The sequence below is a fragment of the Sarcophilus harrisii genome, chromosome 1, assembly GCF_902635505.1.
Source record: "Sarcophilus harrisii chromosome 1, mSarHar1.11, whole genome shotgun sequence".
Taxonomy (NCBI): domain Eukaryota; kingdom Metazoa; phylum Chordata; class Mammalia; order Dasyuromorphia; family Dasyuridae; genus Sarcophilus; species Sarcophilus harrisii.
Window position 1 is genome coordinate 517,260,305 of NC_045426.1, and position 144,179 is coordinate 517,404,483.

Below are 144,179 nucleotides of genomic sequence, written 5' to 3' on the forward strand. Positions count from 1 at the left end.
ATTTTGTCTTATCTGAGTTGGTGTTTTGTTCTTCCCTGTCACCAGAATAGCTTTCTATGGTTAAGATTCTTTTCCGTTTCTTGCCCATTTTCTTTCCTTTTCTTTTTGTATTTCTTCTTTTGTAGCTTTTAAGGTTGAGCTCTGCTCCATAGGCAAAAGGGGTGCTGTCCTAAGCTTCCTGTATAGCTCTGAGCTTTGGCTTTGAGCACAGAGGCCCCTTGTGTTTGGTGTTTTGCACACCACAGAGGGTAATTTTATCTGCTCTTTCTTTTTAGAAAAATTTATTATAAATTTTTATTGACAGTACATATGCATGGGTAATTTTTTTACATTATCCCTTGTACTCACTTCTGTTCTTATTTTTCCCTTCCCTCCCTCTAAATGGCAAGCAGTCTTATACATGTTAAATAAGTTATAATATATCCTAGATACAATATATGTGTGCAGAACCAAACAGTTCTCTTATTGCACAGGAAGAATTGGATTCAGAAGGTAAAAATAACCTGGGAAGAAAAACAAAAATGCAAACAGTTTACACTCATTTCTCAGTGTTCCTTCTCTGGGTGTAGCTGATTCTGTCCATCTCTGATCAACTGGAATTGAAATAGATCTTTTTTTTTGTCGAAGAAATCCACTTCCATTAGAATACATCCTCATATAGTATTGTTGTTGAAGTATATAATGATCTCCTGGTTTTACTCATTTCACTCAGCAGTTCATGTAAGTCTTTTGACACCTCTCTGTACTCATCCTGCTGGTCATTTCTTACAGAACAATAATATTCTATAACATTCATATATCACAATTTACCCATCCATTCTTTAATTGATGGGCATCCATTCACTTTCCAGTTTCTAGCCACTACAAAAAGGACTGCCACAAACAGTCTTGCACATACAGGTCCCTTTTCCTTCTTTAGTATCGCTTTGGGATATAAGCCCAGTAGTGACACTGCTGGATCAAAGGATATGCACAGTTTGATAACTATTTGGGCATAATTCCAAATTGCTCTCCAGAATGGTTGGATCAGTTCACAACTCCACCAACAATGCATCAATGTCCCAATTTTCCTACATCCCCTCCAACATTCATCATTATTTTTTCCTGTCATCTTAGCCAATCTGACAGGAGTATAGTGGTATCTCAGAGTTGTCTTAATTTGCATTTCTCTGATCAATAGTGATTTGGAATCATATCTTTCATATGCATAGATAGTTTCAATTTCATCATCTGAAAATTGTTCATATACTTTATCAATTGGAGAATGGCTTGATTTATTATAGAGTCAATTCTCTATGTATTTTGGAAATGAGGCCTTTATCAAAACTTTTAACTGTAAAAATGTTTTCCCAGTTTGTTGCTTCCCTTCTAATCTTGTTTGCATTAGTTTTGTTTGTACAAAGGCTTTTTAATTTGATGTAATCAAAATTTTGTGATCAATAATGATCTCTAGTTCTTCTTTGGTCACAAATTCCTCCTCCACAAGTCTGAGAGGTAAACTATCCTATGTTCCTCTAATTTATTTATTATCTCATTCTTTATGCCTAAATAATGGACCCATTTTAATCTTATCTTGGTATATGGTGTTGTGTGGGTCCATGCCTAATTTCTGCCATACCAATTTGCAGTTTTCCCAGCAGTTTTTGTCAAATAATGAATTCTTATCCCAAAAGTTGGGATCTTTGGGTTTGTCAAACACTAGATTACATTAGCTATTGACTATTTTGTCCTGTGAACCTAACCTGTCACTGATCAACTAATCTATTTCTTAGCCAATACCAAATGGTTTTGGTGACTGCTGGTTTATAATAGTTTTATTATCAGCTCTTTCAGGAAACAGCCTGTTTTCCCAGAATATGTCTTCTGAGAAGATATTGGACAGTGCCCCACTGGTCTGCTTTGCTACTGAGCCAGGACTGAGTCTTTGTTGCTGATACTATGTTTTAGACCCTCTCACTGGCTTTTCCAGACTCCATCAGAGCTTCTCTTTCAGCGCTGTGAGATTAACTTCGTGAAGTGCTTCCAATGTCTCTTGAGCTGGGAGTGGTTTCAATTTGTCACATTCTGTTTAGAGGCTTGGCTTCATGTACTTTTAAGAGAGAAACTAGGAGAGCTCCAGCAGCTTCATGCCTTCATTTAGCCAGATTGGCTCTGTCCTCATAAGTCTGATACAAGATAAGAAACACTATTGTACCTACTTGTATAGTATTTGACCTCTGGATACTCAGAAGGAATGAACACAAAATATAATTTTACTTAAGAGTACTAACAGTTTTTTCTCTAGACACAATCAGTCAAATGAAATCAAAAATAATGAAAAAAAAACACAGAAGAAAATGTAAAATATTTCATTGGTAAAACAACTGACCTGGAACCAGGAAAGATATTTTAAGAGTTATTGCATTACCAGAAAGCTATGCTCAAAAAAAAAAAAAAAAAATCATCAAGGAGAGCTGCCCTGGTATCTTAGAAAATAGTCACTGAAAGAATCCACCAATCACCTTCTGAAAGAGATCCTAAAATGAAAACTCCAAGAAATATTGTAACCAAATCCCATAATTATCAGCTCAAGGAGAAAATAATGCAAAAAGTCAGAAAGAAAAAATTAAAATATCCAGAGGCCAAAGTCAGGATAACACAAGACTTGGCATATTTTAAATTAAAGGACTTAGAATATGATATTCTGAAAGGCAAAGAATCATGGACTACAATGAAGAATCATCTACCCAGAAAAACTGACAAATCTTTCAGGGGATAGGATGGTTTATTCACAGTGAAATTGGGCACTTTCAAACTTTTCTAATAAAAATACCAAAGCTGAACAGAAAATGTAATCTTCAAATAAAGACTCGAGTAGCATAAAAGTCAGCAGTAAAGAAAAAAAAATAATAAAATTGAATTGTTTACATTCCCAGAGGAAAAGATACTTGTAACTCTTTTAAGAATTGTGTCTCTACTAGAGCAGTTAAAAGGAGAATAAGATGACCCAGGGTGTGAGTATAAGGTGATTAAGGGGTGGGGAAAAAAGACTGTTGGGAGAAGAGGAAGGAGAGAAGAAGAATAGGATAAATTACATCACACTAAAAGGCACATCTAAGACCTATTACAGTAAAGGGGGTGGGGAGGAAGGGGCTGACCATTATATGAACCTTACCCTCATGGGATTTTGGTCAAAGAGGCAACCACATACACAATCAATTGGTTATAGAAATTTACCTAACCATATAAGAAAGTAGTAGTAGTAGTAGTAAATTAAGAGAATTTGGGCGTATTGATAGAAGAGAAGGTTTGATTGAGCAATCTGGTTGTCAGAAACAAATTGTTGAGGTGGGACATAGCGAAAGAAGAAAGAAAAGTATAAAGGGGGAAAAACAGAATAGAGGGAAATACACAAATCATAACTGTGAATGTGAATGGGATAATCTTTCCTATAAAATGGAAGCAGACAGCTGAAGGAATTAAAAACCAGAATCCTACAATTTGTTGTTAATAGAAATACATGTGAAGCAGGGATACACAAAAGGTTGGTGAAGAACATGTTATGTTTCAGCTGAAATAAAAAAATGCAGGAATAGCAATGCTGATCTCAGACAAAGCAAAAGCAAAATAGAGCTAATTAAAAAAATAAGGAAGGAAACTACATCTTGATAAAAAGTAGCATAGACAATGAAGTGATATCAATACTAACATACATGTACCTAGTGGTATAGAATCTAAATTCTTACAGGAGAATTTAAGTGAGTTATAGGAAAACAAGCAAACAAACAGCAAAAATATACCAGTGGAGGACCGTAACTTTTCCCTCTCAGAAGTAGATAAATTTAATTACAGAATAAACAAGAAATAAGTTAACGTGAATTGGATATAATAAAGTTCTGGAGAAATTTTAATAAGGAAAGAAAGGAATACATAATTTTCTCAGCAATACTTGACATCTGCAAAAAAAAAACCAAAAACAACAACAACAACAAAAAAAAAACCTGTCCATGTAGTATGGCACAAAACCTTACAATCTCATGCAGAAATATTAAATGCATCCTTTTTAAATCATATTGAAATAAAAAAAAAAATACATGCAATAAAGGGCCACAACCTTATCCTAAAGAATGAAAGGATAAAACAACAAATCATAGAAACAAAAATTTCATCCTAGAGAAAGAGAATGAAACATTATATCAAAACTTATGTGATGTAACCAAAACACTTCTTGGGGAAACTTTATAACTCTAAATTCTTACATACATAAAGAGAAAGAGATCAATGAATTTGGCATACAACCAAAAAGCTAAAAAAAGAAAAAAATAAAAGTATCCAAATTAGAAATTCTAAAAATCAAAGATTAATAAAAAATTCCTGTATTACCAAGAATATAGAACTCATTCAATATTAGGAAAACTATGAGCATAATGGATTGTTATCAATAAAAAACAAAAGAAAATACATCTCACTAGATAATAGAAAAAAAACTCAGCAATCATCAAAATCATTTAGTACTGACTGGCTAATAAGTAAGTATAATGGATCATTGGAATAGGTTAGGTTCACAAGACACAGTAATCAATGGCTACAGTAATTTAGTGTTTGATAAACCCTCAAGACTCCAGGTTTCTCGTATTTAACAAAAATTTCTGAGAAAACGAACACAGCAGAAACTAGGCATTAACTAACATTTAACACTTTATACCATGATAAGATGAAAATATAAAGGGCAATACTATAAGCAAATTAGAACAAGAAGGGATAGTCTCTCTCTCTCTCAGATCTATGTAGAAGGAAGAAATTTATAGCCAAAAAAGAACTTGAGAATACTATAAAAAGCAAAATGGTTAATTTCAATTACACAAATAAAACCAATGCAGGTAAGATTAGAAGGGAAGCTGTAATCTAGGGGGGAAAAATGTTATAGCCAGTGTTTCTGATAAATAAACACTTTAGAAATACTAAATTTCTAAAATACAAAGAACTGACTCAAATACATAGTTTTTCTTTAGTTTATTTCTTGTGACTTTTTCCCCTTCTGATCTGATTTTATATTGAACGAATAATTACAGTGGAATAAAAACACAACATAGATAATTTTCTATTTTAAAACTAAATCAATATGCAATACCCAGGGATATGAATTAGTAATCTCCATTTTTATTTAACATCATTTGAATAGTAAGTAAACCCCACATTAGAACCAGATTAAAGTCCTTATTATGTGTCAAGCACTGTATTAAGTATTAGAAATACAAAAATAAGCAAAAAAGAAAGCCTCAACTTCAAGGAGTTTTATGTTATTAAGAAGAAGATAACACCTAAAAGAGGAGAGGAGGAGAGGATATCCACAAAGAGAAAAGCCTATAAGAGGAAGGTAGGACAGTCCAGAATAAGGACTAGAACGGACAGAAGCAAAAATTTAGCCTAGACATTTTATGAAATGGTTGTCTGAAGCAGGAAAAGGCCAAAAGATGAGAGGCATTATTAGGATGAGATCTCTACTAACAAATGCTGGTTGTGCAACTCCTTTTAGAAAGAGTCTCCATGAGTAATTTGGAACTATGCTGAAAAAGTTATCAAACTGTACATACCCTTTGATCCAGCAGTGTTACTACTGGGCTTATATCCCAAAGAAATCTTAAAGAAGGGAAAGGGACCTGTATGTGCAAGAATGTTTGTGGCAGCCTTGTTTGTAGTGGCCAGAAACTGGAAACTGGATGGATGCCCATCATTTGAAGAATGGCTGAATAAATTGTAGTATATGTTATGGAATATTATTGTTCTGTAGGAAATGACCAGCAGGATGAATACAGAGGTCTGGAGAGACTTACATGAACAAATGCCAAGTGAAATGAGCAGAACCAGGAGATCATTATATACTTCAACATCAATACTATATGATGATCAACCCTGATGGATGTGGCTATCTTCAACAGTGAGATGACCCAAACCAGTTCCAATTGTTCAGTAAAGAAGAGAATCAGCTACACCCAGACAAAGAACCATGGGAAAGGAGTGTGGACTACAACATAGCATTTCCACTTTTTCTGTTATTGTCTGCTTGCATTTTTATTTTCCTTTTCAGGTTATTTTCACCTGCTCTCTAAATCCAATTTTTCTTGTGCAGCAAGATAACTGTAAAAACATGCATACATATATTGTATTTAACATATACTTTAACATATTTAATATGTATTGGACTACCCACCATCTAGGGGAAAGGGTGGGGGGAAGGAGGAGGAAAATTGGAACAGAAGGTTCTGCAAGGGTCAATGTTGAAAAATTACCCATGCATATGTTTTTTAAGTAAAAAAATTACAATAAAAAAAAAAGAAAAGAAACAGTCTTCACTTCTCAGAATTCTTTTAGGCAGCTATTTGAGCTGCATATGTAGAGGGAGTTTGCTTATCTAAGACTTTCCCATCCCTGTCCATATTGTCTATTTTCAACCCAAAGATTTACTCTAAAAGAATAATTTTATAGTGAATAAAAAGAATCAGGTTTAGAACTAGAAGAAATAAACAGGATGGACAGGGAATTTCATGAAATAGTAGTCTCAGATAGAAATTGACAATTTAGAAGGGAAGGCCATGAGTAGATGAGAGCTGTCACTAGAATGACTGCTGGGAAAGTAGGAATGGAAAAGTCCAGAGTGTCACGAATCTGTGGGAAATCCAACATCAGTTCTGATGAGAAGGGGGAAAATCTCCGTTTCTCTCTGTAATTCTACCATTGATACACAGGTCAACGCTTGATTAAAAATAGGATAAAATATAGACAACTGGCAGCACAATGAAAAGATACTAGGCCAAGAATATCCAAGTTTAAATCAGATCTTAGACATTTACTGTGTAACCATTTTACCTATTTGCCTTCTATAAAATAAGAGATAATAGCATCTAACTCATTGGTATAAGGAACAAATGAGATAATATTTGTAAGAGTGCTTAGGACAACTTGGCACATAGCAGGAACTATATAAATGCTTATTCCCTTCCCTATTCCAGAGAATATCAATAATCACAGCCAGGAAGGGCGATGAAAATAATAAAATACTTATGCTTTCTATTAAAATATTTTTTTCAATGTAAGCCTTTTTAAAAAATTACCAAATGACTAGTACTACCAAGTACAATATAAATTACTTGTGATTTCTGAAGCACCCATGTTGTCCAAAACCCCAGCTTTTCTATAACATAAGCCAATAATTTTATCAGACATATAAATGATTTTATATATTTCTTTGCAATTTTACCATCTGAAGCAAAACTATTAGGATTTTTCACAAGCATAAACTTTCATATCTGTAATTAAGAAATTTATGAGTTTAAACTAAATAAGTCTTTTTTAACTTCTGGCCAACAGAATAAATTGAGATTCAAGATCTATTTATTAACAGTGAATTATATTTCTAATGATTTACCACCTCTTCATGCTCAAAATCTATTACATCACTTCTAAAATAAGAGGGAAATTAAGTCAATGCAAATATTTTATCAAATTATATTAGTAAAAATATTATGTACAGTGGATTCTGGAACATCCAAAGATCTTAAAAAATGTGGGGGGCAGTTTGTGCTTCTTGGAGGAAGCACAAACTTATTATTCAAACTAAAGATAACTCATAAGAATTTATACTTGCAAAGACCCATTTTTCAATCTCGAGAAATAAAAAAATAACTGACTCAAAAGTTCAAGTGCAGAAACATTTTAAAAAATAGGAGTCTCATACATATCTGTTCATTTAAAAGGCCCATCATTAATGTCAACTCTTAACAAAAACAAATAAAAATACCTGTTTAAAAAGAAAAGGAACCTGGATTTGGTTATGTAGGTTGCACTAAGGTATCAATTTCAGGGGATAAAAGTTGGGGGGGAGGGGCAATGGTATATTGACCTATATCCCATATTCCATTTTTATTTTATAATTAACTACCCAATCCTAAATAGAATATTAGAATTTTTTAGACAATAAAAATACAGTAAAACTAAATTTTTTTATTGATTTATTGTAGAAAAACAAAGTTTACACGCAGTACCGTAAGGCAGCATATCGTAAATTCAGTATGTTAGATTTTCAGAAACCCTTACAGAATTAGTCCAAGGTAAAGTAATAGAAAAGTATTTTTTGCCTTCTCTTGGACTCAGACATCTAATTTCTTTCAGGAAAAAAAAATATATATATATAAAAATAAACCAAAACGAATCTCACAAATTAAGTCACAAATCTGTCATTTTGCAAACTAATTTATTATAACAATATCAAGATATTAAGAATAGGTATGTGATTTTTTTGCTCTTCATCCCAGGAAAAATGTATTTTTGGGATGAACTACTGGTAAGAATGTGACTGCATTTAAATTGTTATTTAAAAAAAAAAAACAAAACAGCATAGCTGGTTATTTGAACAACTCATCTGTACCTGAGTTAGACATGTGCCTTTCTGCAAACTTAGGCTGGACAGCCTACCAGATATTTGGTATATTATTTCCACAGCAGGGGCCAGCAAGCACTGTCTGTTAGAGAGAATATAGAACCTCTGAGACAAAAACTCTTCAGAAAACTCCCTTAGAAAGTTTTAGGCTATATTAGTTACAGTAAGAAATAATGTGAAAGAGAATTTGGAGAGAGACATATAGACAGGCTGAGAAAACCATTAACCCAATTTCTCTTTGAAAATGTTGAAAAACCTCTCATTTTAAATATTATCTAGGCACCAATACTAGCAAGCAGGAATCTGCAATCTTTCTGAATTCCATATGGAATTACTCAAAATTATGCTTGAGTAAAAAAACAAAACAAAATAAATCCATCAAAACCCTAAATTAAAATAAAAGCAGAAATCAAAATTGCCACATTTTTCATATTGTAGTTATTTCATTTTAAACATGATATAAACCCAGGAACCATTGGTAACTAGTTCTTCTAAAAAATAAACAAGCAATGAGTTTGATTTTTAAATATTTTTTCAGACCACATAATAATTTTGCTAAAAATTTTCCAGGGCAAAGAGACTATGGAGAAAAAGAATAGTAATAAATAAACCAGAATTATATTAAATGAGTTGGCAGATAAAATACATTTTAAAAAATTTGCTACTCTGATGTCTCAACAAGACAATTTTTAAAAAAGATAATGGAGTCATCTTCTATTCCTAAAATTACTAAGGTGAAAGTTTCTCTGATGCACAAATTTTAAAATGAAAATGGAAAGCAGGACAAACAATTGGGGGAAAGAAATGAAATAAAATCAAATCACTAAATCATAAAGATGAATCTTCAGAGTATCTATTAAGAACACTTACAATATTCTCTATATACAAAATAAGTATAATTTTTCCTGAGGTCACTCATTTTAGGCTGAGATTATAGATGGATTATTTAATTTTCAAGGTCCAAAATAATGCTGACTAAATCTGAGAAAGATACATGATCAAACATGATTATAATTTCCTAATATCCATGATTTTTAGCATTCATACCTTAGATTGACTCTCAACAGAGGCATTGGTAATTTTTAAAAACTGCTTTGTGATCACATAAATTCAACTATTATATAATATGAAAGTTAACATTAACATCCAAAAGAGAGAATGAATAAATACTACTGGGGATGAAATCTGTTAATAAATTATAGATAGTATACTATGTAAAAAAAAAAAATTAGTTAAGTTTCATTTAGAAACATTATTTAGTGCCACGGCATATTTGTTTTATTATAAAGAGTAATGAGGCTGGCATATATTTAAAGAATGAGAGCTGCAATAAGAGTCATTAAAAATCATAAGCCTAAGGGATCACAATGAAATCCATATTAATATTGTCACAGTACTTGTAAAATCAAGTTTGTTTAGTTTCTATGGTGATCCTCATGACATTAGTGCTAATCAAAGGTTTGCTTCTTGGGAACAGAAAATAAGATAACTCACACTTTCAGTATCCTGGGCTTGAATCAGAAATCACTTTTATAACTATTTAAGAAAAATACATTATATGAGCTAACTTGATTTTGTGACAATTAAGTTCACAAACCATAAATAGCTTACTGCTCAAATGGTAGCTAAAATGATCAAATGTAAACTCAAACTAAAATAAATACAATGGCATGAAAAAATAAAATTTGTAGATATTACCTCTGTATTGATTTAGCACAATATTTAAATAAGGGTACAAAATGAAAGGATAGGGTCAATGGAGAGATGTGTAGAAGATGACCTTAATATAGATCCTTTTATAAGAGTTTTTGTTTTATAACATGTTACATAACTTGTCTTAATAAATTTATGCCAACAACTTTTAAAAGCAACGTTACCTAAATAAAGCCTATGCAATAAAAGTGTGTATTTCTGTGGATTAACTGCAAATCTAACAATTTTGACTGGTTTAAAAATATTTCTTTAAATAATTTCACTTAAGACATAGAAACAAGCATACCATTGCTGATTTGGGATTTGGGGTGATCTATACATAAGTTTCATGAGAATGTAAACGAAAAATTTATTCTCCTTTCAATCACTGAAATAAAACTGCTATGCTACATAAGGTCAAATTCTTTTTATCTACCAAAATCTGAATAATATGAATTGTTATATGTCGGAGAAATCATTACAAGTCTTAACACATTCAAAGTGCCTGTCTTTGAAATGGCCAGGATAAACACCTACTTTTAATTTTTTCAAAAATGTAATTGGGAGTGTTATTATTGTTCTAAATGAAAACAGATCTTCTATCTTATTGACAGATGGAAATATTCTGCCCCAGAACCTCAACTTTGTTAGATAATATACAGATAAAGGAATATACAAATTGATTTAATTTCTTATTATGCTGTTTATCAATAGTAAACTTTGAAAACTTCTTAAAAAAAAAAAAAAGAACATTTTAAAATCCACATGACCCACCTTTTCCCAAAAATATGGGAAGATTTTTTAGTCCATGGAATCTATACAAGCAAAATACATCAGATGTTTTCCTCAGCAAAGATCATGATTAAATGGCTAAATTCAATAAATAACGTTGTTGTTTTGTTTTTGTTTTTAATTAGAAATCCTATCAAATAACCTAAATCATAGAAGATTCAGTCATTTTTCTTTTCCAATATATCTTTGGGTTCTTGCTCTGCATCTGAAAGTACTAGAGAATTCTCACTGTTTTCTTCCTTTTTTTCCTCCTCATTGCTTTCTTCTCTTGTATCTATACTTTCAGTTTCCCTTTTAGAAACTTCAATTCGCTCTTCTGTATAAGCTCCATCTGTGTCAGCAGTGTAGATTCCATAACACATGATGCTGATGACACCCAGTGGCAGGCCAAAGAGAAAACAACCCAAAAATGGTGAGCTTCTAAATACAGACTGGGAGGAAGAAAAAAAAAAAAGAGAACTCAGTTCTATTTAGATATCATTTTGTCACTTAAAAAAAGTTTTCAACTAGCGTTGATATAAAAATAAACACACACATCTTTATTGTTACTTCATATTCTCAACACATAACAACTTAAGTTGTAAAATTTTACATATGCATGATTACAAAACAGTAGTAAAACTGAAAGTATAGAGACATAAATCCTATGGGTTTTACTTTCTAAGAAACAGTAAATAGCAAATCTATGAAGTTTAACTTGTATTTCATTTGATCCATTTCAAAACAGCTATCTACTGGGCACATTAACAAAATACAACAGCAAACATCCTGGTTTACTATTTCCTTCCTATGTAGGACAGGGGACAGAAAGATATGTTAGCATCAGGAACAATGGAGTCGCTCAGAATTCATTTGATCTGCTTTAGTGTGAGCATTAAAGCTTGGACAAGATGGAAGTCTGGTTCTTCTAGGAAGAGAGAAAAAGACTAGGCCTCACTATTTGCCCTTCAAGTCTTGATGATTTAAATTCTATCTTGTTTCTCACCATGAAAATTTCCAATCACTGTCAGCTTGGTCCCCTAGTAATCCCTAAAAATGCATGGGTCACTGTACCCTGGATCCTTTCATTTGTTCTGCATCTGAATTTTCTTTTATATGATGTTTCTTCCAATTATTATATGAACCTGAGAACAGAGACTTTTTCAACTTGTGCCTTTCACAAAAATAAAGAATAATAGCCAATTCTCCCTTTCTTCCTCTGTCTTCCCCGTACACAAGCTCTGTCTCTCTCTCCCATATCTATCTCCTCTCCCTTCTCCCTCCTTCCCTCCCTCCCTCTCATTTCCTCTCCTCCCTCTCCCCCTCTCTCTCCCCTAAACACAAACACATCCATTTCCTCCCTTTGTTCCTTTCATCTCTGTACACTCTTTTTCTCTACATTTTATGACTGTTCTCTTTTGGTACACCTCTTTATAAATCCAACTGCTACTTCATATTTTTCTTTGGATAAGCAATTATATTGAACCACTTAATTGTGGATGTATTCCATGACTCTGTTCTGGATCCTTTTCTCTCTGTACATTATCTCACTTGGTGACTTTATCAGCTCCCATGGTCTATACAGAAATCAATGCAAATTAATCCTAGATTGTTGGAATCTTTACGAACTGTTAAGCCATTGGAAATAGAAAATCAAATCAGATTAGTGGGTTTCTAGAGGGGCTCACTTGAAATAAGGTGTACATAAATCCACCAATATGGGAGGCATTACACATAGTTACATAAGCACACAGCAATATAACACAGGCTAGTAGTAATGTAACAAACAACATGAACTAACATGAGAATTTACACATTTACACACTGTCCATTAGTTCATGTGCCAGGAATCCAATGATTCCTGTAAGCTTTGAGGTAAATAATTTTTCATATACAACATTATACATGTCCATAAGTCCTAAAAATAGTCTCAAAGCAATCCATTGTCCATTAGTTAATGTGCCAAGAATCCAATAATAGATTTTAAAGTTATTTTAACAGTCTCATTGTCAGCCATGCTCTTTCAGTATCAGATGTTTCTTAAATCTTCTCCTTTGTTTTTGAAGAGATGGTACTATCTGTTCTGAGACAATAAGAATAATTTTCTACCTTGCACTTCAAATTAACTATCTCTTTGCATTAACCACAGAAATTAAAGAAAAGACTTTTATCAATGGCTAGATAATATGGAGGATTTTAAATTCTATACTACTATCAATTAGCTAACATTGAATTACAATTAACTCATTTATCTTACACAAGTCTTTAAAAACAAGTACTATTTTCCAGATGACAAAATTATTTGTCAATAAAAAATACCAAGTGGTTTGTTGTTGTTCAATCATCTTAGTTGGGTCCACTTCTCTGTGATCCTCTTGGTGTTTTCTTGGCAAAAATACTGGAGAAAATTGCCCTTATTATCTCCAGCTTATTTTACAAATAAAGAACTGAGACAAACAGTATTGAGGGACCTGCCCAGGATCACAGTAAGTGTCTGGGACTAGATTTGAACTCAATGAGTCTTCCTGAATTCAGGCCTGGGATACTATCTACTGTGCCAATTAGTTTCCCATGGAATGGTGTAAATCTGATTAATTAAAAAAAACAACTTCCACTCATTTGTGTTTCGAGATTTTACTGTAATGATAATGTAATCTGGATGAATCATAAAAATCTATTTATCTTTCATTATCATTTAATTTTTTCCAACAAATACATACCACAACAGTAGTCCTGACATCATAACATATTCTTTTCAATCTTTGCAAAATTCCATCACCACCTCGAGCCTTAAATTTCATACAAAATATAAGTTAGAGTCACAAAGTGTTCATATTAAAATTTCTATTTACATCATATTAAAATTGTTAACAGAAAATACTTTCAAATAATAAAAAAACATAGAGAATGTTTAGGAGAGGGAAATCAGGATAGTCAAATGTCTTGAAGATCATGCATTATTTTAACCAATAATGATTGGTTAAAAAAAACTGGGATCTTAGTCTAGAGAAGAAAAGATTTGGCAAGGAATTTAGTATCTTGAAAAATATAAAGAACAGTTCTGTGGTAGATGGATTTGATTTGTTAAATTTGTCCAGAAGGTAGAAGTTGGCATATTGTAAAGACAAATTTCCTAGGTGCTGATGCTTAGGAAGGTAAAGGATTACCCAGTCCTAGAGCTTCTCATGAACTTAAATATCTACTTATATTAGAAATGTTACAGTTTCCCTCTCAGGTTTAGATTAGAATAGACAACATCTGAGATTCCTTCTAAGTGAGTTCCTATGTATGAGAAGGAAAACAAAGAGATGTATCAAATAGAAAATAAGGTGAAGTGTAAGAATAAATCACAGAAGCCAAAAAAAAAAAAAAAAAAAAAAAAAGATACAAAATTGAGAAGCAGGGGAAGATTTCCATTTCAAAGATTATGATTAGCATTTGGTACTTTGTACATACCCCTTAGAATAAAAAACTGAACCAAAAATATATATTCCCCCCAAATAGTTTTAGTTTTATTTAAATTGAATTAAGCCACTTACTTCTATTGTGCCATCCAAAATATCACTGATGAATTGCATCACATCCTCAGTACTCTCAATATGTCTAGTTGGCAGAAAATATTGATGGTTTGAAGTATTTATTGCAACTACAGTGGGAATACTCAATTCACTGAAAATGTTAAAAAAAAAAAAAAAAAAGAGGTCAAAACACAGAAATTCACAGTACACTTATATGAAGGAAAACTTAAGAAGCATCAAATACAGGGACCAGAACTGATAGTTCATTGGCTCCACAGACAACTCCCAGATGAAGAAACTCCCTATTTCAAGGCAAGTAAGTATTTTGCCTGCAAATCAGTCTTGAGAAAATTGCATGAAACACTGAAAGGTTTACAGATTTGCAAAGGGTCACTCAGATGGTATGTGTCAGAGGAGAGACTTGAACTCAAGGATTCTAGGGTCTAAGAACAGTTCCCTATTCACTAGATCCCAATACTTCTCCTAAAACTTAGTGTTAAGATCATATATGCTCTTTTTAGGTGACTGTAATCAATATAGAGAAAATGCTGTCACGTTTAAGTACATCCTGCCTTTCAAAACAATGTTTTCAGTTTTCAAAGTTCAGCATTAACTACTTTTTAATATGACTTCTGATAAATATTTAGTATTTATTTAAAATTGCCTTCAAAAATGAGTAGCTTAAAGTTTCACAAATTTTTCTATGAATATAGACACCTGGATAAGCTGTCTGTTCATTTTAAGAAATGTACCAAGAATTCCTGGTCTTTCTTGCTAGTTTAGTAAGACTGACTTATAATGCAAATTTGAAAAATACATTTCAAAGAATATGAAAATTGTTCACAAAAAGACTTACTCAGAAAGATTTCTCCCTTAAATATAAAGCCAAAATGGGAATGCAATTGAAATGCAAAGTGGAAAATTATCCTCCTGTCTTGAAACTATTTTAATTAACTAAAAATAGGATGAAGGTTATTACCTGAAACTTTTAAATTTAATAAACTCAAATCTGATCATCTGAAGACATTAAAAAGCATAATTGAGGCTCACTCAAATGCTTAAAGACCAGGAATAACAAAGAGAAATTCTTTGAGAATTATAGTTTAATGGCAGTTATAAGTCCTTAATAAATTTTGGAATACTTGAAATAACATACTTTTTCTCTTTATTCAATATACTAATTACAAACTTGAATATATTTCTTAAAGCTAGTACAATCAGTCACAATTTAGCTATACCATGTACTTATAAAGAGAAACTACTTTTTGCAAAATATTACATAATTAGACTTTTAAACTAATTCAAGTTAGATTTTTCCCAATTAAGTCAAATTAATAATTCTCTAACACTGAAACAACTTTTATATTGAAATATTTTAGTTATGGCTAGTAGGTGGCAGTGGACAAAGTGCAATGCATGGAGTCAAAAAATTCACTTTTCTGAGTTCAAATCTAGCCTCAGACACTTACTAATTATATGACGGTAAGTCACTTAATCTTGTTTTCCTTAGTTTCTTTATCTGAAAAATGAGCTGGAGAAGGAAATGGAATACCATTCCAGGTTTTAAAAAAAAACAAACACACCCACATGGGGATACAAAAAATTTAGATACAACTGTAAAAAGACTGAACAAGAATTTTACTTTTACATAAGACAATTCTCTACTCTCCCCTCCTTTGCCCTAAATGAAATGATTTATATGGAGAAAAGTAATTTCCATTACTTTTAATTCAATTTAATAAGAGTTACTGAGAATTCAAAATGGTAGTATTAATGATGAACTACTATTACAAAGAAAATACTTCATAGCTTTAATAATGCAGAAGAGGAAAAACTACTTTGATTTTGTAGTTAACTGAATTTTAGGGAAATAAAATGATTTACCCAAGAAAATAAAGGTATTAAATATTAAAGACAACTTGAATTTAAGTCCTTTGGGTCTAGTCTGGTCAATAGATTTTCAACTGTACTGATTTCTAAATGTATGACAAAGTCAATACTCTTTCAACTGCAGCCACTAAATGACTCCAAGAAATTAAAGGATAACTTTCCAAGTTCAAAGAACAGCAAGAGGGACAATTTAGCTAGAATTTAGAATACACAAAGGGAAATAATAGGAGAGAATGGGAGGAATGGGAAGGAACTATCTGGAGACAGGTGAAAACTATGTTATGAAAATCTTTAAATGGCAACCATAAGAATTTATAATATTTTTTTAAGAAGCAACATGGAATCTCCTGAGCTTGTTTAAACACATGGCCACATGAATGTAGTGCAAGTATAATTTCTGTGACTTGGGAAGTATTTGGGAGAGTAAAGGAAGAATGAAGAACTGTTAGTGATGATGATGATGGTTCATTTGAATCAGGACAAATAGAAGGATAATAGCGCCCTTGATAAAAAGTGAAAAATTACATAAAAGTTAAGTTTGTTGTCATTTAGTTTTTTTCAGTCATTTCAGTTTCTCAGAAGTCCTCATGACTTTTTTTGGGATTTTCTGGGGAAAAACACTAGAATGATTTGCCAATTCCTTTCCCCCCAGTTCATTTTACAGATAAGGAAACTAAGGCAAACAGGCTTAAGTGACTTATTCAGGTTCACATACCTAGTAAGTTTCTAAGGCCAGATTTGAACTCAGGAACATCAGATTTCCTGTCCCCAACTCCAGTGTTATATGCATTGTGCCATCTAGCTGCCCACAGGTCTGGAGCAAGTATAATGGGTTTCATTTTTGACATGCTAAATTCAATTTGTTTCAAAAAGCATATAAAAAGCAACTAACTATGTATCAGATTAAAAAAACAGAATAAATATAAAGGGTAGAATTGTGGCCTGAGAGTCAGAAGATTTTGGGTTCAAATATATTTCTGACACATTCTGTGTCATTCTGTGTCAATTATTTAATCTATTAGTGTCCCAATTATTTCTAAAGATTTTAAAATTATAAAACACAGACAGATTTGCATTGCATAATCTCTTCATAGGGAGTTCTTTATGTCAAGAGAACAGGTGAGGGCTAAGAATTAAGGTTAGAAAGACAAAAAATTTAAGTCTCTAATGTCAAGAAGCTTCCAGACTGAGTTTGAGATGCTTAAGGGACAAGAAGATGCAAATACCTAGTAGAAAATTGGAATTATGAGAATGATGATAAAGAAAAAAAAAGATTAAGCCTAAATGTAAAGATTTGGAAGTTTGCATAAACATAATAACTCAATCCACAGAGTTGATGAAATCACTGGGAGAAAGCCCAGGGATTTGAGGTGACAACTATAGTGAAGGCTGGTTCTAGTACACCATTAAGGATCACTTGAATTCACATCATTTTACCTCTCTAAGTCCCAATTTCCTTATATATAATTGTAATTATCATACCAGCAACTTACATAAACCTAATCATGATTTCAAACTACTTGAGTTTGAAGTTTTGCTTGAAGCACCAACCTTGAAGTCAGGACAACCTGAGTTCAAATCTGGTCTCAGATACAACATTGCCTAGCTGTGTGACCCTGAGCAAGTTACTTAACCAAAATTGTCTCAGCCAAAAAAAAAAAAAAAAAAAAAAAAAAAAAAAAAAAAAAAGAAAGAAAAAGTCTTGCTTGAGCTTTAAAATTCTATTTCAGTTACTGAAAGGATTTTTCAAGATTGTTTAATTGGTCAGATAATTTGGTAGTACTGCAAGCATGTATAATAACAACAAAAATAACTAGCATATATAATATGTAGTGTATACATCTACACATATACATATGTGTGTACATATGTATGTATGTGTTCTTATATATATGCCAATCACTATATTATGTGATTTACAAATATCTTACTTGATTCTCACTACTACCTTAGTAAGTAAATACACACATCCACCCACACACACACAGAGATGTACTTATAAAACTTATCTCATAAGTTACATATAAAATTTCCCTTTAAGTGTTTGATATTAACACAGATGTGTTTTTTATCAAATTATTACATTATCATCTATATAATAATCAATCATTAACACTCCATTCTTGATCAAAACTAAAAAAAAAATAAGTTTTCTAATCTTCTTCATGACCTGAAAACTAGCCTCTATAAACCCCATAAATGCAAGGTGTAAGGTAAAGCACATTAGACTTAGAGTTAAGAGAAAACTGACTCAAATTTTGCCCCTGAAACTCAACAAGTTCTATGTAAGATTCAATTTCCTCATATATAAAATAGCAATAGCATTTGCAATTCCTATTTCAAAAGGCTGGTAATGAAGATTAAATAAGTATGTATATATACACAAACACATATACATATGCATGAGATCCGTGGCAAATTTTAAAATGTGATATAAATATCAACCTTTGTTATTATTAGTATGAAGTACTTAGTATTTTTTATTACTACTTTTTGGAATTAGTGTGCATTTTGTTTGAATCTATAAATCCTTCTAATGGAATGGACTGGGACCCAAGACCATTCCCCCCCAAAAAAAAAATTCAGGGGGAAAAAACAAAATTAAACAATTTATTCTGAAAGAAATATATATTTTTTTTTACAAATTTGATTTAAATTAACGTTATAACTTCTTCCATATTCTTAATTACATACATAAGATCCCAAACAAAATTAAATACTCATAACCAGAATTAGTAATTTCTTTACAAGACAATTATTTTCATTTTGTAAAGGCATAATTATATTATTTTAAATGGATTTCACTATTCCATTTTTTCAATGAGTGATAAAAATTATGCCAGTGCTCTGCATAAATTTATTTTTATACTAAAATCAATTTAAGTCCATAAAATTATAAACATAAGTATTCTCTTGTATATAATTTTTCTGAGTTATTAACGACTGATTTACAACTGTTTTCATTTTTAAGAAGAAAATTAACTACTATCCTAAGAAATTAGGATTTCAATAATTATTTCTGAAGGTTTCATATCTTTCCTTGTTCCACATTATTTTTTAGGTTATTATTCAGACTTCTTTTATTATCCATGTTCCTTGAAGGAAGGAATTATATCACAGAATAGTTTGAAGTGATCACATCACTTAACTTTAGATTTATTAAGTTTCCTCTGATGCCACATAAGTCAAATCTTAACAATAATCCTCTATACAACATAATGGACAAATAAGATAGTTAAGTTTTTGCTTTCCTTAAGTCAGTGTACCATCTCTTCTTAGGTAACCCATTTTATTTTTTGAGCTAGTTCCAATTTTTTTAAAAAGCATTTCTTTTACATGAAGCCTAAAATATCCTCTCTGAAACTTTTACCTGTTACTTCTAGTTCTGCCTTCTATGGCTATTCTGACTTTTGGCTTCTACAGCCAATCAACACAAGACTAATATCATTCACAAGATATCCCATTAAATATTTAAACTCTATGTTTTCTGGGCCTAAAATATCTCCAGTTCTTCCATGGCATGAACTAAAGGCTTTTTGTCATTCTGACCTCTGAACACTCTATATTTTATCATTTTCCTTTCTGAAACAAAACACACAATGAATACAACACACTAGATTTAGTCTCAAAAACAAAATGTGACAGGATTCCAGACATTATTACTTTGTTAATACTACTGAATCATTTGAACTTTACAGTCAGTTAAAACATCCATATGTAGGGGAGATAAACTGCTGTATGATCACACTTTCTCACTTACATATGTGAAATTATTTTTTTAAAAGTAGTTAAAACAATATAAATTTAACTTAATTAAATTTTCATCTTATTAATTTGGCCAAGTGTTCTAGCCTAGAAAATAACTTATTTTTTTAAAAAAAATTCTGATACTTATGATACTTGAACAGAGTAGGTAGTTAAATATTTACTGAAGGAACACATTTCTTTTGTCATTTATTTCATCTTTCATCTGCCAATTTTTGTGAACCAGCTAGAAATCAGAACTCTGATCCCTGAAGTGGCAGACTTCCAGGAAACCTCCTTGGAATACTCTGGTTAATCTTTTTTGTTTTTTCTCAGAAAACTGTTTCCAGAGGAGGAATTCTTACTCTTGATTCCTTTTTTCTCCCCCAGCTCAGGGAAGGAGTATGGTTTGCCTTTTTAGGTTACAAGTCTTGGTTGCCCCAGGGACTGGCAAAATTAAAGATAAGATTACATTTGGGGCCACCCTCAAGGATTAGGGAAGCTTAAGTTTAGATTGAGCTTCTCCCACAGAATGGGACTTAGGTTTGGATTAAGTTTTAGTTTGTAGATTATTGTTTACTTTAGGAATGATAAAGTTGAATTTTAATAGTAGCAAGAAAAAAAAAGACTTAAAAATGTGACATCTGGCATAAAATGTAATAAATTCAGCTGATGGTTTATTTTTAGCAAATTCAATTTGTGAAATTATTGAAAATTAAAGAAATTAAGTTTAATCACTGAAAAATTTTATTTTCATTAGATGAACTTTTGCTTTTGACGGGCAGCTTTAAGTGATGGTTTTTCCCCATCTTTCCCTAAAAGGATATTTTGTCTGTTGGTGTAGTAAACAAAAATGTATAATAATGTTAAGGATGTCTTATTCACCAACAAACTATCAGGACAATAATTATATTAGTGTTTTAAAAATGGGGTTGATAGTTTGCTAATGTGAATGGATAAGCAACATGCTAATTCCTCATAAGATCTAATCTTTTCATATGTTAACATACAACTATCTGTAGCAGGTTTAGCCATAACATGAATATGAGAGAGGTTTTCCACATTAAAAGAAGTTGTAGAAGAAGGCACCAATTTGTGCTTTGTCTCCAAAAGAAAAGAAAATGAAAGAATGCATTTCTTAAAATAATATTTAGATAAGAAAATTCTACTATCTTTCATTTCCAATCTTCAGTCTCTTGACGATTTATTCTGGTAAATATCATGAGAGAAAAAGTCTTTAACAAAATACTATTCTTAGTAAAAAATCACATAAAAGCTCTTATAGTCCCCCTCTTACCCTCCTCCCCTCCCCCCTTAGCTCCTTATTTAACAAAATTGCTGAGTGGTAACAAACAAATCCCTAAGAACAAATTCCTACATAGGTTTTTGTTGTTGTTGTTGTTTTAGTTTAATCTGTTAAAGTTCATTAGAGCTTCCCAAAGTAAAACATGATTTCTACAGCTTAGACATATTGCAATCTCTTGTTAGGAGGAAAGTGAGAAATGCTCATTTTGACTTTAAGGACTTACATGGTTGTCATTAGCAATTACAAAATATAAGTTAGATGTTTATAGATGTTATTCTCTAGTTATTGCAGCATAAGATTCTGCCATATGTAATCCTTGATAAGAAATTAAAAGATGTCAGCTAAATTCACTTTATTCACATCACTACATAAAGATTCGTTCTCTCTCTCTCTCTCTCTCTCTCTCTCTCTCTCTCTCTCATTCTCTCTCTCTTTCTCTCACACACACACCCACACACACACACACCCTTATTAGCAGAAAATGGAAAATATTTGTGGGGAGAGATTAAAAGTAAGAATATCACAGTATTTTATTTAGTCTACTTTGCTTTTCAAAGTAGAATGAAAAAAAAAAAAATGAGAATTTAGCACCATTATCTGATACTTCTAGCAATGGCTAGATGGCGCAGTAAACATCTAGACTTGGAAGAACTGAATTCTCGGAAGAACTGAATTCAAAATTCACTGAGAACTGAATTCAAAATCATCTTTAAATGATGTTAGCTGACTAAACCTGTCTGCCTTAGTTTCTTCAACACTAAAATGAGGCTGATAAGACTACTCTCCCAGCCCAGTGTTGTTACAGCAAACAAGATAATCTTTATAAAGAGTTTTGTTTATCTTAAAGTTATTAAAATTGTTATTATTCTAGTTTCTTGGTAGCACCATAGACTACTTTCAATAAGAGATTTTCCCTTAATAAAAGTTATAAGAAATTTATAGTACATAACAAGACTTTAATTATATTCTTCCCACAAGTAGGATCTTTTTGTTATACCTTAGAGCCAGATTATAATAAAACTTGATATCTGAATTAGGAAATATTTGGAAGACAAAAATCTGAATTATTCAAAGATCTATATTCCCATTCCCTACTAAGAGAAACTAGAAAGTTCCCACTGTCATTTTATAAAGGATAGTTTTCTTTGGCTTATTCCATCAAAAGAGAAGTCATGCATTTATACAAATTATGAATTACAGTTTAAAAAATAAAACAGCCATGTAAGAGACAACATCAACAACTAATTTCAAGGAGGTCAACAAAGATAAATTGTTTATGTTATATGTGGAAATGTAACCTATTTATGTTTAAGACTGACATTGGTAACTGGGTAGTTCAAAAGAAAGACTGACAGAACTGAGTATATCACTCTAAAAAAGCAAAACAATCTAGAAAAAGGAAATAAAAGGGAGGAAATAGGATAAGGTGAAAAGTAGAAGGTTATGTAAGTTAAAAGAAGTGGGATAAATTTGGTAGATTAATGGGAATGGATAAAGAGGGAGGAAAAGAGTGGGGGGAAAAGATATGGGAGGGATCCTTAGAATAGAGTTGTGGGATGGGAAGTGGAGGAGTTTGGGGTTGAAGGAGTTTAAGTGACAGCAAAGCAAGTCAACAGGTGGAAGTTTTCTATTTAGCTTTTTTTTTTCTTATTTTGCATTTAAGTTCTAAATAAATACATTTAAGAAAAAAGAAAGTAATAATCAAAACAAATTGGACCTAGTTTAACACCTACTCAAGGTGAAATCATACAAGACTCAGATGTTTAATAAATATATTAGTGACTTGAATGATAAAATTCCATTAAATCTGCAGGTTATTTTAATATTCCTTTAGCTAATTTTAAAATGGCTATGGAAATTCTAAATAAAACATAAAACATATGAACAGTTTAATTAATCTCCAAATTACATTTATAGGAACAAACTCATCATTTTTAAAGGTAATGTACATACTATCTGAATAAATTATATATTTTTATTCTGCAGCCACTTAGTAGTTACCAAACAATGATAAAGCTAAATATATATCAGTTTACTTACTCCATGAGCAGGTTGTTTACATAGTCACTTCCATCTATGTGTCCAAATTGAAAATCTCTCCTAATATATATATATATAAAATAACAATATTAAAGGACAATAAAAGAAAACAATTATATTAGTAGGGTTAATTTGGTCTTAGGAAGAACTAAATAATGGACACTTAATTATTAATTGTGTTATGAATTTTTCTCAGTGAGATATTGAACAATTATGATTGTACTCCTAACTTTAAGAATAATATCTATTTCCATAAGCAATAGAGGCAAAATATTGCCCTTTGTTTAAGAAAAAAGAGAAAGATTTTTTTTTTTGTCCTTAAGTGCCTGATTAGGTCTTCAGAAAAAGAAATGGGATAAGGAAAGAAAATTCTATACTATTATAGTGATCTCCCAAACACTGCTACTGCAATTGGAACTGGACAATATGATGTCTAAAGTTCTTCTAAGTCCATAACTTTATTAGACATCAAAAAATACCATGCTTTAAGAAAGAGAATGTGAATAATTTACTTGTTAAGTTACAGATTTGTTTGGAGAGAATTATATATAATATGCTCTTTGTAATTGTACTGATTCATACTTTAAAAAAGACAACATAATGTTACTTAACACACATATATACTTAAAATAGGCTTTACAGAGGATAAAACTACTAAGTCTATACTTCAAGAAGCAGTAATTATAAATTCAAATTAACATTTATTAAGTGTAACAGAAAGTTTTTAATATAATAATTATAAATAAAAATGGCCATTTATTAGTATAACAAAGTTTTCAACTGAATTATTAATATCAAATTAATCAAAATAATCAAATTAATATCAAAGAAGAAATATTTAACATCAGGAAAAACAGACTGAAAATAAGACAATTAATATTATAAATATAAAATTTCATTTGATGTACTTTTGAAATGTGGATTAAAGGATAGCTAAAATTTAGTGCCTGACAGCTAGCTGATCCTATTCATAATTCAAATTTTTATTGTCAGCAATTCTATTTATAATTTTTAAAAATCCAGTTAATTTACATAAAAATGTAGCAAACATCAATTTACTTCAGTTACACCTGATTCAACTAGGAAAATGCAAATAACTTTTGTAACAAAATAAGAAATTAATATAAAAGTAAAGAGAAAAAAGAACCATCTCAGAATTTGGAACTTACCTGCGAAAACGATCTCTATAATCTTTAGCTATTTCCTGAATAACTTCCTTTAATCTGTAGAAAAATAAACACTTAAATATAGCAATCTCAAATCTATTTTAAAAAAGGATTGACTAGTTAAATATTTAATAGTGATTAGATCAAGGGGGTTGAAATTATTTTAAAACAAGAGTATTTGGTTTTAATAACTTTATATTTTTATCCCTCTTTCAGAGTATATTGCTGACTCTTCTCCACAGGTCTTTGGAAGCCTCTTTATCCTGGAAACTTGCTAAATTAGAAATATTTTCCATTCCTGAGACCTCATCTTATTTTGCATTAGTTAACTCATTGCAGAACATACAATTTGAGGAACTAATTGATTTTTTAAATGCTAAATTAATTTATGCTAAATATAAATTATGTAAATAATTTTTATATTGCTAAATTTTTAGCATTAAAATTAATTTTTCTTTCTATACAAGTTTTTAAGTTTTCAGTTATATTTTAGGATGCTACAGTATTATGTGAACACTTAATCTTCAGTATCCTTAATTATTCGGATAGAAAACTTTTAGAGGAAAATTCCAATTACTTGTAGATGTTCTCCAAAAATGTATTCTCTGATATCCCCAAAAATAACTATTCACAGATATCCTTTTCTAAGAAAATTTCTTTAACCTGCTTTGTAAAGGTTTTGCCCCAATCCCAAGCTATCAAGCTATCTGTGGAGTATTTATATGAGACCTCAGGAAAGCAAAATGTTATCCTAGAAAAGAGGGAAAAGGAGGAGAGGGAGGGAGGGAGGAAGGGAAGGAAGGAGGGAAGAAGGGAGGGAGGGAGAGAGAGAGAAAGAGTGTGTGTGTATGTGTGTGTGTGTGTGTGATACTAGACAAACCAGGAATATCAAATGACTCATTTTAAAAAACCATTTTTACTATAATTTGTCAGATCTGAAAATACACTTAAATATATATATATACTTAAAAGCAGGTTATATCATTTTACTTCTCAACAAAATATTTCAACCAACTTTCTCTGTCAGTAGCACTGTCAGTTGATACAGCCTAATCCTTCAAAGTATCCTTAAATTTTATTCCTTTAATTACCAAAAAAAAAAAAAAAAAAAAAAAAGTCATATTAAAAATAGTTTCTTTGAATCTCCAAGATTTTCCTTGGAGAGTCCTTGTAAGTTATTACATTAGATAAATTTGTGGTTGAAGTATACAGGTAGGGGGCTATACTTGACCTAACGAGTGCTTGAAGTTAGCTATTTAATTGATAGCTATACTGGAAAGTATCATTGTCAAAGAAATTAATATCCATGAATAGTATATTATGAATTGTTTTCAGTTTTTTTTAAAAGTTTTTCTGGAAGTTGATATATGCACGAGTGAAGAGTCAGGAAGGTTCTGGAAATTTAATGAGAAGCTCTGTCTAATTATCCCTGTATCATTTTAGCAGCTACCTACCTTTCCATGGGAAACATTCTAAAGTCTTAAGGAAATAATTTGTCTCAGTAACTTTTGGAAAGGACAGTGAAAGCAAATCTTTAATGTAATAGGACACTTTACTCATTTTAGGAACCATGCCTCTATTAATGCTATTTAACATCATATTATCTTTTTCTTGGGGGGGGGGAGGAGGGGAAATGGGGTGATTTGGTCACCATTTCACAATGTTCAATTATTATTAATATAACATTAACAGTAGACAAATCCTTTTACAGAAGAATTATGTAAGTAATCCCTTCTTCATCCTATACAGTTGATTTTTAAAACTTGAATTACAATTTTACATTCCAGAGGCTTCCAAGATCTATTTTTTTGCTAATTTTGTCATTCAAAAGTTTGTCTATCTGTCTTTGTGTTGTATACATTCAGAGACACAGGATGGTACAATAAAAAAGGGTACCTGATAAAAAGCAAGATTCCTGGCTCTGCCACTGATATGACTTGGATAAGGAACTTAATTTATAAAAGTAGGATGAAAATAATTATACCATTTTTATAACACAATTTTTATAACAACAGATAAATATATATGTATAATACACACATATAAAAAATTTCATATGCTGTAAAATGCCATACACACACATACATATAAAAAGCTTCATATGCTATAAAACACCAAATAGACTGTGAAATGATTTTCAAATTATTGATCATTATTTTTTGGGGGCATAATAAGCAACATAGTGTTGGCTTGAGTTGTGTGGTTTCCTCTTCCTCAAAGTTCTTTTACAACAGGAATTCTGTCTTAGTATTGGTAGCTATTTTGCTCATGGCCTCTCCTCCCAGTGTAGTCTGCTATAGACTGCTACAGATATTAAATTGTCTCATAGAAACCTAATCTGTACTCTGGGGGCACAGCAAAGGCAATATTAAGACATGTCCCCATTTTCCTAGAGTTAAACAGAGGAATATCAGGGGAAAATCTGCTTCTGAACGAGGGTTAAAGTGTATCTATCTCTTTACAAAACACAATATATAGATAATGAATGAATCATGAGATGATTCCATTGACTAAGAGGATCCATTTTTGTTTCTGTCAAAACAGAAACAAAGCAAGACATTTCCTCCTAGTTTAAAAACAAGAATTACTAAGGAAGAAATCTTTTACCCTTTTGTTAATCCACTGAGAGGTTAATACAGTGATTAACTTGTTTTACTTGATTAAAAATTAAAGATAATCAAGGTAAGAAACATGCACACAACAAATAGCTATATACAGACTACAATGCTAAAAAGTTACTTATCTATTTATTTCTCCAGAATATAAAAACATTTCCTCACAAAGTTTATGCCTCCTTTAAATAGACAAAAATCTGGCCCATTACTTGGTAATGAAAGAGAAAGGTTCACTATTCTTAAATAGGAGAAGGAATAAGTACAACTGGATAGTGAATTAGTACCTAGAATGAGATATGTAAAGGAATACTTTCCTTATGATCAAGAGTAAGATTACTAGAGAAAGCTCTATTTCACCAGTTGTGTGGGAGAATTCTCAACAAAAGGAACTTGAGGCTTAGAGATCTCATAAATCTATTTAAGCTGAAGATCATAAATACAAACAAAACAGTGAAATTGCTTTACAGAAGTTGAAATTTTGGGGAAGTTTTTCCCTTACCCAGCAAAGGTTAGGGGTTTCTAGTTAGGAAGCTAGGTCATATCCAATTTTCTGTTTGTGGTGAATGCCTATAGACCCCAAGCTGTAAAGTAACCATAGTTCCATTCTGATTCTCCATCTAAAGAGAACAGAATTTATAGTCAGTCAGTAGGGGAGGAGAGGCACCAGTTTTCTCTTTGTATTACTGAATACCAGTATTACAGGCAGACCATAAGGCCTACTCACAAGATTCCATAATTGAAAATATCCAAGCAAAAGATCAAGCTGAAGTTAATAAGTCTTGAGCAAGCTGAAATTAACAATTCTTCTATAGACTCAAAACACCATAGGAAATGTCATCTTTTAAGATAAGAGCAACACTCTTCAATCTCTCAAGAAAAAAGTGTTCAATGAAATCCAAGGTATATTTGAGTCTTGTCATGAATCCATGACCAAAAGTAATATGATCATCAGGACATAATCCTTTTCTGTTTCGGTTTTCTCATAATTTGCATATGTTGCAAGTGGCATATAAATTGTATCTAAAGATATAGCTACAAAATTTAAGTTGAGTCCTACTATTTAAAAGTTTTGATTGTTTCAAGAGCTATAATCTTTCATGAATATCATACCTGGTATGCTCAATTGTTCCATTTTTCCCATCAATAACTGCTATGACAATAAGTTTTCCTGAAATAAAAAGAATGTTCTAAATTCATCAAATTTCTCTGTAAAATAACTGATGCAACTTTATTTTACTTATGACATGCTTTTTTATATCAAGTGATTAGGAATTCGGTTAATAGTGTTCCTAAAATTCAAATGAAACTGTTTGATTCAAGTCAGACCCTAAGGTAAAAGTGTCATGTCAAGCAACTACATAAAATATTTTTTACTTAAAAAAATAAATGAGAGGGCATTGTTTGTTTATTTGATTTGAACATGAAAGTTACATAGAAAAAAGGTAGTAAAGGAGTGGTATAAAGCTAAACTATATAGTGGATAGAGTTTTAGACCTGGAAGAATTAAAAAGAGCTGAGGTCGGGTCTACCCTTAGACACTTATTAGCTATGTGACCTTGACCAAATCACTTAATTTCAATCTGCCTTAGTTTCCTTATCTGTAAAATTATGACAACAAATAACACCTACCTCCTATGGTTGCTGTAAGGATCATACGAAATTTCACATATAAAGTATTTTGTAAACTAGTCACTGGACTGGATTTTTTGCAAAGAAGAAAGAAAGGAGAGAAGGGAGGCTAAATAAATATTTAAAATATACATGCAAATATACAGAATGAAGTTCAGAAATAGACAAAGACAAGCAGGCTAGTTTTGGAACTACTAAACTGAATTTGTCATCTACTTTAAAAACATCAAGATGAATATAAATTTGTGGCTTCATATCTGATACTCTTTCTCTGTGCTTCTTTACTTCTGTATGTGTGTGATGATTAAGATTATGTTTCTTAATGTTTGTCAAGTACAAAATAATGCAAAAGAAAATTAAAACAACTGTTGGCAAACAAAAACATAATGATAAAACCATTAAGAGGAAGATAAGATTTAAAATATAAGGCAGTAGGCTCTATTTCCAGTATCTTAGACTATTTCCTGTAAAATATGAGTATGTCATAAGAAAAGTTAACAAAGAAAGAAGTGCTGAACTAATGAATTACGTTTGCACTACTCAGATTCTTTTAGGGCAGTGTCACCAGACGCCGTACAAAACAATCTATAATCCTAATACCATTCCCCTCTAATAATAATACACAAATACAGCCAAAACAATTAACATTTAACCACTAGATAAAACAAAAATATAAAAAGAATTATCCAAAATGTTCCTCAAATTCTTATGCTAGTTACCCCAACTAAAACACATTTTCATCCACTTCTCCAATTAAAATAATTTCTTCCAAATCAAGCTCAATATAGAAATATTTGTGACAATTCCATCAATTTATAACTTCCACACAATAACCCCATTAGAAATGTAATATAAATACTATTAATTCATCTTGCAGATTAAAAGCAAAAACAAAAAAACAAAAACCTAAGACTCAGAAAAAATGTTAGTGATTTGCTCATTCACGCAGGAAATAAATGCTACAATAACATACAAGTCCTTCAGAATCTGAAACCAGCTACTATTATTGTTTTTCTCAATGTATCTCCATTCTTCCACTAACCCTTCATAAAATATATGACTATACTGATATATCCTTCTGAAACCATTTTATTTAGTCCACATGAGACATAATTAGGCTACTTTTTTTTTTTCTATTTTTGTTCTACTTTGTAATAATCTGTCCTCTATTTTTTTTTTTTTTATGGTTACATATCAAACTCAGAAAAATAAAACCATTTTCCTCGTGTCACAAGATTTAAGGCTTAGAAATTACCTTAAAGATGCTATATCCCAATACCTAATTTTCCAGGTTATTTGACTCATGGTTGGAAATATGAAATTGAAATTCAGCCAAGAAGTTCTAACTGATGATATAAATATGGGTATAATTAGCATATAGCTCTAACTTGGATAAAGAAGGAGAGTTTTAAGAGTGATGTTATTAAAAAAAAAAAAGAAAAAGAATTGAGGACTACTTAGGAGGATAGAAGCAAAATCACAAACTCTCAGAGTCGGAAGGAGCATCAGAGGTCACTTGGTTCAACTTCTATTTGAATAGCACCCTCTCTAAGACATCCCTAGACAATGGGTCTACATTCTCCACCTGAAGAATTCTAGTGAAAAGAAGTATGCTCTCTTGAGAAATGCCATTCCAAGTTAGTACAGGATCTAATTATATGGAAATTTTCCTAAAGCATCAAGCCTAACAGAAAGAAGAGTTGTGGTAAAAGAAAGCAGAGGTAGCACAAGTTATAGCACAAGCAAAAACTGCCATCTGTTCCAAGTCATCCATCATCCCCCTTCAATATATGACTCACTTTTCTTCTCCCTAACATTCTTTAATTTCATCTTTTTTTTCCTTCCTTGCAAAAAAATAAAAAAAACCCAAAACTTTTCAAAGGAATTCGTAGATATACCTGATATTTCTATTAGCACTTTAGCATGAAATGAGTAGACTCTTGTAATATATAACCTACCTCCCTAAAGGGGAGCTTTCTATATTCTGTACTCTGAAATGTTAAGTCAATTCTCAGAGAGCTACCAAGAATTAAATTTAAAAGCAGATCACCGTCAAGAAAAAAAAGGCTTTTCATACTGGATGTGTAACTGGAAAGCCCTGAATTTATTGCACTTATCTTAAAACACACTGCATTTAGAGTCAAAGGCTTTGATTCTAGTTTAAGTGCTAGAATCTAACAATCCTGTGAGAATAGTAAAGTTACTTGAACTTAAGAGGGCTAGTTTATTTATCTGTAAAATAAAGATGATAATATTTACATTACTTTTATAGATATTTTTGAAGAAAGTGCTAAGTAAATAGCAAAGTACTATATAAATATAAATCATTACACTGTTTTAAAATGTCAACAATTTTCTTTGGGAAGAACACAGAATTATGACAGTCTCTTAATGTTCTGCTGAAGCTGCTCTGCCCCAGACTTTTAAATCTTTACTATTCTGGCAAAAGGCCCCTGGTACAATTTCCCTCTTACTTACAAATCAACTACAAAGTGAAGAAGGGAAACAATAGACCATCAAAACCTTTTTATCCAAAGCTTTTTCTTCAGTTGTTTATCTATGTGATGAAAGTTTGTTAAGTAAGTACACTAGTTGAATGAATTCTTGTACACAATCCTTTCAAATTTATATTATTTCTGTTGGGACATAGTGAGAGCTAATTATAATTTAATTATAATGTCAACAAAAACAATCTACATTCTAAAGAAAACAAAATTAGTACTGTAAATAGAGCTGGATCTCTACTCAGAGGTTCTAATTTTGAATGTTAGTTTTATCATTCACTGTGTGATGTTAAGCAAATAAGGTAACCTCTGAAGGCCTCAATTTCCTCAGGTATAAAATAGATGGATAAGAAAACAGCTAAGTCTTCTTTCAAATCTAAATCAATGATTAACTTATATTCCTTTACAAATAACTTCCTCAGAATCATTAAATCAATCAAAAATATGCTACAGTAAGGAATTTTACCTGTGTCTGTTAGTTCATAGAGGGTGAAGCCATCCACAGTAAGATAATTCTGAAATCTCTCTCTGTTGACCCATGATTTAAGATCTCCATCTTCATATTCTTAAAAACAAAGTAGGGGTGAGGGTGAACAAAGATTAAAAGCATACTAATTTTATAAATATGTTATATTCTTAAAAGCCAAGACCTATCAAGTTTTAATACTTTTTTACATGAACATTTAATAGTAAACAGATAATTTTTTTTAAAAGTGAAAGAACACTTTATCATACTTGCTAAAAATATATCTCAAAATATGTTCTTATTCAAGATAAACACTAAAATAATTTTTTTAAAGTAATCAAACGTGCTTTTAATTATTTTTCCTTTGAAAGCATAAACAAAGTCAAACATATTTCATTTATTAATAATCACTTTGCTTTTTTATATTGAACTAAATGGTAATTTTTAAAAAACTACTCATTTAGTTTCCATTAAAAAACTAAATTATATCACAATTAAAACCGGCATTTCTTTAAAAATGACAAAATCCACCAATTCAGAAAAGCAGATCAGTATACAAATAACTTCCTGACTTCTAGAAAGACTATGTGTATATGTGTATATATATATATATATATATATATATATATATATATATATATATATATATTTATGTTCACACACATACCTGGAATTTATACCAGGAATGCCAAGCTATTTTAATACTAGGAAAACTATCAGCATAATGGATCACATCAATAACAAAACTAACATAAATCATATAGTTATCTCAACAAATGCAGAAAAAGCTTTTGACAAAATAAAGTACCCATTCCTAATAAAAACCCTAGAGAACATAGGAATCAATGGAGTTTTTCTTAAAATGATAAGCAGCATCTATCTTAAAACCATCAAAAAGCATTATATGTACTGGGATAAGCTAGAAATATTCCCAATACAATCAGAGTTTTTGTAAAACAAGGATGCCCATCATCACCACTATTATTCAGTACTGTATTAAAAATGTTAGCTATAGCAATAAGAGAGGAAAAACAAATTAGAACTAAAGTAGTCAAGAAGGAAACAAAATTCTCATTCTTTGTAGGTGAGTATGATGATATACGTATGAGAGTTATGGAAAATCAACTAAAACTCTACTTCAAACAATTAACAACTTTAACAAAATTTCAGAATATAAAATAAACCCATTCATAAATCATCAGCATTTCTATATATCACCAACAAAGTTCACAAGCAAAAGCTAGAAAGAGATATTCCATTTATAATGACAGATAATATAAAATATTTGAGAGTCTATCTGTCAAGAGAAATCCAGGGACAATATGAACACAAGACTTTTCATACAAATAAAATCAGATCTAAACAATTAGGGGAAAAAAAATGAACTGTTCATGGTAGGTTGAGCTAATATAATAAAAATAACAATTCTACCTAAATTATTCAGTACTATACCAATCAAATTGCCAAAAAAAAAAGTATTTTTATTGAGCTAGAAAAAAATGTTAAAATACATCTGACAGAAAAGGAAGAAAATATCAATAGAAATGATGGAAAAAAATAATACAAAGAAAATGGCCTAGTTGTGCCAGACTTAAAAAACTATATTATAAAGTAACAGTCATCAAACTATTTGATACCGGCTAAGAAATACAGTGGTTAATCAGTGGAATAGTATTGCTCTAATATTGAGTAAAGGCAACAAAAGGAAAATAGAGAAATTCTAGTAAATGACTGAAATAAGAATCACACATTCTCTTGGTAGCTTTAAAATGCAAGAGGTACTTGTGAAAAAAGAGATTAGTATTATCTTTTCCTTTGCACCATTTGGAGAGTACAGTGAGTATTGAAGCAATAGTCATAAGAAGCACACCACAGCATCCACGATAAGACTGAGCAATAGAATCAAGTGTAGTTAGTGAGAAGAGTCGAGAATCTGAAATATGAAGGTATGATTCTATGCAGGCAGTAACAGGATCCAAAGCAAAGATTCCTTCTGGTCACAGTATATAGGTTCTCATCCTTTCCCAAAATGGACATCAGTAAATTAAAGATTTCTTGAATTTTGTCAAGATAACTCAGTGGGCAGGGCAAGCATTCTTTTTAACAATCCAAAAGGTGACTTTAAACATAACATGGACATAACCATATGGTCAATACAGAAATCAGATTGATTGTATACTTTGCAGCCAAAGGTGGAAAAGCTCTACACAGTTAATTAAAACATGACATGGATATGATTGTGGCTTTAAAACATGAGCTTCTTATTGCAAATTTAAAATTTATTGCAGAAAATAGGGAAAATAATATCATACTGATATGATCTAAGTAACATCCCATATGAATATGAAGTTATGATGAAAAGATTTAAGGGATTAGATCTGATAGAATGCCCTAAGAACCAAAGACAAAGGTTCTTAAAATGTGAATGAGACAGAAACAAATTCCAAAACAAAAATTCCAAAGAAGACAGAAGAGCCAGAAAGCAAAAGGTAAAGGACAAAGGGGAATATAAACCCAATTGAAAACAGAATTCCAGAGAATACCAAGGAGAGATAGGAAGGTTTTCTTCCATGAGCAAAAAACAGAAAACAACAGAATGGGAAAGATAAAAGATCTCTTCAAGAAAATTAAGAGACAAGATGGTGCATGTTTCATGAAAAAATTGGCCTGATAAAAGACAAAAATGGCAGAGACTTAACATAAGAGATTAAAAAGATGTGGCAAGAATGTCCAGAAAAAACATACAAGGATGATTTTAATTAACATCAACATTAACCATTAACAAAGATCGTGTGATTACTGATCTAGTATTTAAATCTAGAATCAGACATCCTGGATGAAGTCAAGTGGGTCTTAAGATATATTGTTAACAATAAGACTAGTGGAAGTGATGGAATTCCAACTGAGCTATTTAAGACACTAAAAAATAATTTTTAAAATGTTGTATTTGATAAGCCAGAAAATTTGGAAAACTTAATAGCGGCCACTCAATTGGAAATGATCAGTTTAAATCACAATCCTAAAGAAGGATAAAGTCAAGGAATATTCAAATTACCAAACAATTGCACTTATTTTACAAACCATCAAGGTTATGCTTGAGATTTTGCAAATTAGTTTCAATAATACATGAACCAAGAACTACCATAGGATAGTTTCTGAAGAGGCAAAGAAACTATAGCTCAAACTGCCAACATGTGCTGGCTTGTGGAAAAAACAAAAGTTGTTTCAGAAAAACATGTATTTCTCCTTTACTGACCACAATAAAGCCGCTAACTGTATAGTTCATAACAAAATGTACCAAGTCTTCAAAGAGATGAGAGTACCAAGGAATCTGTATCGAGGCCAACATGGAAAAACTGATTGGTTTAAAATTAAAAAAAGATTTTGACCAGGCTGTATATTGTCGCCTTATTTATTTAAATTGTATGCAGAATACATCATGCAATATGCCAGGCTGGGTGAATCAAAAGCTGAATTAAGGTTATTAAGAGAAATAACAATCTCATATATGCAGATGATACTACTCTGATGGTAGAAAGTTAAGAAGGTTCTTAATGAAGATGAAAGAGAAGAGTATAAAAGCTAATTTGAAGCTTAAGAGTAAAAACATTATGATCTTGGTAAATGGAACGATCACTTCTTAACAAATAAAGGGAAAAAAAACAGAAGTGTCAGATTTTATATTCCTGGGCTCCAAGTTCACTGCAGACAGTGACTGCAGCAGTGAAATTAAAAAATGTTTGTTTCTTGGAAGGACAGCTATGGCAAATCTGAACAGCATACAAAAAAGCAGAGACATCACCTTGCAATGAATGTCCATATATATGTGTAAAAGCTATGGTTTTTACAGTTGCAACAATTCAGCTGTGAGAATTGGACTATAAAGAAAGCTAAGTGTTACAGAATCTATACTTTAGAAATGTGATGCTGGAGAAGAATTTCTAAGAGTTCCTTGGAAAACAAAGAGTTCAAATGAAATAATATTTAAATTAATTCAGGGTTTCACTGGAAGATCAAATACCAAAGCTGAAGCTTAAATATCTTGGCCACGTGATAAGAAAAAGGGATTCATTCTGATGTTGGAAAATCAGACAAAAAGAAATGGGGATGGCACAGGATGAGATGGATAGTATCATAAACAAACAAACAAACAAACAAATACAAACTTGAACAGTCTTCAAGAGATAGTGAATTTAAAAAGGGCCTGTGTCATGATCCATGGAGTCACAAAGAGTTAACAAATGAACAACTGAAAAACAACAAGAAAGCTAAAGACAGTAGAAACCATGACAGCATTTTTGCAGTGACATACTGGCTAGAAGCAGTTTCAGGAGAACTAGCAAAGAAGCATGAAGGACAGTATAAAGGAGACAGTATAAGGGATTTTATAAGATATTGATCAATTTAGCAGTGAAAGAACCTGCTATGTAGACTTTTTTTATTTATGAAACCTATAGATATCTACTCTTTCCAGTAATACAGTATGTATAATTAGGGGAGATGTTTCCTTGCTACTTTTACCTTTTTCATTATACTGTTTCAAGAGAATTGTCTCCTGGTTGAATATCAAAGGTGAAAATATCAATGAAGGTCTGTGAGCTCCGATTTTGGGAGTGTGGACCCAATTAATATTTCGTTCTTGAAGTAGTCCTTTCCTGGGGGAATCTAAGCTACCAATTCAAGTTAAAGGAAATAATTTAAAGGGTACTAAAAATAAATAAATGAAGGGATGGGGTTTTTTGGAGTAAGGGTGATTTGGTCTTGTGATTTCATACACACAGTATACTTCTGGGATGAAAAATCTACCTACTAACGCAGAACAGCAACTATTCTAACTATTATCACAAAGAATTATCTAGTGTATATAGACAATAAGTGATATGGTAATGGCCACAGAGCTAATATGTCAAGTACATGACTTAACCAGAGCTTCTTACTCAAACACTTGCTCCAAATCAACTATATAAAGCTGTTCCCTAAAGACAGATCAATCAATGAAGACATTATATTCAAACTCCATAAAAAAGTTCTCTTATAGGAGGCTATCATTCAAGACAACAACTTAAAGAAAAATTTAAATTTAGTTTATTTTAGAGTATTTACAAAATTCAAAATAGTATTTTAGAGGGGGAAAAAAATGCACATGAAGAAGAAAAAATCAGATAGACCAGGTAAAACAGATTTAAACACAAACTAATTAGTTATTTCTCTTCCTGCCTAAAAAGTCAATGAAAGGAAGAATTCTTTGGGAAATAAAAATTTAATTTCAGATGCATTTTTTGATCACCAACTTATCATTCAGTGGTCAAACAAAAGAAAAAGGAAATCAAGATATATACATCATGAATTTTATATTATATTATATATACATTTACATATGTATATTATATATATATCATTTTTTGTTCTTTAAGTTATTATAAAATAGGTGATACAATAAAATTTTTTATTTTAATTTTCATGTTAACTTTAAACAAAGGTTAGTAGTAAAATTTTGATAAAGTTTTACAATTAGCTTATTCATGTACTAAGGCATATTTTTCTGAAGTAAATCACTTGACAATTTTAACTCCCCCATTTCTTTTTCAGTTGCAGCTTTAGGTGACACTAATATCATTTTAGTACCCCTATATATATGAATATTTTATAAAAATAATATTATAAAATATTAGATAATAGTTATATATTTGATATTTAAATATTTAAATTAGTAGTGCCATTTTAAGACTTACTAAATTTTGATTCCATTGGAAATTTATGTTATCTGTATCTTGTATTAATGAAATGGAATTTATATGTTTTTAAGCCATTCAACTTACTGATACACTGAAGATATTTATATTTACTAAATATTTTATTCTAATCAAATTGTGCTGTAAACTACATGAGGTATGATGTACTTACCATCATATACAAAGTAAGTTTCATCTTTAAAAACAAGCACAGCAGGCATCTCATTCAGGGTTACATACTGAAAAAAAATCATAAATGTCAATACTTTAATCTTTGAAAAAAACTTTATTTTGTGGTTATTTATAGAGATCTTGTTATCATAAAACACAAAAATATAACCCAAAAGAAAAATTAATTCAAATTCAATGAACACTCTGGATGGGAACTGTGAATTAGTTTAGTTATTCTGGAAAGAAGATAGGAATGATATTAAGAAATAATAATAATAGGTAACATTTAAATATTATTTTAAGATCTACAAAACATTATATATCTCATTTGATTCTCAAATTGGGAAAACCGAGGCAGATGAAGAGATTAGAATGACTTACCTAGAATTATACACTGAGTTAAGTATCAGACTAGAGGATTTATACTCAGTTCTTTCTAATTTGGGAGATAAAAGGGAAGGTAAAAAGGAAGTATGGGAAGGACAAAAGGAAGAGGATAAGTGAAAGAAAGAGGAAGGAGGGGAGGGAAAAGAAGGAGAAAAGGGAGAAGAAGGAGGGAGGGAGGGAGGAAGAGGAGAGGGAGAGAGAGACAGACAGACAGACAGACAGACAAAGAGAAAAAAACTGCTTTCATGGTAGAAAAAAAATTAAAAATTGAAAATATACTAGCTGACTACTGAGAAAAAGAGTAAACATATTCTTACATATGAATGTAATTTATTGCACTATAAAAAGTGATATGAAGAAAAATACAGAAACTCATATAAAGACTTATGAACTAATAAAAAGTTAAGCAAACTATACTAGAAAAAATATATATTAACTATATCAATGGAAACAAAGAGGACAATAATATAAAACCAAAAGTGAACACAATATAATTATAATGACCAAGCTTGGCCATGAAGAAAAACTCTTGTGTGAGGAACTATGGGTGTAGAATAGTACTGTTATACTTGGTTGAATTTATTGTTAGTTTCTCTTGACAGCTTTTTCCCCTACTTCTTTTTATTTTGTATTGAAGGATTGGGAAATGAAAGTATTTTTTTTTTTAATGAGATAAATCTGTCAATTATACTTTCATAGTATTACTTTTGAATTAGCTAGTGACTAATGGAAAAACAACTACCTAGAATCATATTTAAATAAATAACTTGTACTTAAACAACCAAAGGAAATTATAATTTTACAGATTTTACAAAAAAAAATGCATATTCCAAAAAATGCATAAATTTAGTGTGATCAGTTTTCTAAAATTAATGCAATGGGTTTTTTAAGTGAGTTAAATTACATGAATTAAACATATTAGTAGAACTTTCTATTTAAAGAACCTTTATAAAAAATATTTGCAGGGAGACTGGTTACTTACATAGCTGTTTTATATATAAGGATATTTGTAAAACAGGGTAGAGTTACTCAGCAGTATTGTTTATTAAGTATTTACTAAAGGCTACACATAGTGCTAGGTAATGGGGATATATGGTACTTGCCCTAGAAGAATCCAACTTCTAAAGGAAGAGATAATATTAAAAAACTATATATATACAAATATATATTCTATGTAAAAGAAAGGTAATCTCAGAAGAAAGACACCAGAACTGAGGAGTCCAAGAAAGCCCTCTTGCAGCAGGTGGAATTTGAACTGAATCCTGAAAAAAGCCAGGTGGCAGAAGCACATTCCAGACAAAAGACAAGTCAGTACAAAGGCATGGAGGTGGTGTGTGCAACAGAACTTGAACACCAAGAAATGTAGTGTTAATAGAAAAGTAAGCAGGTGTCAGATTGTGAAGGTGTTTGAATGACAACTATATGTGATTCTAGAAAGCATATAGACCCATTTAGCATTTACTGAGTAAATGGATGGTGTGTCATTGGCACACTTCTGATTTTAGGAAAATCACTTTGGCAATAGTGGTGGTGAGGGGAAGTGCATAAAATTAAGGAAGAACCTGTTATAGTACAGGCAAAGATCAATGAGGACCTTTACCAAGGTAATGCCTCCATGAATGGAAGGGGATGATATTACAAAATGGCAAAAGAGTGGATGCATTCTAACAATTGTAACACAGTCTCTGTATTTGTTGTTCTCGTATTAGAGGGAAATAGGAGCTTGGTTAAAAAAACAGGATCTTGGGCTAATCTAAATATTAGACATGATCTGTTTAATCTAAATATTAAGGGGAACTTTAAAAAATTCTTAGGAATTTTCTATGCAGAATAAATTTCAGTTAAAAGAAGTTAAGATAGAATAACTAAATGGAATATAAGGCCTTTAAAGAAATAAACTGCATCAATTCTGTTATGTCAAACTGTTACATAGCATTAAATGGATAATCAGAAAGCCACACATCTAATAAGTGACATCTAAATTAAGACCTGTGTTTCAGTAAAATAAAGGTTTGAAGTATTTGCCTCATAAGTGGAAATAATCTAAGTGGAAAAAAAAAAAAAAAAACCATACTCTAAAAACTATGATGGATAGGAAAAATACTCAAACTAGAGAGTATGAATAGATTACAACATATCTTTAGGAAAGAGGTTGGAAATACCATCTTTTTTCCCCTGCTTAAAATGGGAAAATTCTTTTCACTAAATGGATAGTGAGTCTTTTGACTTGGATATAAGATCTCATAAAAACTATCAAACTTCCATCAATGCCAGTGAACTATTTATCTAAGAAACTACACATGGAAAAACTTTATTATCGTTCTCCACTCACCTCCCCAAAAAGAACAAAAGGGAATAGGTCAAAGTTGTGGCAGTTCTTTTATTTGCTTCTGTAGCAAACCCAGTATATCATTAGATGCAAATGCATCTCTCTCTGTCTGTCTCTCCTCAATAAAAACAACCACCAGAACTGTACAAAAAGCAAAACAAATAAAGCAAAACATATTACTGCCTGCCAGGGATATTATTCAGGATTTCATTTTTTGTTTCTTGTTTTGTTTTGTTTTTTGGGGGGGAGTTGCACAGCAAAGGAGATTGAACACATTAAATTTAAGTTCCTTCTTACTCTGATTAAAGGCTTTTATATGTCTTTCTAGTTTTAAGAAATGATTTCTCATCCTACACTTCATTCTATTCCTTACATGAATTTATAAATTTCAATTAAGCATCTAGTAAGTCTTTATTAAATATCTACTTTATTCCTACCATAGTTTCTCACTTTTAGCTTTTCAGACCAAAAAAGGGTCCATAGTTTCATCTATTCTTTTTCTTTCCTTTTGCATAAAAGACCTATGAAAAATTTCACTTCAAAAAATATAAAATCTTGATTGTTCCAGAATTTAACCTGTAACTCCTATGCATTTTCAGTAGTACCTGTTAAAAAAAATTATCCTTACTTTTCCACAAAATTAGCTGTAGGGCAATTTATTTAAATAAATCCTATTTCCTTCATAGATTATTATTATAAAATTGTAACTACATTCATCTAGAGAAAAAAAGTTTTTCAAATATGCCTAAATTATTTTTGTTTAGTTTTCCCTTTTGACCACCACACTTATTTCAGTTCTTTGTGTGTATAGGTCCCTATCTTCTCCCCTAGAAGTTTCTAAGACTACTTGAATAAAAAAATGGCATTGCTTTTTTCATCTTCACAGCCTTAGCATCAAGCACATTTGCACATTTGTTTGCACATAGTAGGTGTTTAATAGTTAACTGAACTTTACTGAATGTTATTAGTATTAAGTGTGTTGCAAATATTTATAACAGTTAAGTTATTAAAGTATCAAAATGTGATGTTCTTCAAATAAGTCATAAACTGAAAATCTTAAAAATTGAAAACTATAATTCTTCAACTTGAAAAGGAACATGCTTAGAGAACTAAGAGCTGGACATATTGTCAGGAATATCTGGGTTCAAATTATATCTGACACATATTGATCATAAGACCCTGGGAAAGACATTTACCATTCAGTGCCCTCAATTTCCTTTCTAGGAAAAATTGATAAAATGACAGGGCTGGACAAAAAACCAAAATTAGTTGGAAAATCAAAATCATAGGTTAACATAATATGAATATTTATCTCAGATACTGTTTTCATTGAAAATATAGTTCTAATGTCACAGTGCTTGGATATAAATTCTAAGTTTCAAATCACAAATAAATTAATCATTTCTAACTTTATATAAAACATTTATTTCTCTGTATTTTTCATATTAAACTTACTAGCATATTTTTAAAGAGCTTTCCAAATAATATCTTTATAAATCATTGTGCATGTATATTTATGTTTATGTATCTCTCTTTACATGTGTATGTACGTGTGTATGTTTGTATACATACATATGCATACAGTCAATAAAAATTGGGGAAGAGTAAATAAAAACTAACATGAGATTTGCTGAGAATAGCAATGTGTTGATAGTTATGATGCAAGGAAGTTGGTTTCTTAAAGTTAATCACATTTCTAATAAATGAATGGTTATGCCATAATTTACTATATTTTCATTTATCATGTTTGGGTTTAAAACTTAAATGTTTTAAACATTTCACTTTTTAATTACTGCTTCTGCATAATGAAATTAAAGACTGGTCTTAATTATGTTCCATTCAACTTAAAAAATTAAAAAAAAAAAATAGAAATCCAATTTCTAATATGAAAAATCCAGACTCAAATCAATACACAGGAAGAAAGTCTAGGAACCAATACCAAAGAAATACATCACAAGTATAAAGTTTAATTTTTTTTTTAGTAGATTACTAATTAACTGTGGGTCATCACCATTCTAGAACTTTAACAGAAGTTCTAGATGGGCAACTAGGTGATAATAGTAAAAGAGTGATTGGCCCTGGATTCAGAAAGAACTAAATTTAAATCGGTCCTCACACTTAACATCTAAATGATACTACTTCTCGTATCATATAACTCCTGACCTGTTTCAGTTTCCTCATCTGTAAAATGGAGAAATAATAGCACCTGCCTTCCAGAGTTGAGAATCAAATCAGATAAAATTTGCAGTGTTTACTTAGCACAGTCCAACACAGCTAATTGGGGTTTTATTAATGCTTATTCTCTTCCTCTTAATTTCCCAAAACTCTTTTGTTTTTTTTTTCTAGCCTAGTGCTATGAATAGCCATTTGTTTACAAAGAAAAGTAACTTTAGCACAAAGAATTACACAGCAAATAGAAAGTTAAGTGCAGAGCATAAGTTTTTGATAAATAAGAATCTACTCTGGGAAACTATTACCCGGAAAGTAGAGGGCAGTTAAAACATCTCAATGACCAGGATAGCATATTCATAATACAACTTAAGGAGTCAGTCTAACAAAAATAAATGTTGCTATTATTTTGAAGGGGAAAAAAAAACTGTAATACAATACTTAAATTGTCTAAATGTTATTTCCATTAATATTTACTAGTTGTAGCTCACATTCATTTATCCTGATTACTATGAACAAACAAAAATAAATATCCAATTATCCCTTCCACATTATGGAAATATGGTGTTTGGCACTCCCCTCCTATTCCCTTCCCTGACTATTATCTGGAAGACCTGCATAAAAATCTGAATTTTTTCTTTTTTCTATTTTTATACAATTTTTACAATACATTACTATAAAAGTTGGGTTAAGTATTTGTTTATAGGCTATATATAAGTCAATGTTAGGTAAAAATAATGTATGAAAAATATTTAGGAAATACCAAAGCAACAGTAATCGCTTATGTCAACTCACTATATACTGAAACCACAATAAGAAAAATTATGATGTGGAAGAGATAAGTATATTACAATTAGTTAACAGGTGATTTTTAAAAAATAATTTATACTAAATGTTATCAAATAACACTAAAATATAAAATCATATCTCAAATAATTTTACCCAAGAAAATGCTATAAAAGACATTTAAAAAGGCACATACCTTAGGTATAACTTCTTCTGAGGCCGAAAAGAAGTAGGTATAAACAATTAATTCTGAAGCTACTTCTATGTATTTCTCCTGTAGAAATATTTGAAAATTTAAAAAAATAAAATGAGCCACTTTTTCATATTTGTGTGTGTATATTTTTATGTAGATATATACCTATATATATATATATATGTGCACATGTTAACTATGTACAAAAGTATATTACAAGATATCACTATATTATAAATTACACTGAAATTAAAGTGTAATCAAGTTTATCAATTGATTACTTTTTAATTATTCATTTTAATAAATTATTTAGGGTAGGAGGATCTCAAAATCCTTAATCCAAAAATAACACTTTGAAAATTAAAACAATTAAATCATTCAAAGATTTTTACAATTCATAAAACACATACCAAATTTACTTCATTTTAATATTTTCAAATTCAAAATCAATATTTAAGTTTAAATATTTACAAACTAATATTTACTTAACTCATAACTGAGGATAAAGTCAAACTAACAATCTAAACTAGGGAAAGGGTACAGAGAGATTCATGAATGATTTTTTTTAAAATTACTTAAAACGAAAGTATAGCAACTATCACAAAGCTATTAGCTACATGATTCCAGTTAAACAAATATATAGATTAATATTCTACAATTCTGGGACATTCTTCTGGGAATTGATTCATCTATAAAGAAGTTACCTCCTACATTCAAGTATGGTCCCACCCTCACATTAGCCTTTTATATTCAAACTGTTAGCCATGCTATAAATTTGAGATTATGGAACTGTCCCAACTCCCATAGATTCATGTCACAATTTATCGTGCATTTTTTTCCAAAAAAATACCTCTATTAAAAGGCCTAAACTTAAGAAAACATTAAAGCATTATCAAATGTGATAGTATTTACATATTTTGATCCATGATCTCATTAAATGTGGGCACTAGTTCCTATAGTGCTAATCATCATTTAATCCTTTGGAACTTTTATCCTTTTTTGTTTGAAATATTCATTAGGATCCTCACAAAAAGTGCTGTTGAATTTCTCATTAGATCTCATTGTTTCTTGGAGATCAGTGGAGGTACTGCTTATCAATATTTACTTTTACTCTTTCTACATGAATATGCCAACCTGTTCTCCAGAGATTACAGGACAGAACTGCTCATAAACTTTAGCAATTTTGCTCAATAAGGTTTTACAAATAAGATATTTTAAACCTATATTTGACTGTTATGTTTCTCCATCTGGCAAAGAGGTCCACTCTAGTCAAAAAAGATTGAGGAACATATGAGTTAAGTTTGGAGTATTTTGTCAAATTACTTTGAGGACTTCTCTATTATAAGTTGCAGTTACATTCATAGTGTTTTTTTTTTTTTTTCTGGCTAGTGTACATGAAGAACACCACAATCTATGAAAATCAAGAACCCTACTAAAATGATACTTCTTGGACATATCAAACTAACTCCATTAATTTCACAGTCTAAGGAGAACTGTGAAGTATGCTCCATTTATATTAGTTTTATGTTTTAAAGTTAAAATTTAAATGAGAATATCAAGTGACATTAAAAACAAAACAACTTTTTTTCTTTCTAGATTCCACTACCATCTAATTTCCATGAAATGTTTTCCAACCTTCCCAATCTCCCAAATATTTTATCTCAAAAATTATTGATTTCCTCAAGTCCTTCTCAACCAGTTTTAAGTAAAATACTCATAATTAAAACATTCTTCTAAGACAGAAATTATAGAACGTTTCCTGCTTCTTTTATATCTTGGACTGATCTTTTTGGTACCTTATCAAAGCTCCCCTTTAATTTCTTGCCTTGCAACTTTGGGTAACCCACAATGACCTTCAGAACTTTGCTGTTTTCTCCCCACAGTCAATTTTCATACTGTTGTATATTTTCTGCTACTTATTGGATTTGCTCTATCTCAAAATCAATTAATTAATCACTAAACTTATTATCCTCTCATCTCTTCCTTGTAACAAACAGGGTACGTCTTAATTTCTTCCAATTCTTATCAATGACACCATCATGAATATTCTTTTAGTCACCAAATTTTGAAATCATGAATTATCTGACTCATTCTTCATTTCTTATATTCTGTCAATAAGATTTACCTTATTTCCCTTTGAAATGTTTTAACAAGATTAAACCTCTTTTCCTTCATTTGCACAGGAACAAATAAAAAATTTCATTCCACCATTAGCTGCAAATTAAATTAAACAACAACCATAACAAGTCCTAATTTCCCATTTTCAGTATCTCTGGAATTTCTTATCTACTCTATATATGAATATCAGATAAAATTTTCTAAACTACCATTTTTATTATATAACTCCTCTACTCAAGAATAAATAATTTTGTACAAATGTTAAGATTCAAAATGAAATTCCTAAGTCTTATTTTTTAAACCTTCCTCAATCTCATACAGACCTTCATATAAAATCCACACTTCTTTCCAGTGAAGTCATATTTAATTCCCAAATGGTCAGAATTCCAAAGGACTGTGGAAACCATATGATCCAACATATCTAAGAAGAAATTTCTCTATAGCATAACATAACAATCTTTGATTTTCAAAGAGATGCAATACCTCCCATGATAACCTATTTCTGCTCTCTAATCCCAAACTGAATAAACTTAAATATTCTTCATGATCATAAAATTATAACTAGACACAAAACATAAAAGATGATCTAGTCAAATACCTATATCTTATATATAAAAGTATTTGAATTTAACTCTATTAAATTTTCTCTTATTAGATTCAGCCTGAGATCATTTTTGTATCCTATCTTCCAATATGTTAATTATCCCTCTCTGCTTTGTGTCATCTTCCAAACTGGTATTTATACTATTATCCAAGCTGCAGATTAAAATATATATATATATATACCATCTGGAACCAAATATAGATTCCAAGGGAACATCAATTAAGAGATTTCCAGACACTCAACTAGTTGAGAATCCATCAAATTGAAATAATTTTTAATCCACATCTTTCCATTTAGTGGATAGGAATACCACAAGCAGATGTTCTGCTAAAATTCAAATAAACGGATTTACAGAATTCTCCTCATCAAATAGTGTAATAATTCCATTAAAAAAGAAAATATTAGTCTGGCATAAGCTATTCTTGACATTACTCATTACAAATGGTCAATAACTATCACTTTTAATGAATTGTTTTAGAATTTTGTCAGGAATTAAAAATCAAGTTCATTTGTTTATAGTTTCTAGATTCTTCTTCTAATCCTTGTTTGAAAAATAGGACAAAATTTGCCCTTCCCTAAAGCTACATCACTTTATTTCTATAATCTTTCAAGGACAACTAATAATAACTCAACAAGCATATCTGCCAAAGACTATTTAGACCAGGAACTATCTAGGTCCAGTGTCTTGAATTAATTTCTCTTAGAATATATCTACTTCTTCTAGGTGTCAATTCACTATTTTCACTCTTTGGTCTTTTCTTTCAAATCCAAGATCATTCTTCCTAGAAAGGAAAATATTTAAGATAGTTCTTGATCATTTCCATCAAAAATTATTACTTCTCCCCTCAAGCAGCAGTCCTAATCTTTCTTTTTATCCTCCTAACTTTTCCCCAATTTATATAAAACAAAAACCAAAAAAGCCACCTTTATTTATAGCCCTCAGCTCATTCTGATCTTTAGTGTTTCTAACACTATTCCATCTTCCTCTCTTATCTATAATATAAAATCAATCTTTTACCATCTGCAAATAACTTCTAAATATCTAAACTGGTCAACAAATTATCAAATTTCCAATTTATTTCACCAACTTTTCCTCCCTAAAATTCTTTTGTGTGTTCATATTTTGCTATTGAGATCTTTTCATCCTTCTCAAGCTGAAATTCTCTGTAGAATTTTAAGAGATTGGATTCTGAATCCTTTAAAATCTATATTTCTCACAACTAGAATGCGTATTAGACTAAGACCTAGCTTTCCTTCCCTATTAGTACTGAAATAGAATGGCCACTTCTTACTTTTTATACTTAAACTTTGTTTCAGTTCTAAAAGTTATCATCAGTAGTTCTCCTACCTTTTGAAAAGTACAGTTATCATTATGGAAAATTATAAATTATTAGCCCCAGTCCTAGTCACTCTCTTGAGTCCTAGTCCCAACTACTACTAACAATTTAAAATTGTTCACAGATATCTGGTACTTAGTATGTACAAAATAAATAAATAAAACAAAATCAGTCATTATTTTTCCCAGAAAGCCTACCTCCCCTTCTTCCCTGCTTTTGTCAAAAGTGTCATTGTCCTTTTAATAATCCAGGTTTATAATCTTAGTCATCCTCTCATTCTAAAATGTTTCATTAAAAATGATAATTATTGAGCATTAATAATGAGTAGTATCAAGAATAGCTTATACCAGACTAATATTCTCTTTTTTTAATGGAATTGCTACAGTAATTGATAAGGGGAATTCTGTAAATTAGTTTATTTGAATTTTATCAGAACATCTGAAAAGATTTCTTGTGGTATTTCTGCCCACTAAATGGAGAAATGTGGATGGGATTCTCATCTAGCTGAGTGTCTGGAAATCTCTTAACTGATGTTTCCTTGTAATCTATATTTGTTCCTGGATGGCTTAACTTTTTTTTTTTTTTTTAATCTGCAGCTTGGATAACCAATCTTTTGCCAATTCCTATAGTTTCCACCATATCATCTCTTCCATACAGACCTCTTCTCTCTACTCTCAAATTTACTGAGTTTAAGTCCTTAAGCCTCACCTAGACTACTGGAACAGCTTCTTAATTGTTCTATATATCTGAAGTCTCTTCGACACTATAATCCATCCTCTACAAAGCTGCCAAAGTTATCTTATTAAAGCTAGGGAAGCACAGGTCTGTGTCATCTCCCTCCAAATACAGATACACATATATTCAATTAATTTCAGTGGGTCCCTAGTTATGCCTCTAACATCAGATATAAACTCCTCTAACTGATATTTACAGTTTATTACTTGACTCCATCCTATCTTTTCTTTCTTTTTACTCAATACTCCTATTACATACTGTATATTCCAGCCACATTGGTGGTCTTACTCCTAAGAAGCAAACTTCCATCTCAGATGCTTTGCACTAGAGAGATGCAGTCTCTCCTCACCTCTACAACTTTTAACTCTTGGTTTGCTTGAAGACTCAATTTAAGAGACATCTTCAGCATGAAGTTTATTCTGTTCCCCTCGGTTGCTAATACCTTTTCTTTCTCTCAAGATCACCACATATCTTAGGGCAACCAAGTGACACAGTAATGCCCAGCTAGGGCACTGGCCCTGGTCAGAAGACCTGAATTCAAATCCAGTTTCAAACACCTGACACTTATTTAGTTGTGCAACCTTAGGCAAGTCACACATTATCTTTATCTGCTTTGTGTATGTTTTATTTATATCTATATGTATATTTTGCCTCCCTTGATAGGAAAGAAACTTCCTGAAGACAGGAGCTTTTTATCTCCAGTATCTAAGGTGGCACCTGGAACAGAATTAAATACTTATAAATGTCTATTCTTTAATTGATATGCTTTTTGTAGGGGGAGAGCTCCAGAATAAATTTATAGAAGCTCACCATCTCAACTGTCTGCATGCCAATTATGATATTATCCCTAACTTTTCTTCTACTCCCTCTTTCTAAAAAGATCAGTAGCACATTCCAATGACAACATGACTTTTGTTTCTGTATTAACAATCTTTTTTTTTTCTGTATTAACAATCTAACTAATGTTTTCTATTATATTACCCTGATCTATTCCCTTAATTTCCTCATGGAATATATCATTTTAAAATACAATGTTTCCCTTTATTACCTATATCGTTTCTTTTGAATGAAATGTATACTTAGTCAAGACAATAATGAAGTAACAGACCAAAATCAGCTTCAGACCTAAATTCAAGAACCTTCTCCATTATGAAGTAATTGTTTGGGGTTATTTAACGTTACAGTGCCTTAAGCAACTAACATTATAAACTGTAGAACAATCACGAACCTGCACAGTTATAGAGAATTTCCTCACAGAGTTCCCTACAACAACAAAACTATTAGTCGAAAAAAAAAAAAAAATAACACTCATCAAATTTAAGTAGAGGAAGTTTGGCATCTAGCATCTGTTTCCTCATTTCTAAGATAAACAAACACCAGAAATAATGGAAAGTAAGAAAGTACTCTGTATCACTGAATAAATTAAATTTAGTTACAGGCTAAGCACACATTAACTTTGCTAACAATCGCAAAAAAAAAAAAAAAAAAAAAAAAAAAAAGTCTATAGTAAAATACTTGGGTTTAAACACTACCTCTGATAATTAATATCTGTGTGATCTTGGGCTAGTGATAGAACATCCCTGAGTCTCAATGTCCTCATCTGAAGAATAAAAGAACTGTACTAGTTTGCCTTTAAGATAATTTTCACTTAAAAAAATCCACAATCTTAGAAAATATGTAAACTACTTATTACTTACAAAATCTATTTTCATATATTACAAAAAGATTAAATAAGAAATTAGCTTTGATATTTGAAAAATGCCTACAAATATATACATTTTATGATACCTATTTTTCAAAATATCTGGAATCAAGGTTTCTTGCATGGATATTTAGAATTTAGTATGCTATAGGAACTATGACTTACTTAAAATGCGACAAAACAAGTTTTAACTTGGTATTCAAAATTTATCTTCATTTCAAACCTTTAAAGGTGACTCTCCTCCAACATAAAGAAACAGTACACGATGCCTCTTCTTTACATGTTCAAACATCTGTTGACTTGGAAGTGGACGGATTAGTGCCCTGAATTTAAAAAAGGAAACTTTTTGTTTAAATTTAAAATAAAACCCACTTCCCAACTTATAAATCATGGTAATGTATTTCTATCAAAATGATTGTTACACTTTCACAATTATGTAAGAGTAAAAAGATTTTAATATATCTCTCTCACAAAATAACAAACCAATATGTCTCTCTCTCTCTCTCTATATATATATGTGTGTGTGTGTGTATATATGTCTGTATACATACACATGAGTGCACACATATACAAGAGTTAACAATAAGTAGCACAACTAAGCCCTTGCACAAATAAAATCTATTTTGCTTTATATAATATGTCAGTTAAAATTTTTTTTAGATAAACAATGTGGAAAAAAATTAGTAAAAAGGGAAGAGAAATAATTGTACTGCTGCATATTATAAAATTAAAATAGTTCATGCTTAAAATTATAAAAGCTCATTTGATTACATCTTAATCTTGTTTAATAACGTAAGATAAAATTACAGGTTTGAATAATTCTAGAGAATACTATCACAATGCAAAAGTTCATAAAGATTTGAAGAGATATATGAGAAACAGTAAAGAAGTATAACCAATATGATTTATTTTAAACTATACTTTTCATTTATAACAATTGCCATGAGAATAATTAACTTTAATTCTTTTATTTTTTTCCTTATATGTATTTTATTTAACTTTTTTTCCAAACTATTACCATAAGCAAATAAAAGGTATTATTTAAAATAAATCTTATTTCTTAGAATTTCTTATTATTATACTTTTATGCATGTAAAATTTTTGTGTAAAAATTAGCATTTAAACTTTGAAATTGACCAAAAGGACTCATTAAAACATTTTTCAGAAAAAAGGAAAATTATGGACTTATCCAAAGAACCTAACATTTTTATTATGCAAAAACTATTTAACTACTTTTTTTTAAATTTATGTTTTTTTATTTATATGCTTTTAAAGGAAACTAAATTAAAATTAAGTTACACTAAAAAAATAATAACAAAACAAAAATTGAGAATTGATCAGAAATAGCTAACATAACATGAATTACTACAAACTGTGCATATTATTTGAAACATCTTTATCCACAAGTTTTGTAGATTTGGTGTGTTTAAAAAATAGGCAGTTCTCTCAAGGATTTCATCATTCCGCATTCTATTTTTACCTTTCTAACAATTAGCTAGAGTTGATGCAACTACAAAAGTTAACCTTGAAATTTTGGTTGCAATACTTTCAATAGCAGTTGCATCAGAAAAAAATCTCTTATAACATTTGATAGAAATCAAATATCAACCAAAAACCTACCAAAAGCCCAAGACCATAATTTGAGGGTGGAAAAAAAAAAACCTCACAAACCTTAGATTTTATTTTTAAATGACTATTTAAAAAAATACATAAAAACAAAAAATAATTATAATAAGGAAAGTATAATGAAAGAATTTCCTTTACTGGAAACTGCTAAGGTAGAGTCAGGCTCTACTGAAAAGCTGTTTCTTGAATATTTTTTTCCTAAAATATCTGAATGTCTCTAAATTCTATCATTAACCTACTTTTTTCTTCCTCTCTCAAAACTTAATGGAATCAATTGTTCACTCTTTTCTCTTTTTGTTTAAGTAGTGGCCCTATTCATGATTAAGTGTAAGTTCTCCAACTATACTCACTCTAACAGTCAGCTCTCCTATGGTGAATCCTAGTAAGTCAAATTTCATATTATGGTTTAAGGTTTACAAAGAACTTTGTTCATAACAACTGTGTGGGTGGCTGCAAGCATTCTCTCTCTCTCCCTTTTTTCTTCTAATTTTTAGGTAATTAAGACATAAAGATAAAGTGACTAGTTCATGATCACACAACCCAAGTATCATGACTCCAAGTCTTCTGCAGATGGTCTCCTTTACCCATAATACTCTCATTTATCTTTTCTCTCTCCCTGTCTATTTGCTCCTTCTATATTGCATGTAAACAAACCTGTTAAACTGCCAGACACGCCTACACACAATCCTTCATTCAACTGTCAATGTGAGTTTCCTGAAGTACAGATCTGATCATGACACATCTCCCTATTCAATAAACTCCAGTAATTTCCTATCAGCTCTGGCATCAAATATAATCAAATATTAATACATATTAAATATAATAAAATAGTCTATTTTCCTTTTAAAACCTTTCATATCCTCATCCTTCTTTTACAAACTGTTTACACCTTAATCACCCCCACATATCCTGAGACCCAGTAACACTGACTGTTGCTTGCATAAGACAATTCTTCTCCATACCCTAAACATCTTCATTAGCAATCTTCTAAGTCCGGATTTCTCTCCCTTCTCATATTTAAAATTCTCATTTTAAAGTTTCAGTTAAAATCCTCTCCAAGAATTCTTTCCCAATTTCCTTTAATACTAGTCTTCCTTCTATTGATTATCTTATACAGATGTATCTTATTTGTAATGTTTTCTACTCCATTATACATTGAGAGCAGTAATCTTCTTTTTTCCTATAGTTTAATAATACCAAAGAAGACTGAAAATTCTGTTTCTGAACTTCCTTCTGAGCTACAATTCTAAACATACCTGCAATGTCTCTCCACTTTGATTTCCTACCGAATCTCAAATTCAATACGTCAAAAACAAAGCTTATTTGGTATTTTCCCATTTATACTTATTAGTACTTATGACTTACAATGACCCCATCCCACTCTTCCACTGGTAGCATGTGGGTCTTTTAATTCTTCCCTTTTCTTTGCTTTTCACGTTCAATCAATTACCAAATTCTGCCATTTTCACCTCTGTAAAATCTCTTGCTTCTGTGTCTTTCTCACTACACCCATTGTCAACACCTTAGGTTTCAAAATTATCTCTTATACACTCTTATAATACCTGATAGGTGGTCCTTCCACTTGATTTTTTCTCTCCCCAATCCATCAATTAATTATACAGCTAGACTATTTTTTATATATTCTAAAGTTCTGATAACAGAGTATATCATTTTCATATTTTTAGCTTCTTTGAGTAGCATATTTTGCATACAATAAGCACTTCACGATAATTACCTGAATTGAATCTATTAAGTCCAAATCTCTAGTAAAAAATATTCAGGAATTCCTTCAAAAATATTTTTTAAAGGATCTTAATTTAATTTCTTTGATTATATTCAAGATCTTCAAAAATCTGCACACACCCTAATTTTTTACCTAGTTACAGCTAGGTTCATAGTAAATAAAAAACCAAACCTGGAGTCAAGAAGATCTGAGTTCAAATCCTGCCAACTCACTTAACCTCTGTTTTCTCAATTTCCTCATTTTAAAAATGGAGCTAATAATAAACACTGACCTCCCAGGATTATTGGGAGAATAAATGTAACAATATTTGTAAAATGTTTTGCAAATCTTAAAGTGATAGCTAACTGCTAAATATAACGTTCCCTTTCCATCCTCTTTCTTCTAACCAAACTGTCTACCTTAGGCTTCATCATTTCCCTTTCACCATCTCTACTTTTGTAATATTCTTCCTTTCCTTCTTCACATTTCAAACGTTTTTAAATACTTATAAAGTGCTTAGCCTAATTCCTGGGACATTGTAGATATTCTATAAATGCTTATTCCTTGCTTTCCTTCTTTAACATCTCTTTTTTCAAAGTCATCTTACCTGATCTATTCTCTATCTCTCAACATCAAATATTAAATAATCTTCAATCTCAGACCTCACATAATACAATTCTTGAAATTAAGCATACATTATGTGTATTGTAATTATGTTTTATATGTATTATACTATTATTGTACTATTATCTATTGTGCTATTAGCTCCACGAGTATAGTCACTGTATCTTTTTTTAATTTTAATGCTCCTCAGAACTTAGCACAGGGCTTTGCAAATAGCAAGTGCTAAGTATTTGGTGAATGCTGAATAAGTGAATAAGATCAAGCTCTACTTATTGACTTTCTCACTTCACAATCAAATTTTGATCACTTTGTTTTCTGAATAGTACTTTTAACATTAGCACATTTAATAAATGGCAATGATCGACTTACATACACAAGGTCTCACATTGCACATGCTTCAGTTGCAGCCATTCTGGATGCAATGAAAAAGAAAAAAATTCGGACCAACTTCAAATGTTGATTTCAAGAGTCTCTATGACCCTATCAATAAGTTAGCACTAAACAAACTCAAAACTTCAAAATTTTGCTGTGAATTATTAATCAAAATGTCAATACTGTTATGCCTATAATGTGCCCTATTATGGTCCTAACCACTTTTAATAAAGCAACTTTATATTCTGCATGAAAATTTCTATTTGAAAGAAACTACTTGAGTCCAGAAAATTAGTTTTGTTTTTTTAAGTGTGTAGGCAAAAAGAAATCATTGTGTAAGTTTGTGGAATTAATGGCCTCTCTAAATAATATGAAAATTAAATATGGAGTATATTTTTATTACATAATATATTTTAAGTGAGAAAGGATTAAATGAAATCCATTTACTTAATTTTTCTTGAACATGTTATGTAAATAAAAACTACAGTATAAATGGGATTGCTCATTAAAAATAAGCTGCAATTACTAAATTAACTTTTATCATTTTTTTTTACTTATTATGTTTTATGATGCAGTATAAAATTGGAATTACAATGAAAGATAATACAATAATGACCATATAGAATGACACTTTCAACATGTTTAAAGACCATAAGAAAAACAAAGTTAATGATATAAAAAATGCTGGAAAATGACATTTTTCTGTACCTCATCTGATTCTTACATATCTGTTACATAAACTTATACTTAAAAAAAAAAAAAAAAACCTGTAAATTCTAATTATACAATTAAAACACAAAAAATATTTAAAGTAACCAATATCCTTAAGAGTTTAATTCTCTACATTTGACCCTATTATATTACTTTCAAGGAAGAACAAATACTTACCCAGATACTCTATGAGCAAACTCAATGATATCATCTCTAGTTCTAGGCCCTCGGTAGTTATATGCCAGGTCATTTTTTAATCTTCAAAAGAAAAAGAAAAAAAGACTGATTTGGTTTTCTTATTATTTAAGTATTTGAATGCAGTTTTAATTTGTTAATGAAAAAAAGTTATTTGTAGTTAAAAAAAAGCTAGTTTTCAAAACACAAGTGGAATGTATTAAAAATAAGTTACAGGGGCATACATTAATAGAAATATAATTTAGAACAACCCAACCAAATTATAAAGAAAAATATAATCCAAATAAAGTAGTGTATAGGTACCTCATAAAAGATTTTGCATATATGGGAGGAAAAAGTATGTGCATATATGTATATAGATTATATAGTTATATCCATGTATATGGTAATTCATATATGAAATATATATATATCCATACAAATGTGAGTGTAAATACCCAACCATCCACCCACACACTTTAAAAAAAAACCAAACAAACAAGAATGGGGAGTTAGGGCAAAATAACTTGAGAGTCACAGGATATATAGAAATGGAAAAAGACAATGTCATTTGTAATCAAGCCCCCAACTCCTCTATCTATACTTCGCCCCTTACTTTTTGGTTTTTTTCCCCCAGGAAACAGGGTAAGAATAAGGCATATAAGATTAAGAATCATTCCGAGGTTGAGGGGAGGAGATCCTTGCCTGTCCCTGCCTGTGGGATTTGGGAGTAAAGATTAGGAAGATCTTACTAAGTGCATATAGACATCTACGCAATAGATACCTATGAAATATATCAGAGGAAGGAAGAGGAGGAAGGGAGGGAGAGGAAGAAGGAAGGGAAAGGACAGAGGGAGGAAAGGAGGAAGGAAGGAAAGGGAGGAAGAGAGAAAAAAGGAAAGGAGGAAGGAAGGGAGGGAATGCAGGAAGGGAGGGAGGGGAAAAGACAATGAATGAAAAAAGGAAGAAGGAAAGAAGAAAGGGAAAGAGAGGGAGGGAGGCAAGAAGGAAGGAAGGATGAAAAGGAGGGAGGAAGGGAAGGGTAAAGGAATGGAAGAAGGAAGGAAAAAAAAGAAAAGAAACTAAGAAAGAAGTTTACATATATACATGTTATCTACTAATATTCATATATATACTCCTATACCTATTTAGATGTAGATGTGTGTGTGTATATATATATATATATATATATATATATTTTCTTATACATAAAAAATGTCTCAGAGGGACTTATACACTAAATGAAGATATTCCTTAATGAAGGTATCAGTAAAAAAAAAAAAGAAAAGAAAAAAAAAGTGGGTTTTCCCAAATGATAACCAATTAAAAGTTGTAGAAAATCAGAACTCTTTATACTTACTTTTTCTGATTACCAAAAAAAAAGGCATCTGATTTTACTCTTTTAGTTTTCTCCCATACATAAGATCTTTCAAGATTTCATGATAGATTTATCATCAAAAATGCCCTCTTATAATAAATAATAGACAAAACAAAAAACAGATATATATATGTTCCCCAAAAGTATTCAACACTGTGATGGAAATTCAGCACAAATTCTAGGTGGAAAAGTATGTTGTAGATTTGAAGTATATAATAGGTTTGAACAGGCTGCAATAAATAATCAACAAATTTCAAAGAAGAAGGTGGTAGAGAAATGTCATCTCAGCATCATATCACAGAAAAAGAAGATGTGCTAGGTACATGGGAAAAGTAAGGACAAGGCAGCTAGGTCATACAGGGGATAGAGCACAAGCCCTGAAGTCAGGAAGACCTGCGTTCAAATCTGGCCTCACATACTTAATGCTTCCTACCTATAGGATCCTGGGCAAGTCACTTAATCCCAATTGCCTCAGCAAAAAAAAAAAAAAAAAAAAAAGTAAGGACAGATGAACATCCAGAATACCCTCTACTGGAATCCTGGAGGTAATAAGTGTGAAAATATCAGTACCTTTGCAAAGAAAACACCAAATGGGGTCATAAAAAGTCAGAAACTCTCTCTTGCATCAGCTTAACTGAACAGAACATTATACCCTTTGGTGATACTTCCCCACCCCCTATTCCTTTAGTGGGTGTTTTACGTCATTATATTGTAAGTTTTTTGGGAATATGGATTGTATTTCTTTGTCTTTTTTATATCCCCAGAACTTAGCATAGTGCTTGCCATATGGCATAAATTAGGCATTTAAGAAATGTTTATTAGAGGATCCTGATTTTCTCCAAATTCTTTCAGGATTCAATAATGTCTCATTAACATAAAACTCTCATGGGATATAAAACTTGAAGCAATCAATGAAAGTAAAAAAAAAAAAGGCTAATAATATTGAGAAGCTAATGAATAATAATGACATTTAAGAGAAGGGACAGTAAACTGACTGCTTTCAAAACGTGACATTATAGTATATGCAAAACACTAAAATACAAAGACCAAAAATCAGTCAAATGTTAAAAACAGAAGCACAAATTTGAAAGGTACTTTAGTCTTATTCCTTTAGGGCCATGTAATCCAACATATACACAAAATCCTCATTATAACATACCCAACCACTAGTTATGCAATTTCTACTTAAAGACCTTCAAAGGAAGAGATTCCCAACTCTCAAGGAAGGCCATTTTGCTTCTGAACAGCTCTAATTTGGGATCAAGCTTATAATAATAGTCTTTTTGCAATTTCCAAAGTTACTGCTGCTGGCTCTTCCCTTTGAGTACAAATAAAACTAGTCTCCTTTATGTGACAAATCTTAAAATACATGAAAATATTTCTCCTGAAACTTTACTTATCCAAACTAAACAAAAGTCCAGTTCCTTCGAATGATCTTATTGTGACATGAACTCAAAAGACTTCACTATCCTTCTTATCCTCTTTCAGAAACTACAGGTCAACAATGTCCTTTATAAACCATGCATCCAGAATCGTTACAAAATTGCAGATAAAGTCTGCTAAGACAAAAGTACAACAGTAATATCATCTGTCCCTCAAAATTAGGCCCCCTTTAAAGCAGTCCAAGATTACATTAGTTAGCTTTTTTGGCAGCAAAATCACACTGCCAACTCATAATGAACTTGCAGTTAGCTAAAAGTGGCAGATCTTTTTCAAATAAACTGCCATCTATGCATGATATTCCCATTGTATAAAAGTGAAGCTTATTGTTTTATACTCAAGAGTAAGATTTCATTATTTATTCTTACTGAATTCCTACTAGATTCAATTCAATTCTCTACATTCTTTTTGAATCCTGACTCTTTAATTCAATGTTGCCGAGCTTTCCTAGCTTTGCCTCTCTAAAAAATAACTAGCATGCTATATACAAATGAATGATAAAAGTGTGAAAAGACATAGGTCAGGCATAGATCCCAAGAAGTACCCGACAGGCACAAACTAATCTTAGAGGGGAAAGAACATGTCTGGAGAATAGGCTAAGGATACCATCTGAGGCCAGACTAAAAAAACCCTACAAAAGGCAGGATTAGTGCCAAGTCTAGAAGAAAGCCAGAGAAGGGCAAGAGGAAGCAGTAAGAACATTCAATGAAATATCGAAGACATAGTAAATGGAGTATTATGTGTGAGGAACAACATGCAAGTAAGTCCACAAAGTACAAGGAGAGTAAAATTTAATTAAGACAAAAAGGTAAACCTACCTGAGAAGAACTTTAAAACGCAAACAGAAGACTTCACATAATACCATAGGGCAAAAACAACAGAATTTAATGGGTGGGGGAGATGAAAGAATTTAGAAAACTGTATTTTAGAAAAATTATTTTATTGCCTAAACTGAGGATGGACTGATAAGAAGCAGACACAAATTAGAAGGCTATTGCTATAGTCTATGTGAGAAGAGATGAAAAGCTTGAGCTAAGAGAATTGTATGAAGACAGAAAAAGAAACACATACTTGATTAGTTTTGATAGTAAATGAGAAAGCTGTTATGAGGAGAAGCTTTTGAGGAGGGGAGGAAATTATGTATTTTACACATGTTAAATTTGAGATGCATATGGGTCAAATAATTTGAAATGTGAAATTGAAATTTGAAATAAAAGGCATGGGTGGTGATATAAAACTGGAATTCAAGAGAAAGAATAAAGTTGGAAATAAAGATCTGGAAAGAATGAAGAATAAACAAAGGAGATAAAGAACATTAAGGCAACTAGGAAGACAACTGGAAAGTAGTTTCATGAAAACCTTAAGAGAGAGTATTTGGAATGATAGCGTAATTATTAGTGTTATGCTGCAGAGAGGTTAAGAAGGTTGAGAACTGAAACCATTAAATTTGATTATTCTGGTTATTTTGGAGAGCTTGGTTTCAGTTGAAGGGTGAAGTAAGATATCAAACTGAAGGTGATCAAGAAGAAAACATAGAGGAAATAGAAGTAGCTATTAGAAAATGTTTTTTCAATGACTTTCACCTAGGAGGAGAGAAGAGATATGTAAGATAAGATGTAGGGCTGGTCAGATCAAGTTAGAATTGTTTTTTGCTTTTTAATGATGGCTGAGACATGAGAATGTTTGTAGGCAACAGGGAAGGAAATAGACAAAGAAAGCAAAGAAGTGATAGCATGGAAAAGAACTAAAGAATGAAGGAATTGAGATCACGTTGTTAGATGGAAAGTACATAAAGGGAAAGGATTCATATCATGATAAAAGACTATTATCAAATTAAGGGAGTGTCATGGTTTGTGAACATCGAAATAGGAAACTTTACAAGTTTTGGCAAGATCAAGGACAGGGCCATTTCTCTTATACTACTGAGGTGAAGTAGAGTAGGTGTCATGGGAACTGAGTTAAAATGAGTAAGTAGGAAGTTAATAGTTTTGTGTATAGCTGTCCAAATAGTTCTGAATCCCTCTTATTACTTTACTGTTAAATCTCAATCTCTCATTCTTTTTATATACACAAAGACAAACACATCTTTTACAAAAGAATTATATGACATATTTTACAAAAAGCTTTTGATACAAGTAAAATATATCTCTGCATCATTCCTCTCATCTGCTGGTTACTTAATTATAGTGTCAAGAAGGAAATTAAGTTAGCATGACATGATCTGTTGTTGATTAATATATCATTACTTCACCTTATAAATGTTTGCCAACCATCTTTTTAATCATGTGTCTTAGAATGTTCCAAGGAATTAAAGCCAAACTTACTGATTTACACTGTGAAGACCACTCTCTTCCCTTTTTTTAAAATTACAGCAATAAAAACTAAGTCAATTAAAATAAAATACCTTTCTTGTATATTGTCCATAATCTTTAAGCAATTCTCTTTAAACATTAAAATAACTGTAGCAACCAACTCTAAGGAAAAGATTCCAAAAAATGATGTAATTAATTATCTATAAGTCCCAGGGGATGTGTTTCAGTTCTGGTGGCCTACAACCAGTAGATCAACAAATACAAATTATTATTTAACTCACATTCTGATTAATTGAGATGATCTTGAATAGTTTCCTTTTAAATACAAAATTCCAAAGTTAAATAAAAAAATGTAAGCATTCAAATCATCATAATAATAGCTATATTTTACAAATTACTTGTCATGTATTATTTGAAGTAGTCTTTACAACAATGCTAAAAGGTAGGTAATTTAAATTACTATATAAATAAGAAACTGAGGCACTTCAGAGTTTACAAACAGGGCACACAAACTATTAAGTAGGAAAGGCAGGACTGAAACACAAGTCTTCTGATTCTATGTACAGTGTTCTTTTTGTAATCAAAGGCCCTGGTTTTCTTTTTCTTTTCTTTTTTCTTTTTTTTTTTTTTAAAGTATTATGATGTGATAGTATACCCTGGTATGCCAAAATAAATCTAAAAATATGTTGCATTGGAGCATAAGATTCGGAGAAATGAACTTGGTTGCTCAAGTCTAGGCTTCAATGATATCTAGTTGTATGACAGACAAATTCCATCTCTTTGAACCTTAGCATCAATCTGTAAAATGAGTAATACTATTTCACTACTTAATTCCCAAAAATAATGTCAAGAAAGTCCTTTATAAATCATAACATACTATTAATATTGACTATATGTCTCAAAAACTACTTAACAGATTGACAAAAATGCATATTTAACAACCACATTTGACTCAACTTACAGCTTAATCGTTGGATATCCTCTAACTCCAAATTCTGAAGCAATGCCTGGAAAATTAAAAGAACAATAAATACATTCAATCTTCTTTATATATACACCAATTCTCCACTAAAATCTTAATCCAAAAGCCTCATCAAGGACAGATATGATGCTATGTTTTAAAACTATGACTGTACATACAAATCTGTATTATTATAGATAGAAGGAACACCCCTGATCCTTGAAGTTTTGATGTATACTATGAGCTTCTCCAGAATAGGAAACTGACTTTAGTAATTTTTGGGGGGGGTATCGTCAGTGCTTAACATAGTGCCCAATATATAATAAAAACTTGATAAATGCTTACTTCCTAACAAGTAGATAATAATTAAGAAAATGGGAATTATGTATTTACATTTTTAAAGTTACTTTTTACTTGTATTCATGAATTTAAAATTGTTAAAGGAAAATGAGTTTTACTTATGTAAATGAAAAAAAAAGCTGCTTATTTTATACTTAACTAAAAATTTTTCATTTTATTGGTTTGTACATTCCTTCATTTAACACAAATCACAATTCCTTAGCTGATCATTTTTGATATCTTAATTGTTAAATCTAATGACCTTTTATCAAACCTTATATTTGACTTCTCTACATCTGAAACTACAAATCTTTAATATTATTCTTAATATTCTATTCTCTCTAGGTTTCCATATCATTACTCTAATTTGGTTCTCCTCATATCTGTCTTGCTATTGTTTCTCAGTGTTCTCTGCTGGATTTTCATACAGGTGATACCTGCTAATGGCAGGCGTCCCCCTAGGGTTCTGTATTGGTCTCCTTTCTTTTTTTTTTTTTTTTTTTTTTTTTAATTTAATAGCCTTTTATTTACAGGATATATACATGGGTAACTTTACAGCATTAACAATTGCCAAACCTCTTGTTCCAATTTTTCACCTCTTATCCCCCCCCACCCCCTCCCCTAGATGGCAGGATGACCAGTAGATGTTAAATATAATAAAATATAAATTAGATACACAATAAGTATACATGATATTGGTCTCCTTTCTAATTACTATTTCACTTGATCTCATCACTTTACAAGGGTCCAACTCTCAGCTCTATGCAGGTGGTTCTCAGATCTGTAAGTTCATATTCATATCCTAATCTCTCTTGACGTCTTCTCTTGCTTCTCTACCAGCCTATTAGTCATCTCAAAATGGATATCCTATAATCATCTTAGATTCAAGGTGCCTAAAACTGTAATCCATTATTGTTCCTACCACTTTGCAAAACATTCTCTCATCCTAATTTCTCTATTACTAATGAAAACATCAAGTCTTCACTAGTGTGAAGATGGATATATACAATTTTTTCTAGGAATTTTACTAAAAAGAGGAAGATAGAGAGATAATGATAACAGTAATTCAGTCACTTAGGCTTGCAACCAAGAGATCATCTTCAATCCTTCATTCTTAATCACCAAATCCAATCTGCTGTCAAGTTCTGTCATTTTTATCTTCCTAACATCTCTTCTCTGACAATATCATGGTGCAGATCCTCATTATCCCATATCAGTACTATTGAAATTCCCTTTTGGTAGGACTTCCTGCTTCAAGTATCTCCCTATTCCAGTCCATCCTCCACTCAGGTGTCAAATGAATCTTTCTTAAACAACCATTTCCCATAAAATTTCTATAATAAAAATTAATTTAAATTATTTATCTCCACTTCCTGAGAAAATTCTAACACCTCTCTAAATTCATAAAGCTAGGTGAAACGAGCAGTGTGGAAGAGTAATTCAGAAATCCCTACACTAAAAGCTCACTAGATAAAGGAACCTGACAGCACTTATTTTTTGACCAAAACAACAGGAGATGGTTTGGAAATAAATTATTATAGAACAAGGTATCAGAGACTATGAAAGGCAAGGATATACAGTGATCTATTTGATAACTTTGAATTATTAGCAATGAGACTCTGCTAGCACACCCAAGAACACAACAAAGGCTAACAATTAACATGCTTCCCCCTTCCATAATAGGCTCTCCCTACTCCATGCAACCAGCCAGCTACAACCAATTCTAAGGGAAAACCTGCCTGGGGATACAACCCTGTGGCAACAATGCAAACATCCAAACTGTTGGTACAAGTCAAAGAATTAAAGAACAGGGGGAAATGAATAGAACAAGAGGACAGGAATATTTGGGTGCTTAGAGTGGCAGAGAATGTAGAGCCTGCAGCACTCTCTACCAAGCCTAAGGCAAAAACACATAGTCTTAGCATCTTAAGGTAAATTAGGGTCAGAGACTCCATGGGACTGCCCAGCACTGGAGAAGGAAGAGATTATTTGAGACCTACCTCCCAAGGAAACAACAATTAATAGGGACAGAATCACAAAGTGAGCAATAGGAAAAAATATGGGCATGGTGGGGAAGGAAGAGTGGAAGAAGTAACAAATATCTGAAGACTTCAGGAGGAAGAAAACTAAAACCTTGAAAATAAGCAAATAAATCAAAAGGAAATATAGTAACAATGGAAGGGAAAATGACTTCCAAATCTAGTAAACAAATTCAGTCATCCATGAGTAAACACTGCAAAATAAAGGAAAACAATACAACACAATATAAGAAAGAGGATCCAGTAGTATTTGAGGAAAAAGTAGGATCACAATCCACTATCCCTATGTAATTGAAAAGAGAAAGGAGAATTATGAGAGCAGAATCTACATGGTCAGCAAAGCAAAAATAATTAGCAATATAGAAAAATTAGAATCAGCAATAGCAAGACTCACTAAGAAAAATGAAGGAACAATAGATTGGGAATACAAACATACATTTGCATTATGAAGGACAATCTGGAAGAAGAGAAGCAATTTTTTTTTTTTCTGAGGCAATTGGGGTTAAGTGACTTGCCTAGGGTCACACAGCTAGGAAAAAAACAATAAAATTAAAAGAAAATATATTCATATTCATCTTAAAGACAAAATATATGTAGAGACAACCTAAGGATCACAGGTCTCCCAGGAAAAAAAGACAAGTCAAAAAACAAACAAAAAAATGCTTTAATATCATAATGGAGGAAATAATAAAAGAAAACTGCCAACAACACACAAAAACATGAAATACCTATTGAAAGAATTCAAAGTATCTTCAGCAAATACAAAACAAAACAACAATAAGGAAAAAACTCAAAGCTGTAAGCACAACTTAAACTATTCCCTTCTAATTAGAAATCTTAAGAGGAAATGAAACAATGTACTTTGAAGGACAATCAGACGAAATGGAACAATGTACTTTGAAGGACAACAGAGCTCAGGATGCAGCAGTCCAGGATGACCTATCCTGCAAATCTGAGCCTAACTACATATGAAAAAAAGATGAACATGACTTTCAAATGACTTGATTTGATGATGACTTTCAAACTATTTTAGACAAAAACCAGAACTGAGGAAATTATATGCTTTTCAAATATCTCCTATGACAGAAATACATGAAGAGTGAATAAATAAAGGCAAAGACAGTAACAGCCTGACAAGAGAGACCAGTAAAAGATCTGTTTCTAAATGTACACAAGGAAACAGGAGGCAGAGGGAAAAAAAAATCTAGTAGTGATAACAAACAAGAGGTAGGCAGAACCTAGAAAGGAAATGAAAATATATAAGCTATCTGCAACAGAGAATGGGATCAAGGATAAATATAGAGGGTTGGCCTTAGCAAGCACAAGGGCCATTTCTTCTTTCGAGACTGAAATGAAGAAGGTATTGGGAAAAGCAGTCTGTGAGAAAGGAAAAAAGGAAGGGGCATCAGCTATTTACCTTAATTTTATCAATGAAATACAAGTCAAGTTCCTCAGCTTTTATGATTATATGATACATAGCTATTGTCAAGAAAAGAAAGGCAAATTAGAGAGAAGAGAATGATTGCCTTGCCTTGCTACAGTGAGGGCCTAGTTGAGATCAGATTAACATAATCAGCATAGAATACAGTACTATTTGAATATCTTTTTCTTTATATTTGAAGGTCTTCATCTTGATGGTTTATAGAATTTGTTTTTGAATTTAATTGTTAAATTTAACTTTATGTGTCTTGGAGTTTGCAGTCGTGAGTATTTTTGTTGTTGTTGTTGTTATTGTTGTTTTGTTTTGTTTTTGCTGGAGACACTTTCTGAACTCAATCATCCTCACTTTGTGACTGTATTTTTAAGCTCTACTTAGATGCATTTGAATAGAAGAGGAAATGAAAAGTGGCAGTAGTCCAAGAATGAAGCTTCACAAAACATAACTAGAAGAAAAGATAGATACAAGGGATTCAAGAATAAATAATAATATAAAGTTCATTGCTCAAGAGTAATGGAGTCCCAGATTTACCTAGAGTAGTCTCCCAGTACCCCTGGCAAAGGCAAACCCCAAAGTCATCAAACTTCAATAAGGAAACACAAAGAATAGATACCCTGCAAAAGGTAAATGAATATACTACTCATCTGGTTTTATGGTAATATCTCTTTATGTTGCACTCTCGGTATCCCAATACTCTCTTTTGGAGATAGTCAAGAACAGTGTTAGCTACAAAGTGTAGTAATAAATAGTAACAGTAGTAATACTTAACATTTTATAACACACTTTAAGGAGTGCAAAGAATTTTACATCTAAGATCTCCGATTCTCACAACAACCTTGCAAGGTAGGAGTCATTAGTATAAGAAAGCTAGATTTAGGTGTTTCCCTAAAGAGGAGGAGAAAAAGCTCCAATTCAAACAGAAAATATGATTAGTTACCAAATGCAATCTTATAAGCCTGATTCCCAATGTGATGAATGAAGGAGCTTGGAGTGTAGAATACAAGATTACAATGTAAAAGACAAAGAAGAAAATAGGTAGGAAAATGACTATAAATAGAGCAAAGGTGAAGGCTGAATTTAGAAAGGTGTTCTAGCTAGTGTCTACGGATTAAATTCTGACAACTGCTTTTCGGATTTCTTAAACTGTTCAATAAACATGCAAAATTCAACATATCCAAAACTAAATTTATTATCTTTCCCCTTACACCCTCCCCCTCCCAAACTTTCCTATTACTGTTGAAGGCACCACTTCCCAGGTTCATTGTCATTCTTGCTTCTTCACCATCTTTTATCCACTATATCCAATCTGTTGCCAAATCTCTTGATTTTACCATTGCAGTATCTCTCTAATTTATCTGTTCTTTTCTCTAATACAACCACCACTCTGGCGCAAGCTCCCATAACCTCCTACCTGAACTATTTCAATTACTTGTTTAGCCAGCCAGTCACAAATCCCTTCCTGTCAAGTTCATTCTCCATTCAGCTCCCAAAGTGATTTTTCTAAAGCAAAGACCCAGTTATATTTCCCCCATAATCAATATTCTCCAGAAGTTCCCTATTACCTCCAAGATAAAACACAAAATTCAAAGTCCATCAGAACTAACCTCCATGCTTTTATATCCCAAAGAGATATTAAAGAAGGGAAAGCCTGTATGTGCAAGAATGTTTGTGGCAGCCCTCTTTGTAGTGGTCAGAAACTGGAAACTGAGTGGATGCCCATCAATTGGAGAATGGCTGAATAAATTGTGGTCTATAAATATTATGAAATATTATTGTTCTTTAAGAAATGACCAGCAGGATGATTTCAGAAAGGCCTGGAGAGACTTACATAAACTGATGCTGTGTGAAATGAGCAAGACCAGGAGATCATTGCATACTTCAACAATAATACTACATGATGATCAATTCTGACAGATGTGGCTCTCTTTGGTGATGAGACGAACCAAATTAGTTCCAATAGAGCAGTAATGAACTGAACCAGCTATACTCAGTGAAAGAACTCTGGGAGATGACTATGAACCACTACATAGAATTCCCAATCCCTCTATTTTTGTCCGCCTGCATTTCTGATTTCCTTCACAGGTTATTGTACATTATTTCAAAATCCGATTCTTTTTGTACAGCAAAAAATAACTGTATGGACATGTATACATATATTGTATTTAACTTATGCTTTAACATGTTTAACATGTGTAGGGGGTAGGGGGAAGGAAGGGAAAAATTGGAACAAAGGGTTTTGCAATTGTCAATGCCGAAAAATTATCCATGCATATATCTTGTAAATAAAAAGCTATAATTAAAAAAAAAAAAAAAAAACTAACCTCCACTTCCACCTTTCTAGTATTCTTACACTTTACACCCTGTACATACTGTTCTATCCTGTGTTACTAATCAATTCTTTACTGTTCCATGAATAAGATAAAGATACTCTGGCTCTTGGCTCTGGGCATGTTTTCTAGCTGTTTCCTATGCAAGCAATGCTGTCCTTCCTCCTCATCTCCATTTTCTGGCTTCAAGTCTCAACTAAAACACCACCTCCACAATAAGCCTTTTCCAAGCCCTCTGATAGCAAAGCCTCTTTTGTCTTTCTTTGTATCCCATGCCTGAAATATAGAGGTACTGAATAAATTCTTGCTTACTAAATGAAAGAATAAACACATCCTTTACAGTTCAAAATATAATGAAAGCTGCAATTAACATTAAAAATTCAAGCAATAAAAAGTTCAGACACTAAAAGAATGTAGGTCCTTGAAAGTAAGCGTTATTCTGTCCTTTGTACCATGTTCTCAGAATCTAGCACAATAACTGGCATAAACTACAATCTCATTCAACTTATTTCAAAACATGCTAAAAAAGACTTTCAACAATAAAGTAATGATGGATATAATCAGTTCTGAAAACAAAAAATATTTTCAAATCTTGGGAAAAAATGCTCCAAATCATTGACAAGAGAAATACAAATTGAAACAATTCTAGAGGACACTTAGGCAGTGGACAGAACCATCAACCCTGCAGTCATAAGGACACTAATTAAAGGCTGGCCTTAGACATTCACTAGCTGTGTGATCCTGGGCAAGTCACTTACCCTCAATTGCTCCCCCCTTTTCCCCCCAAAAAAAGAAGTCAATTGAAATTTTGTTTTCTTTTTCCTTACAATTAACAACAAAGATGATGGCAGGAAAAAAATAAATAAATAAAAAGAGCAAAGATAACACTTCATAGAAATATGAAAAGCATATTAATTCAGTTGTTGGTAAGGCTGTGAACTGGTTTACCTTCCAAAAAAGTAAATTCTGGAATCCAGAAAAGTCAGAGAAGAGTGGTGTGACTAATATACTAATCCTGCTCTAGTAATATTCTAATCCTCACTGCAAGTCAATGAAACCATTCTTGAGACTTAACTGGCTCAGTAGATTAAATTTTCATGCTTCTGTCATTACTTTCTGGTTACTTGAATACAAAGTAGCCAAGAGAAGTTGTTGGATAGCTCAGGAAAGGGAGCTTCATTTATGTGAAGCAATATGAAGTGCCCTCAATGTTTATTTCATTTTTTTTAATATTCTTATATTCCTACAGCTAAGGAAAGCACCTTTTGTTGACTGCTGAATGACCTAAGAGTATCCCATTTTGTTCTAATATTGAAACTAAACTACAATGAGACTAACCCAAGTCAGGCCCCAAACTAGAATACTATGAATAATACCCCACTGATCCAGTAATACCAGATATTACTACTAGAGCTATGCCCTGAAGAGATTAAAAAAAAGAAAAAAAAAAACCTGTGGTGTACAAATGTAGTAAAATAATTAACAAAAAAATGACAAAAGGGAATGATTTAAGGGCAACTGAAAAAACATGTATGAACTGTAGCAGAGTGAGCTGAGCAAAACAATAACAATTTCCATAATGATGGCAACATTATAAAAAGAATTTTTTGAAATTTTCAAGAACTCTGAACAATGCAATCAACAATTATGACTTTATTAACCAAAGATGAATAAAGATCCCTTTATCTCTTGAGAGAGGGAGATGTCCAAAAAATACAAAATGACATGTAAATTTTTGTACGGGACCAATGTGTGGCTTTGTTCTGACTGACAATGCTAACTTGTTGCATGGCAAGGGTTGCAACTTTTTTGCAAAGGAGGTCAGATGAAGGGAGCTAAGTGACAATAATGCTCCTTCCTCTCCTCCCACCTCCAAAAAAGAAAGAAAAAGGTAACAATGAAACACTTCAATAAATTACCTAGGAGAGACTGGAAGAAGGCTGAGAGAATAGAACAGACAAGTGAGACATCTTTGGAACTAATACATTGAAATGATAACATATTTTTAAAACACTGTTTTAGAGAAATAATATTCCTCTGGAAAAACATAATTACAGAAAGATAAAATCAAAAACAAGACAATAGAAGTGATAATCAAAAGAATGAATTGAGTTTTATCTTGGAAAGATTAACAAAATTTTTTGAAATCAAATATATTTCAATGAACTAAGCCAATTAGTATGTTATATAATATATAATAATAATTATTATCAAATATTTAAATAAATGAAATTATTAAATACAAAAATTATTTTTCTCCATACTTCACATCCTCAATGGGGGTATTTGAAAAAATCCTCACAAATAAATTAGCCAAGTAAAATAAATTCTCCAATTGGCCAGGACCAAAAGAATATCTCATTCTGTAGACCCTTAAGTCTACCCTCTTTCTGTCAAGAGACATGAGGGACACTTCATCTTTTAGAACCTTCATTTGCAGGTCTTTTGCAATAGTCAGTCATTTTGTTGATTAGAGTTCTTTTAAGACTTTTAAAGTTATTTACATTACAATAGTATTATTATATTCTCCTTACTCTGCTCATTTTATTATGTATCAGTCCATACAAATCTTCCCAAGTTTCTGTGAAAAAGTTTCTTTTCATCAATTCTTAGAAAATAGTATTGTATCCATATTATATTCATATTAAAATGTTCAGCCATTCCCCAAATGATAAGCTCTCCCTTAGTTTCCAATTCTCTGATTCTACAAAATGAGCTGAGATAACTTTGCATCTGTGATTTATGTGTGTACATACATGTACATAGTATGGATGGAGTTGAAGAGAGAGATGGAGTCATTTTCTTCCTTCTTTGGTCTCTTTGGGATATAGGTTTACTAATGAGATTAACCACTTCATAACTTTGAATGTAGTTCCAAACTGCTTTCCAGAATGGCTGAACCAATTTCCAGCTCCATCAGCAATGCATTTCCTGTTCCTCAAATATTAAAGACTTAAAAATATGGTAAGGCTTTTAATTCCCCAGAAAAAAATAGAAAATTACCCAAATAAAAATGAACAAGGAAAATTTCAACAACGAAGAAATATGTTTATAATAATTATCAGAAACGAATATGTATAACTGTGCTAACAAAACAATTAAAGAAAACGCATTAAACCATAAAACAGTCAAATTAATAGAACATGAATTAATAACATTAAACAACCCAAACTTGAAAAGTGAAAAAGAACACATAATAAAGGAATTATCAACAAAAGAAAATACCCTTTTGTCTAACTTTTCAATTGAAAAACAATATCTAAGCTAAATAAATTATTCTCAATAAATAAAAAAGAACTTTACCAACCTCTTCAAGAGACAAAAATATTCCAGAAAACCTAAAATTATGGAAAAAGTAGAGAAAGAATTATAGACTAATATCACTAATGAATATTAAGGCAAAAGATTTAAATAAAATGCCATCCAAGTCTACAGCAATTATAATTTAAAAATTCATTACCATGAGTATGTTAGATATATACCAGAGACTTAAAAGTAAGATAGCATGGGCCTTAATTACTGAATGGGTGCAGCCTCAGTCAAACTGGGTTGTAGAAGACCTTAGCTTAAAAAGGCTAAGGTGGCCCATTTCATCCAATCCTCCTGATCTTTATCTTGCCATTGGAGCTTAATAGTGCTGTAGGGGAAAGTGATTCATTAGATAATTTCCCACAGCCCTCCTTCACTTAAATTTAATTCACTTGCATGTCATGGCACTACTTCCCTAATGTCATGGTCTTCTTCAAGAACAAAAGACAATAACAACAACAATGGGTACAATGGCAAAAATCACAAGCTCTGAAGTTTGTGACACAGTGTAGGATTTGTGACTTAGGAAATTCACTCTATCTTCTTGGACCTGAATTTCCTCAATTGTACAATGATTATTTTGGTCCATAGGTCATCTGAAATCTCTTTCATCAATAGACTTATAACCTTACTTCTTTCACACTATTCACAATATAAAAGAAAGCATTTTTTAGTGTTAGTGCATGTAAAGTATTGTGTTAAACATTAGAAATAAGAAGACAAGACAACCCTTATTCTCAAGAAGTTTGCATTTCCAGAAGACAATATCTACCAGAGGTTCAGCTAGGAACTGTTAAGTGTCCAAGGCCAGATTTGAACTCAGGTCCTCCTAACTTCAGGGCTGGTGCTCTATCCACTGCGCCAACTAGCTGGCCCAAGACCATCATCTTTAATGTTGTTAACACTGATAAAATCATACTGATTTCTAAATTTGAACAATTTCAAAGTACCAAGGACTTTGGTGACAAAATTTTTTGTTTCCTCAAGTCTTCAGTAGCTGTGACTCTAGAAGTGAAAGTTATAGCACTGTCAGAGGCAAGTAAGAGGCCCTATCTTCCCAGAGGAAGCAACAAGGCCAGGGAAAAGAATGGTGTTCTTGGCAGGAAAGGGAAGTACTTCTATTCTGAGGACTTTTGGAGTTATCTGCTAGTCAAAGATAGGTGGCCAGAAACAGAAGGTGGGTTCTGTCATGAAGATTGTGGACCCTGTTTCCATCAAGATTTCTCTCTTTGATGATGAGGTGAGTTGAAAGTTCAGTTTAAGATAGTTAATTTAGGGCAAAGCTTCTTAAGTTTTGGGTCATAACCCCATATGGGATCACATAAATGAATGTGGGGGTTGAACAAAATTTGGCAATAGTAAAAGAGTTCTAAATGCAATGATCAAATATTAATTCACAATCAAATATGTAATGAATCAAAGAGATTTCTGGCAGCACTTGACTGTGAAATATTGTACAATTTCACTGCAGCCTTGGTTCTGAACATGTAACATGCATACTTCACAATGCACAAGCAAGAACACTGCCTGAACATTTCAATTCGAATTCAAGATAGGGATATGTAAAAGTTTCTTGGGTGAATAGAGGTCCCAAGTGGAAAAAGTTTAAAAAGCCAAGTCTAGAATATGGCAGAGAGTAGACAGGTCTTTGCCCGGGCTCTTCCTAACTTCCCTCAGAATCAACACTAAATCAAGCCCCTGAATGTATTTTGAAGAGGCAGAACCCACAAATATTTGGAATGTAATAATTTTGCAGCATAAAATATCTTGGAAGGACTTCAGGAAAGGTCTGTCTCAATTGGGTGGCCCAGTGTAAGGCAAAGCATGGGAAGATTTGGCGCAGAAAAAACCTAGTAGGAGGCTCTTGGCCAATATATAGCAGTGTTAACAACTCCTTAAAAAACAAAATTGGTGAAATGGAAAAAAAATCCTCTAAACAAAAACAACTCCTTTAAAAGTACAATTGTCCAAATTCAAATGGAGGTAAAAAAAAAAAGCCAACTGAAGGAAAAAATTCAATAAAAATGAGAATTGAGCAAATGGAAGTAAATGATTCAATGACACATCAAAAATTAAGTGAAATAAAAGCAAAAAAAAAAAAAAATACAAAAAGTAGAAGAAAATGTAAAATATTTCATTGGAAAACTGACCTGAAAAATAGATTCAGGATCTAAGAATTTTGGACTACCTGAAAACCACAATGAAAAGGGCCTTGACAATACCTTTCAAGAAATCACCAAAGAAAACTACGCTGGTGTATTAGAATCAGAAGGTAAAAATAGTCATTGAATGAATCTATCAATCACCTCCCGAAAGTGTACCATCAAAATAAAAACTCCAAGGAATACTGTAGCTAAATTCCAAAATTATCAGATCATAGAGAAAACACTGCAAGCAGTCAGAAACAATTCAAATATCAAGGATCTACAATCAGGAATACCCAGAACCTAGCAGCTTCCACTTTAAAGGAGGGAAAGGCCTAGAATATGACACTGCAGAAGGGAAAGGATCTTGGATAACAACCAAGAATCAACTACTTAGGAAAATTAGACATTATCTTTCATGGGAAAAGATGGACATTTAATGAAAATAGGGAAATTTTAATCATATTTGATGGGGGAAAAAAAGAGCTGAACAGAAAACTTCATCTTTAAATACAAGACTCAAGAAGCTTAATAAGCAGGTTAAAAAAAAGGGAAAAAATTGTTTTTAAAAGTTAACCTGTTTACATGACTACATGAGAAGATGATATATCTAACTCCTGAAAAACTGTATCTTTGTCAGGGGCATACTTGGAGGGTGAAATAACTTGACTTTAATATGATGACATAAAAAAAATTAGGGGTGGAAAAAGGATTGGGAACAGAGGAAAAGTTACATAAAATAGGGTAACATTACATGAGGAGGCACAAAAGACCTGTTATAGTTAAGGGAAAAAAGAGAGGGAGATGAGCATTGTTTGAATCTTAATCTCAATGGATTTGGCTCAAAGAGGGAATATCATATCTATTTGATGTCGTATAATAATTTGTCTTACCCTATATGGAAACATGAGAATAAAAGGGAAAAGAAAGGGAAAGGGGTTAAAAAACAAGGGAGAGCACAGAGAGATGGTAGTTAAAAGCAAAAAGGAGGCAAAGGGGTAAAGTAGAGAGAACAGTTTAACTCAGGGAAAACTAGAATAGTGGGAAACACAAGAGTCAGTAATTTTAATTATAAATATGAGTGGGATAAACTCTCCCATAAAATGGAAGCAGATACAGACTGGATTAAAATCCAGAATTCTACAATATGTTGTTTCAAACAAACAACATGTAACATGTATACTTCACAATGAATATATGACACAAAAGAGATAGGTTCAAGCCTGGAGCAGAATCTATTATGCTTCAATTTAAGTGAGAGAAAAAAAAAAAAAAAAAAAAAAAAAAAGGCAGGTGTAGCAATCCTGATCTCAGATGAAGCAAAAGCAAAAACAGATCTAATTAAAAGAGGTAAAGAAAAAAATTACATCTTGCTAAGGGTACCCACAGATAATAAAGTAATATCAATACTAAACATATATGCACACCAAGTAGTATAGCATCCAAAATTAATACAAGCGAAGTTACCTGAGTTGCAAGAGATAGACAGCAAAACTATATTAGCTGAGGTAGTATTCTACCTTTCTCTATCAGAACTAGATAAACCTAGCCAAAAAAATAAACAAGAAAAAAGTTAAGATAGTGAACAGAATTGGAACATAGTGAGTGGGGATAGAAAGGAATATACTTTTTTTATTCTAAGGTACGTGACACCCACACAAAAACTGACCACATATTAGGGCATAACAACCTCAAAATCAAATGCAGAAAGGCAGAAATAGTAAATGAATCCTTTTTAGATAATGATACAATTAAAAACAACAGGTAATAAAGGGTCCTGGAAAAAAAATTAATTGAAAACTAACTAATTTAATCCTAAAGAATAAAGTGATGAAACAACAAGCCATAGAAACAATCAATAATTTCATCCAAGAGAATAAAAATAATGAGACAACACATCAAAATATATGGGATGCAGCCAAAGCAGTTCTTAGAGGAAATTTTATAACTCTCGATGCTTACATGAAATAAAGTAGAGAAAGAGAAAAAAAAAATCAATGAATTAGCTATGTAACTAAAAAAAGCTAGAAAAAGAACAAATTTTAAAACCTCCAATTAAATATCAAATTAGAAATTTTGATAACAAAAGAAGAGATTGCTAATATTGAAAGTAAGGAAATCATTGAATTAATAAACAAAACTAAGTTATTTTATGGAAAAAAACCCCAACAAAATAGATAAAGTTTTAGTTAATTTGATTAGAAAAAGGAGAAAAGAAAATCAAATTAGTAGTATCAAAAATGAAGAGTGAACAACTTAGCACCAATGAAGAGCAAATTAAAGCAATAATTAGGAGCTATTTTGCCTAGTTGTGTGGCAATAAATCTGATAATCTAAGTGAAATGGAAGAATACTTACAAAAATACAGATTGTCCAGATTAACAGAGGAGAAGATAAATTTACTGAGTCCCATTTAGATAAACAAATTGAACAAGCTATTAATAAATTCCCTAAGAAAATATTTCTAGGACCAAATGGATTTACAAGTGAATTCTACCAAACATTTAAAGAACAATTAATTCCAATATTATATAAACTATTTGGAAAAATAGGGCAAAAAGGAATTCTACCAAATTCCTTTTATGAAAGATGTGGTGTTGATATCTAAAGCAGGAAGGAAAAAGAAAATTATAGGTCAATTTCCCTAATGAATATTGATGCAAAAATCTTAAATAAAATATTAGCAAAGAGATTACAATTTATCACCAAAATAATAGATTATGATTAAGTAGGATGTATGCCAGGAATGCAGACTTGGTTCAATATTAGGGAAAAAATTTGCATAATTGACTAAATCAATAACCAAACTAACAGAAATCATATGATTATCCCAAGAGATGCAGAAAAAGCATTTGATAAAATACAACACCCATTCCTATTAAAAACAAACAAACTAGGAAGCATAAGAATAAATGATAAGGAGCATCTATCTAAATCCACCAGCAAGCATTATATGTAATGGGGATAAACTAGATCATTCACAATAAGATCAGAGATGAAACAAGAAGGCCCACAACAAGGTTGCACTACTATTCAATATTGTACTAGAAATATTAGCTTTGGTAATAAGAAAAAGAAATTGAAAGAATTACAGTAGGTAAAGAACAAATAAAATTATGAGTCTCTGCAGATATGATAGTATACTTAAAGAATTCTATAGAATCAACCAAAAACTTCTAAAAACAATTTAACAATTTTAACCCATATAAACCCATTGGCATTTTTTAATGTTAACAATTAAGTCTAACAGCCAGAAAAATGATCAGCAGGATGATTTCAGAAATATCTGGAAAGATTTACATGAACTGATGCTAAGTGAAGTGAGTAGAACCAAGAGAACATTGTATACAGCAATGATAAAATTTTGTAATGATCAAGTGTAATGGACTTGGCTCTTTTCAGCAATGAGGGGACTCATGACAATTCCAAAAGACTTCTGATGGAAAAAGTCATCTGTATACAGAGAGAGAATTATGGAGACTGAATGTGGATCACAATATCATATTTTTACCTGTGCTACAGTTGTTTGGTTTTTTGCTTATTTTCTCTCATTTTTCCCCCTTTTGATCTGATTTTTTTACACATCATCATAAATGTGGAAATATGTTTCTAAGAATTACACATGTTTAACTTATAATGGATTATTTGCTGTCTAGGGAAGGGATGGTGTAGGAAGGGAGGGAAAAAAATTTGAAATCCAAGGTTTTGCAAGGGTGAATACTGAAAATTATCTTTGCACTGCATGTATTTTGAAAAACAAAAAGATATTTAAAAAATAAAATAAAACAATACTTTCCTTTTCATTAAAAAAAAAAAAAAAAAAAAAAAAAAAAGCCCTGGTCTAGAAGACATTCTATTTCCTGGAGTTTGGGGATTTAGTCCTATGCCTGTCTCCACAATGCTCCATTTGTCTCTCTCTCTCTGGATGATTTGTTCTTTTAGCTAGGAGATGGCTTGTCTCTCTAATAGATAATGGTAACTGTTGGTGGAATTGTGAGCATCTTCACAGGTTTTACCTCCCTAGATACTGACCACAAGAGTTAGGCTTAAAGTACAGCCAATGTATTGGGGTTCTGTATAACTATTTTCAGGGCTGGTGGGCCTTACTTGCTCATCAGTGACAACTGCCGAGAATTCAGGGCCTTTTCCCAGTATGTTTGGGTTTTCCTCATGGATGTCCATAGAGATGTGTATATATGTTTACGTAAAATCAAGGAAATTTATGGAGATAAATAAAGCAGTAGCAATTAAAAAGATCAGGAAAGACTTTATATAATATAGAATGCACTGCTTGAGTTTAAGTCTTGAAAGAAGGAATTCTAAGAAATGAAGGTCAGTTAGTCAACAAGCATTCATTAAGCATTTACTATATGCCAGGCAGTGTGCTAAATGCTAGAAATACAAAGAAAGGGTACATAATAGTCTTTCAAGGTCATAATCTAAAGGATACAAACAAAGCATTGTATCAAATTAAGATAAAACATACATATACATATATACAAATACACACATGATAAAATGAAATAATCAACAAAGAAAAGACTCTGATGTTAAGAGGGATCAAGAAAACTTGGAAGAGATTTTTAGCTAAGCTCTGAAAGAAGCCTAGAGATAAAAATGAGGAGGGAGAGAGTTCTAAGAATGAGGACAGACAGCCAATGAAATGCCCAGTCTAGAGACAGAATTTCTTGTGCAAAAAACAGAAATGAGGCCAGTGTCACTAGATCTCAGAGTATGTGGGGATGAGGTACAATAAGACTGGAAAGGTTAGATGAGGCTATTTTATAAATACCAAACAGAAGATTTTATATTTTATCCTGAAGACAATTGGGAGTCGCTGGAGATTAACGAATGAAGGTGTGTGGAGAGGAAGAATGGGTGACATGGTTAGATTTATACTTTAGGAAGATCAATTTGACATCTAGTGCAGGATAGTCTGAGGCAGGAAGCAAGGAGACCACAAGGCTGTTTTCATAATCCAGATAAAAAGGTGATATTCATGATCCTATACCACAGAGATGGCAGTATCAATTGAAAGAAGTTGCATATAGGATAGATATTTATGAAAGCAAAATGAACAAGAATAGATAACAGACTGGATTCAGTACCCAGGAAACACAACAAGTAGGCAGTCCTGTAGAAATCACAGCAAGTAGCAGATGCAAAGCAGTGCCAAGGCAAACAGGAAGTCTACTATTTTCAAAGATCTCAGAAAGTGTTAAATAATACAGAGTCCTGGATTGATTTAATTTTTGTTTTGATTTTAAGAGAATATAAAGGTAGTATCAAAAAAGAATTTACTATGTGAGAGAGGAAGAAAAAGGAGCAAAAACTTAATGTCTCACATAATAAGGTTACGTAAGATGAACAATATACAAACATAGGAAGGAATGAAAAAGCAGGAATCACATAAACATCTTAATAGCACAAAGGATAGCTGCACATAAATACAGTTTAGCAAAGAAATCAAGTTCATGACAGGAGTGAAAATAAGGTAGGCAAAAAAAGGGAAAAGAAGATTAAAAGAGAAAGTAAATTATGTAAGGAAGGGAATAGTCATAAATAAAACAGATCAAATTACAAAGCATTTAACTGTGTTAAGCACTGTCCTCTTCTACCATCTCTTTTTGTAAAGGAGACAAAAGACAAAAAGAGGAAAAATACAAAAAGAAACAGGATGGAAGGAAATATCTCATTAATAATAACAAATCAGCTCGATGGATCTAAGGATAGAGAACTGGACTCGGATACAGGAAAACAAGTTCAAATCCTGTCTCAAACAATTACCAATTCTATGACTTTGAGCAATTAAAATAAACTCTCTTGGTCTGTTTCCTCATCTGTAAAATCGGTTTAAAAACTTCACCTACCATAGGTTGTCACAAGTATCAAACGAAGTAATATCTACAAAATACTTTGCAAACTTTAAAGTAATACTACTATAATTTTGATAATAAAAGTGAATGGGATAAGATCAGCCATAAAAGAGGTAAGGATTAATAGAATGTATTAGAAAGTAGAATCCAACAATAAGTTGTTATAGGAAACACACTTGAAACAAGATTCTCACATAGTTAAAATAAGAAGCTGAAACACTGTAACTCATGTAAACTCAAAAAAGCAGGAATAACCATCAGAATCTCAGACAAGATGACAATAAAGATAGACACAATTTAAAAGTGATATACAGAGAAATTACATTATTCTTAAAAGCATCATAACCAATCAATGTTGATGTGAAATATGCACTATAAAACATATTATCTAAATACTAAAAAAATTCATAAATTACAGGAGAAAATAAACAATAAACTGAATTAATGAAAGAAATTTCAATATATCCCTTTCATACCTAGAAAAACCTGACAGAAGATAAACAAGAAGGAAATTCAACAATATTAATACTTTCTGAAAATGCAGAAAATTTCTCTAGAAATTACTAAAGGGAAAAGGTATTATGTTTGTTAACTATGTATACCCTATTTACAAAAACTGAACACATCTGAGAAAAGGATTCATTATTCACAAAAAACACCGGAAACTGAAAGTAGTCTAATAAATTAGGTATAGTCTAAAACTTTGTACCATATACCACAGTAAGTTCCAAATATATATTTGATTTTAATGTGAAAGATGTTATCATAAACATCAGAGGAGAAAGAAATTAACTCTTGGATTTATTAATAAGATAATTTTAATAACATAAAAATTTCTGCACAAACAATAACAATGTACTTCAAAATAGAAATCATTAAATGAAGAAATTTTTTTTCACCAAGTTTCTTTGATATGGCTCTCATATTGAACATATATAAGGAATTGGTTTAAATTTATAAAAACAAAAGACAGAATTCTCTATGATAAATTAGCAAAGAATATTAACAAGCACTTTCCAAAGGAATCACAGCCATGAAAAAAATGTTCCAAATAACTCCTAGAGAAATAGAAATTAAAGCAACTTTATGGTTCTACTCCCTACACAACTTACTATCAAAGATGACAAAAAAGGATGATAACTTTTGGAAAGATTGAAGGAAAACAAGCATACTACTGCAATGGTGGTGGAATTGTGAAAATGATAATCCATTCTGGAAAGCAATCCACAACTATTTCAAAAAATTACTAAACAATGAAAATCCTCTGACCTAATAATAAGATTACTAAGCCTTAAGATGCAAGGAAATCATAGGAGGAAAAAGACCCAACAAACAATATTTATAGTAGCTGTTTGTTTGTTTTTTTTAAATAACAAAGAACTGGAAATTAAGATGATGCCCATGAATAGTTGCAAAAATGTGATATGAACGTAATCCAGTATTATTATAAAAAATAAATAAACATTTTGGAGAAAACTGGGAAGGCCTATCTGAACTGATAGAGTAAAATGAGCAGAAAGAGGAGAATAATTTATACCAATAGCACTATTATAAAGAAAAAACAACTTTGAAAGACTTGACAATTCAAATTAATTCACCAAATGGCTATGATTCTAAAGGAATGATGAAGCATATTATCTATCTCTTGACAGAAAGCTGATGGATGGCAAGAGGTGGAAATGCTAAAAAAAGTAGAGGGATAAAGAAGAAAATTAAGGCATCCTTTTTTTTAATGTAAAGAAGATAACAGAAGAAAGACGAAAAGTAATGGACAAACAGGACAATTTTGAAAGCTACAAATTGATTTCACACATAAAAAGAAAATCAAATCCTACATAAAAGTTTTATTGTTTCATGTACAAGCCTCTTTTTTCTACTGTGTAAGAAGATGCCAATTTTATTTGGTGCTTAAGTCCAGAATAATAAAGTTTTAAAAAAGAATGTAAAAAAGTGGTCTTTAAGGTCATAAATAAAGAATAACCATCATCACCACCTATTATTTGACAAAGTTCTAGAAAAAGTAACTATTGTTGTTCAATGAATATGTCAATTCATTATTATTTTATCTGGCGTTCTCTTGACAAAATATGAAGCAGTTTGCCATTTCCTTCTTCAGTTCATTTACAAATGAGGAAACAATCAAGAACAGGTAAGTGACTAGCTCAGGGTTACACAGCTAGTAGGTATCTGAAGTCAGATTGGAATTCAGGAAGATGAGTTTTCCTGACTCCAGGCCTAGTACTGTATCTACCACATTACCCAGCTGCCCAAAAGGAATTATAATCTTGAGGGAAAAAAATTCAAGGGAAAAGCACAGATAAAAGGGAAACAAAATTATCTCTTTGTGAAGATGATATAATGGTCAAACGAAAGAATTTAATTGAAATCCAATTAAAAATTAAGTGAAACAACATTCAGAATGTACAGGATACAAAATAAATTCATAAATGTCAGTATTCTGTATAGTAACAACAAAACTCATTGGAAAAGAAAGAAATTCCATTCAAAATAACCAAGAGAATTCAGTCAGTAGAACAGATTAGGTATGTGTCTGATGTTCATTTTCATTTTGGTGTCTTTGCTCAGCTATTTCCGCTACCTGGACTACTTTCATTCCTCTCCCATTTATTTAAATCCTTTTAAGATACAGTTCAAGTCTCAATTCCTCCATCAAACCTTCTCTGATCCCTACTGCTCTGAATTTCTACTATACTTATAGGTAGGATATCAGTTGACTTTTAACTATTCTCAAATTGTTCACAGGAAGCTCTTCATCCATAAATTAAACTGTAAGCAACTTGAGGACTGAGACTATACCTTACACTCTGTATACCCACAGTGCCTAACAATAAAGTCCAGCAAATAGTTTAATAAGACAAACTGATTTAATTCAACATAAAGATAATGTCAATAATTATTAATATATTAATTATATAATAAGATTAAAGAGCAAAGATGATGCTACTGTTTAATTTGTCACCACAGTCAGCTCTTACTGCTGTGTATAATGGCAGAATATCAATGTTCCTGATAATGAGCATATTAAAATATTCAGACAAGGACGACTTACTAGTATAGGAAGTAGCATCCATTTTTCCAACTTTAACTGGAGACCGAAGCCTTTTCATCTCTAAACCAACTTCATTCCAAACTGGTTCCAATCTTCTGCAGTGTGCACACCATGGCGCATAGAACTAGAATGAAGCAAGACACTTTATTTTAAAAACTCAGTGATTCTAAATATCATAGCAATCATTTGAAAAATATTACATTGATCAATTGAAAGGGCCTCTGTACTAGCAAGAATTCCATTTTGACTAAATTACCTATTAATAATTTGTTTTCCATAAATGTTCAAAAATTACTATACCAGGTTCATTTAAAACAGATACCTGTTTAAATGGGTTCACTATTTATAGGACATTAATCCCAAGTGAATATGCTCATATTTTATTTTCACTGTGATTAAATTAATACAAAAAGAAAACTAATAATTGATGACAGCTCTTTTTCTTCAGATTAGATTTCACATTATATCCCCACACTGCTAGGGACCTTCCCTGATTTCCCCCCATATCTATAGGGGAACTTCCAGGGCTTCTGTTTTGGTACTGGAAAAAACTGGCCTGTTTTAAAATATCCATTGACCACCCAACCAGGTAGGGACCTGACCTTTTCTGCCACCAGCTGGCTGGGGTCTGGGCCAGGTCCACCTGTTGAAGAGCCATAATAAATTGTCCGAAGCCCTTCCATGCCATAAGATTTAAACTTATCCCCTGACCTGAAAGTGAGGAAAGGAAGGTAAGATGAAACTCAAATTAATTCAATTTTGCTCATCATTTGCAGCTCTAACAAAATATTCAGTAAGAAAGAGACTGAACTATTGGTTATAAACAAGTGAAAAGAATTAGTTCTGGGCTCATTCATGGACTTGGTGATTTATCTAACCCTCTTTGTTAAGGCTTAGACAAATGGAAATCTGATTTATAAGCAAATTATACTATAATCTTACTATAATACTTTTACTTACAAAGTAAAGTTCAATATAGGACAGACCTACCATGGACCTCAATCAAGGACAGTTTGGCAATGATGTATAAGACAGTTTTACCTAATAAATTGGTTCCCTACCATTGACTCTGAGGTCAGCACTGTTAGTAAAAAATATGGTATAAATTTCAGATTATTATACTCTATTAGTCTACGCAAGTACACATATAACCATTTCTCAGATATAAAACTCAAAGTGCCCTATCTTTTTTTTTTTTTTTTTAGGGAGGAAAAAAATGGCAGAAAGTAACACAAAAGTATTATCCAAAAGAAAACCTGCTACAAAGTTATATACTCACATCTACAAGCCAAATGCTATTTTTCCGATTGTCTTTAAATCTAAAAGAGAAAAAAACAAAACAAAAAACATCTGATTTATGAATGTGCTCAAATTAAAATTTTGTAAAACATTTTCCTAAAGGAGTTAACTAAAAACTCTGATAACAATGTTAATATTTCACCACATATGTAAATATACATATGTGTGTGTGTGCATATGTGTCTGTTATTTGTTCTTCTTTCTCAAAGAGGAACATGACATCAGGAAAGTGATGCCATGACATGCAAGTGAATTGAATTTAAATGAGGGAGGGCTGTGCAATGTTACTTGCCTCACTTTCCCCTCCAGAATCATCTGGGTACAATGGCAAGATATAAATACAGACATACACAGTCTCATAATACTATATATGGAAATCATATTACTACCTATGCTATAACTTATTATAATACACTCTACCTGCAACCCATTATTCCATTATCCCTATGACTTCTCATTTTATCCCTGGAATAATTAATGTGTTACTGGTATTTTACCCCTATACTGAGTTCAATCTCATCCCTTTTTTACTCTCTACTGCTCTTGAATCCTTTGCATGCTTTTCCTATTGCTGCTCTTCTCTTGCAAAACCACAGGGCTGGATTACTTCCATCTTTAATTTTCTCCATTACTATTGAGCTGCTCAATGAAGCTGAAGTATGAAATACTCCAATCATGCTGACTGGGTACATTACAATTCATGTTGTCTAACAATTAAGACCTTACTACAGCAAAGAAATTCTTTTCTTCCCTGATACCTCACTCCTCAGAGAAACTATTCCAAACATTCTCTTTCCTCCCAACTTTCTACACCCTCTTCATTTCTCTTCTCTTAAGTGACAAACTTGTCTTTTGCTTTTCAAAAACAAAATAAAACAAATCTGAAGTTATCCAGTGGGACCTCTAACTTCTCTTAATTGTTCTATCTCTGTCTCTTTCTCAATATATAATATTCCCAAATATAAAAACAAGTCATTTTCCAATAGATAGGTGGTCAAAGCAAGAATACTTTTGAAAAGAAAAAGTGAAAATAACTAATGTTAAAGAAAGTGTTGAAAATAAAACAAAAAGAATGAGACATACATTTTCAGACATAACCAAAATGGGAATTCAATGTGTCCATTTACAAATATTTATTACAAAAGTTTTGCTTTCCTTTTTTCTTTCCAACTTGGGGGTAGGAGAAAAGAAAAGGAGACATGATGATAGGATTGCCAAAAAATAAGAAAAGATTCACTGAAGCACTTTTCTAGCAAAAAAAAAAAAAAAAAAAAGTAACAGAACAAAGGTTCGAAGGAAACACAGACAAGCATAACAGTTTTGAAAATTACACGTTTGATGTTTTATACTTATAAGGAAAACAGTCTTTATGTTTGGAAGTTTCAGTTTCATTTACAATTTCCTTTTTCTGTTCTACTTTATAATTGGAAATGTTCATTTTATTTAGTTTTGCTTTGAATTCAGCACACCAAAAAGAGAGAGTCACATTGGTGGTTATGTACTGGTCCAATCAATCTACAAAGTAAATATGAATTGTGCTTCAAGAATGACTAAGATGTTTGTAGTCTTTGATCCAGAGATCCCACTGCCAAGCATGTACATCAAGAAAGTCAGAGAAAAACAGAAGTCTCATATATAACAAATTATTTGGTATGTAGCAACACTTTTTGTAGTTGCAAAGAACTAGAAACTAAGTAGAACATCAGTAATGTAAAAACTATACAAAGTGTGCTAAATAAATGTAATGGAATCTTATTGTATTATAAGAAATAACAAATATGGGAACACATGAACCGATACACACTCATATGCAGAATGAAGAAAACAATTATGCTAATTTATAATTACTTACAATTTGCAAAATGCTTTGTACTGTGGTATTTACATACAAAAAGAATTCAAAATTGAAAGTATTGACATTTTAATGCGCTTAAGTTAATCCTGAGATGAAAAGATGTGCATTTTAGCTTTTTTTGAAGTCATAAGGAATCATACTTATGAATACTGCAAATACTTTCAAACTTAAATGACTGTTGATTAGCTTTGTTAAATTGCTTTATTTTCTCTCTTTTGATTGCCATAAAGAATGGCCTCTGAATAAGGGAGAAATTAAGAATTTGAACTAGTGTTTAGACTCTGAAGCTCTATCAACTATACTATCTAGATGCCTGGAATAACAGACACTGATGGCTGACAAAGCAAAGAAGCTCAATTTTCATTTTACTTTGGACTTTCTATGTTAAAGAGAATGACTTTTAATTGAGGAAGGACACAATAAAAATGTCTAAAAGGAAATCAATATTCAAAATGAGGAAGGAAAAAAAAATGCCCCAGACTGGTTAAATTTATTTCAAGTCAATTCAACAAGCACTAGTTAAGTATCTAACTACTATGTGACAAGTATTGATATTAGGCATGAGTATACAAAAACACAAATGAAGCAGTCCTCAAGGATTTCTTATACTATGTTTTGGAAAAGCACAAGGAAAAAACAGAATAATTTTTTTAAGTGAGAAAATACTATTATCTAGGAATATCAGAAAAAATCCTAGTGCAGGAAATGATACCTGATTTGTACTTGGAAGTCAATTAGAGATTCTAAGATGTCGAATTGAAAAACTAGTATATTGCAGACATGAAGGATTACTTGGTACAAAGGCACAGAAGTAAAAGGCAGAATGATGTGGATAAGGAAATGTAAGGAAAAGAATTTGCCAAAAATGTATTGTGTATGAAGGAGCGGAATGTCAATTTCATATCAGTGTAGATAACAAAACCAAGAGAGAAGGAAATTGGCAGCAGGGAAATCAATAAGGAGGTATTACAATACTCCATTCAAGAAGGCTATAACTAGAGTAGAACCTTTACATGTGAAAGGAAAGGAATAGAGATATAGGCAGATCAAACTCATTAGTCATGGATATTACCCTAGAAAAGGTAATGGATAACAGCAAATACAATTGCTCAGCTACTGTCATTGTACTTTAAGAAATTCTACAATACCAGGTAAGGATAATTTTCAATAAAGAAATAATGGGATTTAAAATTATATTTATTTCATTTTTATGAAGTCATAGAAATTCTTCCTATGTGTCTTATATTAAACACCTCTCAAGTAGTCAAATTTCTGTTAACTAAATGCCATTACTAAATGCATTTACTTCATTAACTAAGGTACTGTGGCCACATAGTTTGAAAATGTGTTTGCAAATAAAATTCTTTTAGGAATTCTCAGAGATTACTCAGAGGAGTTACTGGATGAAAATACTTTACAAAAAGACATTGTTATTAAAGAAATTGACTTAAATCAGGACTTTGTAGAAACATTAATTTTTACAGGATTTACTAGTCAATAAAACTTATTATAAAATATTAAAATGAACGTCTTTCAAGAAATAGCCTCTATTTCTAACATTTTTATGGCATGTGAAAACATAAGTAAAAACAGCAAAAAACTCACTTAAGTCAATAAAATTTAACATTCAAATACAATATTTACCAGTGTGGCTTTAAGGAAGATGGCAATTTGATTTTCAGAAAAATGTTTCTTTTTTTTCCTAAAGCAGCAAAAACATTATGTCAGAGGATAAATCTAATAGCTATTCTTCCCTACAACTGACAGGAAACCAAGTTCAATTTCTATCAGAAAACCACTGTCTGATTGTTCATCACTCACATCATTATCTCTCATTTCATTTTAAAAATGTGTTCCAAAAGATCTATAATCCATTTATAGTTATTAAACTAAATCTATTTTTAGATAATCAAGGAAAAAGCATAAATTACTAATATATTTACATATCAAGATAGGATGTTTTAAAAAATTAACTTTTAAGCATAAAAATTCCAAATTGTGATTTTGAAAAAGGAAAAAAAAAAAAAAAACTAGTAACATCAGAACACCTAACAAAATTATGCTAATTATGTTTAGATGTAACAAACTTTCAGCCAGAAGAAACTTAAGAGGTCTTGGAATTCAACTCTATCATACTATAAATTAGAAAACTGAAGCAATATCCATATTTATGTATAGAAATACTTAACCTATAGAAATACTTAAATCCTTGGGAGGTGATTAAGTCTTCAAATAAGAAAGAATAACAGAAAAAGAGAAAAGAAGAGTTCCTAGGACTAAGCCTAATATGAATGATGATTCAGTAATAGTAGCCAACAGAATCAAATGTAACAAAGGGGATCTAAATGAAAAAAAAAAAAAAAAAGATGAGGATTGAAAAAAAGCCACTGGATTAGAACAACTAAGAAATCACTGGTAGGTAACTTGGGAGTTTAAATGGCGCAATAAGTATTTTAAAATAAGAACTAAGAAATGAGTGAGAAGAAACTGGGAATGTATCCAAAAATTCTCTCAGAGGCTTTCACCTCTTCTCTTGCCACATTCTCTTTTGGAATCATCTTCATCATGGATTTAATTATCAACTTTATGCAGATCTTCATATTCAGCCCTCATTTCTCTCCTGACTCCCATATCTCTATCACCAAATAACCTGCAGGACATCTCTACATGGAAGTCCTCTGACTCTGTCACACCATTGTCACAGACCCTTACAACCTCATACCTAGAAGAATACAATAGTTTTCCAGTTGGTCTCCCTGCCTCAAGTTTCTCCTCATTTCAGTTCATTCTCCCTCCAACAATTAAAGTAGTCTTCTTAAACTTCAGGTCTGACCAGATCACCTCCTTATTCAATAAACTGTAGTAGTTCCCTAACACCCCCAAAATCAAATACAAAAGCTGGACATACCTTAATTTCCTCCTACCTTTTCACCACATATTCTGAGTTCTGGTGACACTGGCCTCCTTCAATTTCTTCATATAAGACATTCCAATTTCCATAACCCAAAAATTTTTCATTAGCCTGGAATTCTCTCCCTTCTCATCTCTATATCTGGCTTTTTTTGGCTTCTTTCAAATTCCTGCTAAAATCCTACTTTCTTTAATAAGTCTTTCCTGATCTTCCTTAATGCTAGTTGTCTTCTCTTTGTTAATTCCAATTCATCCTATATGTATGTTTTATTTTGAGATGCTTGTTTCATATTGTCTCCATTACATTGTGAGATCTTTGACAGGAGGGACAATCTTTTGTTTAATTGGTATCCCTAGCACTGAACACAGCACTCTACATATAAAAGGTGCTTAATAAATGCTTGTTAACTGATTATATCATTTCCTTACTCAATGAACTCAAGTAACTCCCTTTTATCTCCAGTATAAAATATAAAAGCTCTTTATACCATTTCTACCATTCCAGTCTTCTCATGCACCTTATTCCTCTTTAAGAATTCTATACTCCAGTGACACTTTTTTATTGCTATTCTCTTTTTCTTGGCTACCTTGTCTCTCCTAAATTCCAAATTCTTTAAAAATTCTTTCCTGATCCCTCTAATGCTAGTACCTTACTTTTGTGATGATCTTCAATTTATCCTGCACATATCTTACCTGCATAAAATTGTTTGCAAGGTGCCTCCCTCATTAGATTGTGAACTTCTTGAGAAGAGGAATTGTCTTTTACCTTTTCCTAGGATCCCCAGAGTTTAGTGACGTGCCTAGCACATGGAAAATACTTAATAAAGATATGTGAACTTTACTTCTATAGTTATACTATAACACCCTTGTCCAAACCATCATGCCCTCTCACATGGACTTCCCCAACAGCCTAATAATTAGTCTGTGTTCAATTGTTCTACTTAATGAATCTTCCATTCAACTGCCAGTTTGAAGCTCTTAAAGCAGAGGCTCAAGAAACTTCAGCCTATTTTTTCTAGGATAAAATACAAACTCTTCTCTACAGCATTTCTTTATAATCTAACTCTAGCCTACCATATTGGTTAATTATACTTTAATCCACTTTGGATGCTCTATACTCCAGACTAAATGATCTAGTTTTCATTACTTCTCGAGAACCCACATACCTTTACTGACCTCTCTATCTTTACTTTGGCTATCCTTCTTGCCTGGAATGCCACCCCTCATAATCTTTGTCTGCTGGAAACTCTAATTCCCTTCACATTTCAGCTCAATAGCTACCTCCCAACTCAACTCAACTGCTAGCCTAATCTAACCTCCCATTCCCCCTACCCAGACCCCGATCCTCTTCAAGTCTGCATTAGCCTGTAGTACTTCTGTATTGATTCTGTATTTATCTATGAACAAGTTGTAAACCTCCAATAATATGTAAGTAATTTGATGGCTGGAAGGAAAACTTTTGTATTTGTAACCTCAGCACTTAATACATGAAACATAGCACATGCCACATGAATCCTTGCTGAGTGAATCTCAATCTACTGTTTTATCTATTTATCATTCCAGTATCATAGCTTTAAAAATGAAAGAACCCTTAAAAATAATCTAATTCAATTTTCTCATTTTAAGATGATGAAACTACCTAAGATTAAGTATCAGAACTAGAATTGGAACTTAGACCTAGCACTCTAATACACTACACAACTAGTCAAATCTAATTGCTTCAATTCAAAAATTTAAACAATGTCTATGTTGTGTTTAGGATAAGAAGAGGGCAACCAGATTTAGTTAATATAAGTGAAAGCACATGTACAATATTATTACTGTGTTAATTGCTATTAGGGAACAGAATAAACTAAATTAAGGGACATGGATTAGGACAGTATAAAAAAACATGGAAAAAATATTAAAGATAAATGGGACCATTTTCTTAAAATGTGTCTAGTACTATTCTTGCATCTAAGAAGTAAAGAAGAAACTTCTTTCTCTTTCTCTAACAGGGGACTCAGAGGTTAGTAGTCTTAGTAGCAATAATAGTATACTTAAGTTATATTACACTTATACTTAAGTTAAATAAGTTTTTGCTAAACTACAGTTGATAATACTATTTTTAGGAGAAAATTTATTATGTTTTAAGAACTATATATATGTGAATTGTCAATGTCTACATTTAAATAAAGGAATTTCTTCAATATATCACCCTTTAACAAATTTATTATGTAATCTTTCTACAATTTACATGTCATTTTTTCCACTTTCATGTTTAAAAATAAGATGATTAATTTTTTTGACAGCCTCCTTTCAAGTAACTTGCATGTCAAATTGTGAAATTTAGAGGGCAGGAACTGTCTTTAGCTTTTCTTTATATCCCCAGGACTTAACACATAATAGGCATTTAATAAATGCTTACTGATTGAATGATATCTGTCTCCCAAAAGTACCGACATTCAAGTTTATGTGTTGTGTGAGTTTGCCAGGTGTCAAAAATATATCAATATTTAGGAAGTACTAAACTAAGAGGAAATTATAAATATCTTAAAATCATGTATATGTACATATATATTTTACATATGTCTATATACTCACGATTCATCTAACTCTTCTACAACATCTGTATCCAAAGTCTGACCAAGTACAACAACTGAAAAACAGAAAAATACAATATACATATTGGCTTTGTAGTTTAAAAAAGTAATATTATTTGCAAAACAGTTTCATGAGCAGAAATCTTAATCCACTGCATCTAAAATGCAAAGACTAAGTTCACATAATTCAACAAATATTTTTAAGACATCATATTCTGCATTTGTGCATCTCTTTTGTGGATAAGTGGCAGCTGTTTGGAGTATTCTTCCCAAAAATATACAACCTGCAGTTCTCTACCTTATAATTTTTTCCTGCTGGTTTCTTCCAAGGCACCAAAAACAAATTGCAGTACTTACTTAAAAAAAACAAACAAACAAACAAACAAAAACCTCCAGCTTTATGGAATCACTTTACCTGCGGTCCACCTGCCTATCTCTACCCATGGTAATTCCTCCCTAGGCTAAGCATTGAAGTTGACAGGTTGCTTTTTGCCCAAACTCATTCTCAGAGATTCTGATCCATCTGAAGCTTCATTCTTTCTGCTCCTTTCACCCCATGTTAAACCAAATAAGGAGTCTCAAACTTTCATAGAATGTAGCCTTGAAATTCAATGCAATATAATTGCACTCTAATTAAGCACATGGGAAGTGGGGTTGAAGAGATCTGCAGAATTGGGAGATTGCAAAACTTTTTTTTTTTTTTTTATACGAAGGGAGAAAGTAGGACAGAGAGAAAAAAATGACATATCCAAAGTCACAGATTTAAACTTAAGCACTCATATTACAAAGCTAGCTAGGGCTCTTCCCATTATTCCACCCAAAGGCCTTCTTTTGGAAGTTGCAAGGATAAAAGACATGTGGGCTTAGAAGGCACCTAGTTTGAGCCGGGTGACTGAAAGGGTTCACTACATCTGGGGCATAAGCTAGAACGGGGGTACCGCCATCATTCTCTAGCCAACTCCCTCCCCCGCCCAGAACAGCAACCCGGCTTCCCGTGCGCGCGCACGCGCTTCTTCTACTATTCCCCTCCCCCACGTTTCACCACTGCCTCCATCCCTCCCCCACCTCCTCCCTCCCTCGGTCCCCGACACCCTCCACAACTGGGCTAGGCGACCCCTGTCCTCCTTCCCCTTCCTGCCCTGAAGTTCCACTCCAGGCCAGCATTCGCGCTTACCCGCCGCACAGAGGAGCAGGAGATGCCAAGCGCTTCCAGCTCCCATGGTCAGCACTGCAGGCCAGCAGGGAGCGACCGCGGAAAGAAGAAAAAATGATAGTCGGCAGATACGCGCAGAAGAAAGGCCGCGGTCGCCTCCGCAGCAGCTGCCGGAAGGGGAAGCTCAGCTGTCACTGCGCGGAACAGGGAAGGTGTGAGCTACGCTGCCGTTAACTGCTCCAGGAAGCTGCTCTAGTTTCTGAGCATGCGTGTAACAATTCTTCCACGCATGCTCCACTGTTCTCTTCGTATTTCCCTATTCTCTCTGCCCCTCCCCTGCGCTGGGAATGTGCGGGCTTTGAGGCTGGGTCCTGGGCTGGAAAGCGAGTTGGGCAGCGGAAGTCCATCCGGAAGTGCCGGAAAAGCTGTGGGAGTGCGGTATCCGACAGAAGTGCTGGGCTCAGCTGTCCAGGCTTCCGACCGAGCGTGAATGCATTTGTCGTTCACCATTCGATTTAATAATATTATAATTCATATTAATATTAATAATATTATAATTATATTAATAATATTATAATTATATTAATAATATTATAATTATAATTTAATAATATTATAATGCTTTGAGCCGCTTTGTTAAAAAAGATTAGACCCTTTACTAAAAGGGATATCTCTGGCCAAAGAGATGAGGGAAAAGGGTGAATTACTGAATTGGTACCTTGTGAACCTGGTAGATTTTTAGAAGTGTTTCCCTCACATAGTATTTATTAAAAGTGCCCTTCAACCTGTTCATCTTCCTTGTTAAGTTCCATGGGTGTATTAGCATTCCTTTAAAATGAATACTTGATTTTATTTGCATTTTTCTGAAACTTTTGGAGCAGTGGAAATTCAGAAAGAAAAAAGGAAGATGTGTAGAAAATTGAGACCTGTCTCTTTCTTCTCTTGAAAATTATATCTTTTTATTTCATAGGTATTTTTTTTTTCAAGTGACAGCATATTAGATACATCCACAGGGTATTCCTGAAAAATAGGCAAGGCCATATGTGAGTAGTTTCCACTAAATATAAATTAATTTCTATACAGTGAGTTAAGCCCTTTTAAATAATGTCTGTATACATCGATGAGTGGACTTTACTTTCCTCAGAATGCTTGTTTTCTTTAATTATGCTTAACTGGATCTATAATCTAATAGATTTGTATGCCTCAGTTACTGCTCTGCCATGATGATATAAACTTTAAACTATCTGAGGGGATTCTGATTGTTCCCTCCAGCCCAAACCTGCCCCCTCCCCAGCTCAAACCCCACAGAAATTCTCAATCCCTAGCTGACAGGTGCAGTCTATACACAAAGCTATAATTCCATCATCCACCAAGTCTAAACATATCTTAGAAAAAAGCCAAAAAGTGGCACCAGCAGAATGTAGACCAGGACATTAAACCACAAATTTTAATTAATCTTTCCCCGAGATAGCACTTGTGCTGTATCTTCTTTGCTGTCACTTGAGTCAGACTAATACTATCATTATTAAATGCATTAATACACCTCTCTCCAAACCTGCTTCCTTCCCTACCCAATAACTTGGCTGCTGAAATACATTTCAGGCTTCCCTTCTTTTGGAGACTTATCTATTGCCTTCATTAATTAAGCAAATGTTCTTATAGATTTGTCTGAACATTTTATACTGAAACCTCACAAAGCCTTGCAGAGAGAGCTATATTTTCTTTCCAATTCTCTCCCTACCAAAAGACCCACTAAATTTCTTTTTAAAACTATTTAGAATTTGGAGATCATTCTTGCAAATGATAGGATTTAAAAGGTATGGTGACAACAAAATAAGTCAGTAAGTATTAAGAGCCTACTATATGGCAGGTATTGTGCTAAATACTAGATACAAAGGAAAGCAAAAGATGTTTCCTTCTCTCAAGGTCTGCACAAGATTAATGAGGGAAACTTAATCACATACAAATAAGACATATAAAGGGTAATCAGAGGTAATCAATAGAAAAGCACTAATATGAAGTGATGATCAAGAAAGACTTTCTACAGAAAGCAGGATTTAGCTGTCACATGAAGGAAGCCAGAGAAGTATGGAAATGCCCATAATCAAGAGAGGGATAATATCCAGTACAAAGAACTGCAAGGAGGCCAATGTTACTTAATCTCAGGGAATATGGTCATAAGAAAGGTCTCAGAAGGTTGGAAGTATGGAAGGGCATCAGATTGTGAAGGTCTTTAAATTTCAAAAATGTCACTGAAGTAAAATGGACAGGACTTGTCAACTGATTGGATATGAAATATGTCTGTAGTCATCTTTTATTTTTTTTTTTTAATGTTAGATACTTTTTTACCCTGTCTGCAAGTACAGTATCTACTCGCAGGTTTATCCTATTACTAGTCAACAAAGAATCTTCAGCCTGCTCCATTTCAACCCGTCAGTAGATCTACAAGGTCAAATTGGTTTTCATAATTTTGAATTATGAAATAAGGTGGTTTAAATTTTTAAATACGTAAGCATGGATAGACATCCATCTCAACAAAGTTTTTTAAGGAAGTCCTCAATAATTTTTATAAACATAAAGAGGTCCTGAGATTAAAAAAATTTAAAAAAAAAAAAGATTGAAAACAAGTGATCTAGTAAAAAGTTCTCATTTTTAAAAAGAGGAAATTGAAGCTTAGATAGGTTAAGTGTCTTAGGACAAGCTCATCAGGACCAAGAATCTATGTCTTCAGATTTGTAGTCATGTATTTTCTTCTTTTTTCTACCACCACTACTATTAACACTACTACTACCACCAAAACCACCACCATTGCTATTGCTACAAATATTGTTTACATAATGCTTTACAATTTGCAAAGGACTTTACATGTTACCTCATATAATCTTCAGCCCAGCTCTATGACATAGGTGCTATCATTATCCCCACTTTGCAAGTGAGAAAATTGAGGCTAATTTGAGTTACCCAAGGTCACTGAACACTATCCACCTTTTCACAGGGTCATTGCTATATTATCTTCAGAAGATGCTTTTATTACTACAAAACCTTGTCAATTCCTCAGATTAGGTATTCTACAATATTATATATGAAAGTAATTTTCTAAACTTCAAATCCTAAACCTTTTGCTCATTATATTTTTATTATGGACAAGATAATCTATAACACAGTGTGCTAACTTATAGCAAGTATACAAAAATAAATTTAAAATCTTCTAGTCAAATGGAATAGTATCATCACTGCTTGCCAGATTATTAGAAACCAGTACAAGTGAACCAAGGAGAATTTTATAAACTTTTCAATAATATGTTTTGAAGTATAAAATGACTGACTAGAGTATTGTGTTAAATGTAATAAAATGAAATTCAGTAGTGATAAATGTAAGACTTTAAATAAATGTAAGATTTTTGCTTTCAAAAATAAACAGAATAAGCACTTAACCAATACAGGATGGTGGAGGCATATTTAGATAGCTGATTACCTAGAAAAGATCTGGAGATTTTAGACACCTAGTCAACTAGTATTTTTTAAATACTTAACAATGCTGGAAACACAAATACAATGCAGAAAAGAAGATAATCCCTGAATTCAATAACTTATCTTCTTATAGAGAAGAAAGCACATAAAAGGAAGCTGAAAGTGGGGAGAGAGAGAAGAAAGGGACATGATAAAGTGCAAAGGAGTTAAGCTTATTGGGAAATTGAGGGTTAGCTTTCCAGCCAGTTTGAGATTGCAACCTCAATATGATTGAGTTGCATTTACTAAACCCAAAACTTAATATAATCTGTGGCATTTAGAGAACGAGACTCCAGGAGCAGTGAGGAAATAGAACATATATCCTATAAATAAATTTAAAATTTAAATACAAAATAGAAAATGTACCAAAACATTGAAAAAGAACAAAAAAGAGAAAAAAAATTATCATGTGCACAGCAGAACATAAGATGATTCAAAATATGAAAAAATAAATTTTAATTTCAAGAAATCCTAGATAATATTAAAAATTGTGTTCAGTTTTCCACCTTTTCTTTGATGCCTTCCTTGTAAGTTTTCTTTTTGTTTTCTACTGTATTTTTTACTTTTTTTCTTTTTTCCTCCCTACCTCCCCCCAAAAGGCTATAAGTACAGATATATTTACACATATATACATACATACATACATTCATATACATCTATGTAAGGCTGTATTACATTTGTTTATCTTCTGATTCTTTGAAGGTGGACAACAACATCCTTCATAAGAGCAAGTTTTCTAAATTCAACAACATCCTTCATAAGAGCAAGTTTTCTAAATTCATCAACTCATTTCTCATATCACAGTAATATTCCAATGTTATACTATCTAGTTTTTTATATAGTCTAAAACAATATTGATTAATATAGCTGGCATATAATGTAGTTTCCCTATTTTTCTTTTTTGATTAAATCTATATTAGTTTTAACTTTGTCTTAGTGAGTATTAGTTCTTTTTTTTCCTAAATTCTATTCCTGAACATTGTTATTATGTTTCTGTATATCTTACTTCCTATGCCTGCTGTCTCCTATATTTTATTTCTACCTCATATCTTGCCCTCCTTCTCCAAAGTTCTCTCTTTTTTCCTCTTCCCCCACCTTTATACTCTCTCTTTATCCCATTCCCATTAATCTATTCCATTATTTCATTTCTGTTTATCTTCTTACACTTCTATACTTCTCCTTATCCTATTCTCTCTTATTTCTTTAGAAGACTTTTATATTCCTATATATATATTGGTGTGTGTATGTGTGTGTATACATATATTTCAAGTTATAATGTATACACACACACATACAAATTTGCCTTGTTCTCTCTTTACCCATTCCACATGTGAGTAGGATTCCAGAACTACCAACTCTTCTCTCCCAATTCTTCTGTGTGAGTTCTTGTTCTCATACCTCATTCACATAACATAATTATTCTTTTTACCTTTTCCTGTGTGGTTTTCTTTTAGAATCACATCATTGTCAGCTCTACCACAATCTTTCTTTCAAATACCCAATTACTAATGACAATCATAGTCATATGGTTTATATTTTCATGTATAAGAAATAAATAATTTGTCCTTATTGAATCCTTTGAAAATAGTCTTCGATGTTTTTATTATATTTTTCCTGTATCTTGTATGTTGAATTTTTATTAAGTCCAGGTTTGTTTGTTTTGCAATAAAATCTTGAAAGTCTGACAATTCATTTGATGCCCATTTGTTGTTGTTGCTGTTCAAGATTATGGTTAACTTTGCTGGTTATTACATTTTAGGCTACAAATCTAGTTCTTTTGTTCTTCAAAATATAGTATTCCAAAATTTGTAGTCTTGGAATATAACTGCTAGTAAGACTTGCATGACTCTAATTGTGACTCTACATATTTGAATTTTTTTTTTATTATTGTTTATTAAATTTTCTCCTTTATCTGGGGGTTAATGTTCTAGTTTGTCATTCTTTATAGTCTTTTTTGTTATTTCTTTATCTCTCATGGCTTCATTGGCTTCTCCTTGGTCAGTTTTAATTTTCTTCCCAGACTCATATGCAGACTCCACAAATAGTCCAGGAGGCAAAAGTCTCTGTAGTTCCTACTAAGTCTCCAGCCACACTCAGCTACCTCCAAAGAGATTCTGACTTAGTATTTCTGTGGAGTTTCATTTCACATGAATTAATCCTGGCCTGGGGTCTTTCTTCAGCTCTTGTTGGGTAGTTCCAGGAGGATCCCTGTTCTTCCCCAGATCTTCTTGATTTTTCACCAATCTATGTTCCTCCTGAGAGACAAATTGGTTCTATTTGTGGGGAAAATCTGAAGAGCTTGAAATTTACCAACCTTCTCTGCCATATTCTCAGAATCCTCTTTTTCATTTGGTTTTAAAGTCTTCTTTGAGTTCTTCTATTCTTTTTGGACAGATGACCATTTAATCTTTGGAATGAGAGTGTAGGACAGCAACCCATACCAATTTAGAAGCAGAGAGAATCAGAGACTCTCAAGATAAAAAGCAAAAAGGACTAATTACAATCTTGCAAGAAAGGACAACTCCCAACAGACAAGGTGTCATCAGTATAGTAGTGCAAAGTGCAAGCTGCAAAACCCAGGATTATATAGATTCTAATGGGAACCCCTTTACCCCCTCACCCCTTCCTGGCCCTTCTTCCCATTGCAGGGGAGTCCTAACATAGATTCCAATCTATTCAGAGACAAAGAATTCTAGCCAATAACACATACCTTACCATATTAGGAATTTAGTGCTAATGAAAAGGAGGGAAGGGAAGACATGGGGGATATGTATGTTTAGCTAAGATAATCAAACACCCGTGGCTTTGGGCTATAGCACAACTTGTTTTTTCAAAGTTTCAAGTTATAATTAGGGTATAGATTGAGGCCATATTCTTATTCGAAGTCTTCAGTTTTTCCCATTCAATACCTCCTCTTATTTATTAATCTTTAAAGACCTCTCACACCCTTCTTGATATATTTCTACAACAATCTTATCTTTAGTCTCTAATCTATCTGGGCCTAGTCTGCTAACAAATCCAGTGCCTTAATTATTTTGACCATGACCTGGAGTCTAATAAGCCTGTTCGGCATATAAATTGAGGATCTGTATTCCCAACTCCTATCTAGAGCCACCTATCACCCCAACCATTTACGTCCCCAGTTGTTGGGGGACTTCATAATCTCTTCACCAAAAAAAATATCTATCACAAAAATCAGCAATGTTATATGCTGATATATGCTAAGAGCTAAATTCACCTGAAGAACTTTGATTAATGATACTTGCTATTTGAGATAAAATCTCTTGGGACTGTAGTGGATATTATTTGGAGTTTTGAATTCAGGTATGATTGTATTCAGAAGAATGTTAAAAGGAACAGACAGATAAATACATCAAACAACCGATAGATAACTAGGCTAAATACTTATCTACTTATTTAGGATATAATGACCACATATTTTCAGATTGAAAACTGTAAGATCTTACATACTTTAATTTGTTCATGGTTTTTACTGACCACTTGCTCTGATTATAGAAATTGCTGTAAGAGGAAAAAGCAGGACCATGATTATGATAGCATCAAAAGTGGTCCTTCAGGCCTCAGTGGGAGAACACATACATGATAGAATAAAGTCCTTAGCTTTGTTCACATTTGACAATCAATCATGCAATAATTACACCTTTTAGTCCGACTCAGGAATAATAAGGTGGGTTCTTATTCAAAGGAACACAATGGGGAAACTGAGTCAGAAGGATCCCCTCCCCCCCTTAAGTAGAGGCTATGGTTGTCCTTTCAACTCTTCCCCAGATACTAACCTCTACCTGTTACCATTCAGGATCACATTCTTCTGAATAGCTTGTAGCATCATTAAGATGGTGGTTTACTGAACTGATGATCTATCATACAATCATATCTGAATTCAGAACTCCAAATAATATCCACTACATTCCTAAGAGATTTTATCTCAAATAGCAAGTATCATTACTCAAAGTTCTTCAGGTGAATTTAGCTCTCAAAGATACGATCCTAAATAAGTATTAACTATAATCTTACATTGATAACAGTAAGAGATTCACCCTAAAAAAGTGAATCTTCATTAAAAAAAAAATCTTAATTATCTAAGTAGATAATTTTAAATTCAACATTACACAAATCATTTTTCTTTAATATGCTCAATAACTAATTTATAGTAAAATATGTTCCGGTATTAACCATGTTCAAAAGGACAAAGGCATAGAGCACTGTTTTTTAAAATCCCCTTAAACAATGGGAACAGCTTTAAGGTGACTCAATACAACCAATTAAAATTCACATTGAATATAGTATATACTGTCCTAATTTTGTATTAAAGAACCTTATCAGAATTAACATTAATAATTTCTTCATCCTAAAAAAATGTTAGTTCAATTTTTAATCAAGGAGTCCCCATAAACACTTCTGGAAATATAAATAACAGGTACAACATCAATATTGTTAAAATTCCTCTAAACACAATTTATCTGCCCTGCCACCAAAACATTCTTAATTGTCCTGGTGCAAAGTCAGTTTTAGCGATTATAAATTGTCCTTAACAATCCATTCTTGAGGTTCCACCACAAGTCTTTTAACCTTGATGTCCTTTCTCAGCCTTGGATCGCAGTTTCGATTATCAATAACATCTGATAAGGTCCTTCCCACTCTTTTCCTTCCATAACTTAGTAATCATTCAGTCTAATAGAACTGCAGACTCCAAAGATGTTGTCTGAGCCAGCAGTCTTGGCTTCCTAAGGGTTGAAAGGGATGAGGACACTGCCAATATACAACTCCTTAAAAACTTAGCCTTTGTTTTAAAAAAAAATTTTTCCCTTTCTTCTCCCAAATAAAGTAAACTAAAGAGGATCTTATATGGGGAAAATCCAAGATCACTTCTAGAGACAATTCTAATTCTTTAACAAACCAACAGGCAAACAATTGGTTCAAGGCAACTTAATCTCTAACTTCAATTTAGTAATCTGTTTCTTAAAAACCTGATTCATTCTTTCCACTTTCTTTGATGAGGACAGATGCCCAGGTATATGGAGTTTCCACTCAATTTGCAGTCCCTTCCCATTATTTCTTGTAAAACCCTAGAAATAAAGTATGTTCCATTATCAGAATCAATAGTCTCTACTAATCCATACTTAAGTACAATTTGTTCCAATGTTATTCTACTAACTGCTCTTAAGGCAGTAGAACTCTGGGGAAAGCTTCCATTTATCCTATGAAATGGTCTAATATAAACCATAAATATCTCAGTTTTCCCACTAGTATTATTTCAGAAAAACCAACTTGAATTTTTTGGAGCCAGGCTCCCTCCCACTGAAGGTACAACTCTTCAATATCTTCTTATTTATATTTAGACATATTGCACACCTTTCAGATACAATTTGTTTTGAAATTGCACATATCCCTATAGAGCCAAATTTTCTTGATGTGCTGCCACTGGGCTGGGGTTAGATTGAGGGTTGCAATGGAACCACAGCAGGCTAAACTCCCACCCTGGCATTACAGACATTTTCTGCTGACCTTCCAAGTTACCTTCAACTAGAAAATGTTCTACTCAGCTTTTTAGGTGTTCTGACCCTCCAAAATCTATTCAGTCATCATATAAAACAATTTGGAGAGGCCTGGGGGAAGATGTCAGCTGAGTTCCTGCCTTTACTCCATCATTTTGACTCTGCCCTTCCAAATTTTCTTTCTCTTTTTTTTTTAAATAAATTTTTTTATTTTCAAAACATATGCAAGGATAATTTTTCAACATTCACCCTTGCAAATCCTTGTGTTCTGAATTTCTCTCCCCTTTCCTCAGCCCTTCGCCTACATAGCAAGTAACCCAATATATGTTAAAGATATGCCATTCTTTCATACATATTTTTACAATTATTGAGCTGCACAAGAAAAGTCAGGTCAAAAAGGAAAACAAAAATGAGAAAAAAATGCAAGTTAAAAATTCCTGAGCAAGAATTTGGTGCAGGAGTGATCCCTCATGAATAGGAAATGTCCTGGAATGAGCTCCTAAAGCTGTATGGGACAGCAACCCTTACCCAAATTAAAATCAGAGATTTAAGGTGCAAAGCAAAAAAGGTTTTATTACGATCTTGCAAGAAAGGGCAACTCCAACAGACAAGCTATCATCACTATAGGAGTGCAAAGTGCAAGGTGTAAAACATGGGATTATATAGAATCTAACATGGAAGCCTTCTTCTTCCCACACTTTCTAGCCCTTCTTCCCATTGGCTGGGAGTCTGCACTTACGTTCTAATCTCCCCAGAGACAAGGATTCCAGCAAATGACACACTCTTTACCATATTAGGAACTTAATGCTAATAAAAAGGTGTATGTGGAGGGACAAGAGGGAAATGTATGTTTATCTAAGATAATCAAACATCTGCAGCTTTGGTCTATAGCACAACTTGTTATTGCAAAGTTTCAAGTTATAATTAGGGTAAGATCAAGGCCACATTCTTACTTCAATATACTTCTTTGAAGATAAACCCCAGTCTTCTCTGTTCCTAAAGTAACTTGGGTTGTTTCTTGCCTTTTTTTTTTTTTTGTAGTGGATATTTGGTATAATAACCTCTAGTTCTTGAGGGAAGGGGAGATGGTGTCTCTGGCCTTATGTCCTCCTTCAATTCTCCTCTCTCGCCTGGAACTGAAAGAAGCAAGAACTTCACCATCTTTTACATGCCCACAGCCAACAGTGTCCCTGCTGCACTGCTTGTGCACTTCCTGAGCTTATGCGGGTTCTTTTTCACCCAGGGTCCACTTCAGCATTCCCTATCAGGAGAAGTTCCCTCAGTGTGTGCTAGATCCCCTTTCCCAAATTAACTAATCAGAGACATGTTTAGGTACAAAGAGAAAACACTGATTTAGTCCCTGCAGGGAAAGGACCAGACACACACCTGGGAGTTATCCCAGCTCCCACCATGTGCTCCTGGAACCTGTTCAGCCAGAAATAGAACACCAGTTAAATAGGAAAAGACCCAAACCTTTTCACTGGATAGATTAAAAGGAAATAACCATTCTTGACCAATTCTCACCAATGTTGTCTGCTTCCCACAGGTCATGTTACTTCCTGTACTTCCTGGGGGTCTGACTTTTAGAGACCATGTGAATCCCTGCAACCCACGGTACAAGACCAGACTAGGGATCATGTGACTTAGTCTCAAACTGAGAAAACTTCACCCAATCAGTCCCATTCACCAATTTAGACTCCCAAATCCTCACACTATCTGAGAGGTGAAAGTTCCTGTGACTAGGGCTGGGGCTACCTCCCAACCTAGGTAGCTCAGCCCTCACTACTTGCACTTTCTGAGGAACTAGTTTAAAGATATTTACACTTCAAAGGGGTAGAAGCTTTATCCTAGTATATTCCTCTGGATCTTCTCCAGTTATTTTAGGAGCACTACTGTTCTGCCCCAACTGATATTTGTTTTGAACAATTCTACATTTGACCTGAGATATAATTCTGTTTGGTTTGAGGGAGAATTCTGGAGAGTTTGGAATGTTCTGGCCTATTCTGCCATCTTTCCAGAATACTCTCTCTAAATATTTCATGGAGATCTGCCAAATTAAGAATGGTAAGGTTTCCTTTAATTCTCTTAACATTGTATTGATATGGTAAATCCTTCTTGCTGTCCATTAGTTTTCCTTGCTTTTGCCACAATGACCAATCAACTTTATTTTTCAATCAGTCATGTGAAGGGTGTCTATTATCTACCCAATTGCATGACATACATTTGGATAGACAATCTATTAGTACAAACATATTGGACATACATTGTCCATAGTTAATTGGTTTCAGAATTAAAAAGAAAAAGAGAGTCTGTATTACTTTTGGAAAATTATACTGTATTTTATAATGATTCAAAATTCCTTTCTAAAACAAATACTTATTTTCTTAACCTCAGGATTCTTTTGATGATGTCATATGATCAGAAGTAATTGAGTACCAGTCTCCAAAGAACTGAAATTTGAGAGACACCCAAAAAGCAATGGAGAGGTCCATAAGATAGACCTAAGTAGGATGCAGCTTATTGCCACAAGAAAAGGTAATTAGAGGTATATATAGTAAAGGGATATCACATATACACAGATAACTAAGTATAATATATGAAAAGTACATGAAAAAGTTATAAAACAATTTTTAAAAAAAGCATTGATGATGAGGAAATATATGAAAATGGTAATGTTTCAAGTAGGTTTTAAAAGGGTTGAACTAGTAGATATAATAGTTCTGTATCTGTTTCAAAAGTATAAAATGTGTTCTATGTTTTAAAAGATATTTTGCTGCTCAAAAGAAAATGTAACCCTTTTATATAAATCTTCCTTTAGAAGCATGCTGACTTTAGACAACTTAGTTGCTGATAGTGAATATTTCTTTTTGTTGCTTGAATAATTCGAGCCAAGAAAAGGGAAAGAGAAGACAATAAGAGGGTAAGTGGACTAATTTACAATCAATTTGTTTTTCTTTGGACAGAAAGAGTGAGACTAAATGCTTGCTATCATTTGATATAGTCATTAAGATTTGATTTTTAATTGGAATAGAGTTCTAACTAGCTAAACAAAGTAAGGGTTTGTCTAAAAACTTGCATCTACGTTAAGCAAATCCACTTAAGAGAGATAGATTAAGTGTAACAATTAACTAATTAACAGATTTCTAAATTCAGATAGAAACCTAAAATATCTGCTTGCATTTTTAGATTATATCTATTTAGGCTGGAGTAAATATCTCCAAATATGAAGGTTTAGAGGGTCAGAGAATTAAAACTGGAGGGCACTAAATATTCATCTAATCTAGCCCTGTTATTTTGCAGATGAAGAGACTGAAGCTCATAGAGATTAAATGAATTTTCTGACTCATATAAATAGTAAAATGAAGAACCAAAAATCAAAACCAGGTCTTCTGAGTCTAAGTTTGTTGATCTTTCCAGTGGGGTTTACTGATCTTCTCACTGGTCAGAGGCAACTGGTTGTATAGTAAATAAAGCACTGAGCCTGGAATCAGGAGTTGAATTTCTGATCTCAAGATATTTTTTGGCTGTGAGACATTGGGCAAATCACTTAACTTTAATTTCTTCAACTGAAAAATGGGGATACAAATACTTATTAGGTAAAGTTGTAACTATTGAATGAAAATAATATTTATAAAAGTACTTCTTGTTGTCTGTCCTTTGTTCTTGAAGAGGATGGTGACATTGGGAGGTAATGCCATCGCATGCAAATGGATTAGATTTAGGTGAGGAAGAGCTGTGCAAAGTCACTTCCTTCACTTTCCCCTTCAGGGCCATCTGGGTCCAGTGGCCAGGTATAGATCAAGCAAAGTCCCTGCCACATTGTAGGTGCTGTCATAATATTTTGGAGATACCCTGTTTCCCAGAGGGAAGGCCAGCAAACAGGCTGTTTCCTAGGCTTGGCATAACAATAATCCTTTGTTTTCTGGATAATATCAATTTCTGTCAAAGTGTGTTGCTTGGACCAGCATGAGTACTGAGACAATTAGCTTCTCTTATTTCCCAGGGCCATCCATCACATGATCCTTGTTCTGTGTAACTGACAGGCATCACACTTCTGTTACAAAACTCTGGTTCTGAGCCCTACAAGATGATCAGGATCTCCCAAAATTTGAGACAACACTTCCTACAGGACCAAACACCTGTCCCAAGAAAAGCTAACTATCAGAACTATCTCAAAACTTAAGAATGATTGTGTTGTGTACCATACCCTTTCATGTACTTAAGTGGCTCACATCAGTAATCAGTATTAAGCCCTCCTCCTTAGAAGATGACCTGCAGGTGTTGTTTTCCTCACTGAAATTAATTAAGCTTTTGACCCTCCTATCTCTAGCCAACTTTGTGTTGCTCCAGCCAGCCACAGGTTAGAGACTAGATCTGGTCCAAGTGATGGTACTATAAAAATGCTTATTTCCTTCCCTCTTTAATTTCCATTCTACAAGATAAAGCCTTGAATTTCAAAATGGATTCTAGAAAATCCTTAAGATAGAATTTTCCACATTGTGTGGAATATATATTTTCATTAAATTGTGAGCTCCTTAAAGGCCGAAATTACTTTTTGCTTTCTCTCTTTTTTTTTTTTTTTTTTTTTTTTGGTATACTCAGAATTTAACGTAGTACCTAGTCTATATAAAGTAGATACCTCAAAAATGTTTATTGATTGATTGATTGTATCTGAGTTCACCCTCATATGAGTACCTCCAACCCTTTCTAGACTAAATAAAAAAAGGACATACTTTCCCTAATTTCTTAACTAACCTTAATCACTGAATGAATGTTACTTTAGTTAAACTTAGATGTTAACTTAAAAAGGCTAAGGTCTCCCACTGCATCTGGAGAAATCTCCAGTCATACTGATTTATATCTTGCCACTGGATCCAAATGACGCTGGAGGAGAGAGTGAAGTGGTGACTTTGCCCAGCCTTCCCTCACTTAAATCCAGTTCACCTGGCAGTTGCAAGTCTGGCATCACCTTCCAGATGTTATGATCTTCTTCAAGAATAAAGAATAAACAATAACAATACTCACTTCTGTCAACACCTGAGAAGACTTCCCTAAAGCCTTTCTCTGAGGTATGTTAATACCTACCTGAACTCATTTTTGAAGGACTGATAAACTACCACTTCATTCCAGGGATTCTGAAAACTTAATCGCCACTGTTCAACCCCATTCTTTAAGACCTCCTACTGTCTAATCTCTTATTCCCAATTTTCTTGAATCAATTTTCCTCATCCATAATCCATAATCTACTATTCTAAAACAACTACCCCTTCTATCATGCTATCTGGAATACTTGCTTCATAGGTAATAAATATGCTTTCACCTTATTTTTTTTTTTTTCTTTCTCATTCTTTCCGTTTTCTTTATTTCATTGAGGCCTGACTTTCTTCCTCTTATGACACAACCTCTCTGTATACCTTTCCTAGTTTGCTTTAAATTTTTAATATTCTTCCAAATTTGTTAGTTTTGGAGATGGGAATTACAAAACTTCTTGCATCCCCTTGTCACTTCTGAGCTCTCCCTCAGTCCCCTTAGTGCAATAATTTTTCTTCCTTGGAGATTCACTGAATCTATATTTACCAGCCAGTCAAGATTATGGTAGGTTTTTTTTTTTTTTTTTTTTTTTTTTTTTTTTTTACTACTCTCAAATATTTTCTTTCTTTCCTCAACATGTCAGTGCCTGGCTCCCACTTTTTCTCTCTCTATTTGTACCAATATTCATATTAGGGACATGAAATATATACTGATATTTCCTCCAACATCCTAGTCTAACAATTCCTGAATTCACTTATTGAGCAAGACTTATTCTACCATCTCAACCTTAGCTATATATACCTAGATGGTCACAGATAATCATGTTTTGATGTTGCTATCACTTATAATTTTTTCACATTCATTTTCATGAATTCTGAAATTTCATTACCTGATGAATTTGTTGTCATTCTATCTTTCTTCACTGCAATCTCTAACCCTTGTCCTCCTCATGATTTCCAATCCCTCCACTCCTCAGTTTAAATTCAATTTAACAAATGTTTCAAAAACCTTAGGTTATTAACCTTACCCCTTTCTTCTTTTTCATTCTATTTACATTTTACTCCCCAACAAAATACATTGTGATGCAGTTTTTCTTTATCTTAAGTAAACGGGGGTCATCAAGTTTAGCCAAAAATCCTCTTATCACACCAGGTTTGGCCATTTTTGATCCTTAGATAATGTGTCTTTTAAAAAGGATCAGTTCTATAAAGTATTTTTTCCTTATTTTTAAATTAGTTCTAAGCATCAAGACAATTAAACAAATCTCCAAATATTGAATTGAAATGATAACAGTGATTGAGAGGCAGGGAAACAAAGTGTAAGGGTTTTAGGTGAAGCTTGATCAGAACCGATAGTATCAAACCAATTTAATAACTAACTTTCTGCCAAAAGAAAAAGAAAAAAAAACTAAACAAAACCCAAATCATCCTCATATTACCAAAGAGTTTCAAAGGGGAGAAAAAATTATAATGGTTACTATGATAGCAAAAATAATCCTGTCTTTCCTAAAGAAAAGAAATTTTGCCACAGGGAAGCTTATCTGGGAGTCTTTGAGTAGTTAAGGGTACCACTTGGTGATAAGACAAATTACTAAAAAAAAAACTTGTCTGCAGGTATTTTTTTAATACCCAAAAGCTGGATCAAACAACCTCAGCAGCAGTAAAAAAAGTGAACTAAATTGGTGGGGAATAAAAATAGATATTGTATCAGTAGTTTAGAAAGAAATGTAATAATTCAATGTACCTTAAAGTATTAAATACTGAGATGTCACAAGTGCAGTAACAAAATATCATCAAACTGATTCAAGAAAAGAATATAGCAGCTGAAATGCTGAAAACCATAAATCAAAGATATACTTATAGTGAGAAGATTTCTTTCACTGTTTCAAATGTAACAGTCATAAAACAACCCTTTCAGGTTTCAAGGTATGCTTCTTGTTCAAGGATAGTTTTAATTTTTCTTTGTACAATATTTCAAATTTCATTCCTTATGCTCTTTAGTTCCTATTATTTTAGTTTAGCCTCATAAGGAAGCCTTCTAAACTCTAAACTTCTAAAGCCTTCTTCCTAGCTTCTTATGTCTTTCTTGATGTTGCTAACATAAATTATTCTAGATATAGATTATCATGATTTTATTCCTTGTGTATATGTACTTTTATAGTTTGGTTTGGTTTGGTTTTTATTTTTATTTTCTTTTTTGCCTAGCCTTTCATATCTTGCTATCACCTTTTATAATCTCTCAACCTACCACCCCTCATATTACTCATTCAATAAAATGAATCATATGTTCCTCTCATTCTCATATACAATCCATGGGAGAGCCTCATATTTTTGTACGTATGTGTATTGCATGAACATACACATACACACATATATATGTTTAAAATCATTCAAGTTTATGGAACACAGTTAAAAACCATCTGAGGTGGGATGAGTACCTTGAATTCAGTTTTCACTTTGCTTTGAAACATTTATGCAAGCACACACATATTTTAAAAAATCAATCTCCACATAGAGTTTGGAAGAATTTTCTACCACCTCTGGACAGTTTGAATATAATCTGAATTTCTGTCCTTTTCATTTTCTGGCAAATGTCAATCACAGTCTTCTTTTTGCAACTCCCCATGAACAAATAATGAAACATGGAGATAAACTTGTTATAATTGTCCATTTTATTTAACTGGCAATTCACAACTAATTATCTAGAAATTATAAATGTAACTTTAAAGAACAGAAAAACTTAGTACTCAGTATCTGTCCTCTCAAATGCCTCCATCTGAATCAATCCAGGTATGAACAATCATACTTACCTTTTGCCTCAGTTCCAAATGTGTCCCATCTGATTATGACTCTGGGCTATCCAATGGTGCTTCACCCCATAATTGCCTTTTGTATCTTGCTCCCATCTTTTACAATGTCTCAACCTATCATCCCTCATATTACTCATTTGATAAATTGAATCACATCTCATTTCCATATATAATCTATATTGTGGGAGAGTCTTATAGTCCCTTCTATGTCAGGAAGAAAATATTACTCTCTCCTCTAAACACAATTATCTTCAGACTTAGATCCTGCTGTACTAAAGAATTCTACTCCACTAGAACTCTATTCCTCAATATATAACTATCCAGGTCAAGAGAGGTACTCAGAACTTTACAATGCAGCAAATATTTAATAAGTGTCTGCACTTAAGTTTTCAAGTTACTGCACTATGTCCCCAGGGATACAAAGACAACAATGGAAGGATCTGTTCCTCTATGGGAGCTTATATATATATATATATATATATATATTTATATATGAAAAGATGGAGAGATGATTTTGGAGAAATCTGAGATTTATATGAACTCAGAATGAGCTAAGCAATGTTTTAAAGACCTAGATAAATATCCGTTGAAATTGTTAATCATGCTGCAGTTATTATTATCATTCTTTTGACATTATTTGCAAATGAATTGAGAAAAAAAATGATCCTAAAAAAGATTCTATTTTACTATTGTTCTTTTGTGTTTAATGTTTCATTGATGAATAAAAATGACTAATTTTTGTAATTAAATAAATTAAATTAAATTAAAATGTTAGAATGTAAGCATAATTTCTGTAGATTGATTAAAAATATTTTGGGACATCACCAGTTTCAGATTACAGTAATGTTACCTACTTGATCTTCCCATACAATCTTAATGTTTTGAAAGTTCTTAATTCTATATAGTATAAAAGTTTGAGTTTATTCAATATGATGATATATACGAAAAATATTGCTGTTATTACTTATTCATAGGTCAATGCCTCAGCCTCCATAGTTGTGGGCAATAGGGTTTTTCTTTTCTTTCTTTTGTTCTAGTTTTAGAACAATGTTTGTCTGAATTCTTAAAGATATTTGGAGGTTTACATTTTTTTAGTACAGGGATTTGTCATCTGTCTGTATATGAAGTATAGTATACTTCTCATAAAATTCTAGCCACTTAATTGTATGTCTGGGAATTCTAATGATGCTAAATTTCTGAGCCTACAGAAATATGTTGTATACTTCCTGCTTTTTTTCCTTGAAAATGTACATCAATAAATAAATCTAGTCATCTTTAGGATTGCTATTTTGTAATTCCTGCTGATTATGACGTGGTTTTGCATCACTATTATGAAATTCTCCTTTTCTATAAACAAGATGATATTACACACTTTTCCATGCTTATTTTCAAGATATTGTTAGGGTTCATGTGACTCACCCATAGAAGGACTTTTGGTTCTACTCTTGAATATTAGGCAATTTATATTCTCCCTCCAGGGACCAACTAATATCAGTTACATTCAATAATTCCTGTGGTGTATACCTATTGTCAAACTTTACTATTGTTTTGTGAAATGATTTCTGTTAGTGACATGACTTTCTACACCTTTTAAATCCATTTCTCATGTTACCTGAGAAACTGTATTAGTATTCTTCCTTTTTAAAGAAGAGTTAATTCTTTTAAGATTTCATAGGGGCGTGGGCCCTTTATTTGTTAATATTGTAATACATTTCAAATCAGTTGTAGTCCATTTTATTGTTCCAAAAAGTAAATACTTAGCATAAAGTATTTGCATGAGTATATGTGTAAATCATATTGTATACATATAGTATAAACATATATGTATGTACACAAATATGTGAGCCTATCTGACTAACTATTCTATATTTTAGTGTACTATATTGGAAATATCAGTTTGGGATATTAGGAATTGAGTATCTTCTATTAAGGCATGTAGGATCACATTTATGTCTGAGGAACATGGTAAAATTCTTTGCAAGTAATCAGTGTGCCAATGGGCAGCATTTGAGCCAATCTTTATAAATTGTCTTTGGGCTACATTTGTTTGCCAGCTTTTCACAGAAGGTAATGATTAGTCATGTCACTTGATATAACCATTTTTTTGTTATTCGTTGTATTAGCAGTGATCAGGCTGTCTTTTTTCACATTTGATCCAACTTCCATTTTCAATTTGTTGTAGTTTTTGTGTCCTTAGAGAAAACTAGTCATTTCCTACACCTTCTCAAGTGTTTTCTCCTTTTCATTTGATTTTTTGCTCTAATAATAACTTTTTAAAAATTGATATTGAGCTATTTTTTTCCATGTGTTTTTTTTATATGTTTTAACATTTTGGCTTTCATTTACAGTTACTGAATAGACTGGCAGAATTTCACATGTACTTTTGTATTCCAGATTGCATTTCTACACAATTTTTTGTTGTTGTTGTTTTCAATCAGGTAATATGGTGTTAATGTGAGGATCAACCAGACAATGACATGATTTTCCAACATCTTTTCATATATCTACAAAATTATTCTCAAACCTCTGCTGCCATGGTGGTGTTTTTAATACTTGTCTTTAGGAGTAGTCTTTGTAAGCTATATTTTTCTTCCTATAGTATTTAATATAGCATCAGCCACAATCCATCATGTTATGTACAGGTCCTGAAATATCTTTACTTTTTCTATCAAGTAATATGGAAGAATTATTCATCAATGAAAAAATGTAAAAAATAAACTGCTTTGAGATATTTGATTTTCTAGTGGTTTTGTGTCATGAATTAATGAATTAAAAAAAAAAAAAGATTTATTGGTACAGCTAGGTGGCACAGTGGATAAAGCACCAGCTCTGAAGTCAGGAGCACCTGAGTTCAAATCAACCAGATAATGACATGATTTTCCAACATCTTTCCATATATCTACAAAATTATTCTCAAACCTCTGCTGCCATGGTGGTGTTTTTAATACTTGTCTTTAGGAGTAGTCTTTGTAAGCTATATTTTTCCTCCTATAGTATTTAATATGGCATCAGCCACAATCTATCATGTTATGTACAGGTCCTGAAATATCTTTACTTTTTCTATCAAGTAATATGGAAGGATTATTCATCAATGCAACATGTAAAAAATAAACTGCTTTGAGATATTTGATTTTCTAGTGGTTTTGTGTCATGAATTAATGAATTAAAAAAAAAAAAGATTTATTGGGGCAGCTAGGTGGCACAGTGCATAAAGCACCAGCTCTGAAATGAGGAGCACCTGAGTTCAAATCTGGCCTCAGACATTTCCTAGCTGTGTGACCCTAGACAAGTTACTTAACCTCAATTGCCTCAGCAAAAAATAAAATAAAATAGTTAATTATTTGGGATAGTGTTTAGTAGCAGTTTGATCTACCTGGCACAATGCTGAACATAAACAGAAGTATTTGGACAAGCTTGCTACTATAGGCAGACTCTCTTCCATTTAGATTTTGCTTAGCTCATCCTTGATACAATAGAGACCACTTAGAAATGCACCCATATCTCTTACTCATAGTTTCCTTAATAGTCATAAGTCTTTGAACAAAATTATCTCTGTTTGCATTTGTTAAGGAATCTTATATGATTTTAACTTTTACATGACATTTTAGAGAGCTTAAAAAGGTGGAGGCGAAATTGACAAACAAAACTAGGAATAGATTACTATGAACAAAACTGCAGGAGAGAATTGGCAATTTAAATAGGAAAGGGGAAATAATATAATATATTTTAAATGGAGGAAAACACACATTTAACCATAGCCCTGAAATTTAACAGCCCTAATAAAACAAAAGGTAATAGAAGGATAGATAAGAAAATTAAATCTAACAATTTGCTACACATAAGAAACACACTTAAAGTGTAGATAACATGCAGAGTGAAAATGAGAGTTTGGAAAAATATATTATTTTAGGAAATTCCCCCAAATTGGATATTACAGCCATGTAACAACAATAAAATTAATAATGTCAAGAGGGATAAACATAGAAACCTTCTAATTATTATACATATAAGCATTAAATGGAATTGCATATAAATTCCTTAAGGAAATGCTAAAATAATTGAAAAAAATATTGTTAGCAACAATAATTGTGGAGACTTAAAGTTTTTGACTTAGAATATAATAAATTTAATAAAATATAAAGAAGGAAAATTATAGAGATAAACTGTGTTGGGGAAAATTAGAATGGAAAAATCTTAGACAATTTCTTAATTATTAAAAATATAAATATTTCCCATTATCACACATTTCATCTATTTATTTATTTATTTTTTTTGGCAAACATAGTGTTTAATTTTTTTTTAAACCAGTATTTTCAATCATTTTACCTAGTCCATTCTGAATATTGTTTTTTTTTTTAAATTAAAGCTTCTTAATTTTCTTTTCTTTTCTTGCTGAGGCAATTGGTGTCAAATGATTTGCCCAGATCACACAGACTGGAAGAGTTAAGTGTCTGAGGCCAGATTTAAACTCAGGTCCTCCTGACTTCAGGGCTGATGGTCTATCCATTGCACCATCTAGGTGCTCCAAGCTTCTTAATTTTCAAAAGATATGCATAGATAAATGTTCAACATTAACCCTTGAAAAACCTTGTGTTCCAATCCCTTTCTTTCTCCCTACCCCTTCCCCTAGATAGCAAGCAATCCAGTATATGTTAAACATGGTAAAAAATATTTTCAATCCAATATATGCAATACATATTTATACAATTATGTTGCTGCACAAGATAAAACAAATCAAAAAGAAAAAAAATGATGAAGAAAATAAAATGCAAACAAACAACAAAAAGAATGAAAATGCTATGTTGTTCACACGACACTCAGTTCCCACAGTCCTCTCTCTGGGTGTAGATGGCTCTCTTTATCACAAGATCATTGGAACTGGTCTGAATTGTCTCATGTTGAGAAGAGCCACGTCCATCAGAATTGATCATTGTATAATCTTGCTGTTGCTATGTACAATGATCTCCTGGTTCTGCTCATTTCACTAAGCATCAGTTCATGTAAGTCTCTCCAGGCTTCTGTGAAATCATCTTGCAGACTGTTTCTAATAGAACAATAATATTCCATAACATTCATATGCCATAATTTATTCAGTCATTCTCTAATTGATGGACATCCACTCAGTTTTCAGTTTTCCACTAAAAAAAGGACTGCCACAAACATTTTTGCACATGTGTGTCCCTTTCCCTCCTTTAAGGGATGCTGGATGAAAGGGTATGCACAATTTGATAGCCCTTTGGACATAGTTCCAAATTGCTCTCCAAATTGGTTAGAACATGATCCATTTATAAAAAATGAACATGTGCTAGAGAATAAAAAGCATAAATAAATTTTAAGATTCAGAAATATTTTAATCAACAATATTTTAATGATAATAGGTTAATCCTCGTAAATCTATTCTCAAGAAATTTACTCACATTTCCTAATTGTTTTCAGAATTTGTCACAGTCTGGTGGCTCTTTCCATTTTTCAAAGGAATATTATATAAGTCACTGAAACTGAAAGGATAAAGAAAAGGGAAGCAGTAGTAAACCATTATCTATATGAATAAGAAATGCCTTGAAAGTTCTTGTTCATGTTAAACTTCTTGTGCCTTTTTTTTTTCCCTGACGCAATGGGGTTAAGTGACTTGCTCAGGGTCACACAGCTAGGAAATGTTAAGTGTCTGATGTCACATTTGAACTCAGGTCTGGACTTTAGGGCTGGTACTCTATTCACTGCACCACCTAGCTGCCCCTCTTGCACCTCTTTTACTATATTTAATTGCTGTTTTTGCCTTTGCATTTATTATTTTTGTCCTTGGATTTAATCTTCTTGTTTATTGCTGTCCACTTTACCTGACAAATGATCCATTTTGAACTCCTAGCTATTGAAACGAATATACTCTATATATGCTATATCCCAACACTCTGTTCCTTCCTCTCTATATCATGTATTTAACTCATTTCAAAAATTCTTTAATAATTATAGAGTGATATTTTATATGTTATTTAATTAACTTCTGCTACTAAGTGAACCTTAAAAAATTAGAAATCATGGGCTGACAGACTTTGTAAACATTGATGATAAGGTCAGGAATAGAAATTATACTACTACTTGGGAAGATTATCAGATTTGCAATTGAGGCAAGTCCCTATATACAAAGTTTTTAACTCTATTTACTTATTTCTCATTTGGTAATCTTTCATATAATAGTCCAAAGGATGTTTGCATAATATGTCCAAACTGTCCTAGAGTATCATAGGATTTGAAAAGATTAGGAGAAATAGAAAATTCCTCTAAATCCTAAAGTTCAATGGGATATAATGATCAAAAAGCACAGTGCCTAGGTACTAAGTGATATAGTAGTTAAGCAGGGCTGATACATGATAAAAGGAAAGAGTAAATTATTAGCATCCTGAGATAATTCAAATTAAGATAGAAGTGGTTATGGATCACAGGATTTTATATATATATATATATATATATATATATATATATATATATAAATTTAACCTATAATACCTTGGTACAAAATTCTAGGATGGCATCTCAAATCTGATTCCCCTGGAAAAGGTTGAAAGTGCCATCTGCTGGAAAATGTCAGAATAACACTATTGAGCAAAGGAACTGATTTTAGAGGAAGTATCAAGAATAGTAGAGTGTATATTTTATGTAAATGTGGCAATACACAAACAGTATTTAAGGAGTTGAATAAGGCTTACTGATTGATTTCTAATGAGAAACTACTACAAATCACAAAGATTATATAGGTCTCTGAAAAGAAGTCTTTTCTACTATGGTGGGATCTTGATGATATCGGTTCATATGAGAAATCTTTAATCTTGTCTCTTAATTTGTGAATTTGAGCATTAGAAGGAAAACTAGTGAAAACTTCTCTAGGAATTTGATTCTAGATACTTATATTTCTAAATTAATAATTTCTAAACTGGTTATGAACAAAAAGTTAATCCAGTGAAAGATCCCTAAAGTATCTCTGGTCTCTTCAAATTGGGGGAGACTTTTGGATAGTTATATTTCTCAAAACTACTCCTTCTACTTGACATTTGGTCATTCAGTCTTTGTTTTCCTCTATTAAAAGGAAATCAAATGTTTCCTGAGGAAAGAATTCCAAACCATTTTTGGATAGAACTAGTTAATAGGAAAATTTTCCCTGCTACCAAATTTATATCTGCCTCTGCAACTTCTAGTCATTTGCCTGTTGTGGGGTGAAGCAGAATAAATCTTAATATATAATGTCTAGCACTTAATAAATACTTAATGACTGACATTTACTGACTAACAAGTCTACATATATAATCTTGGATTTTCTTTTGATATTTAAATCCACAAATCTTGTAAAGTCAAATTCAAGAAATCTGAAAGCAAGCTTATATTTCATTTTAATTCTACTTTTTGTGACTACTATCTCTGTCAACAGTAACAGCATCTTCCATGTTCATTACATTTGTTTTATGTTGTTTCTTTTCTTTTCTTCATCTCTCATTTCTACTCAATTACTTTATGTGAATCTTATCTCTTTAGCATCTAATAATGATTTCTTTGTGCTTATTTTGACTAGTACAAATGAGATTATAAAGCAGCCCCCTAAGAGTCTGTTTGTCTCTATTCTGTCCTTCTCCAATAAAGAATTAGAGAATATCTCCAATATCCCTTATTACTGCTACCAAAATAACCATCCTTATGCTTAGATTTAGTTTTGTGATTCTTCACTTAAAAAAATTAGTATCTATTAAGTAAAGTTCCAATAACTTAGTTTAATGTTCAAAGGCTCCTGCAATCTTGTACTATGAAGTATTTCAGATCATATTATATACTTTTTGCTTTTTTAATACACTATAATCCAGCCAAACTAGCGTAGATTATTTTTTTGTTCCCTTCTTCTCAAAGACATAATGTCTGATCCCATGTTGCTCAAGCTTTTCCCTCTACGGCCTCCTCTATAGATTTTCCCTCTGATGTTCTTAGATGATTCTACATAAAATTTTAATTTGTAACTTTTTTTTATTATAATAACTTTTTTCTTGACATAACCCATGCCAGGGTAATTTTTTTACAATATTATCCCTTGCACTCACTTATGTTCCGATTTTCCCCTCCCACCCTCCATCCCCTCCCCTAGATGGCAAGCAGTCCTGTATATGTTGAATATGTCGTAGTATATCCTAGATACAATATATGTGTGCAGAATCAAACAGTTTTCTTGTTGCACAGGAAGAATTGGATTCAGAAAGTAAAAATAACCCGGGAAGAAAAACAAAAATGCAAACAGTTTACATTCATTTCCCAGTGTTTTTTTCTTTGGGTATAGCTGCGTTTGTCCATCATTGATCAATTGAAACTAAATTAGGTCTCTTTGTCAAAGAAATCAACTTCCATCAGAGTACATCTTCATACAGTATCGTTGTTGATCTATATAATGATCTCTTGGTTATGCTTATTTCACTTAGCATCAGTTCATATAAGTCTCTCCAATCCTCTCTGTATTCATCCTGCTGGTCATTTCTTATTTTGTAACTTTTAAAATAGCCTAATCATACATATATTTATACTTATAACTTTCTTCCCTATGTGTTATAAGTACTATAAAAGAGAAAGAGAGTTTCTTAATTTTGTATCACTTGAAATATCAATGACGGAATAGTGAATATTGAAAGTGGGATTTTTAATAAATATTTATGGAATGATCAGGATAGTGGAAAGCAAACTAGATATAGCAAGTAGATCAGGGTACAAATTTCAGTCCTGCCATTTACAATGTATGGTACCTTATATTGCAATGAATTGCTCTCTTAAACTTTAACGTTATTGATGAAAGGCAAATGAAATGAAAGAGTGATTGACTAATGATAAATATATTATATCATATAAACCATTTTATTCTGATATGAAAGTCATCTTATTAACTTAAAATATTTATTATCTCACAATATTTTAATTATTTAACAATTTATAATCAAAAGAATAACACTTTGACTACAGCCATATTTGTAATCATCATCTATCAAAACAATAACAAAAGAATCACTGCATACCATTTAGATTCTACTGTGATAAAATAAAGATATGCTCTATGTAAATTTAGTAAATTCTACAGAAAAAAGCCCTACTTTTGATAAAACCATATTTTAGGTAGGACATCCAGTTTTTAAAAATTAATGTTACATATGGGTTTTATTTATCTGCATATTAAAATTTGATTTACATGAACTTTAAAATAGCATTATTCATATTTGGAAGGTTACTTATTTTTAGTCAATTTTCAATTATTATTTTACTTTCGTTCAGTCACCAATGTTTTATTAAATGCTAAGTACTGTGTGCTGCCAGATCTTTGCTTTAAGAGCTAGTAATCTAAAAAGCAATGTTCTGTAAAAATCTTTCTGGGAGGCATGTGATTTTAATTTTATTAGTTATTTACATGGAGGAGGTATTAGAGAACTGTCTAGTATTTTGTTATTTGGAACAATATATTATTGAGAGACAATCAGTTCTCTCAGCCAGTTTGAGCTACTTAGCTTTATCATAATTTGAACCAGAAAGTGGACTTGAGGCACAGGTGGGAGTTCTTAGAGGAACACACATACAATCTTCAAAAAATGGAGAAGAGTGAGGCCTTGTGTAAGAACATAGTAATATCAGTAATGGGGAGCAATTGTTCTGCAGCTCTACCTGGGATTTAACAAATTGAAATAAGATTCATCATGTTAGGGGCAAGAAGCCAAAGAAGATCCTGAAAGAAGAAACTGAAAGAAGCTGTGGCCAAGAAAGTAGACTCTTGGACATTACAGGCATCTCAAAGAAGATTTCCACTGAAGTTGCAAATATTATACACCTTTCCAAGGCCTGAGGAAAATTCCCAAAAGAGTCTGCTTTTCCCTCAAATTTGCTTCCTAATACCTTTCTGATGATAAATGCTATAACATATACCTTGCTTGTTTCTATTATCTGAAAATTTTCCTGTATCCTGATTTTTGCATGAAACAAGTTAGAGATACGTGTAATTTAAATAAGGATAGAAAGCCAAACTTCCTTCTGAATGTTAGCAATTTACCTAATTTAATATCTAATATTGGTATTAATTATTGCATCAATAGACTCCATAAGAGGAATTACATGGACTCTTTAGAAGAACTTATATAATATTACATATTATATTTAATTTTTCTGGGGACTGTAATACAATGGTTTCCTAGAGCCAGCTTATACTAATAGCTAAATTTTCTGGAATGTGTGAGCTAATTGTTAACACAATGCACAATTCAATCAACTATTGTACCATTTATATTTCTTTTTGCTTAAAAGTGATAGGTATCAGACATGACAGAATATATTTTAAATACTTTGTTTACTTTCAATGGCTGTGACTTTAATAATAAATATTTGAAAATAAATTTAATTGCATTCTTTCCTGATGTTGTTAATACAATTCTGGGACCAAAGTCAAGAGTAGCTATGAAGCTGTTATGAATTTTGCCTAAAATCTTCCTTTGGCACTGTTAAAATCATTTATTTCAATGTTTGACAGTTCAGCATCTGATATAAAATAAATTAATCATTTAAAATATTTCATGGGAGAGGGCTGTAGCCAAGATGGCAGAGAGCAGACATGACCTATTGCAATTGAGGGAAAGAGAGGAGGGGATGAGCATTGTGTGGCTCTTATTCTCATCAGATTTGCTCAAAGAGAAAATATCAAACCATTTAGCTTCACAGAGAAGCTTGTTCTCTACAGAGAAGTAGGAGGGGAAAAGGGGGGGAAAGGGAATAGGCTAATAAAAGGGAGAACAGAAGTAGAAAGGGAAAGGTATAAGAAAGAGGGAGGGGCTGCAAAGAAGAGGACTGTTTGAGGGAAGGGGTAATCAGTGACAAAATACTGGGAAGGAGGGAAGGGGGGAAGGGAAGAGAAAAACATAACTGGGGGGAAACAAGATGGCTGGAAATATATACTTAGCAATTTTATTTGTGAATATGAATGGGATGAACTCTCCCATAAACAGAAGTGGATAGCAGACTGAATTAAAAGCCAAAATCCTACAATTTTTTTTTTTAAACAAGAAACTCACTTAAAGCAGAGTGATACATTTAGAGTGAAGGTAAAATTTTGGCTGGAGCAGAATCTATTATGTTTCAACTGAAGTGAAAAAAGCAGAGATAGCAATCGCTACCTCAAATCAAACAAAAGCAAAAGTAGATATAATTAAAAGCGATAAGGAAGGAAACTACATCCTACTAAAAGATACTATAGATAATGAAGTAGTGTCAGTACTAAATATATATGCACCAAGTGCTATAGCATCCAGATTCCTAGGGAAGTTAAGATAGCTGCAAGAAGAATTAGGCAGCAATACTATACTAGTGGGGATCTCAACTTTGCTCTCTGAGAACCAGATAAATCAAACCACAAAATAAATAAGAAAGAAGTTAAGGAAATAAATAGAATTTTAGAAAAATTAGGGATGATAGACTTTTGGAGAAAATTGGAGATAGAAAGGAATACACTTTTTTCTCAGCAGTATATGGAACGTACAAAAAATTGAGCATGAATTAGGACAATAAAATCTCAAAATCAAATGCAGAAAGGCAGAGATAGTAAATGCATTTTTCTCAGATCATGATGAAATAAAAATTACATGCAATAAAAGACCAGGAGAAAATAGATTAAAAAATATTAGAAACTAAATAATCTAATCCTAAAGAATGAGTTGGTAAAACAACAAATCATAGGCACAATCAATAATTTCATCCAAAATAATGACAACAATGAGACAACATACCAAAATTTATGAGATGCAGCCAAAGTGGTTATTAGGGGAAATTTAATATCTCTAGATGCTTACTTGAATAAAATAGAGAAAGAGAAGATCAATGAATTGGGCTTCCAAGTAAAAAAGCTAGAAAAAGAACAAATTAAAAACCCTCAATTAAATACCAAATTTGAAATTCTGAAAATAAAAGGTGAGATTAATAACATTGAAAGTAACAAAATTATTGAATTAATAAATAAAACTGAGTTGGCTTTATTAAAAAAAACAAAAAAAATAAATAAACCTTTAGTTAATTTAATTAGAAAAAAAAGAAGAAAATTAAATTGTTAATCTCAAAAATGAAATGGAAGAATTTTCCACTTACAAAGAGGAAATTATAGCAATAATTAGGAGTTATTTTGCCCAACTATATGTCAATAAATTTGATAATCTAAATGAAATGGAGGAATACAAAAATATAGATTGCCTAGATTAACAAAAAAGGAAATAAATTACTTAAATAGTCATGTTTTAGAAAAAGAAATAGAACAAGAAAAAAATCTCCAGGGTCAGATGGATTTACATGTGAATTCTACCAAACATTTAAAGAACAAGTCCACTGCTATGTAAACTATTTGAAAAAAAAAAAAATGGGGAAAGAAGCAATCCTACCAAATTCCTTTTATAAAATAGATATGGTGCTGGATACCTAAGCTGGGTAGGGTAAAACCAGAGAAAGAAAGTTATAGGTCAATTTCCCTAATGAATACTGATGCAAAAAATCTTAAATAAAATATTAGCAAAAAGATTACAGAAAATTATTCCTAGGATAATACACTATGACCAAGTAAGATTTATACTAGGAATGCAGGGCTGGTTCAACATTAGGAAAGCTATGAGCATGATTGACTATCAGTGGAATAGATTAGGTTCACAGGGCAAAATAGTCAATGATTATAGTAATCTAGTGTTTGATAAACCCAACACTCTAGCTTTTGGAATAAAACTCAGAATTTTGCAAAAACTGCTGGGAAAATTGGAAATTAGAATTGCAGAAACTAGGCACTGACTCATACCTAACAAAGTATACCAAGATAAGGTTGTAATGGGTTTATTATTTAGACATAAAGAGTGATATTATAAATAAATTAAAAGAACAAAGGATAGTTTGTCTCTCAGATTGGTGAAAAAAGAAGGAATCTGCCAAAGAGGAATTTGTATTCATTTTTGAATACAAAATAGATAATTTTGATTATATTAAGTTAAAAAGTTTTTATACAAACAAAACTAATGCAGAGAAGATTAGAACGAACTGGGAAACCGTTTTTACATTCAAAGGTTCTGATAAAGACCTTATTTCTAATATATAGAGAGAATTGACTCAAATTTATAAGAATTCAAGCCATTCATCAATTAATAAATGATCAAAGGATATGAATAATTTTCAGATGAAGAAATAAAAACGATTTCTTGTCATATGAAAAGGTGCTCTGTTGATCAGAGAAATGCAAATTAAGACAACTCTAAGGTACCATTACACACATCTAAGATTGGCTAAGATAACAGGAAAAGATAATGATGAATGTTGGAGGGAATGTGGGAAAACTGGGACTCTAATACATTTTTGGTGAAATTGTGAAGTCATCCAACCATTCTGGAGAGCAATTTGGAACTATGCCCAAAGGGCTATCAAACAGTGTATACCTTTTCATCCAGCAGTGTTTCTAATAGGCTTATATGCCAAAGAGATCTTAAACGAGGGAAAGGGACCCACATGTGCAAAAATGCTTGTGGCAGCCATTTTTGTAATGGGAAGAAACTGGAAACTGAATAGATCCTCATCAATTGGAGAATGGCTGAATAAGTTATAATACATGAATGTTATGGAATATTATTGTTCTATAAGAAACAATCAGCAGGATGATTTTAGAGAGGCCTGGAGAGATGTAAGTGAAATGAGCAGAACCAGGAAATCAATGTATATGGCAGCAGAAATATTATATGATGATAAATTCTGATGGATGTGACTCTTTCCAACAATGAGATGATTGAGACTAGTTTCAATGATCTATTGAGGAAGAGAACCATCTACACCCAGAGAGAGGACTGTGGAAACTGAGTATGGATCACAACATAGCATTTTCACTCTTTGTTGTTGTTCACTTGCATTTTTTTTTTTACTCATTTTCTTTGATTTTTGATATGATTTTTTTTGTGCAGCAAGATAATTGTATAAATATATATGCATATATTGCATTTAACATCTATAACATATATTGAATTACTTGTCATCTAAGGGAGGGGTTGGGGTAAAGGGGGAAAATTAGAATGCAAGGTTTTGTAAGGATTAATGTTGAAAAAATTATACATGTGTATATTTTGAAAATTAAAAAGTTTTAATAAAAATAAAATATTTCATGGAAAAATTTATTTTAATTATTGCCAATCTAATAAAATCTATTTGAGTTAGAAACTGTAACCTAAAGACTTGAAAATGAAATTGTCAAACTAGGGTCTGAGATTAGTGGCATGTAGTTTAAGAGTCACTACTGCTGTATGGCACATCTATCACACATTTGCTCCCAAACCCCCCTTATTTTACTGTGGTTTGACAAAGAGATTAGATAATATTCTTTCAAGACTTTCCTTTGATGATTGACAGTCTTAAAGAATTTTCATTACTTCCAACTGCATTGCGATGAAGACCACCAAATAACATTAAAAAGTTATAAGAATTAATCAAAACAATGTAAGAGCTCTAGAAAATTCAAAAATTGGTACTGGAAAACATTAATCTCAAGTTAAGCATTTGATTAAATTACATAAGATGATCTACTTAATAAAATAAAATATTTAATGTCATTTCTAGGAATATGATGCTAGAAAATATAATTAGACACATGAGTTTATGTATTTTACACTAGAGAATAAATGAAAGCATTTTTTTTTATTATTTTGATTGATTAGAACCCTCTAGTTGCCTTATATAGAATTACAAACTTCACCATGAATGGTTGGTGAAAAAATATATAACTTAAGAGAAATTTTAAAACATCAAATTGATTTGGGGGAATTTTATAGATATTAATGAAATCACATAGAGGTCCAATTTTACAAAAATGCTAAAAAAGAATACTCTTGAAAGCAGTACTCCTGAAACTGTATGAGATTTCAGTTTAATGAATTCAATTTGTATGAAGATAAGAAAAATGTTAACAATAGATTAGATATCATATTTAATGACAATAAATTTATGGGGAAAAATTAACAGGTTAGTATGCAACTTTATTTATCAAATTATGGTTAAATTGCAATTACACATTGATTAAAGGATATAAGAGTTGGGCAAAAATCAAGAAAAGCATTCTGTAAGAATCAATAGATAATATGGACTTTATGATAAAATGTATTGTATATTTTGTTATTAGTAGATTGTTCATTGTGTATCCTTTTTATCAATAACATTTGTGATAAACATGTAGGTATATATATACACACACAAATATATATTACATACAGTACATACATAGAATATACATATAATATAAATATATACAACACACACACACGCAGAGTTTTCTTCCAGAACCACTTATTAAACTTTTACCAGTACATTATTATTTTCATAACTATAGAATGCAAGCTACATGTGTGGAAGAGATATGTGTCTGTGAGTGTGTGTGTGTGTTTTATATGTATATGTATGTGTGTGTGTGTGTGTGTGTGTGTGGATACAAACATATATATATATTTTGAATGTTCCCAAACATCTAGAACATTTTGACTTCTATTCTAAAAATGTGAGCTATTTGTTGTAACAGGATATGATTAATTATATCTCCAGAGACAAAAGATACAGGAAGAACAGGATTGTGGATAAGATTACATTCTAAACAATCTCCCAGGAATGATACAGGAAAGACCGTGGAAAGATTGAGTCCTGTCCCTATTCAACAGGGAGGAAGTAGTAGAAAGATAAAAGTAGTGATTGATCAACTTTACCACCTGCAGTAATGCCTACCAGTGTTTCATGGAGAATTAGGAAAAGATACAAGTTTGAATCAAGAAATAGCTTCCTTCATCTAGGACTAAAGAATGTAAAAATGCAAAGGTTTGAGGAGCTGGTAGTAGAGATGAGCAATAAATCAATTTGGTCTTTGAGATAACAAAGAATTTTTCTTACAAAATTTGGATTGTGCTTGATGTTAAGGAGGTATAGATTACATTAGACATTCATTGCATGATGTATAACCTGTGAGATATGAATAAGCAAGATTAAAATGGTGTATGCCAGTCGACTTTTCCGTGAAGCTAGTGGAATGGAAGAGGAAATAGGTGTATGAACTTATTTAAGATAATTAGCCTGGGAAGGCAAGTGGAAAAGGAAAGGTGTTATTTGGGCGGGATAGCAAACAATTCAAATTCCAAATACTCCACCATATATATAGTCAAACGTGCTAGATGCTGCCATCTGGTTATACTTCTAAGCTTCCAAACCCCAAACTTCGTTTCAAAAATACACATATGTTTTGTGATGTTTTTCCTTTCTTGCTATTTACTTTCAACAATAAAATGTTTTTCCTATATGACTTTCTCTTCAGTTTTATCACATTCAAGGTGACCAGATTTGGGAAAAAAATTAATAAGTGGTTAGATGAACAGTTAACAAATAGTTAAGAACAGTTTAAACAGTTAAGAAAGATACAGTAGGACATTAGTCATAAATCCTTTACTTAGAAAAGAAGGATAGAAATTACCTAAGAGGTTATTTAGTTCAAATCCCATTTCGTACAAATGAAATTGAGACCTGCAATAGTTAAATGTCTTGCTCATAGTTTGTAATGTATACTCTATCAATTTTAAAAATTATATATAGCCTTTCACAGAAATGTAATTTCTGGGAAAGAATGGACAATCAAAGTCATTATTCTTTCTGTAAAAATATGCTTAGGACTATTTAAATTAATCAGTTGTTTTAATCAGGGAATGATATGCACATTCCAGTGGGGGGAAACAAAATAAAACTATTTGTAGATATGGAAACTGAAACTTTATAAAGCTGATTTTTCCATTCCAAGTATTCCAGTTTGCAGAATGACTGCAATATTTAACTACTTTATTATCACCTAAGATTTATTTTAAGATTTTAAAAACTTGTGAATGTTACCAAAAGATGAAAATCACATTTGTTTTTGTAAAGGTTTTTTAAATAGTACAAACATCTTCTTAGCAAAACAACTTCTATTATACCGTCAATAATTTGATCTGAAGATAATTTAGGATTCATGGAAATTTCCCATTGTATCATGAAAGTTTTTAACTATTTTACCCCTTAATTCCTTAAGTTAGAGGGACATCATGTGGTAGCATTTGGTTATACAGTCAAGGCTTCCATTTATTTAATAACCTTTTTTGTAGGAGACCTATTTAAAATTGACATGGTATAGTTGCCTTTTTTAGAATTCTTTTTTTGGTATTACAATCATTGTTTTTTTTTCTTTTTCTTTTCTTCACTCTCACAAAGGATCTTTTGAAAGTTTTCCATTCTTTCTTTTTCAGAGCCACATTCAAGATGACCAGATTTGAAAAAATGAATAAGTATTTAAATGAACAGTTCAGAAAGATATTATAGGACATTAGTCATAAGTTCTTTACTTAGGAAACAAGGATAGAAACTACCTTAGAGATTATCTCATTCAAACCCCACTTCTTACAAATGAAACTGAGATTTGCAGAATTTATATGATATGCCTTCAGTTTATTTAGATAGGCCTTACACTACAGAGTGAAATTAGATCAAATCTAAATTCAGCATGTTTTCTACTATATGTGTGTATGTGTGTGTGTGTGTGTGTGTATACATATACACACATATTTATTGAATTATTACATTCTTTTCTGAGATTTTCTTCACTGACATTTAGTGAACTTAATTCAGTTTATTTCTGAATGTTTTGGCAATTTATACAGATAATTTTGAGATTGAGTCAAAGGGAAAATCATCCCTTTGATTCTTATAAAGGATTTATAAGAAGGCTTGTTATTCAATATATTTTATATTTTGTCATTCAGATCATTGACGAACAAAATCTAAATATAGCTATCTTGGGAGCTTATATTGGGTCATTGACACTGATTGTGGTTCAATAGTTTGTTGTGTTTCTTCACAAAGTTATGCAGTATAAATTGTATGTCCTTAGCTATTAATTTGTTTAAGAAATGGAACAGAATAAAAATAACTGCTAAATTTAAGAACATAATTTTTTTCATATCCGCAGGGGGTCCTCAAACTTTTTAAATAGGGGGCCAGTTCATTGTCCCTCAGACTGTTGGAGGGTCAGACTATAATAAAGACAAAAAAACTTTGTTTGTGGGTCTTTAAATAAAGAAACTTCATAGCCCTGGGTGAGGGGGATAATTGTCCTCAGTTGCTGCATCTGACCCACGGGGTCGTAGTTTGAGGATCCCATTAAGACTTAATGTTTCATAATCTTCACTATGTGATTGAAAAGTACTGGCCTTATAGTATTTGTCCTTTATTATGTGATGATGATCATTCTCAAACAGAGGTGAAATGATTTGCATAAGGTCACATAAATAGAGTCCAAGGACAGATTTGAACTCAGGTCTTCCTTCCTGATTTCCTAACTGGTGTTCTCTTTTTTTGTATAATATAATCATTCTCTGATAGCAGGTTTCTTGGGGAGGTTTTCTGGAGGCAGCCTTAGTTTCAGTTCAACGTAATAATGACCTCAAATACAGCCAGCTGATAAAATCCAAACGTTTATTTCTTATCTCTTTCCAAGCCCAGTTAGCTTTCTTAGAGGCCTCTCTCTCTCCTTGGTTCTAAGAGCTCTTGCAGCTTTGTCCTTTGCTTCTGCCTCTGATTTCTTCAACCTCCAGTCAGCACAAAGGTGGAAGATGGAATGAATCTGACTCCATCTCTGAGAGTGGGTTTGTGGGCTTCCTCCCAGAGTGCTCTGTGTCTGGCCCTGAGAGCTTCTTGCTTATATGAGCTCTCTAAAGCTGTGAACACAAGCATTGTTTCTATCAACTCTACTTAGTACCTTGTTTCAAGTTCTGTCCCATAATGTCTCCTTGTAGGATTAAATCAATCATACTGAACCATGCTAAAATAGATAATTATTGTCTCTATCTATTCTAATAACTTAACAGTTTGTAAGGATTCCAACACCTAACTCCAGGTCCAATACTTTATTCATTACTTTGCTTCTGGGATAACTTAGTGACTCTTTCATTCATAACATTCAATAAAGGGAGCAGTGCTTCAGACCTTGGGAGGCTTAAATAGTTGAATGAGCAAAGGATTCTGAGACTAAGAATTTCAGTTAACTTACCATTGATGTGAGAACAAGGGATTCATTCAGGAGAGAATCTTTGGCTTAACTTTAGAGCTGAAACAGACATATGGGCTCATCCAGCAGAAATGCTGACTTTGTGTATTTTGTAAGATTGACATTTTGAAGAAAGTGAGCTAATTTGAGCCTTCCCCCTCCCTCGGCAGAGACCAAGATAGATGAAGAGCATATATCCAATAAATGTTGGAGAAATTAGGTTGTTTTGACTATTTTTTAAATTAAAAATCTTTTTTCAGCTACTAAACAGCTAACCAATGTCATGCAGTTAACTGGAAATGTGGTTCCAGTCACTAGCCCTATACCAATGGTGGGAATATAGTCACTGGGAGGTCAAATCAATGACAGTAGAGAAAAAAATCACCCCAAATCTGTCAGTGTACCCTGGAATCTTGAAATGAGTTATACTATACCAGCTTCCATGAGAGTAGGGCCAACATATATACACTAACTATCTTTTGTTGCTACTATCCTTTCCCTTCTCCCTCAGTTTCTCTTTACCTAAAATGCTAAGATGTATGTGTGTGTGTGTCTGAACTTGACAAATATCAATAAAACATAACCATGAAAAATAGAAAATGACTATTGTATACAAACCCACAAAATCCTATTGTGCACAACTTGTTTTTTTAAAAGAATGTAATAATTCAACACATTAGTTTATTTTTTCTTTTAATATTTTATTTATCCTACATATATTTAAAACAATTTTTAACATTTGTTTTTAAAAACTTTGAATGCCAGATTTTCTTCCTTCCTCCCTTCCCAACAATCCCCCCCAACATTGAGAAGGCATATGTAAAGCTATGCAAAACATTTTTTAAAATTCATGTTATGAAAGAAAACATAGAATTCCCTCTCCCCTAAAAAAAACCCTCAAGAAAAATAAAGCAAAAAAGGGTATGCTACAATCTGTATTCAGACATAATCACTACTTTTTCTGGTTATGCATAACATTTTTCATCATGAGTCCTTCAGAGTAGAATTGGATCATTTTATTGCTGAGTATAGCAAAGAAATTCATAGTTGATCATCTTACAATATTGCTAATTACTTTGTACACAGTACATTTTATTTTGTATGACATCATGGGGAACATTCAGGGGTTTATGAGAGTATTCTGCTCATCATTTCTAATAGAATAATAGAATAAGAAGAATATTTCTAATAGAATATTCCTTCATAATCACAAACCACAATTTATTTAGCCATTTCCCAATTGATGTCATCTTTTCAATTTCCAATTCTTTACCCTGAGAAAAGAGCCAGTATAATGAAATTTGTATATATGGGTCTTCTTTCTTTCTTAAAAAAACAAAACAAAACAAAACAAAAAACAACAACAACAAAAACTCTTTTGAGACACATGCCTGGTAGTAGTGCTATTAGGTCAAAGAGTACACCTTTGGGCATAGGTCATATCTTTTGAATATTTATCAATTGGTGAATGACTTTTTTTTTTTTTAAATAAACTTGACTTAGTTCCCTATACATGTGAGAAATGAGGTCTTCATCAGAGAAACTTGCTTCAATTTTTTTTCACAATTATTGTTGTTAACTATATCTTCCTCCCCTTTATTCTATTCTTTCTCTCTCCCCTTTTACTCTGTCTCTTTTCAAAATGTTTTACTTCTGACCACCAGTTTACCCAATGTGCCCTGGCTTCTATTTCCCTTACCTTATTTCCATATCCCTTTCCCCTTCTACTTTCCTGCAGGTTGAGATAGATTTCTATACTCATATTGAGTCTTCATATTATTTCTCTTTGAGCCAACTAATAAGAGTAAAACTAATTCATTCTCCCTCCATTTCCCCCTCTTCTCTGCTGTAGCATATCTTTTCTTTTGTAGTAGATCATTTATGCCATTCCACTTCTTTTTCCTTTTTCCCAGTACATTCCTCTTTAACCTCTTAATTTTGTATTTTAAAAGATATTATCCCTTCAAATTCAACTCACAACTGGGTCCACTTTTTTTTTCTCTTTCCAGCTGCTCCAACATTGAGAAAGTTCTTATGAGTTATAAGTATCATCCTCCCATGCAGGAATATGATAAGATTAACATTAAGTCTCTTATGATATTGTTTTCCTGCTTACCTCATTTTGTTTCTCTTGAGTCCTATATTTGAGAAATCATATTTTCCATTCAGTTTTGGTCTTTTCATCATAAATGATTTAAAGTCCACTATTTCATTGAATATCTATCTTTTTCTCTGAAAGATTACACTCAGTTTTGCAGGATAGGTGATTCTTTGTGGTAATCATAGATCCATTGCTCTTTGGAATATCATATTCCAAGCCATCTGATTCTGTAATGTAGAAGCTGCTAACTTTTGTGTTTTTCTGATTGTGATTCCACTATTCTGGAATTGTTTTCTGGATGCCTGCAATATTTTCTCCCTGACCTGGGAATTCCTGAATTTGGCTATAATATACCTGTGAGTTTTCATTGTGGGATTTCTTTCAGGAGGTAATCACTGGATTCTTTCAATTTCTATTTTTTCCTTTGGTTCTAGAATATCAGGATGATTTTCTTTGATTATTTCTTGAAAGATGACATCTAGGTTGTTTTTTAGATTATTGCTTTCAGATAGAACAAAATGTTTTATTATTTTTCCTGGATCTATTTTACAGGTCAATTGTTCATTCAATGACATATTCTCATGTTGTTTTCTTTTCTTTATTCTTTTGGTTTCATTTTATTGTTTCTTGATTTCTCACAAAGTCATTGGCTGTTCAATTCTAATTATGAAGCAATTATTTTCCTCATAGAAACTTTGTATCTTTTCCATTTGGCCAATTTTTTTAAGGCATTCTTTTCCTCATTACCTTTTTGTATTTTCTTTTGCACCATTCTCAATTCTTTTCTAAGTTTTTCCTCTACCTCTCTTATTTGATTTTAAAAATCCCTATTGAACTATTCAATAGTCTGAGATCGATTCTTATTCTTCTTAGAGTTTTGGATGTAGGAATTTTGACTGTCTTATTTTCTTTTGAGTGTGTATTTTGATCTTCCTTGTCACTATATCAACTATGGTCAAAATCTTTTTCTGTTGTTTGCTCATTTTCTCAGTCTATTACTTGTAATTTAATTCTTTAATAAAGTAGGGATCTGTTTCCAGGGTGGAGGGTGCAATGTCCTAGCTTCATGGGTTTGTGCAGCTGTTTTCAGAAATCCTTCTAAAGACCTGTACTGTGAACCAGCACTACAACCTTTGATCTGAGAATAGACAAAGCAATAGAATCCTCCTTCTTTGCTAGCAAACTGACCCCTGTAATTTCTTTTTAGTTAGTCATTTGACTCCTCCTTACCTCTGGAAGCTACTGATGCTGCTGTGGCCAACATTATTGGTTCAGTGACTCCCAAAACCTGTTCCTAGATTGCTGGGGCTCTTTACACCTCTAGTATGACAAACCTTTTCTGTTCACCTTCCAAGTGTTCCTTGATATCTATAAGCTGAGAGATCTGGATTGTCATAGCTACTGCCACTGATTCAGAAACCCTAAGGTCTGCTCTTAGGGTTTTTGTTAAAGCTAGAATTGCACTGGCATGGCCTGGAGATTGTGCTACACTTCTGTCCTGGGGCAAAAGACCTTTACTGCTAACCTTCCAAGTTGTCTTTGTCTGGAAAATTGTTTTATTCCACATTTTTGTGGGCTATGACACTTAAAATTTGTTTAAACTCATTACCTAAAGGTATTTGGAAGGATTTGGGGAAGAGGAAGGGTAAGTCCCTGCCTTTATTCCACCATCTTTGCTCAGCATCTCAACAAATTAGTTTCAAAACTATCCCACTTGCCTCCTTTAGAACTGCAAAACAATTCTCTTTGTGGTACAAAAGATGATACAACATAAAGATTATTTAATCTGGATAAACTAATTATTTGTGACTATACTATTCAAACATCTCTGTGATATAAAACTGGAAATGTCTTTTATAACTGAAAATGATTCTTCACAGTGCCTGAGGGCTACAAAGAGAGTCAAGTAACATCACATTTATTAGTATTTTTTTTTATAAAAGTAGCAATATTCAATATATAAATAGGATAGACAGAATAAAAATGTATTAATAGAACATTTGTGTCATCACTGAATTTAAGAAGATATATAAATTTTAATCACTCTTAAAAACTGTAAATTAAAAGTCTTTTTTTTCAGTTTTATTAAAAAATGTATTCTATGCTTAGAATTACTGTAATTTATTTGGACTCTGATAATTGAAGCATAAATCCTTGTTCATATAGCATATCAGTGACATATTGGGAGGTAGCATAAATTTTATTTTTAAAAGCTCAGACTAGTCTGATTATATTAATCCTTTTTTCCATCATGACTTGGAACCAGAAATAATCATTTCAAAACCTCCAAAAGACAAAAACAGAAAACCCTTCATACTTAAAAGAGGATCAGAATTTTTAGAATTGGAAAGAATCTGAGATGTCATCTAGTCTAATCCCCTCGTTTTATAGATGAGAAAACTAGTACCTGAAATTAATAACTTTGCCCAAACTCACGCAAATTAGTAGGAAGTCAATACCTGATCCCAGATTCTTTGGCTCCAAATTTAGCAAAATTTCTACAGACTATAAGTGACAACAAATCCAATTTTGTAAAGAAAAAATATTGGTGAACGGTGTATGTGTCTGTGTGTGTGTGTGTGTGTGTGTGTGTGTATGTGTGTGAATAAATGTATGTATGTATATATGCACTTCATACTTCCAGCTCTCTTTAGATTCTATCTTTTTTGACTAGGTAGGATTTTGTTTACCTTATTCCTATAGATTGTGTCAGTTCCTTAGGAGGAATACTTTGGTGCTGGAAAACTATATATTTGCAATTTTCAAATTTGTATCTTGGGGACATATAGGTAATCTTGGTGGAGGAAAAAAAAATATAAATTTGCTACTTATTACCATAGCTCCTGAGCCCTACTAATGATTTCCATGCAAACCAATCAGCCAGAACAATATCATTAGTTCCTAATTTTGAAACATGTACTAATAGAAGACAAATGAAAGTGTAAATATCATGATACATCAATAAAATAATAATGGAGTCTGAATGCAAGAAAGACAAACATAAAAACTTATCAGTTGAGGTATTTGATTAGGGAAACCCATGAGTCTGTGGCAACTCACAACCTGGATTACAGGCCATAATATTCTTGATCTCTTTAAGGAACAATTAGCACCGTACATCATTTTCTTGGAGGACAACTCCTGTCAGACAAAAACCTTTTCTCTGCCACTTTCAGGCCATTGAACAAAACAATGTCTTTTGCAAATATAAACTTTAAGCCAGGCACATTAAATGTCTTCTTTCTAAATTTTGCACTGACTATTAGACATCATTTGGTGAAAGTTCCTTCTTCATCTTAGGACTTGCAAAGTTATTAATATCTGTACTTTAGGCTTCTGTCTCTTGAATAATAAAAGATATTTATTACATATAAATAGATAATAAGCTTGTGAGAGATTTCCCTTTTCTCAAGGTGTAAATGGTACTGAAGTGCAAGAGAGCCTTTCTTCAGCTAGCACTTCAAATAGCAGAAGATTCTGCTTTCTCTAATCAGTTCACAGCATTAGCAGTGATTTTTTTTCAATTAATTGAGCTATCAGTCTCAACTACAGAGCCTACTGTTACTGTTTCTATTTATCTGGTTTTAACTGTGCCTAGCTCAAAGTAGCTGCTTCTATTGATTTCTCAGCTCTTGACTTCTGTAGCCTCTTCATGTCTTTTCTTCTTCTAGATTCTACATCTGTCTTCTGAGTTTTGTAAGCAGTTTAACTTCAAGTTTATATCAAATCAGGCCTTCAAGTATAATTTATAGCTATTGTTAGTTGAAAACCCCCAAATTCATGTTTCTGTCAAGTATGACATAAATAATTGATATATCATACATCGAAATGTATCTCACTGCTTCGAAACAGTTTCTGATTCAAACCTTCCTTGCAATAAAGTCCTGAAAACTTTCCTTTGTGATGTAGATATTAAAAAATAATGTACTGTAACAATCTTTATCATCAGTAAGTACTTTTGCTTTTGACTGGGACTATTTTCACTCATTTCCTATCAGAACTATTTGTGTTTTTCCTCAAGCTGCTTTTCTGTGTTTCTCATACAAATTTCACTTTTATACCCTTGATCACAAAATAAATGGACATGATCTTACATAAATATTCTATATTGCTTACCTTAAAAAAGAAATGAATACCAAAAACAAAATATGATTTAAAAATTAGATTCTCCCTTGAAATATAGACAATATATTTATCCTATTTTGTCAATATTGTAGTATTCTTTATAGGTTACCTCTTTTAAATATCTCACTAATAGAATTTGTGATGGACATGGAATGAATTTGCTGGAATTTGTTGGAGGAGCTGTTGGAATATACGGGAGCTGCTGGAGATCCAACCCAGGCCTGCAGAATGGATCTCCTCTTGTGAGAGGAGGAAATAAGGAGACTGAGAGGCAGTTGCTGTTCTCTAACCTCTCTGACTGAGAGGCCATTGCATTGTCTGACCTTTCTCCTTTTCCCTCTGCCTCCAATTTATCTTATTCACAGTCTGTAACACCTGTTCCAGCAAAGGGTGCACTGCAACTCTTTCAGATGTTATGATTCACAGCTGTGGAGACTCTTAGAGAATTGACCTGCTCCTTAACAACATTTTTTTTTTTTTGTTTCTCGCTGTTATTATCCCTTCCCCCCCCCCCCCCCCACACACACACACACAACAGCATGGTCCTCACACTGAGGAATGCAAGCAGCACTATCATTTCTGGATGGTTGTAGCATTGTGGTTCTTATGAAATATCATGGAGGCAAACTTTCAATGAAGAATAGGATTGTAGTCAGAACAGGCATTTAAGTCTCTCATCAGTCTCCTGGAAGGGCCCTTTGATACACTGGCCCATTTGATTGCCCCAACTAAAAAAAGTCTTACCAGGGCTCTTCTTCCTTTTCTTCCCCATGGGTTGCTGAAGGAACTCTGGAATGAATCTTCTCACAAACTGGTTTTTCTTATAATTCTTATGCTTCATATGCCCCACATTGTGCTACCGGGAGCCACCTGACAGTGGCTGCTGGAGATCCAATCCAGACCTGTAGAATGGATCTCCTTGTGGTGAGAGGATGATACAAGGTGACTGAGAGGCAGTTGCTGTTCTTTAACCTCTGTTGTGTTGTCTGCCCTCTCTCCTCTTCCCTTTGCCTCTAATTTATCTCATTCCCAGTCTGAAACACCTGTGTCAGCAAAGGCTGCCCTGCAACTCCTTCAAATGTTTTGATCTACAGCTGTGGAGGCTCTTGGGAAATTGACCTGTCCCTTAACTGAATTAATATCAGACAAGTACAAAGACTGATAAGTAGCCCAACAAAAAAATTCTAGAACCATAAAGTATGAAATGGAAAGAAAGTGATGAAATCTAAATATGCCAACACAGCAGAGAATTCATTTGAAGTGAAACTTGGAAGCAAATTTATGGCAAAAATCTTTTAAAGAATGACATTTTTAAAAGACAAAGTAAAATATTGGGTTGAAATCAAGAAGACTTGGAGTTAAGAAGATCTAATTTCAGATTTTCCCTCTGACATATACTAAGGGAGTGACTATGGGGAATATCTCTTAATCTCTCAGTGCCCCTAGATAAGGACAGCAATAGATAGTACACAGGACCTGGATTCAAAAAGACCTAAATTCAAATTTGACATCAGACATTTACTAGCTATGTGACCTTGGGTAAATTATTTAACTTTACCTCATTTTCTTATCTGTGAAATGAACTAGAGAAGGAAATGATAAATTACTCTATAATCTTTGCCAAGACAACCCTCAATGAGGTCACAAAGAGTCAGTCAACTCTCTAAAACTAAAAATTACAAATAGATTGTTGATTCTCTTGAAGTGGAGACTGTTTTTTGTTTTTGCATTTTGGCCTTTCTTTGTATCCCTAGTGCTCAGCAAAATCTCTATATAGTAGATATTGTGATGACTAAAAAACCAAAATGAATTAAGGCATATCAATTTATTAAGTAATGCATGCCAATTGTCCAACAAATTAGAACCAGCAGCTTTCCTCAGTTATAGCATTGACCCTGAACACACACAAAGAGATAGAATTTTATATTAAAAACAATTAATCAAATAAGGGCAATTAATTAAGAGGAAACAATTAACTAAGAAACAACATTAAGTAATATGATATCACATTGGATAAAAGATTAAGTACTTTTCAAGTAGGAACTTTCCAAATTGGGAGAGCAATTTCTTAAAACCAGAAAAAAGGGTGTCCCACTCCTCTTTCACCCTTCCTCCCAATAATGGTGTTCAATCAAAGTAACATAGAAACAATAATGGATTGATCAATATGAAGCCAGTTTTCAGATAAGACATATGCGTTGCTTGAGAAGTATAATTGTGAGAAAACTCCTTGTATTACTTTTCCCATCTGACCACATTTCTGGTCACCATAATCTAGTCCTTAATTAAAGATCTGTAAACAGTAAGTAGAGGTGGTCTACTTTCCCATTCATAGGGCTAGATGCAAACAATGCAATGATATTTTCTCACAATTCTTACACTGGATAATGTTTTCTAACAGATAGAAATTTGGCTAATCCTATGATCAAATAGAAAAGAAACTGGGCTAGCTCTAGAATTGAGCCACAAGATGGAGTCATTGTCTTAATACTTTTGCTGTTCCAATTCCCTCAATTCAGCAAAAGGAATTTCCACAATGGAAGTTCCCTATATTGAGGAAATCACTTATGTGAACCAAAAAAAAAAAAAAAAAAAAAAAAATAGTAAAAAAGGAATAAAAGCCAAGGATTATACGGAACCAAAGGTAATAGTGAATAGCAGACAATTACATATTATATTACATGATTTATAAATATCTTTAAGGAAAAAGACTGACAAATGACTAAAAAATAACAAACAAGTTTACGGTGAGAAGATATTAGCTGACTAAAAAATAACAAACAAGTTTACAGTAAGAGGATGTTAGCAGCCAAAGGTTTCAAGAAAAGATTCATGTAGAAGGTAGTTTGAACTAAGTCTTAAAGTAAATAGGGATTCTTGAGGCTGAGTTAATGAGGGAAAGAATTCCAGGAATGAGAGAAACATTACAATAGCAAAGAGATAGGAAGAGTTCCCCTTCTTCTATTGGTAAATTCCTTCCAGGGATCTCTATTTAGACGATATACGTTGGAGGTTAGCCATGTTTTATACCTATCCTGATTGTGCTTCTGACTATATGGACTTAATTACCCTTTGTCTATGTAGATTAGTCCTTGGAAACAAGGAAGGATAATAAATATTTATATAGCTGGTATCATGTGTTAATCATTGTGATAAATACCTTTTATCAACATCATTTCATTTGAGTCTTACTGCAACCCTATGAGGTAAGTATTATTATTATCTCTATTTTATAGTTAGGAAACTGAGACAGATAGGAGTTAAACAACTTGTCCAGGGTCATACAGCCAGGAAGTCTCTGAGACTAAATTTGAGCTCAAGTGTTCTTTTTAAAAAAAAAAAAAATCATTATTAATTTATTTTAGGTTATACATGTGGATTCATTTTAAAAAAAAAATTTACATTTTATTTGGAATGCAATAAACTATACAAAAATTGTTTTTCTTACCAAAAATAAGTAATATTTTCCTCTTTACTTCTAGATAACCCACAAAATCCCAATTTGGAAGTTCTCCAGGTTAAGTTTACTAGTCAAGATGAGTGATGGAAAAAAAGGTATAATAAATACAAACAAAAATCAGTTTTTTATGTTTGTGAGACTGACTTCAAGTCTCACATAGAACAGAATGTTTGCTGTATACCTGGGAAAAATTCATGAATTAGTGTGGAGTACCAACAGAGATTCCTTTGCAAACCACAACCATCACTTATTTATGAGGAACAACACTGACTCTATCACTTAAATTTTAAGTGAATTTATTCATTTACATTCACTTGATGAGGTTAAGAGTTGACATGGAAATGTAAATGAGGTCATGGTTTGGAATAGACTCTTCTCCAATATATCTTCTTTAACTGCCAATGGTATAACATTTTAAAAACAAACAAACACATAAGATTTAGTGGTCAATAGTAAGCTTCATTTTAACTAATTCCACCCATCCCCATTCTCCTTCCAATACTTATTTTTTCACATTAACTAAGAAAACCAAAACCTGATAATTGGATCCCTGGTAATCACAAATAATATGTCCAGAATGAAGTTAACTAAAATATTTCCAGAGAAGTAGCTACTAGCAGAAATCACAAAGAAATGAAATCAATTTTCAAAGACTTTCAGTTCACCAACTAGCAGTTTAACATACAGATTCAGTGGCTAACACCCAAATAGAGATCTAAAGGAAAACTTATCTTCAATGATTAAGTGGCCTCTCAGGGCTTTTCTCCCAACTCCCAATTTATAAATTGAGGGAGAAAACTTATTTTGGTCAATTTCCTAATGCATTTTCAGTTATTTTTGAATTAGTTGGAAGAACTTCTTCTTGGAGGTCCAACTTACTCATATGAAGAACTTCTTCTTGGAGGTCCAACTTACTCATATAAAGTTTAATGTAAGTATCCACCATTAAATCTAAGTCATGTTTTATGTCAAAGTTTATGTTGAGCAAAACCAAGTTATTTGACCAGTGAGTTGTCAAAATATTCCTCAAGTATGTCTTAGATGTTTTTGACCATTTTTACATTTCTCAACTTCAACCTTCATCACTGGGAGTATGCAAAGGACCTTAAGCAATGCATAAACATTGTGATGTCTGGTAGATGAAGAGCTTCATAAATTGTTTCTGAGAGCTCAATATGTTTTCTTCTATGTTTCCATTTGATTTTCCCAACAGCAGTTTCTGCAGAAAGATTGTCTGGATTAGGAAGACCACTTTTGTACTTATCAGCATAGTGTTCCTTGGATGTATTACATTTCAGTTGTCCTATGATAGAGGGCACTAAAGACAAACATTTCAGTGTTTTGAGCTGCTATTCAGAGTTGTCCTTCAGCTCAGGTTCTAGGTTAGCTTGCTGAGATCTGCAAAATTTTCCAGGGAGCTTAATTTATATATCTAGCTTAGTGACCAAATTTTGAGCTTCCTCAACCAAAATTGATGATAAACTTCAATATTTTCCATCACTTCATTTAAAAGAATGTAACTGCTGTCAAACTGCTGGCTACAAAGAAGACATTAGAGGCCTGACCCTGGAGATTCTTCCCAAAGGCTCTTGTAAAAAGAGAGTATTTTTGTTGTTGTTGTTGTTTGTTTGTTTGTTTGTTTTTAACCACAACAGTAACAATAAAATCAAAATCTACTATTGGGCTTCTAAATATAAATGCTTGGCCAGTGATAAATTTATCCCATCTAACACCTGTATCACTGTTTACATTATTTAAACATAAAGTAAGTACTTGTAAAAGATCCATTAAAATCTCAAAAGCATCATGCCTGTCTGGGCACTAAGTATGACAAATCTCCTTTAGATCATAACCCTTCTCTTCACTATTTTTTTTTTCTCCTGAGGCAATTGGGGTTAAGTGATTTGCCCAGGGTCACACAGCTAGGAAGTGTTAAGTGTCTGAGGCTATATTTGAACTCACATTCTCTTGACTTCAGGGCTGGTTCTTTATCCACTGTGCCACCTAGCTGCCCCATCTCTTCACTGTTTTGAAAGAGATGAGAGATAATACCATCAAGTTCCACACTAGCAACTGTGGTGACCTATGGAAAAAAAGAACAAATTTCTTCAATTATTCTCAAAGCAACAAATACTCCCGTCACAGTTTGGAAAGTATGATGCAGTTGGGCAAGATGTCCTGTGGTATGGGGGAAGGGAAAGGACATCACATGGCAGGATGGTGATCCAAAGGAGACTGGCAGCCATGGGATGGCCATAGGTGAGTTTTTTAGGGAAAATTTGGCCTCAGGGACATGACTGGGATTTCCATAGAAGAAAGATTGAGCAACCTGGAGAAGGAGGTAGTTAGACAAGGATGGATCTCTCTAGAGAAAAAGGACAAGCCAGGTCCAGAGGGATTGGAGACTGAGAACAAGATGGTTGAGGAAAGGTATCAAGAATGGTGTGAGAGTTCTTCAAAGGTTAATAAATAACAAAGGTGGAATTAACTGAGTGAAGACACTATCATGTAAAAATAGCCTTAACTATATCTTAATTGTGACTTGAGACTTTATAATAACAAATAAAGCCATAACAAAAAGTTGCAAGTGTTTATCCCCTTCTGCTTCTTAAAACCTCTTAATTAGCATTTAAGTACCTTTTTCTATTTGCTTATTTCTGGGTTAGATTTCCTTGATTAAAATGTAAGCTCAGACTCCCCCCAAAAATGAAAGAAAAGGCCAAGCTGGAAGAGTGGGGGGCTTCTGTATTCATACTATTTAATCATGTGTTTTGCAGTTTTTACTTTGCACTTTTTTTTTTTAACTGACAAATACCTTGTCATGTGGGAGATGTCCTTTCTCACAATGATAAGGGTGTGGTCCTTTAAGATTCCTTTCTCTTCCTTTCTCCTTTCTGATTCTCAACCCCTTCTAGTTGATTTGGTGGTCTAGTGGTTAGGATTCGGCCTAACCTGCCACAGCGGCCTGTGTTTGATTCCTGGTCAGGGAACTAAATGATGAGTTCTAGATATGGGGTACCTAAATGAAATTAGGGTTTAATTGAGGTCTAGTGGCAGGTTCAGGGTACATGGAGTCAAATAGAATTCCCCTCCAACCCCCTTGGATTCAGTGCAAGGATATGGAATTAAATGGAGTCTAGTGGCGGGCACAAGAATCCCTAATAAAAGCATTTATTGGCCTAAAAAGCTAGATTGATAAAAGAGATTTATTATGGGATTTGGAAGTAAGGTTAAAGTATAGTTAAGGAAATAGGTGAAGATAGAGATAAGAAGGGCACTGGACACAGAGTTCTAGTGGACAGAGGGTCCTGGCATGCCAGGCGTAAGGCTAGCATGTTTGGAACCTCTGCAAAGAGGGGGTCCCAGCTTGGCTCTTTTATAATGGGAGATTTAGCTAGAGGGGCCTGTGGGTGTAGTCCTAAATTGGCCCAGATCCAGGTGGGGCTGGGACAGGCCTGGATCTTCTATTGGAATTCAAAGGGACAAGGATTTGTGAATCAAAAGGTTCTTGATTGATAATTACATCAACTAGGAGGGGTTAGGAATCAGAAAGAAAGGAATCTTAAAGGGACCACACCCACATCAACAAGATGATAACCCCCCCCCCCTTTTTTTTTTGCCTTTTTCTTACTCTGAGAACCTCTGTTTTTGTGGCTGATACTGTCGCATATATTGCTAAATGATTTTTATTCATATGCTGCTGAACAGAACTGGAGAAAAATTAGAAACTGTGTGATTGAAACCACCAAAAATTTGTATAACATATTTTCATAAAGGCTTTCAGTAAAACAATTCTTTTATACTTCCCTAATAGACATAATTTCTATTTGATTTTTCCCAGTAGATTGCTTTGCCTTTCTCACTAATCTTCAATAATCTCAATTTTTATTAGCTGCTTCTCTGTTGCCTACAACAGGCAATGTGGGTTCTCATATCTTCCCTATGTTTGTTAGAATAGGAGAGATATGGGAACCCATAACCTAACAAACATTAATAAAATATATATATATATATATATATATTTATTTGATCTATCCACCCTCATCAGCTTTGACATTATGTTTTTCTCCCTTTTCATGGCCAAACTAGAGAAATCCATCTACAACTGTTATCTCCACTTCCTTTCCTGTCACTTTATTCCAAACTCTAGCCTGACTCTGACGTTATCTTTCCAATGTTATCAGTGACTTTTTAACTGAGAAATATGTATTTGCTCAGTCCTCATACAATTTGACTTCTTTCTTGCCTTGACTGCTGATTACTCTTTTCTGAAACTTTTTGGCTCCTTAACTTTTTGTGACATTTTTCTATTATAGTTCTCCTTGTATCTCTCTTGCCATGCTCTTTCTATCTTCTTTGTTGTATCTTGGTCCAGATCATGCTAACTGTGAGTTTTCCCCAAGGCCCCATGCTGGATTCTCTTATCTTATCCTTCTAATACTATCATTGTTGGTGACCTCATTAACTTCCAAGGATTTAATGATCATATCTATTCAGAAGATTCTCAGAACTCCAATTTACTCTATAATATCTTTATACATATTTGTTTGCATGTTATCTTTCTCATTAGAATTTAAGTTGCTGAAAGCTGATACTGTTTTTGCTTTTCTTTGTACCCCCAGAACTTAGCACAATAATTGGCACATAGTAAGTACTTCATAAATATTCTTTCTACTTGATGACTTTGCATAGATACCTTTGTTTATGTTATAACTCAATGTGCCCCTGAGAAGATCCATATCTGGTTTGTTTGCTCTTCTATAAAAGTTCTAAACTCTCCTGCAAGTATTAAGGTTAATAAAATATCAAATATAAAACAGGTTATATTTAACCATGCAAAAGTATAGAAAAGACTCATAACTGAGACCTCTGGCCATCAAACAAACTCCTCTCTTTTCCAAAGAGTCTTAAGTAATGCCCACTTTAATAGATTCATCCTTCTCCAGAAATTTGCATTATCCATATGATTCACATTATCACTAAAAGTCAATGTTTATTCATCCATTTAAAGTTTCCGAATTCATTAGTTCTTCTTACACATTTCACTATAGTGTAAATGTCTTTTGCTTCATTCTAGTTTTGAAACATCTTGCTCAAATCAAGGCTACATTTTTCTCATCAATGGTCATCTCTCTCTGAGAGGCCGTAACAATGCAATGTTCTTCAGTAAAGGCCTTTCTTTAGGTCTCCACACAGCTCAGGTTTTCTACTTGCTTCATGATTGCTTTTTTTGTTCAGAAATATTATAACTTTCTGTTCATATATCCCAAGAATCTCCCACTATCCCACTGAACCTAAGGATTGTGTTTTCTTGATGTATGTGTGTCTATTCTAGGTAAATTACACAAGTATTTGTGTGTATGTGTGTGTGTATGTGTGTGTGTGTGTGTGTTACTATACCACAAAGTCATTTGTGCTTCTGTTTCCTATAGTACTAAGTTGAAGAAATATTTGTCACAGAGTAAATTATGATATTTGAATTATTTGGCCGTGATTGATTTAAAGCAAAGTCAAAAATATTTCTTTGTATTTGCATCATCAGTATTTTATTACCTCATGGAATTAATTAATATAGAAACAGAGGGGACTTTGATCTTTTTTAAAATACTAAACTAATAATTAAAACAAATTCAACAATAAGATTCATAATGTCCTTGTTATAATCCCTAGGAAAAGACTCTGGATGGAAGCTTGGAAAAACAATCTCTTAATTATGTTTCTACTACATTTCTGATTTTTTTCTGAAGGTCTAATCAAAAAGTGGTCCCCGAATTTTTAGTTATCCCTATTTTTACCATGTCTTAAATTCAGTATAGTCACCTAAGGAAGTGACACAAGAACATCTGGAGTTTGCTATAGGAAAATGCTTTTAAATGTTTCCAGTTGAGGATTCTTTTTCACCCAAATAAATTTAGAAAGATCCTCTGGGAGATATGTAAGCTCTCACTCAAAAAGAAATTTTAGACATTGGATTCTTATTCAATGCAATATATCTTTTTTAAAAATCTAAACTACAGTGAAATCTAATGCCAGAAATATCCAAATTCCTTTTCTCCAGATCTCTGGTGAAATGGAAATTTTATGGCCTTCTTAATGGCAGTGGCCAATTTCTGCAGATCTCTTGTTAGATTTAAAAAAAATAAAAATAAAAACAAATCAATCTGTTCACTGGCTTTTAAATAAATGGGAACTTCTGGTAATAATCTCCTGGGTACATAACATAATATTCTTTACCCATTAGATGATTCTAGGTGTTGTGCTACAGTTCTCTTTTAATGTCCTGACACAGTTTCCCTAATTGTCCTATTCAGTTACTCTGCCTCAGGTTATAACCATTCCCTCTTAATGTTTGATGGGATAAAGGTCTTTAGCCATTTTAGATATCCTTAGAATATCAGGAGCCTCTCCAGTACCTCCCATTATGTCATCCTAGGTGCCTCCCCCCATTAGGTCATCCCCATCCAGGTACCTCCCCCATTATGTCATTGTTCTTGTCACTCTATAAAATAATCTTGTATCTGACATTCTCTCCTGGATTCTTTGAGACTATAGTCTTATTCAGCCCTGGGGCCAAACCATAGACCCATTTGGTCCCACTAAATCTCTCCATTTAATAAACTATTAAATTGCTCTCTAATCTCCATCTTGCTCAGTTTCTCCAGCATTATATAGGCAGAAGGAACGGAATAAACAAGAACATGATGGAGAAGGATAGGAGAATTTAAATACATTGATTTGACTGACATATGAAGTTTATGAGGTAGAATACTGCCAGATAAGGCAAGAAGAGTATGTTGGGATAAGATTATGGAGGGTTTTCAAAGATATACTTAAAAATTTTAG

The 144,179-nt window shown here is 32.3% G+C and overlaps 1 protein-coding gene across 2 annotated transcripts; it reads right to left on the minus strand.

The window, feature by feature from the left end:
* Positions 1 to 7,971: 7,971 nt before the first annotated feature.
* TMX3 (thioredoxin related transmembrane protein 3) lies at positions 7,972 to 91,916 on the minus strand. Of its 2 annotated transcripts, XM_012544116.3 has the most exons (17): positions 91,704 to 91,912; positions 90,531 to 90,585; positions 83,163 to 83,202; positions 82,486 to 82,594; positions 81,884 to 82,007; positions 61,342 to 61,387; positions 55,254 to 55,334; positions 50,244 to 50,343; positions 43,528 to 43,605; positions 37,662 to 37,728; positions 31,758 to 31,856; positions 28,269 to 28,326; positions 24,547 to 24,600; positions 23,378 to 23,437; positions 14,419 to 14,548; positions 13,600 to 13,668; positions 7,972 to 11,331 (listed from the first exon to the last, which is right to left on the minus strand). In XM_012544116.3, coding segments are annotated over exons 3-17 (1,350 nt in total). In that variant the 5' UTR covers positions 83,165 to 83,202; positions 90,531 to 90,585; positions 91,704 to 91,912; the 3' UTR covers positions 7,972 to 11,058. The 2 variants fall into 2 exon arrangements, with proteins under 2 accessions (XP_012399570.1, XP_012399569.1); XM_012544115.3 differs by lacking the exon at positions 82,486 to 82,594 and having other exon boundaries at positions 91,704 to 91,916.
* Positions 91,917 to 144,179: the final 52,263 nt, after the last annotated feature.

What these genes read in the sequence shown, in the direction of transcription:
- TMX3 (XM_012544115.3), bottom strand. Translation starts at nt 91,749, where the DNA reads ATGGGAGCTGGAAGCGCTTGGCATCTCCTGCTCCTCTGTGCGGCGG. An exon ending in GGATGCTACTTCCTATACTA is followed by an intron (nt 61,388 to 81,883) that starts GTAAGTCGTCCT and finishes TTAATTTTCCAG; the next exon opens with GCATTGCTTCAGAATTTGGA. An exon ending in ATGTCAGGACTACTGTTGTG is followed by an intron (nt 11,332 to 13,599) that starts GTATGTATTTGT and finishes TCTTCCTCCCAG; the next exon opens with TCTGTATTTAGAAGCTCACC.